At 44.0% G+C, this 144,179-nt stretch overlaps 6 protein-coding genes across 13 annotated transcripts in view; 4 read left to right on the forward strand and 2 right to left on the reverse strand.

Moving 5' to 3' along the window:
- The first annotated feature begins 17,808 nt into the window (after positions 1 to 17,808).
- Positions 17,809 to 35,970, forward strand: ccdc80 (coiled-coil domain containing 80). 3 transcript variants are annotated; one of them, XM_036958702.1, is made up of 11 exons: positions 17,809 to 18,113; positions 18,235 to 18,288; positions 18,560 to 19,277; positions 19,640 to 20,322; positions 20,702 to 21,058; positions 21,251 to 21,404; positions 25,365 to 25,501; positions 27,297 to 27,448; positions 27,885 to 27,988; positions 30,422 to 30,505; positions 34,887 to 35,970. In XM_036958702.1, exons 1-11 carry the CDS (start codon positions 18,111 to 18,113, stop codon positions 35,204 to 35,206), a joined length of 2,766 nt encoding a protein of 921 aa, XP_036814597.1. In that variant the 5' UTR covers positions 17,809 to 18,110; the 3' UTR covers positions 35,207 to 35,970. The 3 variants fall into 3 exon arrangements, with proteins under 3 accessions (XP_036814597.1, XP_036814598.1, XP_036814599.1); XM_036958703.1 differs by having other exon boundaries at positions 18,235 to 19,277; XM_036958704.1 differs by having other exon boundaries at positions 17,809 to 19,277.
- Positions 35,971 to 36,143: 173 nt separating this feature from the next.
- slc35a5 (solute carrier family 35 member A5) lies at positions 36,144 to 48,400 on the reverse strand. 6 transcript variants are annotated; one of them, XM_036958711.1, is made up of 10 exons: positions 48,291 to 48,400; positions 46,926 to 47,100; positions 46,744 to 46,842; positions 46,484 to 46,617; positions 46,335 to 46,402; positions 45,155 to 45,343; positions 44,734 to 44,940; positions 44,443 to 44,570; positions 41,750 to 42,018; positions 36,144 to 37,686 (listed from the first exon to the last, which is right to left on the reverse strand). In XM_036958711.1, exons 2-10 carry the CDS (start codon positions 47,062 to 47,064, stop codon positions 37,618 to 37,620), a joined length of 1,302 nt encoding a protein of 433 aa, XP_036814606.1. In that variant the 5' UTR covers positions 47,065 to 47,100; positions 48,291 to 48,400; the 3' UTR covers positions 36,144 to 37,617. The 6 variants fall into 6 exon arrangements, with proteins under 6 accessions (XP_036814606.1, XP_036814605.1, XP_036814604.1 ...); XM_036958710.1 differs by having other exon boundaries at positions 45,080 to 45,343; XM_036958709.1 differs by having other exon boundaries at positions 46,335 to 46,617.
- A 1,050-nt stretch (positions 48,401 to 49,450) lies between these two features.
- On the forward strand, positions 49,451 to 68,082 carry f5 (coagulation factor V). Its single transcript, XM_036958701.1, has 24 exons — positions 49,451 to 49,880; positions 50,530 to 50,612; positions 55,429 to 55,551; positions 56,651 to 56,863; positions 56,990 to 57,160; positions 57,414 to 57,635; positions 58,109 to 58,274; positions 58,528 to 58,708; positions 58,875 to 59,177; positions 59,406 to 59,553; positions 59,822 to 60,034; positions 60,253 to 62,437; positions 62,604 to 62,772; positions 62,981 to 63,217; positions 63,458 to 63,677; positions 63,897 to 64,076; positions 64,519 to 64,635; positions 64,847 to 64,918; positions 65,542 to 65,627; positions 66,004 to 66,159; positions 66,431 to 66,575; positions 66,751 to 66,902; positions 67,107 to 67,289; positions 67,535 to 68,082. The coding sequence occupies exons 1-24, from the start codon at positions 49,714 to 49,716 to the stop codon at positions 67,679 to 67,681; spliced, it is 6,039 nt and encodes a 2,012-aa protein (XP_036814596.1). The 5' UTR covers positions 49,451 to 49,713; the 3' UTR covers positions 67,682 to 68,082.
- A 4,978-nt stretch (positions 68,083 to 73,060) lies between these two features.
- LOC110501369 (major histocompatibility complex class I-related gene protein) lies at positions 73,061 to 74,600 on the forward strand. Its single transcript, XM_021578886.2, has 2 exons — positions 73,061 to 73,218; positions 73,332 to 74,600. The coding sequence occupies exons 1-2, from the start codon at positions 73,161 to 73,163 to the stop codon at positions 74,354 to 74,356; spliced, it is 1,083 nt and encodes a 360-aa protein (XP_021434561.2). The 5' UTR covers positions 73,061 to 73,160; the 3' UTR covers positions 74,357 to 74,600.
- A 920-nt stretch (positions 74,601 to 75,520) lies between these two features.
- On the forward strand, positions 75,521 to 83,037 carry rgcc (regulator of cell cycle). Its single transcript, XM_021578887.2, has 5 exons — positions 75,521 to 75,811; positions 76,179 to 76,352; positions 79,173 to 79,283; positions 79,817 to 79,879; positions 82,150 to 83,037. The coding sequence occupies exons 1-5, from the start codon at positions 75,778 to 75,780 to the stop codon at positions 82,155 to 82,157; spliced, it is 390 nt and encodes a 129-aa protein (XP_021434562.1). The 5' UTR covers positions 75,521 to 75,777; the 3' UTR covers positions 82,158 to 83,037.
- Positions 83,038 to 109,547: 26,510 nt separating this feature from the next.
- vwa8 (von Willebrand factor A domain containing 8) overlaps positions 109,548 to 144,179 on the reverse strand; it is a 93,083-nt gene continuing 58,451 nt past the window's right edge. The window contains exons 37-45 of the mRNA XM_036958712.1: positions 143,081 to 143,285; positions 131,690 to 131,798; positions 131,434 to 131,590; positions 121,259 to 121,367; positions 119,719 to 119,844; positions 118,576 to 118,734; positions 113,913 to 114,011; positions 112,403 to 112,641; positions 109,548 to 111,202 (exon numbers count right to left, since the gene is read on the reverse strand). Of these exons, the coding sequence (XP_036814607.1) occupies positions 111,094 to 111,202; positions 112,403 to 112,641; positions 113,913 to 114,011; positions 118,576 to 118,734; positions 119,719 to 119,844; positions 121,259 to 121,367; positions 131,434 to 131,590; positions 131,690 to 131,798; positions 143,081 to 143,285 (1,312 nt within the window). The 3' untranslated portion in view covers positions 109,548 to 111,093. The remainder of the gene's footprint in view (positions 111,203 to 112,402; positions 112,642 to 113,912; positions 114,012 to 118,575; positions 118,735 to 119,718; positions 119,845 to 121,258; positions 121,368 to 131,433; positions 131,591 to 131,689; positions 131,799 to 143,080; positions 143,286 to 144,179) is intronic.

The raw sequence follows: 144,179 nt of genomic DNA on the forward strand, positions 1-144,179 counted from the left end.
ATCATAACATTAGTGTAAGTACTTTACACACACACACACACACTTTGTTTTGAGAGACAGATTATAACATTAGTTTTTTCTGTTTTCCTCCAGCTGTATTACAGTGGCCAGGGGAGGTCATTCACATGACACGGTACTTAACTAAGTTATTCCTCTGTTATTCAACAGTGCGTGTATTTGTATGTGTGTTTTTGGTTTTACTATCCTTGTAGGGACCGAAGTCCTCAAAAGGATTGTAAAACTAGGAACATTGACATTTTGCCGTTCCCCACAAGAAAAAAGTATATTTTAGGCTAAGGGGTTAGGTTTAAGGTTAGGGTTACAGTTAGGGTTAAGGTTAATGTTAAGTTAAGGGTTAGGGAAAATAGGATTTTGGTCCCCACAAAGATAGTGGTGTGTGTGTGTATTCCTCCCCTACAGATGCTGAGGATCACATTTCCGCAAACTATACAGGGGTCATTGAGAAAACATTTTCAAATGAGTTAGATGGATGTCTGTGTAATGTGCATAGCTTGAATAATTTGAATAATCTTTCAAACTATGTACATTGAGCCTTCTGAATGGTGCTGGGGATCAGGTATGTATACGTGCATGTGTGTGTGCACATGCCCGTCTGCTTGCTCCTCAGGTTGTCTTTCCTTCCCTCTACAGACCCAGATCCCAACCCAGCACCTGCAGCAGCCCCAGTGTCCCTGGTTCTCAGTTCCTGGTTCCCGGTCCCCAGTCCCAACACCAGACCCAGCACCAACCCATGGTTTCCAGTCCTGTACCAGCATGGTTTCCAGTTTGGTCTGATAAAACCAAGATTGAACTCTTTGACCTGTATGCCAAGTGTCATGTTTGGAGGAAACCAGGCACCGCTAATCACCTGAAGTACAGAGAGATCCTTGATGAAACCAGAGCGCTCAGGACCTCAGACTGGGGCAAAGATTCACCTTCCAACAGGACAACGATCCTAAGCACACAGTCAAAACAATGTAGGAGTGTCTTTGGGACAAGTCTCTCAATATCCTTGAGTGACCCAGCCAGAACCCGGACTTGAATCCGATCGAACATCTCTGGAGAGACCTGAAAATAGTTGTGTAGCGACACGCCTCATCCAACCTGACATAGATTGAGAGGATCTGCAGAGAAGAATGGGAGGAACTCCCCAAATACAGGTGTGCCAAGGCTGTAATCACTGCAAAAGGTGCTTCAACAAAGTACTGAATAAAGGGTCTTAGGTAAATTATATATTTTTGTTTTTTATTTTTAATACATTTGCTAAAAATAAAATGACAAGTTTTTGCTTTGTCATTATGGCGTATTGTGTGTGTAGATTGATGAGGGGGAAAAACTATTTAATCAATTTTAGAATAAGGCTGTAACGTAACAAAATGTGGGAAAAGTGAAGGGGTCTGAATACTTTTGGAATTTACTGTACGCATCAGCAACCACAGCTAATAAAGTCACTGAAACCCTTAACAAAGAGTTGCAGTCTATTTTGTAATGGGTGGCCAGTAATAAACAGGTCCTGAACATCTATAAAACTAAGAGCATTGTATTTTTTTACAGATCATTCCCTAAGGTCTAGACCTCAGCTGAATCTGGTAATGAATGGTGTGGCTGTTGAACAAATTGAGGAGACTAAATTACTTGGTGTTACCTTAGATTGTAAACTGTAGATTCAATGGTTGTAAAGATGGGGAGAGGTCTGTCCGTAATATAGAGATAATCTGCTATTTTGACACCACACTCCACAAAGCAAGTCCTGCAGGCTCTAGTTTGATCTTATCCTGATTATTGTCCAGTCATCAGTGGTGGAAAAAGTACCCAATTGTCATACATGAGTAAAAGTAAAGATCCCTTAATAGACAATTACTCAAGTAAAAGTCACCCAGTAAAATTCTAATTGAATAAAAGTCTAAAAGTATTTGGTTTAAAATATACTTAAGTATCAAAAGTTAAAGTAAAAGTATAAATCATTTCAAATTCCTTATATTAAGCAAACCAGGCGGTAACATTTTCTTGTTTTTAAAATGTACGGACAGCCAGAAGCACACTCCAACTTTCAGACATCATTTACAAACTATGCATGTGTGTTTAGTGAGTCTGCTAGATCAGAGGCAGTAGGGACGACCATGTGTTATCTTGATAAGTGCGTGAATTGGACCATTTTCCTGTCCTGCAAAACATTCCAAATGTAACGAGTACTGTTGGGTGTCAAGGAATGGAGTTAAAAGTACAATATTTTCTTAAGGAATATAAATAGTAAAAGTACATATACCTCAAACAACGACTTCATTTACTTAAGTACTTTACACCACTGCCAGTCATATTGTCACGCCCTGGCCATTGAGAGGCTTTTATTCTCTATTTTGGTTAGGTGTGACTAGGGTGGGCATTCTAGTTTCTTTATTTCTATGTTTTCTATTTCTTTGTTTTTGGCCGAGTGTGGTTCCCAATCAAAGGCAGCTGTCTATCGTTGTCTCTGATTGGGAATCATACTTAGGCAGCCTTTTTTCCCACCTGTGTTTTGTGGGTAGTTGTTTTCTGTATAGTTTATTTGTCTTACAGAACTGTTGGTTTTCACTTTGCTATTTTGTTCGAGTGTTTTTGAGTGATGAAGAATCATGAACACTTACCATGCTGCGTTTTGGTCCATGCCGTCCGACGAGAGCCGTAACACATATGGTCAAGTGCTGCAAAGAAAGACATAGTTAAGCTGCAGCTGGCCCAGAACAGAGCGGCACGTCCTGCTCTTCATTGTAATCAGAGGGCTAATAGTTATACTATGCATGCCAGTCTCTCTTGGCTAAGAGTTGAGGAAAGACTGACTGCGCCACTTCTTGTATTCAAGAAAACGTACAGTATTATACAGAGCCATGAGTGCATAGAACTCCCTTCCATCTTACATAGCGCAAATGAAAACCAACCTGGTTAAAAACAAATAAAGCAACACCTCACAGCACAACGCCTCTCCCCCATGTGACCTACTTGTTGTGTGTTTGTAATGACATGCATGTGTAACTGATAGATGCTGTCAAGGTTGTGCGCTACTGGTAGGAAGTCAGGTGCAGGAGAGCAGTGAGTTGTGATCAGGCGCACTTTTATTTGGCAAAAGCACAAAAGACAGACGCAATTGCGTCAAAAATCCTCCAGCCACAGGTATGTCAATAGGCACGAAAACACTCACAAATATACAAATGTATGACAAATACATACAACGGGTCAAAATACAATACCCGGGGGGAAAAACCAGTCTGGCACGTCACACTAAACACGTAACAAAACAATTTCACACAAAGACATGGGGGGAGGAACAGAGGAATAAATACATGCAGTGTGATTAGGGAATGTAAACCAGGTGTGCAGGGAACAAGACAAAACAAATGGAACAATGAGAAAATGGAGCGGCAATGGCTAGAAAGCCAGTGACGTCGACCGCCGAACGCCGCCCGAGCAAGGACAGGATCCGACTTCGTCAGAAGTAGTGACAGATGCTCACACACACACGACATGTTCATTTTTTAAATGTATGTAAATTGTAAAGTCTTTTGTCTGTAATGTATTTTTCGTTATGTGTCGGACCCCAGTAAGACTAGTTGTTGCCATTGGCATCATCTAATGGGGATCCTAACAAAATAATTATAATTGTAAGAATAATTTCTAATAACTAATTAGACTGGTTTCATGCAAGTGACTGATTGATCGTGCTTGGGAGGAATCCTCACTATACGTATAAGCAATTTGGCAGTACACCCAGAACATTTCTTTGAAAATTGAAGGGGAGTATCTCAGTTTCAAATCAATTCAAATCTAAGTTTATTTGTCACGTGCGCCGAATACAACAGGTGTAGACCTAACAGTGAAATGCTTACTTACAGGCCCTAACCAACAGTGCAATTTTCAAGTAAAAAATAGGTATTAGGTGAACAATAGATAAGTAAAGAAATAAAAACAACAGTAAAAAGACAGTGAAAGATAACAGTAGCGAGGCTATATACAGGCACCGGTTAGTTGGGCGAATTGAAGTAATATGTACATGAATTTATAGTTAAAGTGACTATGCGTAGATGATAAACAGAGAGTAGCAGCAGCGTAGAAGGGGGTTTGGGGAGTGGCGGCACACACAATAGTCCGGTAACCATTTGATTACCTGTTCAGAACTCTTATGGTTTGGGGGTAAAAGCTGTTGAGAAGCCGTTTGGTCTTAGACTTGCCATGCGGTAGCAGAGAGAACAGTCTATGACTGTAGTCCACAATCATCTCCTTTGTCATCTCCTTTGTCTTCCTTTGTCTTGGTGTTGGTGTTCCTTTTGTCCAGGTGTGAAAGGGCAGTGTAGAGTGCAATAGAGATTGCGTCAGCTGTGGATCTGTTTGGGTGGCATGCAAATCTGAGTGCTTCTGGGATTTCTGGGATAATGGTGTTAATGTGAGCCATTACCACCCTTTCAAAGCACTTCATGGCACCGGACGTGAGTGCTGCGGGTCAAGGTCTCAGCTTGGAGAGAGGAAGCCTCGTGAGGTATTGGTCAGTCATATGCATGAACCAAACATTAATGATGAATTAATGATTAATAATTAATCATGTAAATCATGCAAATATAACTTACCTGTGTAAGCAGTATATAAGAGAACTAACGGGACTGCCCCGGCGGAGCTCCCGACCGACGTGTGCTATTGTGCATTAAGTTTGTTGGTACCAGCTTGCTGATAATAAAGAACGATTCATTTAAGATTGACTGGTGATAATTTCCACGACAGTAACTAAATGGGTTATACCTAATGTTCTCCTGTCTCCTAATTTCTCCTGGTTCGCCTATTGTATGCCAAAAGTTGTTACATTGTAACTACAAAGGTTGTTACACTATAACTACATAGTCATTATAATGGTTATACCTTACTGGGTTTCACATGATAATTACAAGTAGATCCTATGTAACAGCATTGTCCTTACATTACACTTGATTTGGCATAGCCTTTGAGCCAGGTCATAACATAGATATAAGCTCATTGAAAATGACTGTTGTGTGCCTTGTTACAATTGTTGTTACCAGATCCTAGCCTATTTATCAACCCTGGTATTACATGTGGATTTGATGGTAGAGTTGTCAACATGGTAATTCACAGGTGACTTTCAAACGTGTAATTACAAAACAAGAATTACATTAGGAATATACTGTAAATTAGATTACGGTAACATTTTTGGTAACAATACCATAAAATGGATTACAGTAGCTGTACCCGTAAGATAAATTACAGTAACTAACTGGCAAATTGCTGCCAGTAAGTTACTGTACATTTTACAGGAAATGTTTTACAATGTGCCTTTCTTTCAATCCTAACAGTATTGAAACATTCTCCAACGACGCACCTAGCAAACGTTCTTTCTGTGTCTTCAGCCGTTGTTGGAAAGATGTATGTTAAAACACTCGTAGGGCTAAGTTGAATCATTATCAGGAAACTGGGCACAGAACCCTTACAGACACTTAGCAAACACACACACATACAGTATGCATCAGTAACTACAGCTAATGAAGTCACTGAAACCATTAACAAAGAGTTGCAGTCTGTTTGGGAATGGGTGGCCAGTAATAAACAGGTCCTGAACATCTATAAAACTAGGAGCATTGTATTTGCTACAAATTATTCCCTAAATTCTAGACCTCAGCTGAATTTGGTAATGAATGGTGTGGCTGTTGAGACTAAATTACTTGGTGTTACCTTACATTGTAAAGTTTAGATTGATGAGGGGGAAAAAACAATTTAATCAATTTTAGAATAAGGCTGTAACATAACAAGATGTGGAGAAATTAAAGGTGCCTGAATACTTTCCGAATGCACTGTATACACACACACACACACACACACACACACACACACACACACACACACACACACACACACACACACACACACACACACACACACACACACACACACACACACACACACACACACAGCTGCTCTGTGTTCCCACATGAGGTCATCTGCAGAAGTGGAAAAAGTGTAACACACAGATTGAGTTAGAAAAATAGGGCAAGATTACTCAGATGAACAATGTAGAAAGTGAGAGGGGGGGAAGAGATGAAGAGAAATATATGGAGAGCGAGAGAAGAGGGAAGATATGGAGAGAAAGATATGGAGATACAAAGAAAAAATAATGAGAGAGAGAGAGAGAGAGAGAGAGAGAGAGAGAGAGAGAGAGAGAGAGAGAGAGAGAGAAAGTGGGGGATAATGTGAGTTTCCCCCTTGATCTTTGGAAATTCCATAGATGTCTAAATTGATCAAACTGTGCAGATTTCTAATATAAACCAGAATGTTTAATGCTGAGATCTACAAAAGGATGACATATAGAAAAGACCAGGAGGGTATTTATTTAGAAATGCATACATTTATTTTATTTCTTTAGTTTATAAATAATATATATAAATGTATACATTTTTTTTCTTCATTTGTATTCTTTTTTCTTTTTTGGGTGGGGGGTAATCTTGCCTGAGACCCGAAGACTTGTGTTAGCACCCCAAGCTAATGCCTGGGCTTTAGCTCCCCGGCCTAACACTGTCATGAGGTACGCATGCGGCCCTGTTTCAAACCCAGTCAATCGCACAATGCCCCATTGTAGGTGGATGATGCAGTAAAGTATCTTTGGATGCAGACAGCAGTAAAATCTGGATAACACACACACACACACACAGCAGGCAGACTGGCACTATAAACGGACTGATAATTTTACAGGGTAAATACCCATCTGTACTACTCACTGTTATAGCCCCGTGAGCTGGAAAAAGCTGCGTTTGTGTGTTTTATACTGAAAGTAGTCCCCTCTTACTGATGTGCCAGGGGTCAGGTTGGACAGCAGGAGAGGTCAGTGATTAAAGAGTGAAATGAAAGTTCATAATGTATATGAAAGAGACATGCTGGGTCAACAAAACCGAATTACTGTTGTTGATGTGTTAGTGCAGATCACTGTGGATAACTCAAGCTGATTGGACACTAAAAAAGTCAACATGTCGCTGGCTGCTTCCAAAATTACATCCTATTCTCTATATAGTACACTCAATTCCATTTCAGAAAGTGAGTCTGTGGATAGCAAGTCAACCTTGACACAGGCCAGGAGGCCGTATGTTTGATACAATTACGGGACAACCCATATTAAAGCTTTCATGTTGCTGTGCTGACCTGTTGAAAATCCAAAGGCCAGTTTCCTTCCTCCTCTTTAGAATCAAACATACGGAGACCATCAGGAGAACTCCCCATGCCTTACTCTGTAATTACAACCAGCATGTAGTCGAGAATCGCTGGGTTTTCAGCCCACTAAAAAAGACTGCAAACACACCTTGAATCAGCTTATATCGACTCCAACTGAACTACTCTGCTCAAAAAATTAAAGGGAACACTAAAATAACACATCCTAGATGTGAATGAATAAAATATTATATTATTATATTCTTATTAAATACTTTTTTCTTTACATAGTTGAATGTGCTGACAACAAAATCACACAAAAATGATCAATGGAAATCAAATGTATCAACCCATGGAGGTCTGGATTTGGAGTCACACTCAAAATTAAAGTGGAAAACCACACTACAGGCTGATCCAACTTTGATGTAATGTCCTTAAAACAAGTCAAAATGAGGCTCAGTAGTGTGTGTGGCCTCCACGTGCCTGTATGACCTCCCTACAACGTCTGGGCATGCTCCTGATGAGGTGGCGGATGGTCTCCTGAGGGATCTCCTCCCAGACCTGGACTAAAGCATCTGCCAACTCCTGGACAGTCTGTGGGGCAACGTGGCGTTGGTGGATGGAGCGAGATATGATGTCCCAGATGTGCTCAATTGGATTCAGGTCTGGGGAACGGGCGGACCAGTCCATAGCATCAATGCCTTCCTCTTGCAGGAACTGCTGACACACTCCAGCCACATGAGGTCTAGCATTGTCTTGCATTAGGAGGAGCCCAGGGCCAACGGCACCAGCATATGGTCTCACAAGGGGTCTGAGGATCTCATCTCGGTACCTCTGGCGAGCACATGGAGGGCTGTGTGGCCCCCCAAAGAAATGCCACAGCACACCATGACTGACCCACCGCCAAACCGGTCATGCTGGAGGATGTTGCAGGCAGCAGAACGTTCTCCACGGCGTCTCCAGACTGTCACGTCTGTCACATGTGCTCAGTGTGAACCTGCTTTCATCTGTGAAGAGCACAGGGCGCCAGTGGCGAATCTTGGTGTTCTCTGGCAAATGCCAAACGTCATGCACGGTGTTGGGCTGTAAGCACAACCCCCACCTGTGGTCGTCGGGCCCTCATACCACCCTCATGGAGTCTGTTTCTGACCGTTTGAGCAGACACATGCACATTTGTGGCCTGCTGGAGGTCATTTTGCAGGGCTCTGGCAGTGCTCCTCCTGCTCCTCCTTGCACAAAGGCGGAGGTAGCGGTCCTGCTGCTGGGTTGTTCCCCTCCTACAGTCTCCTGATGTACTGGCCTGTCTCCTGGTAGCGCCTCCATGCTCTGGACACTACGCTGACAGACACAGCAAACCTTCTTGCCACAGCTCGCATTGATGTGCCATCCTGGATGAGCTGCACTACCTGAGCCACTTGTGCGGGTTGTAGACTCCGTCTCATGCTACCACTAGAGTGAAAGCACTGCCAGCATTCAAAAGCGACCAAAACATCAGCCAGGAAGCATAGGAACTGAGAAGTGGTCTGTGGTTATCACCTGCAGAACCACTCCTTTATTGTCTTGCTAATTGCCTATAATTTCCACCTGTTGTCTATTCCATTTGCACAACAGCATGTGACATTTATTGTCAATCAGTGTTGCTTCCTAAGTGGACAGTTTGATTTCCCAGAAGTGTGATGGACTTGGAGTTACATTGTGTTGTTTAAGTGTTTCCTTTTATTTTTTTGAGCAGTGTATGTACTTGAATTCCCATCCAGTCTTTATTACAGAGGAATACAAGCACATACACAGTACATGCATGCGCATACACACATGCACACGCGAATATGTACACAAACATAGGGCTGGAAACAGATGGATCAAGGGCTTGAGGTTTAGGGACTGATTCCAGACTAGTAGTGCATTGGTTACTAGTGCAGACTAGTGCACACACACACTCACACACACTCACACACACTCACACACACTCACACACACTCACACATGCACACAGGCTGACCAAGCTTGGAAAAGGCCAGTCAGCATTAGTCCAAGTCAGGAAAAATAAAGGTGTTACCTCAGCTTGACCCCAGATGAACTCTGACCCCTAGTGAGCTGAAAGACAAGATCCACTTCGAACTCCGGCGTCCATCCAGGTACCCAGGACATTGGGAGATACCTTCAAAACTGGCCACTAGAGGCAACGGGGTAGCGCAATTACCATCAAGAAGGCTTGGGTTTTGCTAGGGTGTTGTGGACGCAAGCTCCATCTCAGAGGGTTGAGTGTTCAAGCTCAGTGATAGGCACTCGTTTTAGTTTTTTAGTTTTAGCCCTATCCCAAACCTTAATCCTTAACTTAACCGTTTAGATTTAATGCTAAAACTTAACTACAGAGTTGTTGTTTTTAACCCTATCCCAAACCTTTAAAGAGATTCTCTGGTACTTTTGTATACTTTTTAGCGAGTGGTTCTAAATGTACATCATTGCTGTGTGTGCATCTTGCTAGCAGATGTTTAATCAGTCATTTGAAATAAAATAATTAGGCACTAATCTATAGATTTCACATGACTAGGAATACAGATGTGCATCTGTTGGTCACAGATAACTTTAAAAAAAAGGTAGGGTCATGGATCAGAAAACCAGTCAATATCTGGTGTGACCACCATTTGCCTCATGCAGTGCGACACATTTCCTTCGCATAGAGTTGATCAGCCTTTAGATTGAGGCCTATGTAATGTCATCCCACTCATCTTCAATGGTTGTGCGAAGTTTCTGGATATTGGACAGAACTGGAACACAGTGTCATACACGTCAATCCAGAGCATCCCAAACATGCTCGATTGGTGACATGTCTGGTGAGTATGCAGGCCATGGAAGAACTGGGACATTTTCATCTTCCAGGAATTGTGTACAGATCCTTGCAACATGGGGCTGTGCATTATCATGCTGAAACATGAAGTGATGGAGGCGGACGAATGATATGACAATGGGCCTCAGGTTCTCATCATGGGATCTTTGTGCATTCAAATTGCCATTGATAAAATGCAATTGTGCTCGTTGTCCGTAGCTTATGCCTGCCCATGCCATAACACCACCGCCACCATGGGGCACTCTGTTCACAACGTTGACATCAGCAAACCACTCACCCACTCACCCACACGAGTTACTAAGGTAACCTGCCCAAATGACTACTGCCATCTGCCCGGTACAGTTGAAACCGTGATTCATCTGTGAAGAGCAGACTTCTCCCACGTACTAGTGGCCATCAAAGGTGAGCATTTGCCCACTGAAGTCAGTTACAACACCAAACTGCTGTCAGGTCAAGATCCTGGTGAGGACGACAAGCACGCAGATGAGTGGTTACATGTGGTCTGCGGTTGTGAGGCCGGTTGGACGTACTGCCAAATTCCCTAAAACTAAGTTGGAGGCAGCTTATGGTAGAGAAATTCAATTAATTAAATTCTCTGGCAACAGCTCTGGTGGACATTCCAGCAGACAGCATGCCAATTTGAGACATCTGTGGCATTGGGTTGTATGACAAAACTCACATTTTAGAGTCCCTTTTATTGTCCCCAGTACAAGGGGCACCTGTGTAATGATCATGTTGTTTAATCAGCTTCTTGATATGCCACACCTGTTAGGTGGATGGATTATTTGGCAAAAGAGAAATTCCCACTAACAGGGATGTAAACAAATTTGTGCAAAGAAATTGAGAGAAATACGTTTTTTGCGTGTATAGAACATTTCTGAGATCTTTTATTTCAGCTCATGAAACACGGGACCAGGACTTTACATGTTGTGTTTATATTTTTGTTCAGTGTACATACTAGTCGCCAAAGTTCCGGAGCATGTCTTTAACTTAACCATTTGGAATAATGCCACCCATGGTCCAGCAGGAGGAGCAACCCAGGGTGTCCAACTACGAAATGTGACTTTTGGAGAAACGTGGACAAACATCGGAATCTGAAGTCAAATCTGTCAAACCGTGAGATCTTGTTGGGAAACCAGGGACATGCCATGATTATCTTTTCATTGCTTCTGGGTCAGGTTCTCTAGGTAAAGTCCTTGGAAATGGAGTGAAACAAGAAGATACCATCTGAACTTCTCTTATAATGTCAGACTGTGTGCGCAACTGGTCAACTAGAGTCAGGTGCAGGAGAGCAGAGATGAGTGAACAGGGCACATTTTAATTGGCAGAAGCAAATCAGTCGGACGCAACAGCATCACAACACTCCAGCCAAAGGCAAAAGTGAATAGCGCACTGGTCACACAAAATCATGTACAACAAAACAATACCACGGGTTCAAAACAATACCCGGACAAAAAACAGCCTGGCGCGTCACACAACAAACGTAATTACACACACAGACATGGGGGAAACAGAGGTTAATATACACGTAGAGTGATGAGGGGATGTAAACCAGCTGTGCGGGAAAACAAATGGAAAATGAAAGGTGGAGTGGCGATGGCTAGAAGACGGGTGCCGTCGATCGCAGCCCGAACAAGGAGAGGAACCGACTTCGGCGGAAGTCGTGACATATAAGAAATGTTAGTTTTCATTTTCCATTTTGAAACATTTTGCTACGGTGTGCCCAAATGAACACCACCCTGTAAAGCTTCCTCTCCTGCTATTCCCTTACATCTCAGTGTGCTCTTTACATCTGTGTATGTTTTGGTTGAGATAATGAAGGTGGATGAAGACAGTATTTTGGTTGGCTTCTCTCTTCTACAAATCCTGTGTTAGAATCAAACTGTATCCTACTACTGACACCACACATAAATCACACACACCACCATCTGCGCTTCTCATGTTTTACTCAGGGTCTTTCATGTGTGTGTGCGTGTGCATGCGTGTGCATGCTTGTGTGAGTGTGTGTGTGTGTGTGTGTGTGTGTGTGTGTGTGTGTGCTGACATCCCCAGTTCTTTCTTAGATTTAGTGCTGGTGAATAAAACTCTTCGTCAGGATACTGATAGTCTCCATTCATATCCTCTATAAAACGTTTACACTGGTCAGCAGAGCATGGGGGGGGGGGGGGTTGTGTGTGTGTGTGTGTGTGTGTGTGTGTTTATGTGTGTGTGTGTGTGTGTTTATGTGTGTTTATGTGTGTGTGTGTTTGCCCTACATACCTCAGTTTAAGATGGTCTTGGCTCAGTGGATGTAAAGGTGTGTTTGATGTGGACCACAAGATCAGGTCCCCTCTCCTTTCCAACCCTTAAGGAATGTGTGTTTTATGTTTACTTACAGTGCCTTGCGAAAGTATTCGGCCCCCTTGAACTTTGCAACTTTTTGCCACATTTCAGGCTTCAAACATAAAGATATAAAACTGTATTTTTTTGTGAAGAATCAACAACAAGTGGGACACAATCATGAAGTGGAACGACATTTATTGGATATTTCAAACTTTTTTAACAAATCAAAAACTGAAAAATTGGGTGTGCAAAATTATTCAGCCCCTTTACTTTCAGTGCAGCAAACTCTCTCCAGAAGTTCAGTGAGGATCTCTGAATGATCCAATTTTGACCTAAATGACTAATGATGATAAATACAATCCACCTGTGTGTAATCAAGTCTCCGTATAAATGCACCTGCACTGTGATAGTCTCAGAGGTCCGTTAAAAGCGCAGAGGGCATCATGAAGAACAAGGAACACACAAGGCAGGTCCGAGATACTGTTGTGAAGAAGTTTAAAGCCGGATTTGGATACAAAAATATTTCCCAAGCTTTAAACATCCCAAGGAGCACTGTGCAAGCGATAATATTGAAATGGAAGGAGTATCAGACCACTGCAAATCTACCAAGACCTGGCCGTCCCTCTAAACTTTCAGCTCATACAAGGAGAAGACTGATCAGAGATGCAGCCAAGAGGCCCATGATCACTCTGGATGAACTGCAGAGATCTACAGCTGAGGTGGGAGACTCTGTCCATAGGACAACAATCAGTCGTATATTGCACAAATCTGGCCTTTATGGAAGAGTGGCAAGAAGAAAGCCATTTCTTAAAGATATCCATAAAAAGTGTTGTTTAAAGTTTGCCACAAGCCACCTGGGAGACACACCAAACATGTGGAAGAAGGTGCTCTGGTCAGATGAAACCAAAATTGAACTTTTTGGCAACAATGCAAAACGTTATGTTTGGCGTAAAAGCAACACAGCTGAACACACCATCCCCACTGTCAAACATGGTGGTGGCAGCATCATGGTTTGGGCCTGCTTTTCTTCAGCAGGGACAGGGAAGATGGTTAAAATTGATGGGAAGATGGATGGAGCCAAATACAGGACCATTCTGGAAGAAAACCTGATGGAGTCTGCAAAAGACCTGAGACTGGGACGGAGATTTGTCTTCCAACAAGACAATGATCCAAAACATAAAGCAAAATCTACAATGGAATGGTTCAAAAATAAACATATCCAGGTGTTAGAATGGCCAAGTCAAAGTCCAGACCTGAATCCAATCGAGAATCTGTGGAAAGAACTGAAAACTGCTGTTCACAAATGCTCTCCATCCAACCTCACTGAGCTCGAGCTGTTTTGCAAGGAGGAATGGGAAAAAAATTCAGTCTCTCGATGTGCAAAACTGATAGAGACATACCCCAAGCGATTTACAGCTGTAATCGCAGCAAAAGGTGGCGCTACAAAGTATTAACTTAAGGGGGCTGAATAATTTTGCACGCCCAATTTTTCAGTTTTTGATTTGTTAAAAAAGTTTGAAATATCCAATAAATGTCGTTCCACTTCATGATTGTGTCCCACTTGTTGTTGATTCTTCACAAAAAAATACAGTTTTATATCTTTATGTTTGAAGCCTGAAATGTGGCAAAAGGTCGCAAAGTTCAAGGGGGCCAAATACTTTCGCAAGGCACTGTATACTGGACTGGCAACACATTGGGGTATAGAATGTACATCTGAGGTTTAAGAGTAAGGATGGAGTTTGGTAAATAATGATAGTGAACATGTGCCTATGTGTTTGTACTGAGGTCAATAATTGTGTTCTTTGCTATAAAAACTCTGTTGCTCTTTTATACTGTCTGATGGAACAGGTTATGGAAGTATAGCTGGCTATAGTCAAAATGCATATCTAAGGGATTCATGAGAAGTAAGGCTAAGCGTGGCTACAAATCCGGTTGTTCAATGAGCTGAGCGTTTGGAAAAACGACTGTGGAGTAAATGAGAATCATATAAAGAGGTTATAATGCACTGTAATGATACTTTATCATAACGATACAACTTGACTCGGTGCAATAATGTATACCGTTTAGACGAGAAAAGATGAACTGCCAAAGTCTCAGAGTCTAAACTTACCACAGCTTTCAGTTCTTAGATGACCCAAGTCCATCCAACTTTAATTGCGTCGCTTATTTATTATGCTACCATTTGGAACAAGTCCTGCAAGGGGAAAGCACCGGCTATTTTGGAACATTTCAAAGGGAATGGATAGGGCAAGGGGAGGGAAATACAAGCTGTTCCTTGTTAGAGTTTATGGGAGGAACTTGACTCTGAGATTTGCTATGGAAATCAAGTGATCCTCCACTGTTGTGACAGTGGAAGAATCAAATGCATTATTATTTGAATATTGAAAAGGTGTGGGAGACAGAGAAGGGATGAGTGGTCATGTGGAACAGAGTCTTGCAGGTGCAGGAGATGGAGGAGATGGGAGCATGTGGGTCTGGGCAGGGGTGATGTTGTTGATGTTTGTGTTGGTCTGTCTGTTGTCTGTTGTCTTTTGTCTGTATATGTTAATATTGTTTGGAAAAATAAAATCATACCAAAACAAATAAATTGTTTCTCTATGGTCAGTTATCTTCCCAGAGAGCTTTCTCCAGCGGGGTTGCCAGTTGTGGTAAAGTCCCAAACTTTAAATTGAATTAAATTTAGCAGTAAATGCAAACTTAATTCATAAATTAGAAATTGCATTTTGTGTATCATTTTGTGTTTTATAAAAGTCGTTTTTTCACTACGGATTTCCTAAAAGACTAAAAGAAAGACTGCAACATTTCCAGTGAATGGAATTTAGACTGCTACTGGCAACCAGGTGTCCAGGGGCTGGTCCTGTATAGCCAACCTGGACTCATGGGTAGATGTATTATAGTAAATATATAGCTATATATAAATATATAGATATATAGTATATCCGGAACACTCCAATTAGTATGATATGTTACGTTTCGTATATGTAATCGCAAGTACAAACCGCAACCAGAAGCCATGGATTACAGGCAGCATCTGCACTGAGCTAAAGGTTTGAGCTGCCGCTTTCAAGGAGTGGGACTCTAACCCGGAAGTTTATAAGAAATCAAGCTATGCCCTCCGACGAACCATCAAATAGGCAAAGCACCAATACAGGACTAACTTCGAATCGTTCTACACCAGCTCTGACGCTCGTCGGATGTGGCAGGGCTTGCAAACCATTACAAACTACAAAGGGAAGCACAGCTGAGAGCTGCCAGTGACACGAGCCTACCAGACGAGCTAAGCTACTTCTAGGCTTGCTTGGAGGAAAATAACACTGAAACATGCATGAGAGCACCAGCTGTTCCGGAAGACTGTGTGATCACGCTCTCCGCAGCCGTGAGTAAGATCTTTAAACAGGTCAGCATTCACAAGGCCGCAGGGCCAGACGGATTACCAGGAAGTGTACTGCGAGCATGCGCTGACCAACTGGCAAGTGTCGTCACTGACATTTTCAACCTCTCCCTGTCCGTGTCTGTAATACCAACATGTTTTAAGCAGACCACCATAGTGCCTGTGCCCAAGAACACTAAGGTACCCTGCCTAAATGACTACTGACCCGCAGCACTCACGTCTGTAGCCATGAAGTGCTTTGAAAGGATGGTCATAGCTCACATCAAAACCATCATCCCAGAAACCCTAGACCAACTCCAATTTGCATACCGCCCCAACAGATCCACAGATGATGCGTTCTCTATTGCAAGCCCTACTGCCATTTCTCATCTGGACAAAGGGAGCACCTATGTGAGAATGCTATTCATTGACTACAGCTCAGCGTTCAAAACCATAGTTCCCTCAAAGCTCATCAATAAGCTAAGGACCGTGGGACTAAACACTTCCCTCTGCAACTGGATCCTTGACTTCCTGACGGATCGCCCCCAGGTGGTAAGGGTAGGTAACAACACATCCACCACACTGATCCTCAACACAGGGGCCCCTTAGGGGTGCATGCTCAGTCACCTCCTGTACTCCCTGTTCACTCATGACTTCACGGTCAGGCACGACTCCAACACCATCATCAAATTTGCAGATGACACAACAGTGATAGGCCTGATCACAGACAACGACAAGACAGCCTATAGGGAGGAGCTCAGAGACCTGGCCATGGGGTGCCAGAACAACAACCTATCCCTCAACGTGTTCAAGACAAAGAAGATGATTGTGAATAACAGGAAAAAGAGGATCGAGCATATCCCCATTCTCATCGACGGGGCTGCAGTGGAGCAGTTTGAGAGCTTCAAGTTCCTTGGTGTCCACATCACCAACAACCTAACATGGTCCGAGCACAGTCATGTAGAGGGCACGACAAAACCTATTCCCCCTCAGGAGACTGAAAAGATTTGTCATGGGTCCTCAGATCCTCAAAAGGTTCTACAGCTGCACCTTTGAGAGCATCCTGACCGGTTGCATCACTGCTTGGTATGGCAAATGCTCGGCCTCTGACCGCAAGGCACTACAGAGGGTAGTGCATACAGCCCAATACACCACTGGGGCTAAGCTTCCTGCCATCCAGGACCTCTATACTGCGGTGTCAGAGGAAGGCCCTAAAAATTGTCAAAAACTCCAGCCACCCTAGTCATATACTGTTCTTTCTGCTACCGCACGGCAAGCGGTACCGGAGCGCCAAGTTTAGGTCCAAGAGGCTTCTAAAAAAATAAAGGAGCCGCACACTCTAGGAGCTCAGATGCAAAAGTAAGCTATCTTGACAGACAAGCTATCTTCATCAGGGTATAATGACAAACACTGCGGGATGACTCATTTATATAGTGTAAAAAGACACACAGGTGTCTGTAATCATGGCCGGGTGTGACCTGATATCATTGGTTAATTCTCATATTAAAATAGCATACAAAAAACATAAATGGATAGCGTACGATCATAGATACATTTTGGCTACATACACCTATAAACATTCTAAACAGCTCCAGCTCCAATAAGACTCCTGAACATCTAGTCAAATGGCTACCCAGACAATTTGCAATACCCCCCCTCCCCCTCTTTACATCACTGCTACTCTCTGTTGTCATCTATGCATAGTCACTTTAATAACTCTATATACAACTCTATGTACATACTACCTCAACTAAGCAGTGCCCCCGCACATTGACTCTGTATCAGTACCCCCCTGTATATAGTCTCCCTATTGTCATTTTACTTTCTGCTCTAAATTACTTGTTACTTTCATCTCTTATTCTTTTCTTGTTTTTTTTTTACTGCATTGTTGGTTATGGGCTCATAAGTAAGCATTTCACTGTAAGATCTACAACTGTTGTATCTGGCGCATGTGACTAATACAATTTGATTTGATTTGTCTTGATGTTACACAAGTGTTTGTCTCCTAGATTTACATTTACTATGTTACGTCTAGTCTATGAGACCAGGCTGGTATAGCGCCACTGCGCCAGCGAGGAGAGTCTGAGGCAGGGCAGGCTTAAAGGTGTCGACATTACTAGCTTCTGTAGTTTAAGTTGGGGAGTCGGGAGAAAGAAGAGGGAGACGCATTTCCCATACAGAAGAGCCACTCTGTGCAGGTTTTCCTCTTGAAATCGGACTAGGTTTGCTATGCGTAAAACGCATTGCTTTTAAATTGGATTACTTTGATAGTTGGAAAAGCTATATTTTTAAATAATGGTCAGGTCCGAGAATAAAATAACACGGATTTGTTTTCGAGACCGTGCTGTATATCTGTTTACTTGTGGATGTTAAAATGTCGCGTACACTCGGAGTTTATAAATGGTATGACATTTTTTTCCAGAATTGGCAAAGTCTGCGTATTTTCCTAATTTGTGTGGTTATTTTGAGAACTGAAATTGGAAGTTTGGATTAACGGTTTCTAAATACCACGAATGTTTTTCAGGAATTGCTGACTCCGTCAATTGGTGCCTGGTTTGGATATTTTAGAACCTCTCTGGTGAGTTTTCCTGTCTGCGTTTTCACGCTTCTCTCAGGTTGATCGCAGGCTGGTGAAGTGGGGTTTGGCTGGTGTTCCACTGCAAAAAGTAAAGGCATGCTTTAAAACACAATAATAAAGTGTTGGCCTCTCTCTTGCACTCTGTTTTTTTTTTACTGCGCTGGACTTTATTTCTTATTTATTGAACATAAATGCTCTAAAGACGCACACAGGTCCCATGTCCACTATTGGATATTCTTCTCTCTTTCTTGTTGTTTATTGTAACTAACAGTTTACAATAATGCGGGGAGAGTTTGTCCTGGGTCTGTCCCTGCTGTGTCTGCTAGCGTGGGCAGGACACGCCGACAAACAGGCCCACCTCAGACGGTTTCCTTTGCGCCAACGCACCAAGCTCAATACCGGGCGTCTGCAGCTCGGCGCAGCCGGCAGAGAGCGCACTGTCGGCGTGGGAGGAACCCGCCCAGGACCCGGCTCCCCCTCCGTGCCCTCCGGGATCAGCGCCAGGCTCGACGAGGACATGCAGGCGGACCAGGTCTCTGTTCTTCAGCCCAGGACTGGGTCTGGACAGGGCAGGAGAGGTGGAGCGCTGGCAAGGGCAGCAGGGAGGAGGGTAGCTGGGAAGATGGCTCCCCTCCAGTCTGGCATGCTTCAGGATGAAGGCACTCCCGGGGCGAGGGCCAGACAGACTCGAATGCCAAGCAGCGCAGGCTCGCCTAACCTCCTGGCAAGCTTTGCAGGGAAAAACCGAGTCCTGGTGATTTCTGCTCCACATGACTCAGATGGTTACTACCGGCTGATGATGACACTGCTGAAGCCAGACGTGTACTGCGAGCTGGCAGAGAGGCACGTACAGCAGATCGTGATATTCCACCAGGAGGGGGAGATGGGTGGGAAGGTGAGGCGGATTACCAGCGAGGGGAAGGTGATGGAGGAACCTTTGGACAAAGTGCTTATCCCCCGCCTCATGACCTTCCTCAAACTGGAGAAAGGTAGGCTTGGCCCACCTGGAAACATCCCCTAGCCCTACTCCTTCAGTGTTAGCAGATCTGAGAGAATCTCTGTGGGGGGCTAGATTGAACCTGCCATTCAGATCTGTCAACACCTGCTTGGTGTTAGGAGTGGGGGTTATGGGGGTACTTGGTGTGATGTTGGCTATTTGTATGTTTACTGCATGTTTTATGCTGACAAGCAGTGAAAATAAATTTGTGAGGGCAATAACATAAATCTGAGTCTTTACAGGTATGTTTGGGATGCTTACAGCGTGCTGTTTCGGCATGTTGCTTGTGGCCAAAGCCATATTAGCTAGTCTACTTTACTCAGTAAATTAAACCTGTCACCCTGTCCTGTCCAGGTAAGTTCGGTATGGTGCTCCTGAGGAAAACACTGCAAGTGGAGGAGAGGTACCCCTATCCAGTCAGGCTGGAGGCCATGTACGAGGTAATCGACCAGGCACCAATGAGGAAGCTGGAGAAGATCCGACAGAAGGGATTCGTCCAGAAGTGTAAAGGGGCGGGAGTAGAGGGCCAAGTGGGTGGGAGGGGTGGAGACTCAGGGATGGAAGTTGAAACAGGTGGACAGGTAGACCCGACCCCAGAGAGGAAGCCGCCTGCGAGGAAGCCAATGAGGAGACCCACAACAACCACCACCATTGCCACGAGGTCAACGACAACGAGGCCAATGACAACTTCGATAACAACAAGACCCACGACGACCACGACAAAAGCCACCATGACAACAACGAAAGCAACAACCACACCAAAGCCCACAACAACCACAACTAAACGTCCTGTGACCACACGACAGACCACCACCACTACCACCAGAACCCAGAGACCCACAAAAGCCCAAACCACCCCTCATTGGCTGCCTGCCCCTAGGACCACGCCTGAGCCCTATAACCGCAGAGACAAGGGGAGAGACAGGGCGAGGTACCCACCCAAGACCACCACGTCTGGGGACAACCGAACAGACAAGGAGGGGAAGGACAGCCGTAAGCCGGCCGGAGTGATACCCACCAAAAGGAAGCATGGGAAGGTATGCCGTTTTTTTTATTTTACCTTTATTTAACTAGGCAAGTCAGTTAAGAACAAATTATTATTTTCAATGATGGCTTATAAACAGTGGGTTAACTGCCTGTTCAGGGGTAGAATGACGGATTTGTCAGCTCGGGGATTTGAACTTGCAACCTTTTGGTTACTAGGCCAACGCTCTAACCACTAGGCTACCCTGCCTCCCCAAAAAAGACTTATTACATTTCACTTATTACATTGATGTTGAGACAGAATGTTGCTGTATGTTGTTCTCTGTTGCTTTTGTTGCACCAGGCTTGATTTTGGAGATCAATAAAGTCCTCTTCTCTCCTATCCTCTCCTTTTCTCTTCCCTCCTCTCCTCTTCTCCTCTCTCCTCTCCAGGTGTTGAATAATGAGTATGAGGAGAATTATGAATCAAGCCGGCCCACCTCCAGCAACCCAGAGACAGAGGTCAACACAGAGGTCAGCCCAACCAAGAGGGGCAAGGGAAAACACGACAATACTGAGAAGAAGAAGAAAAAGAACAGCAAACCAGAAAAGGCCACCAAGAGGGACAAGGCAGAGAGGAGAGGAGCGAAGGTGGGGAAGGAGGGAAAAAACAACGGGAAGAAGAACGGAAAGAAGGCGTTGAAGAATCACGAGAAAGAGGCGTACCACAAACCCACCAAGAAGCCTCCGCCTCCTAAGGGTTCCCTGGCATCCTTCCTGGACTACTTTGAGAACAGGAGACGACTTGTGGTAAGAACCAGTGTTTTGCAGCCTGTCTAGATTCTTATCACCGGAGTGTTGCCGAGGGCAGGGTAGTAAAATCAGTCCCCCATCCTCTCCCTCCCCCGCTGTCTATTATAAACACAATCGCCACAGCAGTGTGTGTGTGTGAGTGTGTGTAACACAGTCTAACCCAGTCTCTTTCTGTGTGTGTGTCTCCAGATCATAACAGCCCCCAGTGAGGAGAGCACGATGTATGTGCAACAGAGGGATGAGTACCTGGAGACGGTGTGTGAGATGGCCATCAGGAAAGTCTCCATCATCACCATCTTTGGCTCTGTCAACTCTACAATGAAGATAGATCACTACCAGCTGGGTATGTACACATCTCTACTAACACACTATTGCAGGAAAGGAAAAGTTTAAGTGACTTTGGGTCCTTGAAAACTCTATATAAATGTAATGTTTTATTATTGTTACGACACGTAGCCTGTACAGGACACAACAGTCCGCATCAGCTATAGTACACTTGAAATTGAAAGGTCATTTCTGATTCAGCCGTAAATGCAGTCTCCGCGAACGTGGGAACATTGCCTTTAGATTTCAAACGCGCTATAGCGCTGAACTTCGGCGATACGGATTGAATTGAGCCCTTAAGTTACAGTAGGTGTCCTGTATTGCTGTTACTGCCCTGTCCTGATTTTACCCCTGCTATCCTAAACTCCTCTGATAGAACAGAAGGCTAGCAGGTGTCTGGAGTGAGTCTGCAGCAAACAATAAGAGAGGCTCGAACAATAACACTGTGAACAGGATGACACTACCATTGCAATGACATTTTGGTGAGACACAATGACAAAGCCTCCTGAGTCCCAGACATGAAAGTTAATGGTGCACAAAGGCTTTCACTGCTTCGCCATGAGTGCTTCGCGCATGTGACCACACGGATCGGAGGGGGGGGGGGGGCTTTGTGTTTGTGAGAGTCTCACCTTTCCATAGAGGGGGCATAATAATTTATTGGCTAAACCGTTTGATCACTACAGCCGTTTTCATGAGAAAAAGCTACAGAGAAACACCTCTGTAGCTTTGCCACCTTCCACCACCGATGCGGAAGTCAGACATCGGCGTTTGCAGTGGATTAAGATCCAGCATATCTCTAGCTTAAACAGACAGCTTTTGAAGGGGAATTTTATTATTATTTATGTATTATGCCTCGAGCGGAGCATGAGGGGGGCCTCAAGCAGAGAAACTATTGTAATATTTGTATATATATATTTATTTTTATTTTTTATGCCCAGGTCATGAGGCCCCTTGATAATGTGAGACCTGAGGCAATTGCCTCTTCTGCCTAATGGTAAGTCCGCCAGTGTGTATGTGTGGTGTGGGGCGATCCCGGCTGAATACCTTCCTAGTTTATCATTGGTGAAAAGGGGGAAGTCTGCTTCCTCTGCAGCTAATGTGTAAGCTAGAGAGTTAGGTCACCTCTCTCTCTCACACACACACACACACACACACACACACACACACACTCATGTGTCTTGGGTTAGCTTACATGGCTTATCTTCAAGATGAATTAGAGTCTCCTTTTTGTTGACTTTCTTCAAAGCTACTGATTCAGATGGCTCAAGATTACAAATGCGTCTTATGAGATTTGCGTTGTAAATTGGGCTTGGCAAGCAACAATATTTGTAGTTTTATGGAGATTTGAATCTTGCCTCCAGCCTATAGTTAGGATGTGTTAATGTCAGGACACAGCCCTACTGTATAAAACTTTATTATTCTCTCTGATTCTACACAGCGACATGTTCCACAGACGGAATGCCAGAAAGTGATTTGAGGTGATGTCACACATGTTATGAACCGGACGGTGGTTAGTCTTATGTTCCGAGCATCGCTCCAAGGGTTAATGTGTGTTCGTGCGGGTGAGCGTGTGTGTGTGTTCGTGTGGGTGTGTGTGTGTCCGTGTGTAAATGGTCCTTTCACAGCTGTATGCTGGGAAAAGGTTCCCTGTGTTGGATGACATCATCCTTACCTTTGAGTGTAATGCAGACATTTGTGTGTGTGTGTGTGTGTGTGTGTGTGTGTGTGTACGTACGTACGTACGTACGTACAGGGTGCTGTGATTAAGGGCTGTGGGCTGTGTAAGCCGTAGCTACAGTCCCAGCTAGCACATAATGTTCAAGAACCATTTGTTTCTTGGAGTGGGGTTATGGGTTATCCGATAGTTATTTTGCAGACAACCTTCGCACAATGTTCTGGGAATGGTGCAGGATACCCAGATTGCACATAACGTTCTGAGAACCATGTATCTTAGGTGGGAATTTCAGTACTTCAGCATAAGGTTTCCTCATAGTTCTATTTAAATGAATGTTTTCAAACTGTTTAAAGAACGTTAAGAAACAACGTGCTTCTATGTGAATTTCAGTACTTCAGCATAACTTTTTCTGCAGGTTTCCTCGTGGTTCTATTTAAAGAAAACTTTCCATAAAAAACATTAGTAACTTTCTAAGAACATTCTAAGAATGTTATTTAAAAACATATACCTGTACATTCCGTTCTAAGTGTCAACAAAACTCTCTCTATCCTCGGTGTATCTTGTTAAGTGTTTCCAGGTGTGTTTGCCGCACCCACTTATTGGCCACACCTGATCTTAATGAGTGCTTGTTTCCTTTGAAATTGTTTCCGTTTGAATAGACAAAAATGAACAGCTTTGTATCAGTTAAAAGAAACATGGCATGCTAGCTCCATCCTGGTGGAGCAGTGGACTATTTCCATGAATAGAGAACAGACGATTGTAGGTTTGTATCTCACTGAGGCTTTGATACAATAAAAAATAAATGGGTATGCATGATTAATGCCTAAGTTAATTCATTTCCGTGTGTCCTAGCTGTGCTTGGAGTTCAGAACAGTTAACGCAAATTAAGCTAGCAGTGTTATTAAAAGTCTTATGGAAACATGTTCTCAGAACGTTATTTAATTACCTTCAAATAACTAATCATTTTCGTCATCAGAATGTTAAGAAAACTTCTCAAGAAAACTTTCAGGGAACCATAGTGAAACGTTCTCAGAACCTCCTTGCATCCTAAAAAGTCAGGAAACTTATGGCTTCATTCTCAGTACCAATGGAAAACCAAAAACATACGTTCCCACATACGTTCCCACAACTTCCAAGGTACAAGGTTGTACCCAAGGTACAAGGTTGTTCCCACAGGCTTCCAAGGTTGTTTTCTGTAGAAAGGAGGATGGTTGTGGATTGAAAGCATCTTCATGTATATTGCTGTATGCTTTCAAAAGGTGACCAGTTCTCTTTATAGTACACAGCAGACATGTGGAGTCCTTATCCTCTCAATCACATCAGGAAACATTGGGTTTTATAAAAAAATCCTTGTTGTGGAGACTGATGGGTTTCCAGTCAAAACATACAGTAAGTCAACAAATGGCCTCTGTCATTACCCTCATGTTGAAGACAGCTGTGGTCTTTGGGGTGGGATTCCAATCAAAACAAAGGAAAACAGAGCGAGATCTGGAATGCAGTCTGAGATGCAATCCGGTCTGCCTCAACAAGCATTCGGGAATCAGGAGAAAATTATGATTGAATGTTTTTTTTTTTTTAAGGACTATCCATGTTGAAAGGGAGTGAGACATTCCAAAGAGTTAAAGGAAATAAAAATAAGACAAACGATCTAGATTGGCTTCTTCCTCCTCAGCCATCTCCCTCTCACTCTGTTTGATACAGATTATTGCCAATGTTTGGTAATAGAGATAGCCTCAGTGTGTGTGTGTGTGTGTGTGTGTGTGTGTGTGTGTGTGTGTGTGTGTGTGTGTGTGTGTGTGTGTGTGTGTGTGTGTGTGTGTCCTCAGAGGAAGCAGTAAGCCTAGAGTAAACACACCATTGCCCTCCTTTTGGGTGGTAGATCTATTTTACCTCAAACAGACGCTCGCCCAAAATCAACCGTCGATTCCCCCAGTAGTCCCCTCCTTACCCTACCTCTATGTTTGCAGAACTGAAGAGACAGGGATAGGTGTAACCAATAACAACTAATAAGGCCACGACTACACCTCTCCTAAATATTATGAGAGAAACACGCCTTCTGGTCGTCAGTCATGTGTCAACCCTTTCAGTCTCTGGTAGGAAGTGGGATGTCCAATCCCTGTTTCCCCATGACTCTGGTTGTACTATGCAGTTGTTTTAGCTTCCTTATCTGAAAATGCACTCATTATTGTAAGTTGCTCTGGACAGGAGTCTGTTAAATTGTACTAAACAACATTTTAATTGGTTGTCTGTTTCTCAATTTTCTCTCGCTCTCTTCTTTCCCTTCTCTTTCTCTTCCCCTCCCAGAGAACGACAAGCCTATGACGGGTCTTCGTCAGGAGGACCTTGTGAACCAGGATCTGATCACAGAGCTCAGGAAGGAGTTTTATATGACATTTAACGACTTCTACATGGTTCTCACTGACACTGACATGAGAGCCAAGGTGGGTTTTGTCTCTCTCTCTCTTTCTCTCTCTCTCTTTTTTTCTCTGTCTTACTAGGCGTGCATTATTTTGCAATCTGGCACACCGGATTGTCGGAGTCCGCACTTTTTGGACCATTCCGTTTAGAACTAAAGTCTACAACTCAACCCAACCATTTTGCCAAGTGAACTAAATGGAGCACAAACACCTAACCTCTCTGTTTGGCCAATTAGACATAGACTCATGTTGCCTGACCTGCCTTCGCCATACTGTAAACATCCTGCCGTGATTAAACACTGGTTTAATTCAGACATGACGTTCTCCCAACAGCTGTGTTTGTGTGTGTGTGTGTGTGTGTGTGTGTGTGTGTGTGTGTGTGTGTGTGTGTGTGTGTGTGTGTGTGTGTGTGTGTGTGTGTGTGTGTGTGTGTGTGTGTGTGTAAACCACCAGGCTGTTTTCAGACGGATTAAACAAAGACGCCAGTGTGCAAGCAACCCTCTAATGCTGTCAGTACAGACAGGAAATTCTATTAACATTACAGGGCACATGGAGGGAGGGAGGGAGAGAGAGAGAGAGAGAGAGAGAGAGAGAGGAGTGACAGGGAATGAGAAAAACAATGAGGGAGACTGTATCCATGGCAGCAGACCCTCACCTGATCCATTAGAAAGTGTGTGTGCCTGTGCTTCTGTGAGTGTGTAATGCTGCATTGGGGAATATCACATTCTGAACTGAGCAAATTTGAGATCAGAATTTTAATGCCCACAGTGTTAAATGCAACACTTTCTTAGTGTGTATATGACTAACACTTTTCGAAGTGTTGATGAACTAACACCCCAAGAGTGTTGGGTCCCTAACACCATGGGTGTTGCAAATTTGGACTTAAATTAACACTTTATTAGGGCAGATGCTGTTACACTTCCTCAGTGTTAGGGCATTAACACCTGTGGTGTTACCGTAACAATTTTTTGTTGTTCTTTTAACACTGTAGGGTGTAAAGCCTTATTTGCATATTTATTTTCAAGGGTGCCACTCAAGTTCATTTTAGAGGTACCTGTACCACCCATGAATGTGTTTGCTAGTGACAGAGACATGATTGTTGCATTCAATGGCTTTCAGTGAGTGCCTAAATGTATATTTTATCATCAAAATGTAATTATTTATCACAATAAATGACTTTTTTGACTATACCATACTTCAACATTCAAGTTTCACTCTAACACAGTTGTCTGAAACTCCTGGTTTGCTGGCCATATCAACAAGTCATATTATGCTGGCTTCCAAAGTGTTACATAATTCCTATTCAAATCCAGCCATAGACTATTGAAGAATTTGAACTTTTAATCCCCCGCAACCAGCAGTTAAAATTACTGCCATGGTAGGAAAGGTTGATCAATGAGACTACCTAAACCATCTCAATAACGGGTTAAATAAATCCAACCACTTACAGATTGGATTTGCTTAGAAACATTTATGTTATTTATCTTTGTGTAGTATAAGATCAATGAATCAATCATTGTGCATGCAGAAACATAGACATTAAAACTATTCTAAAAAGCAACCTGCAACAAAGCATGCTGGGAGATATAATGTCCCATGTCTCTTTCACTCTGAGAGAATTAACGGAAATGAACTCAACAGTCGAGTGACAACACTGGTTAACACTTCATTTATTAACCACAGGTGGTGTCAATTTCAATCCCATTTATTCACTGCAGGCGGTGTCGATTTCAATCCCACTGGTGTTAACCCCACTAGAATCCGATATAACACTCACAACACTTTTTGTTTTGATGATGTGTGTTTGTCCCTCTAACAGCAATCCTACGAGGTCCCGATCGCCATGAAGGCTGTGTTTGATTACATCGACACCTTCTCCTCTCGCATCAGAGAGATGGAACAGCAGAAGAGAGACGGAGTTGTCTGCAAGAAGGAGGACAAACCCAGATCACTGGAGAACTTCCTCTCCAGGTAGTGTGTGTGCACGTTACTCTTGCTGATGGCTGTGGCAGCGTCTGGAATTGTAAACAGTCATTAGCTCATAGCCAGTGAGAACATTGTCTCAAGCCAGGCAGGGGTCTTGTTGAGGAGGCTGTGGTCAGAATTTGTAGTCAACATGAATATTCACACTAAATCACCTGCACCACAAATTCAACAGTTCTTTATGAGCTAAACTTGGCTCTGATGGTGGACAGCATGCGCGAGCCTGTATTTCTAGTACTCTACGTTAACACATTGTCTTGGATTGATTGACTATTGACTGTGGTTTGTTGCAATAGAGACTAAATTCCAGTCTGATGACAGTGAGCCAAAGGGTCTGGAGTTTGGACAGAAAGTGACTTGGTTGATAACATGACTGTATAATCTTCCTACATCTTTCATCCTAGTTCCGTCTTTGGGTTCTCAGGTTCCGTTGGAGGCGTCGCCTGTTTGTAATCTCCGCCCCCAACGATGAGGAATGGGCCTATCAGCAGCAACTCTATGCACTGACCAGCCAAGCCTGCAACCTGGGTGAGTATAAGAAGGAATTGTTGAGTTATTATCATATTCCTTAAACAATATTTATCCCATCTACAGGAAGTGACTAGTCTAGTGCCTAGGGGTTGTTACACACACACACACACACACACACACACATACACACACACACACACACACACACACACACACACACACACACACACACACACACACACACACACACACACACACACACACACATACACACACACACATACACACACAGTGCTCCCTGTGGTTCAAAGTTTGTGTAAATCATATTAGATTTACAACAGCCTCCACTCAGACCCGATCTCATACAGAAGAACATTAGGCTCTCTGTCCATTTGTTTCATTTTAGATTGATAGGTAAACACATATACTTTAGTAGTCATAATAAAAGTGTTGGCAGTCACTGAGATTGAGGAGGACCATTATAATTGTTTCTCGCAGACATGTGCATACGCATTCAGGGACAGAGACACGCACCCACACAATTGATGAGGGAGAATATAACACATTAGATCTGGTAAAAGATAATACTAACAAAAAGAGCAAGAGAAAGGCCATACAGTCAGATTGGATTTTAGGTGGGGGGGGTTATGTGTTATTTCATAGTTTTGATGTCTTCACTATTATTCTACAATGTAGAAAATATTAAAAATAAAGAAAAACCCTTGAATGAGTAGGTGTGTGTCACGCCCTGACCTTAGACAGCCTTTTTTATTCTCTATTTGGATAGGTCAGGGTGTGACTTGGGTGGGCAAATCTATGTTTCTATTTCTTTGTTGGCCGGGTATGGTTCCCAATCAGAGGCAGCTGTTTATCGTTGTCTCTGATTGGGGATCATACTTAGGCAGTCCTTTTTCCCACCTTCAGTTGTGGGATGATGATTTTGTTAGTTGCTGTATAGCCTGCAGAACTTTACGTTTGTATATCTATTTTTTATTTTTTTGGTGTTCATCAAAATAAAGAAAGATGAACGCTTACCACGCGGGCGTAACAGTGTGTCCAAACTTTTGACTGGTACTGTATGTCAGGCTAGGAATGACCATGCAAAAACGTTTTTCCGGGATGCATGAACAAATCAAATCTAACTTTATTTGTCACATGCGCCGAATACAACAAGTGTAGACCTTACCGTGAAATTCTTATAAGGGTCTGTAAGGGCTTACTTACAAGCCCTTAACCAACAATGATATTTACTGGGATTTCGATAACAACCTATGGCCAAATGTTCAAGACAGGCTTGATTTCAAAATGTAATCAAATGAAAGAAACAATGTTTAGCAAGTATTAGTTTATACTGGCTAAACATTGTTTCTTTCATTTGATTACATTTTGAAAGATGTATTCAATGATCACACCTTTCATCACACATAAGATGGAAATTATGGACATTTGATGTTGAGTCAAATATTATGGGTAGTGCAAGTGTATTGCCTAATGTGAAAACAGTGTAATGTACTGTAATTGAATGTTCTTTAGCATACTACATTCAAAGGGACATTTTGAAACATGGGTCTTAAATGTGTTGCTACTGGGTTAACTGGTTGGTCAAATAACTACATTGAGAAGATGTCATTATGTTGTGTTTTGGTGATTCAACCAATGTACTCATTATATTTTCGGTGTGTGGTGAAACATGCCTGCAAACAAAATGAATGCACAGTGAAAGGTTTTGAATGTAAGACTGGCTGTGTTACCAGTTTGGAGTTTTGTACTAAGAGTTTTGAAAAATCACCACATGAAAATAGCACCAAAGCGATTTAAAAAAACGAACAATCAGTGGTGCACGAGAACTTCAGTATTGGTGTTAATAACCAGAGTTGATTGTGAGTGTGTCAATACTCTGCGTAGAGTGAAACACTCAAAACCATGCACACCATTATCATATTTCCCAGCATGCTCTATTGCAGATTGATTTTCAGAATTGTTTATTTCAATATCTGTGTTTTTGCATGTATATTGATTGGTTGATTAATCTTAGACTACACAAAGATAAATAACATACATTTTTCTAAACTAATCAAATCAAATTGTATTAGGCACATGTGCCGAATACAACAGGTGTAGTAGACCTTAAAGTAAAATGCTTACTTGCAAGCCCCTAACCAACAATGCAGTCTAAAAAATACGAATAAGATTTTTTTTTTAAAGGAACAAGTAATTAAAGAGCAGCAGTAAAATAGCAATAGCGAGACTATATACAGGGGTAACGGTACAGAGTCATTGTGAGGGGGCACCGGTTAGTCGAGGTAATTGAGGTAATATGTACATGTAGGTAGAGTTATTCAAGTGACTATGCATAGATAATAACTGAGAGTAGCAGAGGCGAAAAAGAAGGGGTGGGCAATGCAAATAGTATTTTGTTGTTCTAATGCGCTATTATGTCCTCTCTGCTGTTTGTTCATCTATGTGGTGGTGGTTTCCATGGTGACCCAGGCCTGAGACACATCTCCATCCTGAAGCTGGTTGGCATGGAGGCAGTGGACCAGGGAGGAGTCCTAGAGCTCTATCCAATCAACGGTAAGAACCCTGTTGTCTCCACACCACCTATATGTACAGTTGAAGTCGGAAGTTTACATACACCTTAGCCAAATACATTTAAACTCAGTTTTTCACAATTCCTGACATTTAATCCCAGTAACAATTTCCTGTCTTAGGTCAGTTAGGGTCACCACTTTATTTTAAGAATGTGAAATGTCAGAATAATAGTAGAGAGAATTATTTATTTCAGCTTTTATTTATTTCATCACATTCCCAGTGGGTCAGAAGTTTACATACACTCAATTAGTATTTGGTAGAATTGCCTGTGCCTTTAAATAGTTTAACTTGGGTCAAACGTTTTAGGTAGCCTTCCACAAGCTTCCCACAATAAGTTGGGTGAATTTTGGCCGATTCCTCCTGACAGAGCTGGTGTAACTGAGTCAGGTTTGTAGGCCTCCTTGCTTGCACACGCTTTTTCAATTTTCTATAGGATTAAGGTCAGGGCTTTGTGATGGCCACTCCAATACCTTGACTTTGTTATCCTTAAGCCATTTTGCCACAACTTCGGAAGTATGCTTGGGGTCATTGTCCATTTGGAAGACCCATTTCCAACCAAGCTTTAATTTCCTGACTGATGTCTTGAGATGTTGCTTCAATATATCCACATAATTTTACTTCCTCATGATGCCATCTATTTTGTGAAGTGCACCAGTCCCTCCTGCAGCAAAGCACCCCCACAAATGATGCTGCCACCCCCGTGCTTCACGGTTGGGATGATGTACTTCGGCTTGCAAGCCTCCCCCTATTTCCTCCAAACATAACGATGGTCATTATGGCCAAACAGTTCTATTTTTGTTTCATCAGACCAGAGGACATTTCTCCAAAAAGTACTATCTTTGTCCCCATGTGCAGTTGCAAACCGTAGTCTGGCTTTTTTACGGCAGTTTTGGAGCAGTGGATTCTTCCTTGCTGAGCGGCCTTTCAGGTTATGTCGATTTAAGACTTGTTTTACTGTGGATATACAGTGGGGCAAAAAAGTATTTAGTCAGCCACCAATTGTGCAAGTTCTCCCACTTAAAAAGATGAGAGAGGCCTGTAATTTTCATCATAGGTACAACTATGACAGACAAAATGAGGAGAAAAAATCCAGAAAATCACATTGTAGGATTTTTAATGAATTTATTTGCAAATTATGGTGGAAAATAAGTATTTGGTCACCTACAAACAAGCAAGATTTCTGGCTCTCACAGACCTGTAACTTCTTCTTTAAGAGGCTCCTCTGTCCTCCACTCGTTACCTGTATTAATGGCACCTGTTTGAACTTGTTATCAGTATAAAAGACACCTGTCCACAACCTCAAACAGTCACACTCCAAACTCCACTATTGCCAAGACCAAAGAGCTGTCAAAGGACACCAGAAACAAAATTGTAGACCTGCACCAGGCTGGGAAGACTGAATCTGCAATAGGTAAGCAGCTTGGTTTGAAGAAATCAACTGTGGGAGCAATTATTAGGAAATGGAAGACATACAAGACCACTGATAATCTCCCTCGATCTGGGGCTCCACGCAAGATCTCACCCCGTGGGGTCAAAATTATCACAAGAACGGTGAGCAAAAATCCCAGAACCACACGGGGGGACCTAGTGAATGACCTGCAAAGATCTGGGACCAAAGCCTACCATCAGTAACAAAGCCTACCATCAGTAACACACTACGCCGCCAGGGACTCAAATCCTGCAGTGCCAGACGTGTCCCCCTGCTTAAGCCAGTATATGTCCAGGCCCGTCTGAAGTTTGCTAGAGAGCATTTGGATGATCCAGAAGAAGATTGGGAGAATGTCATATGGTCAGATGAAACCAAAATAGAACTTTTTGGTTAAAACTCAACTCGTCGTGTTTGGAGGACAAAAAATGCAGAGTTGCATCCAAAGAACACCATACCTACTGTGAAGCATGGGGGTGGAAACATCATGCTTTGGGGCTGTTTTTCTGCAAAAAGACCAGGACGACTGATCCGTGTAAAGGAAAGAATGAATGGGGCCATGTATCGTGAGATTTTGAGTGAAATTGAAGGTAAAACGTAGCTTGGTCTTTCAGCATGACAATGATCCCAAACACACCGCCCGGGCAATAAAGGAGTGGCTTCGTAAGAAGCATTTCAAGGTCCTGGAGTGGCCTAGCCAGTCTCCAGATCTCAACCCCATAGAAAATCTTTGGAGGGAGTTGAAAGTCCGTGTTGCCCAGCAACAGCCCGAAAAGATCACTGCTCTAGAGGAGATCTGCATGGAGGAATGGGCCAAAATACCAGCAACAGTGTGTGAAAACATTGTGAAGACTTACAGAAAATGTTTTACCTCTATCATTACCAATAAAGGGTATATAACAAAGTATTGAGATAAACTTTTGTTATTGACCAAATACTTATTTTCCACCATAATTTGCAAATCAATTCATTAAAAATCCTACAATGTGATTTTCTGGATTTTTTTTCTTATTTTGTCTGTCATAGTTGAAGTGTACCTATGATGAAAATTACAGGCCTCTCTCATCTTTTTACGTGGGAGAACTTGCACAATTGGTGGCTGACTAAATACTTTTTTCCCCCACTGTAGATACTTTTGTACCTGTTTCCTCCAGCATCTTCATAAGGTCCTTTGCACTTTTCGCACCAAAGTACGTCAATCTCTAGGGGACAGAACGCGTCTCCTTCCTGAGCGGTATGACGGCTGCGTGGTCCCATGGTGTTTATACTTGCGTACTATTGTTTGTACAGATGAATGTGGTACCTTCAGGCCTTTGGAAATTGCTCCCAAGGATGAACCAGACTTGTGGAGGTCTACAATTTTTTTCTGAGGTCTTGGCTGATTTCTTTTGATTTTCCCATGATGTCAAGCAAAGAGGCACTGAGTTTAAAGGTAGGCCTTGAAATACATCTACAGGTACACCTCCAATTGACTCAAATGATGTCAAGAAGCTTCTAAAGCCATGACATAATTTTCTGGAATTTTCCAAACTGTTTAAAGGCACAGTCAATTTAGTGTATGTAAACTTCTGACCCACTGGAATTGTGATACAGTGAGTTGTGAAATAATCTGTCTTTAAACAATTATTGGAAAAATTACTTGTCATGCACAAAGTAGATGTCCTAACCGACTTGCCAAAACTATATTTTGTTAACAAGAAATTTGTGGAGTGGTTGAAAAACGAGTTTGAATGACTCCAACCTAAGTGTATGTAAACTTCCGACATCAACTGTATCAAACTGCATACGGGAAATGGCTGTATGAAGATTAAACCAAACAAAACAAGACAAGTGGAAGGTCAATGGGGCTGTATGTGTTATGTTTAGTTTAATCTTCAGTTCATACAGCCACAATGTTGAATTTCGGATGTTGTTTTATTGACACAGCAGGCAGGTAGGCCAGCCTCAGCCCTAACTCCTGCTGTCTCCCCCAGTCCAAGTCCCTATCGCCCAGCTGCGTCTCCTGTATTCTCCCCATGCTACCTGTTTGATGTCTCCTCTGTGGTAGGGGACCCAACCCCCAAAAACTTGCTGATGCTGCTGCCTACACCACACACACGGCCCTCCATCCATACACACCTGACTGCTGCACAAGCACGCAGACAGCTCCTGTGGCCGGAGTGTTAGGGAGGAGATATGTAAACCCTCCCTTTAATTTCTCTAGCCTGCCAAATAGTTTTCTTGTGGACTTTTCCTTTAGTGAAGGGTCGTTCGCGAACAAACAGCTCTTTTTGAACTGATCGTTTTGGTGAACGTCGGGAACCGACTCGCATCTGTGAGAGCCATTCAGTTGGCTCCCTTATTTACATACTGTTACTACTGGGTTTTGAGCTCCCGATAACGATTATCTGCAGATACGTTATAAAAACATTCTCTGAAGATTGTAATTCCTTACTGCATTCAAAACATTTTTTTTTTTTGCAGGTCATCTAATAAAATGGTCAGGTAAAAATTGTACTTGCATATCATGATGTGTGACATAATTGCAGGCAACATTCTAGGCTTTACATAATGGATTTGGTATTTTTAAGCACTACTGAACAAAGAGCTGTTTGCGAGCTAAATAAAGGTCTCTTTTAGCCAAACGGACCCGGAATACCCGTCAATGCTTTCCTTGAGTGAAGGGGTAGTTTTGCAGGGGAAGATGACTGGGCTGGAGCAGAGGCGCTGAATTTAGCGGAACCTTCAAAAGACAACGAAATGAATCCACAAACACTTTCACATTAAATGGATAATATGAAATTAAATTCTTCCATAGCAGTATTAACACAAGCTAATCCTTTCTAGCTCTAGAGAGGCAGCTTGGCCATGGAGCGAGAATGCCTCTTTTAAGTCAAAGATAACAAACACACCAAAGCCTATTGACGGACTCTCTCCATCTCTCTCTCCCCCTTTCAGGCAGCGCCACGGTGGAACGTGAGGGCCTCTCGGCCGCCTTGGTCAAAGACATCCGCAACTACTTCCAGATCAGCCCAGAATACTTCTCCATGCTGCTGGTGGGAAAGGATGGCAACGTCAAGTCGTGGTACCCGAGCCCCATGTGGTCCATGGCCAACATCTACGACCTGGTGGACTCCATGCAGCTCCGCAGGCAGGAGATGGCCATCCAGCAGTCACTGGGCATGCGCTGCCCCGAAGACGAGTACGGGGGCTATGGATACCATCACAATGGCTACGACGGTTACCAGGACGCTTATCACCAGGGATACGGTTACTAAAGGGGTCGTTGAGAGGGTGTCAATAGTCAATAGTCTATCAGCAATGATATGGTTACTAAGGAGTATGTTGCCTAATCTCATAGATGCTTTTTGATGGCCCTTTGTAGATTTGAATGGATCAGATAGGTGTAAGCAAGCCCTCTGGTAGTCTAGATGGGATTGTCACCATGTTGCTTGAATCAGATCTACAAGTTAGCAGTAAGTATCTAGGGCTATGGGAAAGGGATTGAATTAAAATTGGGCATGTGTGTATGTGAGGGGCAGGGGTATAAACTTTGTCTCGCCTCCTTATTAGTGGATTGTGTTTTCAGGAAGTTTATGCACAGGGTTAAAGAGTAAGGGGTTAGCTCTGTACTTCTTGGTTTTGTACTAGAAGGAAATAAAGGATTGGATAGCGATGTCATCAATCTCAATCTTTCTTTATATCAGTCTTGTTCTTGTGTATTAAGAATTACAAATGAAAACTTTTCAACATTTCACATTTTCCATCAGTCTACTTCAATTCCATTCCTGACGAAATGTTAATTTTCACTTTCACAGTCTGGACCTTATTGTAGATACAAGCGTAAAGATAAGTCAAAACTTTTGTATTTATTGGATTTATTATTTGAGGCGGTTTTATTTGAGGCTATCAAAATCAGAGCTATAACTGTCTGTTTCTAAGATGAATTTTCAACTCGTTTGTAAAGTTTCCTGTTGCTACACATTGTTCTTATTTATACTCTGTGGTGCTTTATGACAAATAAAACTTTGTTTACTATCAACAATTTCTCGGAGTTAATACACATCTCAGTAATTTGTATTATTGTCTTGTCAGAGGTTCTTTACGCACAGTAACCATTTATTATACTACACCACCCCCTGTTGGTTCAATTCGAACATTACAACAGATCAACAGAATGGAAAAAATACAGTCAGTGAACTAGACAAAATATGGTATTTTTGGCAGTAGTTTTTAATGTTCATTTGATAATCTGTTGACTGTTTGAGAAATTGTAATTATGCACTGTCATGAATAGTAATATAAAGAACCAGGTGTAAATTGCCTTAAATGCATACAGCATAACAATTTTATGTTATGCATAACATAACTTCACAATAAGCTTTTTTGAATACATGATAGAAGTGTAAATTATATGGCACAATAAGCATGGACAGGAGAGGAGTAACACCGTTGAACACATGTAAACCACTAGAGAAGCCAATTCTTAATCAGTGAGTAATGTGAAACACAATCTTACATGTTTTACCGTCAGATTGGGTTTTCTGAACATAACATGGACTGAGACCAGAAGAAATCACATGGTCCGTGTGCTAGTACTGTATGGTCTTTGTGAGTACTTAATAACGTTAAGACAAACTGAGTAGTTGGCCATTAGAAAAACAAACTTACCTCCCAAACATCCAACAGCCTTGAGTAGATTTCTTAATAGCCACCAACATAATGCAAACAAATGTATAATAAAAACAGAGACATAATAAGATCATACTGGCAGATATCAACTTCTCAACATCTGACAGCTGTAATCCTTGCCACTGTGTCAATAACAGCAATTGCATTATTTTAAATACAACAACGTATACAAAATTGTATATTTAGCATTTCTTCCATTACAATATTATTTGTATATCATATTTCATACACAAACAAGCACATTTCTGAATAGATGCGGTAAAGAGGTCAATGGAACGCAGACCTTGGAGGAAAGAAGGATGCCGGATTGGCGCACATTCAACAAGTCTGATCTAACAAAGTGAATATTTGTGAACAAAGCCCACAATGTGGCTACTAAAATTGGATTTTGATATATTTGCCAGTTTTTGCAGAATAACATTTAAAAGTTGTTTATTTTCAGGCTTAGAAGAAGTGACTGCTAAATGCTAACTCCTGTTCGTATTAGCTGGTAGCATAGCTAGCATATAGAAATCGGTCATGGTAGTCAGTCGTTTTTACCTGCAATGCAGTTGATTGGTGTTGACATGAACATGTATTGGGATTGACATCCATACACGCATTATACTCAACATACCGTAGTGTGGAATACACATATAAACAATAGCCTAAATGTAGGATAATTTTGCTGGGGGGAAATGAAGAGACTCAGGATCTTTTCCCCCATGCGTTTCCATGGCATTTCCATGTTTGTGTCGAGTTCCATTGACCTCTTTACCGCATCTATGACGTACAATAAATTATGACAATCACAGTAGGCCAACAAAACCACAGGCCAAGCCGCTCTGATGTCATAATACATAGCATGTCCATTCTGATGTCACAGGCTGATGATGTCACAGGCCAGGTTATAGCAAAGTCATAATTCAGGACTGACAGTTTGTCCATTGTGATGTCACAGAGTCAGGCACACTGATGACATCACAGGGTTGAGCCATTGTGAAGTCATAATGGGAGGCTAGACAGACTCCTCCTCTGATTCACTGTCTGTGTTTGGCTTGGTCAGCCTCTCCAGCTCCTCCCCATCCTACACAAACACAAAGGAAGCATGGTGGAGATTAGAGAGGAATAACACCAGAAAGATGAACGTCTTTCGACACCCAGCATTTACCTGCTGGCTGTCGATGAACAACGGCGATTAAAAACCATGTAGAATCTAGGGAAGGGCATTTTATATTATTTCACTATTCAAATAATATCAGGATATTTTGGGGAATATCCAGATAATTATAATGACTCTCTTGATCAATTAGAATGAAGCAAATGCAGAGGTAAAACAACAGAAGGCGGTTTTTCTCCGTAGTTTTGGGTTCAAAGCAACAGTAAAAGAGACGATAGAACTGATTGTCTTACAAAAAGGTTCTGGTGAGTGTTTTGCATTGATCTGTGTCAGGTCTTCTGGAAACTCTTAGGGGCTCGCCAGTAATTGCTATTTCAAGTGGCGAAAAGTGGCAACGCACAGTTATAAAAACAATATTCAAAAGTTTATTTTATTAAGTATTTAAAATGTCATGGTATATCCTTGTAGGTAACAAGGATAATCTAATTTATAACAAAGCCTTTTCAATGTCAAAATAGGGCTACAATAAATAAATAAATAATGTAAATAAACACTCACTCAAGTAATCGAATGCTAACATATGTTCAGATATCCTGATATTCGATTAACTGTGCCCATCCTTAATAGAATCGACAGGAAATTAACGGCCAGAGGCAGTGTTCTGCAGTCAGAGGCGATAGGACGGCCACACACTGTTTTTAAGTACCCTAACCGTCCGTTGCTCTGGTGTGCTTCCCCTCTTATGGGGGATTCTCACAACACAGTCTATGTAATGCCACTATCTTTTCACATTTCTGACTGCGTTTACCTAATAGCCATTTCCACACTAAGGATTTGAGGAAGGTTTGCTGATCCTAGATTTATGTCTACAGGCAACTTCCACACAGAGCCTCCATAGACAGACAACCTCCTACTTATCATCATACTCTAACCAACCTAATTTAATACATCCATGTACCTACTGTAATGCAGTTACCCAGGGCTAAGGCTGTGGTGGGAATCTAAACTCTGTTCATTACACAGAATCACATTGGATTCCCCACAGTCTAAATCATTATTACACACAAATGAGAATCATGGTTGCCCTCAGTGTGCATGTGTGTTTGCCTGTGTCACACTGTATATGTGTGAGAGTGGGTTCTGTCTGTCTGTCTACACACTACCGGTCAAAAGTTGTAGAACACCTACCCATTCATGGGTTTTTCTTTATTTTTACTATTTTCTACATTGTAGAACAATAGTGAAGACATCAAAACTATGAATTAACCCATATGGAATCATGTAGTAAGCAAAAAAGTGTTAAAGAAATACAAATATATTTGAGATTCTTCAAAGTAGCCACCCTTTGCCTTGATGACAGCTTTGCACACTCTTGGCATTCTCTCAACCAGCTTCATGAGGTAGTCACCTGGAATGCATTTCAAATAACAGGTGTGCCTTGTTAAAAGTTAATTTGTGGAATTTCTTTCCTTCTTAATGCATTTGAGTCAATCAGTTGTGTTGTGACAAGGTAGAGGGGGTATACAGAAGACAGCCCTATTTGGTAAAATATCAAGTCCATACTATGGCAAGAACAACTCAAATAATCAAAGAGAAACGACAGTCCATCATTATTTTTAGACGTGAAGGTCAGTCATTACGGAACATTTCAAGAACTTTGAAAGTTTCTTCAAGTGCAGTTTTAAAAACCATCAAGCTATATACTGGAAAGGAAAGGAAGACCCAGAGTTACCTCTGCTGCAGTTCATTAGAGTTACCAGCCTCAGAAATTGCAGCCCAAATAAATGTTTCACAGAGCTCAAGTATTAGACACATCTCAACATTAACTGTTCAGAGGAGACTGTGTGAATCAGGCCTTCATGGTCGAATTGCTGCAAGGACACCACTACTAAAAGGACACCAATAAGAAGAAGAGACTTGCCTGGGCCAAGAAACGCGAGCAATAAACATTAGACTGGTGGAAATTTGTCCAAAAGCCATGTCTTTGTGAGACGCGGTGTGGGTGAACGGATTATCTCCGCATGTATATTTCCCACCATAAAGCATGGAGGAGGTGGTGTGATGGATGGTATGGGGGTGCTTTGCTGGTGACACTGTCAGTGATTTATTTATTTATTCAGAATTCAAGGCACACTTAACCAGCATGGCTACTGCAGCGATACGCCATCCCATCTTATTTGTGCTTTGTGGGACTATAATTTGTTTTTCAACAGGACAATGACCCAACACACCGCCAGGCTGTGTAAAGGCTGTTTTACCAAGAAGAAGAGTGATGGAGTGCTGTATCAGATGATCTGGCCTCCACAATCCCCTGACCTCAACCAAATTGAGATGGTTTGGGATGAGTCAGACTGCAGAGTGAAGGAAAAGCAGCCAACAAGTGCTCAGCATATGTGGGAACTCCAAGACTGTTGGAAAAGCATTCCAGGTGAAGCTGGTTGAGAGAATGCCAAGTGTGCCTATTTGAAGAATGTTGATTGATTTAACACTTTGTTTACTACATGATCCATATGTGATATTTCATAGTTTTGATTTCTACATTATAGAAATAGTGAAGACAACAGTCAAAATAAAGACAAACCCTTGAATGAGTGCATTAGGAAAGTATTCAGACCCCTTGACTTTTTCCACATTTTGATAGGTTACAGGCTTATTCTGAAATTGATTTTTTTTTTTAATCCTCATCAATCCACACACAAAACCCCGTAATGACAAAGTAAAAACAGTTTTTTTTAAATTCCTTATTCACATAAGTATTTAGACCCTCAAGATTGAGCTCAGGTGCATCCCGTTTCCATTGATCATCCTTGAGATGTTTCTACAACTTGGAGTCCACTTGTGGTAAATTCAATTGATTGGACATGATTTGGAAAGGCACACACCTGTCTATATAAAGTCCTACAGTTGAGAGTGCATGTCAGAGGCAAAAACCAAGCCATGAGGTCGAAGGAATTGTCCGTAGAGCTTTGAGACAGGATTGTGTCGAGGCACAGATCTGGGGAAGGGTACCAAAAAAATGTCTGCAGCATTGAAGGTCCCCAAGAACACAGTGGCCTCCATCATTCTTTAATGGAAGTTTGGAACCACCAAGACTCTTCCTAGAGCTGGCCGCCCGGTCAAACTGAGTAATCAGGGGAGAGGAGCCTTGGTCAGGGAGGTGACCGAGAACCCGATGGTCATTCTGACAGAGCTCCAGAGTTCCTCTGTGGAGATGGGAGAACCTTACAGAAGGACAACCCTCTCTGCAGCACTCCACCAATCAGGCCTTTATGGTAGAGTGGCCAGACGGAAGCGAATCCTCAGTAAAAGACACATGACAGCCAGCTTGGAGTTTGCCAAAAGGCACCTAAAGGACTCTTTAGCCATGAGAAACAAGATTATCTGGTCTGATGAAACCAAGATTGAACTGAATGCCAAGTGTCACGTCTGGAGAAAACCTGGCACCATCCCTACGGTGAATCATGGTGGTGGCAGCATCATACTGTGGGGATGTTTTTCAGCGGCAGGGACTGAGAGACTAGTCAAGATCGAGGGAAAGATGAATGGAGCAAAGTACAGAGAGAACCTTGATGAAAATGTGATCCAGAGTGCTCAGGACCTCAGACTGGGGTGAAGGTTCACCTTCCAACAGGACAATGACCCTAAGCACACAGCCAAGACAACGCAGGAGTGGCTTCGGGACAAGTCTCTGAACGTCCTTGAGTGGCCCAGCCAGAGCACGGACTTGAACCCGATCAAATATCTCTGGAGAGATCTGAAAATAGCTGTGCAGCGACGCTCCCCATCCAACCTGACAGAGATTGAGAGGATCTGCAGAGAAGAATGGGAGAAACTCCCCAAATTCAGCCTTGAGGCTGTAATTGCTGTCAAAGGTGCTTCAACAAAGTACTGATTATATGGTCTGAATTCTTATGTAAATACCATATCAGTGTTTTTAATACATTTGCAAATATGTCTAAAAACCTGTTTTTGCTTTGTCATTTTGGGGTAGTGTGTGTAGATTGATGAAGGGAAAAAAAGGGGTCCTCACCCCTCGCGACCTCTGCAGCACCTCTCCGTTAATGACGCGCAGCTTCTCACGCTGCAGGGCATACTCAGGGTCTTTGGGCCGGCTGGCGTTGTAGACAAAGATGGCGAGCAGCACCACTGGCGCCTGCAGGAAGAAGTCCAGCGAGGGGTGGAAGTCAAAGAGGAAGAGGGACAGGGCCGTGACCAGGACTGTAGTGATCTGGCCTGTCAGCACGTGGAACATGTTGTCTCTGAACTTCAGGATGAACGCCACCGACAGGCCCAGGGCAGCTTGGGATAAAACATTTGATATATTAATAATGTACATACTGATAATGATGGATCAATAATAATGCATTGATAATTTTCACCTTTATTTAACCAGGTAGGCTAATTGAGAACAAGTTCTCATTTACAACTGCGACCTGGCCAAGATAAAGCATAGCAGTGTGAACAGACAACAACACAGAGTTACACATGGAGTAAACAATAAACAAGTCAATAACACAGTAGAAAAAAAGAAAAAAAAGAGTCTATATACATTGTGTGCAAAAGGTATGAGGAGGTAGGAGAATAATTACAATTTAGCAGATTAACACTGTAGTGATAAATGATCAGATGGTCATGTGCAGGTAGAGATACTGGTGTGCAAAAGAGCAGAAAAGTAAATAAATAAAAACTGTATGGGGATGAGGGATGAGGTAGGTAAATTGGGAGGGCTATATACCGATGGACTATGTACAGCTGCAGCGATCAGTTAGCTGCTCAGATAGCAGATGTTTAAAGTTGGTGAGGGAGATAAAAGTCTCCAATTTCAGCGATTTTTGCAATTCGTTCCAGTCACAGGCAGCAGAGAACTGGAAGGAAAGGCGGCCAAATGAGGTGTTGGCTTTAGGGATGATCAGTGAGATGCACCTGCTGGAGCGCGTGCTACGGGTGGGTGTTGCCATCGTGACCAATGAAATGAGATAAGGCGGAGCTTTACCTAGCATGGACTTGTAGATTACCTGGAGCCAGTGGGTCTGGCGACGAATATGTAGCGAGGACCAGCCGACTAGAGCATACAGGTCGCAGTGGTGGGTGGTATAAGGTGCTTTAGTAACAAAATGGATGGCACTGTGATAAACTGCATCCAGTTTGCTGAGTAGAGTATTGGAAGCTATTTTGTAGATGACATCGCCGAAGTCGAGGATCGGTAGGATAGTCAGTTTTACTAGGGTAAGTTTGGCGGCGTGAGTGAAGGAGGCTTTGTTGTGGAATAAAAAGCCAACTCTAGATTTGATTTTAGATTGGAGATGTTTGATATGAGTCTGGAAGGAGAGTTTACAGTCTAGCCAGACACCTAAGTACTTATAGATGTCCACATATTCTAAGCTCGGAACCATCCAGGGTGGTGATGCTAGTCAGGCGTGCGGGTGCAGGCAGCGAACGGTTGAAAAGCATGCATTTGGTTTTACTAGCGTTTAAGAGCAGTTGGAGGCCACGGAAGGAGTGTTGTATGGCATTGAAGCTTGTTTGGAGGTTAGATAGCAGTGTCCAAGGAAGGGCCAGAAGTATATAGAATGGTGTCGTCTGCGTAGAGGTGGATCAGCGAATCGCCCGCAGCAAGAGCAACATCATTGATATATGCAGAGAAAAGAGTCTGCCCGAGAATTGAACCCTGTGGCACCCCCATAAAAGACTGCCAGAGGACCGGACAACATGCCCTCCGACTTGACACACTGAACTCGGTCTGCAAAGTAGTTGGTGAACCAGGCAAGGCAGTCATTAGAAAAACCGAGGCTACTGAGTCTGCCGATAAGAATATGGTGATTGACAAAGTCGAAAGCCTTGGCCAGGTCGATGAAGACGGCTGCACAGTACTGTCTTTTATCGATGGTGGTTATGATATCGTTTAGTACCTTGAGCGTGGCTGAGGTGCACCCGTGACCGGCTCGGAAACCAGATTGCACAGCGGAGAAGGTACGGTGGGATTCGAGATGGTCAGTGATCTGTTTGTTGACTAGGCTTTCGAAGACCTTAGATAGGCAGGGCAGGATGGATATAGGTCTGTAACAGTTTGGGTCCAGGGTGTCTCCCCCTTTGAAGAGGGGGATGACTGCGGCAGCTTTCCAATCCTTGGGGATCTCAGACGATATGAAAGAGAGGTTGAACAGGCTGGTAATAGGGGTTGCGACAATGGCGGCAGATAGTTTCAGAAATAGAGGGTCCAGATTGTCAAGACCAGCTGATTTGTACGGGTCCAGGTTTTGCAGCTCTTTCAGAACATCTGGATTTGGGGAGAGGAGAAGCTGCAAATTTGCTTTCCTGACTGACTGCGTGTATTGGTTCCTGACTTCCCTGAACAGTTGCATATCGCGGGGACTATTCGATGCTAATGCAGTCCGCCAATAATCAACCTCAGGATGAACGCCACTGACAGGCCCAGGGAAGCTACTGATACATTTCGTAATGTATTAATAATAATGTTTATATTGATAATAATGCATTCCTAATAAATTCTGCCTTAGGATGAATGCCACAGACAGACCCTAGCTGTCAGGAATAACGGATCAATATATTAGTAATGAATAGTGAATCAATAATAATGCATATACCATATGCACAGTACATACTGTACCTATTCATGCTAATGAATGAACCAGTCCTTTACATTGTATGGGGTTAATTCAACAACAGTAGCTCCAGTGTGTACGTGTGTCCTGTGTGTCCTACCAGTGACCAGCACCAGTCCCAGTGAGTAGACGTTGTGACCGTAAAGGAGGCCACAACGGACGGTTAGACCCCTCGCCTCGCCCCCTAGACCCAGAGTCAGACCGTTGAACAGCATGCCAAACATGTACCTGCAACCACATACATAGATTTTTAGACAGATGGGGTGTGGGTGTTTGTGTGTAGTTCGGTGGTTATTGGGATGTTTGAAAGCTGTGTGAATATGTGCGTGTGAGTCATATGTCTGCATTCATGCATGAGTGTATGTGTGCCAACATTCACATGAGTTCTTACAGTTTGCTGTTCTGGATGAAGATGCTCTCTTGGAGCTGGTCTCCCTCTTTGAGGATCTTCTCATTGTAGATGTTGGCCATGGAGGAGATAAAACACTGGAGCACCAGGAGGATGTGACCCATGCCCAGAGAGCGCAGGGTCCCCATCAGCCTCCCCCGCCACGCCTCAGCCTGTCCCGGCAGCACTGAGCTCCATGTGCTGGAGTTACTGGGAGGGAGGGAGGGAGGGAGGGAGGGAGGGAGGGAGGGAGGGGAGACAGCAGGAACACTTACTTAGACTGACTTATTGACAGGGAAAGGAGACTTGTGGTGTCATGCAGGATGTGTGAAGATGTCCTAATACAGACACTGTACAGAGGAGTGCTGAATTCCACATTGACTGCCTCCCTTCCTCCTTCCCTCCCATCCATCGCTCTGACAACCTGTCGTTCCTTCGTTGCTCCTCTAGCTGTGTGTAGAGCAGGCAGCTGTTGGTGGGTGGGGAGAGGGGGCTGGGGTGGAGGCCCGGCATCGCTATGGCCCGTTGGCTGCCTCCCGACCCCGTCGTCAAGGAGACAATGGACAGGAAGAGGATGACCAGGGAGGCCCACTGCACCCAGGACAGGTGTCTCCTAGGGGAGAGGAGGGGAATAGCAGCGGTCAGAGATGAGCCCTTCGACATAGGCTGACCCTAAATCAGTTTATGATTTTTCCTCAATAATGGTTAAAGCTGTGATTGTTTTTGTTAATGAAACGGAAGAGAGGTGCATCCAGTATTGTGGTAAAAAAATAAAAAATAAATGTTGTTTGAAATAACTTTTGTTGTTGTAATATCGCAAACGGTGGTGTCAGTTTCACAAAGTACAGATTCCAGCTTTAAAAAGGACCAGTGCAGTCAAAAACATGATTTTCCTGTAATACTGTGAAAATGACGATAATGCCCTTTAAGTGTAATTTTTTAAATGAACTAGTCAAGTCAGTTAAAAACAAATTCTTATTAACAATGACGGCCTACCCCGTCCAAACCTTAACCTGGACGACACTGGGCCAATTGTGCGCCGCCCTATGGGACTCCCAATAACGGCTAGTTGTGATACAGCCTGGAATCGAAACAGGGTCTGTAGTGATGCCTTTAGCGCTGAGATGCAGTGCCTTAGACCGCTGCACCACTCGGTAGCGCCACTAAGATCTGTTTGAAAAGCGCCTGAAATTTCAGCCAGTTGTGGTGGGATGTAGTTTTGAACTGTCTAGTGACATCACCAGGTGGTAAATTAGTTAATAGACCAATAACAAAGAGTACCAAACCTCTCTGCCAATAACAGCTAGGTTTCCCCTCACCACTCCCAGACAGTCCTAGTTAAATTGCTCCTTGCTAAGAAGCTATTTTTGTTTCTTTTTGACCATTTTAATAGAAAACAATCACAGTAAGGTACTTAATTGTTACCCAGAAATGATTTGATATTGAGCTAAAAACAGATGCATTGGTTAGGGTTGTGTCAGGGTAAGCTGATCCTAGATCGGTAGTTAGGGGGAAACTTTTACCTCGAGTGCCACTATCAGCTATGTAAACAAACATATAGGTCCAGTACAGAACACTATGTCCAGAACAAAACTGTGACTTACTTCAGCACAACTCTGAACAGGATAGCTGTGGTCAGGATAACAACATTGGAGAACAACACTGCCATGGCCTGTGGGGGAAAGGAATCAGAGACAACCGAGGCTTTAACATTAGCATTTAAAACACTGCAGTGTGTTATTATTAAACTCACAGGCTGTAGGTAGGTCATGACGTAGAAGATGATGAGGTTATCCAGAAAGTAAAGGAAGGCGGGGACGGACCACTTCATGAAACTCAGGAAGGCAGAGCCCGAGGAGCAGCCCAGCTCTCGACATGAACGACCCTCTGGAATACATACACTTTAATCTCCCTTCTCTCAGGTACATTCTTGCTCAACAACAACAACTCTAAACATTCTGAATTATGACATTGGACAAGATGGCACCCTCTCCCTCAGTGCCCATCTCTTACCTCTGACCATGACTCTCAGAGACATGCCAAGACAGAAGAGCAGCTTGAGCCCCTCTGCCAGCAGGTTGACAGACGCAGGGAGGAAGTCATACTTGTTCTCTATAGGTCAAAGAAGAGAAAAAAACTGTTACATAAGACCATCGATTCAAACTGAAGTCCATGAATGATAATGTAGTACTAACGTGTGTTGGCAGAGAACTTGAGCAGCAGGATGCGAGAGGTGCCCAGGGTGACGAAGCCCAAGCCCAGGGCCAGAGTGTATGCGGAGGAGCGGGAGCACAGCCTGGGACACAGTCTGGAGCACAGCCGGCAGCACGCCATGGTGTGGGCTCACACACACGCAGGGCTCCTGGCTCACTGAAACACACACAACAAAACCACTGTGAGCTGGTATATGAATGCAGGCCAAGAGCCGACATGTAGGCAGAGCACTCAGAGGAGGGAAAATAAGAAGGGAAAAAAACAGTAAGAACAGAGAAATCAAAGACAACAACAGTAAGCTAAGCCTTCAGTGTCCGCAGCACACACCCCAGTTCTGAGAGAAACTGTTCACAGCCTAATCCACCCTACTCGAACCCTGCTAGTTTCACATCACTCTACATACAGTTGACTACAACAGTACAATTAGGCCCAGATAGTAGCCACATTTAACTCCTTCCACTTCCACTCTCCCTCTACTAACACAACATCCCAAACAGGTCAAACTATTCTGCTCCTCTCTAAAAGCCACAGGACATGACCTAGGCTATATACAGTAACTAGTTTTGTCCTTAAAGTAGCCACGGTTATCACCTCTTCGCGGAATCTTCCTGTTTGTCAAGCTGATTAGAAGCATGTGAGAGCCAGACAGGGCCAAACACAAGAGACACACACAGAGGGTTTTCTTCCAGAGTATAGTTACACAGTTCAACTGCAGTTATTATTACATTAGCTGAAATGGTTGCTAAAGTCATGTTTACCAAAACAAACAAATGAACAAAAGGTCACATTGTGGCTATTTTAAATTATGAATAGAGGTCATGCTACATTTTCATTAAAACACCCTGTTATAGGACAAGTTGTATATGAAGACTAATGTATGCATGGCATGTTTGCATATAGCCAAATGCAATGGCAATATGTAATGGCAATAGGCTTACTGTACTTTAGGACAACATGTTAAATGCAGGCAGTACTATTCTAGCTAATGCAGGTGCATGGGCAAGTCATCAAACGCCTATCACAAACTAAAAGGGATAGTTAGCTAGCCTAGTCATACATACAAGTCATACATTTATCAAGCTGTATTTTGATTCACATAATTTCTATTGTGGTGACAGTTTAACTAGATACGTTAGTTAGTTAGTTAGCTTCCTCCAGCTGCTTGATTGCTTGGTGGTGTCTCAAGAATGTAAACAACGCATACAGCACTGTCGAGCACTGCCACTGTGTCACTCCCTCGAAAATGTCCACAAAAACTAACGTTTCTCTATGAAGAGTAGGCTACGAAATCCTGCTGTTAAAATTCAACCAAAAGCAAGTTTGTACTTAGCTACTAGAAATCGTACATTTTCTACAGCTTTCTGTCTACACATTGTAGACAGTCAAACTGCCACGGGTTTGCTTCCTGGTAGCCTTGGACGCGCGCAAGCGCAATGGGTATGAAACGGGGATTGGCTACGTCATGTTTTAACGTGTTTAGAAGATGCGCGATTCAGAAATCACTCGCCATGTCCTGGCTGCTAAAATTTTAATAGTTCACCTATTTTTAGTTTATGTGACAAAACAAGCAAGTATAGTGTAGAGAATCATTGTATAATCCAAACCGATGTGAAATATATTTTCCGTAACCAAAAATATTGTATTTTCAGTTGTTTAACGCTGGTGTACAAAAACAAAAGTTAAATACGCAAAACCGAAGTTTAAAAACGGGAGGGATAGAAATAGCGCACATAGAACAGATCTACCGCTTTTAGTACTTGCTTTCAACGATAATGACAAATCTATAACTACATTTATGTGAATTTTGTTTGGTCACCCAAGAAGGTATGTATTGCAGCTTAATTGCATACTATGATTGGTATACTGAATTAAAATTCAGACTAATGTCTGTGATTATGCAATCCCTTGTTAACACTGTGCTGTTTAGTAGGTCCACTCTAGCAAGAAACAAAAAGAGTTATACAAAGGTATAAGTGCAAGTTTGCCATTGTCTTTCCTTTTGTTAAAAAATATATGACTGATTATTCAACTTTAGTAAGTTCTGTATACTCATTGCATAGGGATTTGTGCAGGTAGTAACACAGGCGCAGGTATAACACAGGTATGACAACCGGAGGAGAAATCGCAAGTTGCCTTTTAGTTGAATTTTGACCTGGTTCCCTACACTTGCCATTCTTCCCTTTTTCTCCAACCATTGTCGTGCATGGGCTGTTGCTGAACTATCTGTCCCTGGTGATGAATGAACAGGTCCAGGCTTATCATGGAAACTTTTTGGGAAAGCATCTGTGGGACACCCATGGTGCACAGTAAGGAATGAAATATTATCTTAAAGTCTGAGGTCTGGAACAGTTCTGAATAAATATCAAAACAAGAGTGTCATCTCCAGTGCGTAGTAACATGTGTGAAGGAAATTGCTTCGCTAGGAGTGACTAACAGTAAATCATGTGGTTTCAATTAACAAGATTGAAAAAATATGTTGGAACACTGCGCAATGCCCTGGCTGGGACTTGTTTGTTTGTCTGTGTGTCTGTGTGTGTGTGTGTGTGTGTCTGTGTGTGTGTGTCTGTGTGTGTGTGTGTGTGTGTGTGTGTGTCTGTCTGTGTGTGTCTGTGTGTGTGTGTGTCTGTGTGTGTGTGTGTGTCTGTGTGTGCGTGCGTGCTTTTGTCTGTGTCCTGTGATAAAGCACAGAGTGGACTCTTCTTGTCAGATAACAGTTTCCTGTCATCCAGAACAGACAGACTGTCCACACCTGGAGTTCCAACCCCAGATATGAGGCTTCGTTCCTGGGAATGGACTCACCGTCTCCTGCCTCTCCTGGTGCTCTTCTCGGTTCTACTGTCCCACACTACAGCAGAACAGCACTCAGACAGAAAGAGATACTACTATATTGCTGCTGTGAACATAGACTGGGACTACACATCTAATGGACCACAGAGGTAAAACTAAAAACGAGTTAATAGCTTTATATGAGATTTACTATATTTCTTTTTTTCTGTGACCTTTTGTCTTTGTATTGGGTCCTGCATGTGAAGTTGAATCTTTTTGACCTCGCTAAGAGCAGTGTTAATTCAAGTGTTTGCCATATGCTGTTGACTACATTACAGATTTACTGAGTTGATTTGGCTCTTGTCTTCTTGGAGGGTGTATCGTGTAATTGTTTGATCAGGTGGATAGGTCATGGCAGCACAGTGCTCTCTCACTTGTGTTCCATTGAATGGAACATGGGACAAAAATGAAAACGTTCTGTTCTTTCTTTATATCATTGTGTGTATGTCAAGTATCTCCATCAATTATGTGACGAGTGCAGTCTGCTTAGAAGGCAATATTGTCCTCATTGGAAAAAGTTAGGCTTTAATAATTATGTTTTCTGTTTTAATGTAAAGTCAATACATTTACAATCTCCAGCCAAGTTCTTGATTATTATCACCTTTATGGTGTGAACCTAGACTGGGGAATATAAAAGAATGTACATGATAATTATGTATTTAAGTTACTGAATTATGTGTAGAATTTGTCTTTCTATATCATTATATATTGGGTCCTTTTCTGTTCATTCACCGTTTGTGTTTTTCCATTGTTGTCTAGGTCTGGCCCCTCCTATAGGAAAGCGGTGTACAGAGAGTATGAGAAGGGATTCAAGCAGGCCAAGACCCATCCTTCCTGGCTAGGTAAATTATGTTTATGCTTTGGCGTTTTCACCGTTGTCGGGTAAATTATGTGTATGAGTCTGGGCTATCCCACATACAGACTGTCTTTCATTAGTGAATGTTCCTGTTTGCCCATACAGTCACAACTCCACCTCAAGTTCCCTCATGACTGATAAACATAATAAACATGATAAGATACATTTACTCCTGTCTGCATGTACTGTATGTGTGTCTTTCAGAGTGGTTGGAATAAAGAGGACATTACATTTTCATTGGACCTTCTACTCCATCTTCTTTTCTGACCCAATGACAATGTATCATGTTGAATGATGAACTGAGTTTCTGTAATAGCACCTTTAACTGCACAGCAAAATCAATGGTGTGAATTTAACTCTGAAAGTGTCAAATGTACACTATTGTCAGTGAACTGAACTGGTATTGAAATAATAATTTAGAAAGTTTTAAAGATTTAACTCTATTGCAGTGTTCCTCATTTTACTTTTAAAGTTTTCAAAGGAACTCGATTCTGGTGTTTGCTTAGCTCTACTGTAGCGTAATACGCAACAGCTACAGTGTAAAGCATAACACTTGATTTGGCGTAAAATGGACTCCCTTTGCTAAGTGCTGACTCTGTTACACTTTTTCAGTGTAAGAAATGAACACCTGTAGTTTTACAGTAAATCATTTTTGGCTGTTGTTTTAACACTGTATGGTGTAAAGTCTCATTTGCATATTTCCCAGGGTTCCTTTTCTTTTTGAGTAAATTGTAGAGTTAACACCCATGACTGTACTTGTTAGTGACAGAGACATGGTTGTAGAATTATTTCCTGCTAAAGGCCTGTGGTTTTCACCAAGTTATTTCCTGGATAAATGTCATCATTAAAATTAAACTATAACAATACATTACATATATCATAAGCACTTATTTATTGGCTTACTTGATTACCTAGTTTTATCCTAACACAGTGGTGTTATGAAACCTCTGGTTAACACGCCACAGCAGGCCTGCAAGTCACATTATGCTGGCTTGTAAAGTGTTACGTAATACCTATAGGAATCCAGCCAGAGTTAAGATATCCAATGGTCGGAACTTTTATTCACCTGCAACTTGCATTCAGAACAACTTTCAGGATTGGACACACCTACTCATTCCAGGGTTGTTCTTTATTTTGACTATTTTTGACATTGTAGAATAATAGTGAAGACATCAAAACTATGAAATAACACATATGGAATCATGTAGTAACCAAAAAAGTGTTAAAAAAAAATCGAAATATATTTATTTTTGAGATTCTTCAAAGTAACCACTCTTTGCCTTGATGACAGCTTTGCACACTCTTGGCAGTCTCTAAACAGCTTTATTTTAATTTTATTTTTATTTCACCTTTATTTAACCAAGTAGGCTAGGTGAGAACAAGTTCTCATTTGCAACTGCGACCTGGCCAAGATAAAGCATAGCAATTCGACACATACAACAACACAGAGTTACACATGGAATAAACAAACATAGTCAATAATACAGTAGAACAAAAGAAAACAAAAAGTCTATATACAGTGAGTGCAAATGAGGTAAGATACGGGAGTTAAGGCAATAAATAGGCCATTGTGGCGAAGTAATTACAATATAGCAATTTAAACACTGGAATGGTAGATGTGCAGAAGTTGAATGTGCAAGTAGAGATACTGGGGTGCAAAGGAGCAAGATAAATAAATACATACGGGGATGAGGGGATGAGGTAGATAGATAGATAGATGGGCTGTTTACAGATGGACTATGTACAGGTGCAGTGATCTGTGAGCTGCTCTGACAGCTGGTGCTTAAAGCTAGTGAGGGAGATATGAGTCTCCAGCTTCAGAGATTTTTGCAGTTTGTTCCAGTCATTGGCAGCAGAGAACTGGAAGGAAAGACGACCAAAGGAGGAATTGGCTTTGGGGGTGACCAGTGAGATATACCTGATGGAGCGCATGCTACGAGTGGATGCTGCTATGGTGATCGATGCACGGCGATTCAGACAGTTAGCAGGCTGATGCTAACACGCTAACAGTTAGTATGCCGGGGCTAAACAAGCTAGCAGTTAGCAAACCGGGTTAGCAAGCAAGCAGTTAGCAGGGGCCAGCAGTTAGCAGACCGGGGCAGGCAAGCTAGCAGTTAGTAGACCGGGGCTAGCAAGTTAGCCTTTGGGGGACGTCGCGATGGGGGTAAGTCTGTTTTTGCCTCTTCGTGCGGTGACGTCGATAGACCGGTCGGGGAGTTAGTAGGGTTCCAAGTAGCTCTAGGTAGCTAGCAGGCATAGCAGGTTAGCAGAATGTGCCTTCAGTGGGCGTCGCACCTGAGGGGCTTGTTGGAATCCCCGGGCAGATTATGTCGGTATTCCAGTCATAGATGATCAGTGGGGTTCCGTGCCCCGTACCGGCAGTAGAAGGGGTCGGATATTGTAGCCCAGGAGTGAGCCGGGAGATGGGTCTAGCATGGGCTAGCCCCAGGCTAGTTGGTGCTAGCTCCGGGACGGAAACGTTAGCAGATAGTCACCTGGAATGCATTTAATTTAAACGGTGTGACTTGTTCAAATATATGGAAAAGCAGCCAACATGTGCTCAGCATACAGTATTTGGGAACTCCTTCAAGACTGTTGGAAAAGAATGCAGAGGGTGTGCAAAACTGTCATCAAGGCAAAGGTTGGCTACTTTGAAGAATCTATTTTGATTTGTTTAACAACAAATCATTGTTTTGGTTACTACATGATTCCATATCGGTTATTTCATAGTTTTGATGTCTTCACTATTATTCTACAATGTAGAAAATAGTAAAAATAAAGAAAAACCCTTGAAGGAGTAAGTGTGTACAAACCTTTTACTGGTACTGTACATGCAAAAGCACAGATATTAAAAACAATCCTAAAAAAAACTAGCTGCAGTAGCATGCTGAGAAATATAATAATGATAGGTGTGGTTTTGATGGGACTGTTTTAATCTCCACAGTATAAAACAATAACTATGGTTATTAACACCAACACTGAGTGTTAATGTCACTCTTACAGTGTCAATTTAACTCCCGAATGAAGACTAGAAATGTTATACTGAAAAATAAACACCAATTTGCTGTGTGCTATACTGCCTTTAGTCACAAAGTGCTTTGCATTGTACGGGATGATATTGAGTCCACCACCACGAATGTGTAGGCTTTTAAAGGTCCCTCACAGCCATTCTGATTCCCAAGTAAAACAGAATTTTGAGTGACTAAAATATCACCAATAATATTGGTTTGGATAGTACTTTTTCTTCAATGGCTAACTACCAGGAAGTTCAAAAGACTGGCTGAGTGGGCAGGGAGCTTATATTCATGAGCTCTATGAGACACCTATGTCAAGCAACATGGATCAACAGTTTCAACAGCAACAGTTTCAACTGACCTGAGCCCTAGGACCATGCCCCAGGAATACCTGACATGATGACTCCTTGCTGTCCCCAGTCTACCTGACCGTGCTGCTGCTCCAGTTTCAACTGTTCTGCCTTATTATTATTCGACCATGCTGGTCATTTATGAACATTTGAACATCTTGGCCATGTTCTGTTATAATCTCCACCCGGCACATCCAGAAGAGGACTGGCCACCCCACATAGCCTGGTTCCTCTCTAGGTTTCTTCCTAGGTTTTGGCCTTTCTAGGGAGTTTTTCCTAGCCACCGTGCTTCTACACCTGCATTGCTTGCTGTTTGGGGTTTTAGGATGGGGTTCTGTACAGCACTTTGAGATATCAGCTGATGTACGAAGGGCTATATAAAATAAATTTGATTTGATTTGATTAAGTAAGTAGTGTTGCGGTAAAATCATCATGTAAATTTGGTGATGCACAAAGCAACTCAAACATCTCCCATTTCGCATTTCTCTTGTGATGCGGTTCACAGAAGCACTGACGGATGTGTTGACTTGACAACTGCGTCAGCGTTTTGAATGACACCCCCCCCCCCCCCCCCCCCTTTTGTTCCATGCTGGCTGAAGACCTAGCTAGCCAGTAACTAGCTAACACCAGACACAGATGAAGACCTAGCTTGCCAGTAACTAGTTAACACCAGACACAGATGAAGACCTAGCTAGCCAGTAACTAGCAAACACCAGACACAGATGAAGACCTAGCTAGCCAGTAACTAGCTAACACCAGACACAGATGAAGACCTAGCTAGCCAGTAACTAGCTAACACCAGACACAGATGAAGACCTAGCTAGCCAGTAACTAGCTAACACCAGACACAGATGAAGACCTAGCTAGCCAGTAACTAGCTAACACCAGACACAGATGAAGACCTAGCTAGCCAGTAACTAGCAAACACCAGACACAGATGAAGACCTAGCTAGCCAATAACTAGCAAACACCAGACACAGATGAAAAGGGAAACATATAAGTATCTTTGCCAGATATGAATAATGTAAACTTTTATTTTGCTGACACCCTACAGTCAAATTTTGACACCAGTAGAGTAGCTATAGAACTATATAAACCACTCCCCACTGCCAAGACGCTGTCTCTGATGTTGGTTACAAAGTGTTACTTATTTAAATTAGGTAAGAGAATATCATGTTACCATAGTTGTATTAAAATGTCACCCTAATAATGAACCCAAGTGTTTGACATGGGGGATGGGACCAGTAACTTCATCGTCAAACTTGATCAGTTTAGAAGCAACAGTCATTATTCATACTTTGCTCATCATACTTTGATCTGGTTTCATCCAAATATCATCCAATTTCATGAACACACGATTTTGACTGTTCAGAAAAAATAACCAAATTAGCAGCAAGAACATCCCTCTTAACCAATGTGTTTTTGTTGTGTTTTGCAGGGCTCCTTGGGCCCACCATCCGTGGTCAAGAGGGAGAGACCATTGTGGTCATGTTCAAGAACATGGCGGATTGTCCTTACAGCCTCCATGCCCACGGGATCGCTTACGGGAAGCAGTCAGAGGGTGGGTACAAACCAATGATGTTGTCTGTATTAACTGGCCTATCAGAGCTCATTGGTGGTTACTTTTAAATTGGGATTTTTTTTGACAGGTATTCCCACTAAGTGTTCTCGTACAGAATTCTACAGATATCATTTATTAAAATCTGTCGGGAAATGTCCAACAATTTACAAGTCTAGCCATGATTGTTGTCATTATGACTGTGGTAACTATGTGGAAACAGTGAGGTATTCTATCCCAGACAGATTCACCCATCCTGTGGCCTAGACAGTCATTGATGTGGTTGGAAAAGGGGACTTAGGGCATTTTGAATGTTATTCATTCAGTTAAGTACACATGTTGTGCAACACAAGCAGCTGTGTTTGGCCTTTTCATTAATATTAACCAGGACACACATATTAACATACAAGCCAGTCCTAAAGTCCAAAGGATTCTCCCTAAAACCTGTGGAAATCCATGATTTCCCCTAATAAAGCCTTGGGGGGTTGAGAGATGAGTTTTGTAAATGCACAGGATGTAGTGTTATTACTCTTTAATTCATTCTTAACTCAAAATTAATTGTGCCATTGCAAGGTTATGTAACATCGTAACAAGATGGCAGTGAATAGACCTCTTAAATTCCCCAGATTTTCCTAGATTCTACAATTTTTTATGAAGATGGTTTGCATATTTTGGAGATTAGCCATTTGTTAAATGTTAACTGGGGTCACTGTAAATTGTATGTTTATTTGGGGCGGCAGGGTAGCCTAGTGGTTAGAGCATTGGACTAGTAACCAGAAGGTTGCAAGTTCAAATCCCTGAGCTGACAAGGTCCTGTCCTGGTTAATATTAATGAAAAGGCCAAACACAGCTGTCGTTCTGCCCCTGAACAGGCAGTTAACCCACTGTTCCTAGGCCGTCATTGAAAATAAGAATTTGTTCTTAACTGACTTGCCTAGTTAAATAAAGGTAAAATTTAGAGTATAGGCGAATCAGGCTATGTGACAAAGTCACCTTTTAACCTTTTAACCACCTTTTAACCATTCTGATCATTAAATGGCAATTAAGTTATTTCTCATTCTGCTTTATTTTATTATTATGAACCAAACATCCCTCCCTTTAGGCTCCCTGTACTTTGACAACACGTCTCAATTTGAGAAGGAAGACGATGCGGTGCCCCCTGGAGGTGAACACACATACTACTGGGAGGTGACATCAGACATTGTCCCCCGGGCCGCAGACCCCTCCTGTCTCACCTACACCTACCTCTCCCACTTTGACATTGTCAAGGACTACAACTCAGGACTGATCGGCACCCTGCTCATCTGTAAAGCAGGTATGTACATGTAAATGTGAAATGTATGAGGCCTATTCCTGACACAGTGGCATAAGTACCAAAACAACCATGTCAGTAAGTAACCAGAAAGAAATGAACTGAACCACCCTCTGTACCTCCCTACAGGTAGTCTTGACATGTCTGGAGAACAGGTGTTGTTCCACCAGGAATACGTCTTCCTCATGGGAGTGTTGGATGAGAGTAAGAGCTGGTATAAGCCAAAGATGGACAGTGCAACTGCCACTCAAAGCCACATCAAACACACAATCAATGGATACACCAACGGATCAGTGCCAGGTCAGTCAGTCAGATCCTCTCTCATCACTCTTGAGTTCTGCTGATATCTACAGATAATGGTTGTTGTGCTTTAGGTAGTTTAGGTTGTCTGCTTTAGTTGTTCCATCCCAGCTGGTTCTTGCTTGGAACTATTGCTTCCACCTTTCTCAGATTATATGGGTATAGAGCGTGTAGTGGGCTCATTCCTTCCTCAAGTCTGTCCCCCTCCCTGTCTTCTCTCCATCTCCTCCTCCTGTCCCTCCCTTCCCCCCAGGTCTGACTGTCTGCGCCCACACCTCTGTCAGCCTGCACCTGGTCGGCATGAGTTCAGAGCCTGAGCTGTTCTCGGTGCATATCAATGGGCAGGTCCTGCAGCAGGCTGACCATCGGGTATCCTCGGTGGGCCTGATCGCTGGCACTGCCACCAGCGCCAACATGACCGCCGTCAACACGGGCCGCTGGCTCCTCTCCTCACACACCAGCAAGCACCTGGAGGGTACGTGTCAATGGCTTAATGACATTCATATAACCGAGCTACACTCTTAGAAAAAAGGGTGCCAAAACAGTTATTTGGCTGTCCCCATAGAATAACCCTTTTTGATTCCAGGTAGAACTCTTTTGGGATCCATGTGGAAAGGATTTTGCATAGAACCGAAAATAGTTCTACCTGGAACCCCAAAATATATATTTTAAAGAGTTCAGCCGAAGAACCAGTTTAGGTTCTAGATAGCAAAAAAAAAATCGAATTGTGTATTATATTTGCATATGGGTTCTGAGAATATGTGTGGTGTGAGATTTACTGTGATGGACCACAGAACAGATTGAGGTTTATTCAGATATATTGTAGTGTATTGACATTTTGAAATGCACTTTGAATCAAGTTTGATTGATTGAATGTGTAATGTTCTATTCCCAACATGTTAAATCAACATGACCCTCCTGAACAAACTAACTTCTCTGCTGTTGCAGCTGGTATGCATGGCTTTGTCGAAGTGAGGAGCTGCGAGGGCTTTAACCCTCCCAAACGTAAGCTGACCATCAAGCAGAAACGAGAGAGCCAGGAGTGGACCTATTATATCGCAGCTGAGGAGGTTGTCTGGGACTACGCACCAAACATGCCAGAATACATTGACGGGTGAACAGCTTTACAGATATTTATTGACTTACTCATTTCGCTTTACTTTAGCCCGCACTTATTTATCGATCTAAACTAAATTCAGCCAATTTAGAATTGGGAACCAATTCAGCTTAATACAGTAATAGATAAGACCATCGTTGTGTTTGTGACATGATCGCCACTTTGACATTCTCCATTAATCTGTTGACTAATCTCAGTGTGACCTGACTTCCTGTGACATCACATCCGTTTCTCTTCCTGTTTCTCTCAGAGACTTCAAGTTCAAGTATCTGAAGCGAAGCCCAGAGCGTATAGGCCAGAAATATAAGAAGGCAGTGTACACGCAGTACAAAGATGCCAAGTTCACTGAGAGGGCCGAAAACAAACAGAGGAAGATGGAGGTGGGCATCATTGGCCCTGTCATCAGGGCGCAGATCCATGATGTCATCAAGGTGAGATACAAATGTTCTATTTTCAAATGCCCACTTTTTTCATGTGCCCAATTCTTAAGTTGATAAGATGTGTATTCTACCTTCTTCTCCATGCATGAACACTAAACTGTGTCCACAATTGTCTTTTGCCAGTGCCTTCTCAAGTAACTGTTCCCCACATTCACAGATTGTCTTTAAGAACATGGCCACACGGCCGTACAGCATCTACCCACACGGACTGACCATCGACAAAGTAGCAGAGGGGGCCAACTACCCGGCAGGAGGTAACCAGACCCATGGGGTTCAGCCTGGCGAGACGCACACCTATGTGTGGCAGGTGATCGAAGAGGATGAACCTTTGGCGGGCGACTCGCAATGCCTGACCCGTATGTACCACAGTGCAGTGAACACACCCCGAGACATCGCCTCAGGCCTAGTTGGACCTCTGCTCATCTGCAAGAGCCAGTCCCTCAACAAGAGGAATGTGCAGGTACTACACTGATACGACTTCTACTCAATTACTAATACATCACTTCTAAGGAACATGCAGGTACTATACTACTGCTACTTCATTACTACTACTGCACTACTATAACATTTTACTACTACTACATAGGTACTGCAACTGGCTTCTCTCTACTAATGCCAGAAAATAATTTAATAATGTACTTTTACAGATTTTGGATGTGCAGTGTTAAATTAAGCTTTGTCTCTGCAGCTGAAATCAGACAAAGAACAGCACGCCATGTTTACTGTTTTTGATGAGAATAAGAGCTGGTATCTAGATGACAACATTGTATCGTACAGTGAACCAGCAAAGGTCAAGAAAGAAGACCCAGAGTTTTATAAATCAAACGTTATGCATAGTGAGTATCACTTCCCTTCATCAAAACAATTCATACATGTTAGAGACAGGAATGGTCTGGGACAGGCAGAAGATTTTTGAAATTGAGAAAATGTATCATATACTAAATCTTTCCTCCTATCTAGAATGCACTCCACATAGAAGAATCACGTTCATAAAAATCAACTGCCTATCACTGTCAAAAACTGTGCTTCACATTCAGAATAATCATTTTCCTCAAATCTGACCACCTCCTTTATTGACTTAAATGGTATCATTTCCTCCCCCAGCGATTAACGGTTACGTGTTCGAGAGTGGTCAGCTGCTGGGCTTCTGCAATGGTGAGATCGTGACGTGGCACGTGTCCAGTGTTGGAGAGCAGGACTACATTCAGACTGCAACCTTCTACGGTCACACTTTCGACTTGAACGATCAGACGGAGGACTTCCTCAGCCTGTTCCCCATGACTGGAGAGACCATCACCATGAACATGGATAACATTGGTGAGTCAGCGGGGTTAACTGGCCATACACTCCGCACACTCAACTTCCAAACCTCTAACCCGTAGTTCTACAAGATGCAATAGATAGGTTAGTGGTGGAAAATGCATTTGGGTCTCCAGCCGTCAACTCTACAGCAGGCACAATACAGGATTAAGATGATGTCAAATGTTTCCTTTTGTTAGGATTCAAGGACTAAATATGGTCTGTTCTTTTGTTAGGTGTTTGGCTGCTGGCTTCCATGAACTCCCATGAGACCACCAAGGGAATGCGTGTGAAGTTCAGAGACGTGGAGTGCTTCCGAGACTACGTCTATGAATACGAAGACGAGACCGTGGCGGCGACAGTGACGGATCCGAAGATCAGCGCTGACTTCTCCATCTGGAAACCCATGGACATTAACGAGGCTAAAGATAAGGAGAAGAGGGACGAGGTGAAAGAGAAAAAGAACACGGTGGAGGTTGATGATTATACAGCGGGCTGGGCCGATTTTCTGGATCTTAGGTCAATCAAGAAAAAGACGAATGAGACGGACGTGGAGATGTTGGATCTCTCTCTGTACGACTACGATAGCGCTGATGTGCCTGATCCCGACGGAGACGCGAATGCAAACCACACCTCATCCTCTTACGATGCACCTACAAACACGTCATTGGCCGAGAGGGAGACGATTGACGGGGGCAACTTTACGACAAAGGCTTTGTTGAACAAGAGCATAATTGAGAATGCAACAGAAGCGCTGAACTTTACCACATATCAGTTAGACTCAAATCTTAACAGCTCCTCAATGGCTGAGACTGAATCAAAGAACATAACAGCTCATAACAACAGTTTATCATTTGTCGACAGCAACATCACTTCAGTAAGTACCAATAGTACAGAAGTTACAGCAACCAAAGCTTCACCAGGTCCGTTCAACAATAGCTCAAAGGCTGAGAGTGAGAGAGTGATGCAGATCAGAGGGGATTGGGCCACTGTGAATAGCACCTCAAAAGTTGAAGCATTAGTGGGAGAGTTAGAGGGAAGGATTACACGAGGCGATGTCTTCTCTTACTCTGTGCTTCTTCCCGACCCCTCTTCCAACACCACAGAAGAGAACAAGGGGATTGACGGCAATGATATTGTACTCCTGGCCAGAGAGTCTACAACCGCTTCATCCAATGAAAACGGAACAGCTTCAAATTCATCTCCGAATATAACCAACCAATCAGAGAGTGTGGTGAGTGCTGAAGTTGCAGAGTTCATTTTTACCTTGGTGGAAGAACACAACATGACCAACTTTGACCTTGAAACTGAGGATAGTGGTAACATAACCGTGAACGGTTCATTGGACACCAACACCACCACTGAGCAAGGAAATGGTACCTATTTCTCTGACGCCACATCCACACCTGGCAACGTCAGCAGTGTGGTGCCACAAAATGGCACACAACCATCAGACATTGAAACATTCTCTGACATAGTGCCCAAACAAAATGGCACAGCAAACACTTCTGGTTTGAACCACTGGAATTCATCAGAGGAGACTAGTTCTGAGAGTGAAAAGAACGCCGCTGTGCCGGATGCCGTTGTAGAGTTGTCCTCAGAAAGCTCAGAATTCTCTAATGAGACTACTGACGCTAATCCTGCTGCGGCCAATCTGTCACTGTCAACCAATCAGCAGCCAGACAGCAGCTCGGAGGAGATTCTATCCCAGAGTTCTGAGAGCTCCAAGGAGGAAGTGGTAATCTACCTGAGAAACAACAGGAGTGAGGTCATCCGCACCATCTCTGTTGACCTGCAGGGGGAGCACTGGGGCTATGAGGGGACACACGGGATGGTCCCAATGGAGATGCCAGATCACATGATAAAATATATTGGAAACGAGCTCCCAGAGCTGCCAAATACGCTGGAACCAAGCCCAACTCCGGAAATACGGAAACCCAACATCAAGGTCGTCCACCGCAGACAAAGACCCCGTAAAGGCTATGCCATGAAAACCAAGAAGAAGAAGGAGTACAAGCCCCAGCCTCCGAGAGGCCGCAGTTTCTCCCCCAGGGGTTTCAAACCCCCTCCTATCACCGGTCAAACCCCCAGAGGGACCCGACCCATTTCCAGCGAGGAGGACTTCTCAAACAAAGCCATTGTGATTGGCGTGCCACGACCCGACTTCAGCGACTATGAGATTTATGTCCAGAGTGACGGCAGTGATGACCCGGATGCTGTCCTAGACATGGCAGCGGTTAGCGCTAGAGAGGAGTATGAGTACGTCGACTACATTGACCCATACAAAGAGAAGGAGGACATGCATGACCTAACTCTGGATGAGAATGCAAAATATTTCCTCAAAATGGCGGGAGATAACGTGAGGACATACTTCATTACTGCGGAGGAGGTGCAGTGGGACTACGGGGGCTATGGACAGAAGTAAGGACAAAAGAGCGGATGGGGCTGAGGTGTGGGATGTGTTGGGAAAACATAATGTCCCTTGTTTATTGTTCTATGTGCTCAAATGATATTTTTTCTGACTGGATTTATGCGTACCTTCTTTTTTGTTCCATAAAACCTTTTGTCCATTGTCTCTCCACAACAGGAGGATGGATAAGACACAGAAAGCCGACAGGTCCACAAGATTCACCAAGGTAGTGTTCCGAGGTTACCTGGACAGCACGTTCAGCACGCCAGACATCCGGGGGGAGATGGACGAACACCTGGGCATCCTGGGGCCAGTCATCAAGGCAGAGGTTGGACAGACCATAATGGTAAGACAGGAAACCCTGACGGCTACCTTTTGCATGAATCTACTGTAGGTGCGTTTTGCCCATGATCATGAATAATGGACCATGTAATCAAACTGATGTTCCTGGTCTGTAGGTATTACGGTATTTTTCAGGAAATGAAATGTGTGTCCTTGGTCTGTAGGTATTACGGTATTTTTCAGGAAATTAAATGTGTGTCCTTGGTCTGTAGGTATTTTTCAGGAACCTGGCCAGCCGCCCGTACTCCTTGCACGCCAATGGGGTTTCCTACACCAAGCAGACAGAGGGGTTGTCCTACGAGGACGAGTCCAAGTACTGGTACAAGTATGACAACGAAGTCCAGCCCAACACCACATACACATACCTCTGGAAGGTCAACGCCAATGTCGGGCCCACCGGGGACGAGTCAGACTGTCGCACCTGGGCCTACTACTCTGGGGTTAACCCTGTGAGTAAACACTTACCTTCTGATGGTTTAGTTAATTAACGTAGCTGATACAACATCACTATTTTCTATGTATAGTCCCTTTTGTGCTTCTGAGGTATTTAATGTGATAACTCTGTGTTGACGTGTGATGTCTTGTCCTCTGAAGCATCTCCTACACTAACCTGTTGTGTCTTTGTGATCTGTTGAGGGATATTCCAATAATCTAGTGTTTGATTGTTTGTTTTCTCTCGTCTCATCCAGGAGAAAGATATAAACTCTGGTCTGATTGGGCCATTGCTGGTGTGTCGTAAGGGCACTCTGAGCACGAAGGCAGTGGACATGAGGGAGTTCATGCTCCTCTTCATGACCTTCGATGAGTCCAAGAGCTGGTACTACGAGAAGAACCATGAGATAATGGAGAGGAAGAACAAACGAGCCAGGGTGATGGACCATGACTTCAGCGATAACCTCAAATTCAGCGGTAGGCACCTTCTAATCTAACACCATTTTGACTAAATGAAAGGTAATGGTGGATAACTGACTAGTGGGTCATGGCTGGTCCCTCCTGGATCAAGTCTTGATTTTGGATTTTTGGTTGTAAAATCATGATATGCGTAATGAACAACAGAGACAAATTTACAAAACAGAGATTGTTTAATCGTTAATTTGTTGGGGGTTGTGTGTATGTGGGGGGGAGCAGCCATCAACGGAATCATCTTCAGTCTGAAGGGTCTGAGGATGTACACTAACCAGACGGTCCGCTGGCACCTCTCCAACATGGGATCTCCCAGAGACCTCCACAGTGTCCACTTCCACGGCCAGACCTTCATCCACAAACAGACCAGGGACCACACCCAGGCTGTCTACCCACTGCTGCCTGGTGAGAACTTAACTGGATGGATAGATGACATGTTTTGTCACATTTAGGGCAAAACGGTTCTAATGCTATGTAAATGCTTGAGTTGAAAAGTGTTATATGTACTGTGTGTATTTGAGTGGGAAAACACTGTTGTTTCACTTAGTCGCGTAGGCTGTGAGAACTGATTAGAACCTGTTCTTGTTTGTACAATGCTTGAAAGAAGTGGAGCCAAGTCCTGCTATCTCTTGTGTAACCTTGCCTCCCCCTCGGAGAGGCAAGCAGCTCTTTGTGTAGAAGAAGTATATAATGACTGTGTGATTCTGTATCCTTTGAGTTCCTCTCCGAGTGTGATCTCGTCTGCAATTGCTTGAATAAACTCTTAATAACTAGATAATTATCCCTAGTTGATCCTTGGAAAGAGTTTTCCTCAACACTACTAACCTGCTCTGGTTTTGTTTCCCAGGGGGCTTTGCAACTCTGGAGATGTTGCCTTCCAAGCCGGGGCTGTGGCAGCTGGAGTCAGAGGTTGGACTCTCCCAACAGAGAGGGATGCAGACCCTCTTCCTGGTTCTAGATAATAGTACGACCCACTCAAAAGCACTTATGCTAATGGTACCAATTTCTCAATGCCACATGTAACAGCAAAGGTGTGATGTCCATCTCAACTCCCAGAGAGTCGTTTTTACTGCTAGTGTCAATGCTTATTGAGTGAATTGACTCAATCCAAGTCATATCAACGGTTATTATCCCAAAGAATCAGTCCCATAATAAAATCTATTTGTGTTTTCCAGAGTGTTACCATCCACTGGGTCTGATTTCTGGGAGCGTCAAAGACAACCAGATCACAGCGAACGACAAAAGAGGTATCCTTACACTCAGTATCCCTCCGCCCTCTAGATGTTGGGTGCCTAATCAGAAATAATACTACCAACTGACATCTAGCCTTCCAAGTTAGATGTCCTTCAGTGATGTTTTAACTTTTACTGTTGCAAAAGCAACATTCCAAGTATAAATACTAAAGGATTTTTTGGGGGAAGTGTTTTGAGCAAAATAGTGTTTTTTAGACACTTCAAGGAATTGGTCTGAATCCATGATGTCATCAGCCTCCCTGCCTGCTTAATTTTATGTTTATTAATGATGAAATGATGAAATATATTAATAACATTCCACCCATGAGGTCACTAGGTCATTTGACTGCAGGAAAGGGCAACATGAGGTGAAAATGAGACTGGAGTGCCACTTTAACAGTTGCAGTGTTTTACCCAGAGGAGGCTGGTGGGAGGAGCTATAGGAGGACGGCCTCACTGTAATGGCTGGAATGGAATAAATGGAACGGTATCAAACTCATCAAACATATGGAAACCACATGTTGGACTCCGTTCCATTTATTCAATTCCAGACATTACAATGAGCCCCTCCTCCAATACTTCCTCCCACCAGCCTCCGCTGGTTTCACCCTCTAACTAACTTGTTTCTCCTTATGCAGGCTACTGGGAGCCCCATCTGGCCAGACTGAACAACCAAGGCAAATACAATGCATGGAGTACAGACAAGACAGGCAGCTGGATACAGGTACATAACCTCACCTCCCAGGGAATACATGTGGTGTCTGCAATATTATGTAGCTGGTGAGCAGTGAGCTTGCAATCCTCAACGTTTCCTACAGGTGGCAGCATAATCATATCATTACAGCGTCTTTGTGAGGATACACTCTGTTGATCAAATCAAATCAAATTTTATTTGTCACATACACATGGTTAGCAGATGTTAATGCGAGTGTAGCGAAATGCTTGATGTGGGGTGACATGAGTGTCATGCCTTGGTCCTGAGTATTTCCTGACACTGTAAACTCGATAGGTGAGGTTTTATGTGTCTCAACTTAAGCCTGGGTGGTGATACCTATTTGGTGACACCTGTAGTGATGCCTACTGTGACCATTGACCTGTAGGTAGACTTTCAGAGGCCCGTGGTGATCAGTCAGGTCGCGACACAGGGCGCCAAGCAGATGTTCTCCTCCCACTACATGGTCAACTACACCATATCCTACAGCACGGACAAGAAGAAGTGGATCTACTACAAGGGAGACAGCAACGAGTTCAGGATGGTGAGGAGTACATCTATAGAACAGCGTGGTTGGAGAGCAATGGAACACATGTGACGGGATTATGTGTTTACTTTCTAACATTGCTCTTATTCTAGTTATATGCACTGCGTTATATTTACATTGTCAAAAATCAGAGATACTTCTGGTAATCTGAAATTATACTTTTGATAGATACTTTTGAATTTGTTCAATGCTATGACTGCTAAATATACAGAGGTACAGTACATATGACTATATTTTTTAATCCAAATGTTTTTCTTCCATTCTCCAGACGTTCACTGGTAACGAGGAAGCTCATCAGGTGAAGGTCAACACCCTCTTCCCTCCCCTTATTGGTCGGTTTATCAGACTTCACCCTCTCCACTCCCACAACTCGCCCATGGTCCGCATGGAGTACTACGGCTGTGAGCTGGACGGTGAGCGATGAGGATGTTGTTGTTGTTGATGGTGATGATGATAATGATGATGATAATGATGATGGGTAGCATTCCTACTGTTTAATGTAATGTTAGCATCCAAGCCTATGTTCGAGCACAAATATTTCCCAATAAACGTGTAATAAAGTGAAAGTATTCTAATTCCCTCCATCAGGTTGCTCAGTGCCCCTGGGTATGGAGAGCAGGCGGATAGAGGACCATCGTATCACTGCCAGCTCTACAGCCTCCAGCTGGTACTCTGGTTCCTGGCAAGCCTCACTGGCACGACTCAACACACAGGGCACCATCAACGCATGGCAAGCCAAGGTACGATAACACACACAGATCCATGTAGGCACATGTGCGCGCGCACACACGCACACACACACACACACACACACACACACACACACACACCACACACCACACACCACACACCACACACCACACACACACTGTATGTACAAACTAATGTGGGCACACTCACCATTCCAGGTCAGTCATCCCTCTGTCCCGCCTGTCTCTCCCCAGAATAACAACATGAACCAGTGGCTGCAGGTGGAGCTGGCCCAGGTAAAGAAGATCACAGGTATCATAACGCAGGGGGCCAAGTCCCTGGGCACAGAGATGTACGTCATCTGCTACACTCTGGAGTACAGCGATGATGGACTACACTGGATGAAGTACACTGACGATGATGAGAACATGGCAAAGGTAGGAAAAGTCAGGCAAAAGGGTTATGCGATGGTATTAAGCAATGGTATTATGCGATGGTATTATGCGATGGTATTAAGCAATGGTATTATGCGATGGTATTAAGCAATGGTATTGAGGGTTATTTTACAGTCCTGCTGTTACTTCTCTACCCAAGCTATCGCTAATAAGTATTCATCTGATAATACTATTACATGAAGAGTTCAGTATACTGACATGCTGTCTGTCTTCCACTCTCCCGGCAGACTTTCCCCGGCAACACGGATAACAATGGCCATGTGAAGAACTACATTTATCCTCCAATCTTCTCTCGCTTTATCAGAGTCATCCCTCAGAGCTGGAAGACCTCCATCACGCTCAGGATAGAACTGCTGGGCTGTGACTTTGAATGAGGGACACACACACACATCCAAGATGCACGAATCACATTTCTACTTTAAGATCTTCATGCACATCCAAACGTCAGGTGCGTGCAGTAACTCAAACCATCACATAAATGATGAATTGATGTCAAAGGGAAATTTGAGGGAAATTTGGGGGAAGTTTGAGTTATGTGCACGTTTCTCAGATTGGGATTCAGCTCTTAGCTCATATAGGATACAGACAATAATACGGCTTTATACATAAGAAAGTAGCCTAAAGCTTAGCAGATAGAGCAAAATGCATTTTACTATGTCGTCTTTATACTTTGTATGTTGTATCATAATTGAACATGAATGTAATGTAAATAATGTAAGTAGTACTCAGAGTATTTAATTAGTTTTTGTCAATAAAAAATCTATTATTGCTCATATTTTGTCAGTCACTGTGCCTCATTCTAGGATTGTGGCACGTGGTATGAAACTGTGGAAGCATAAAACATACAGTACATCCTATATAATAAAACATACTTTTTCCAAATACTGTACTACATTCTACCATGCTATCATTTGGTCAAATTCTGAATTGACCCCGACCCTGAGGGAGTGAGTAGACAGAGAGAAAAGGTGGATGGTAGAGACTCCCTGTCATTGTAGGCGTGTGAACAGGAGAGATCTCCCAGCCCAGTGGGGTGAAGGTGTCACCTTTTGCACCTCTGATAATCCCCTCTGTGGGGGTGTATGTCACACCTCGGAACCCCAGAGTCAACAGCCAAGTGCAGCTGCAAACACAGGGCCTGTTTGTCCGTTTGCCTGCCTGCTAAAAGAGACACCAGAGGTGTGAAAGTCTCAGCGAGAGCTGGGTCTGCAAAAGAACCCGACAGGAGAGAGCTTTGGAAATGTCCAAATCAAATTGTATTAGTCACATGCTTCGTAAACAACAGATGTAGACTAACAGTGAAATGCTTTCTTACGGGCCCTTCCCAACAATGCAGAGAGAGAAAATAGAGAAATAATAGAAAAGTAATAATCCATAATAATAAAAGTAATAATAAATACATAATGAGTAATGACAACTCGGCTATATACACAGGGTAGCAGTACCTAGTCAATGTGCAGGGGTACGAGGTAATTGAGGTAGATATGTACAGTACATATAACTAGGAATAGAGTGACTAGGCAACAGGATAGATAATTAACAGGAACAGCCGAGTATGTGATTCCTTACAGAAATTCCACATGTTTTGCACGTGTGAAATCATGTGAAACTGTGTGTTTTTAGAATACTTCATGTGATATTTCACGTTGATTAAAGCATGAGATTTCACAGATGATACCCTGCGAACAAAAATCTGTTATGATACACACAGTGTTTTCAACTTAAAGATTTGACTACATCGTGCATGTTTTTTAATACAGTAATTATTATTCAACATGTCCTTACCTGGGATTTGAACTCACAACTCCATGGTTCACCGCAGTCAAATTGTCCTGCTACGCCACAATGTCTGTGTCAATTACTAATTTCAGCTGTATTCCTACACATCCTAGCTTTATTAAAAATACATTCAAGAATAACCAGTATATTTATCGTAGTGATTCAGGTGTAACATTAAAGCAGAATAATATGCCCCAACAACATTAGACAAAAAACACTCAAATTGCTGAAATAAGTCAATGTAATCAATGATGAGAGATTAGTCAGAATAAAGTTTTCACTATATATTTTACCTCTTGGTGATGTCATTCGGAAATATAATGTTAACGTTACTGCTGTTCGGATGATACACAGCTGTACATTTCGATGAAACAGGGTGAAGCCCCATAATTGCCCGTGTTCCAGACATAAGGAAGTGGATGGTGGCAAATGTTTTACTTTTAAATTGGGACAAAACAGAGATACTAGTTCTAGGTCCGAAGAAACAAAGAGATCTTCTGTTGGATCTGACAATGAATCTTGACGGTTGTATAGTCGTCTCAAATAAAACTGTGAAGGGCCTCGGCTTTACTCTGGACCCTGATTTCTCTTTTGTCGAAAATATCAAGAATATTTCAAGGACAGCTTTTCCCATCTTTGTAACATTGCAAAACTCTGAAACTTTTTGTCTAAAAATGATGCAGAAAATCTATGATTTTTGTCACTTCTAAATTAGACATCTGAAATTCTCTACTTTCTGCCTTTTCACCCCACTGGGCTGGGATTTTTTTTTATTTTATTTTTTTTATTTCACCTTTATTTAACCAGGTAGGCCAGTTGAGAACAAGTTCTCATTTACAACTGCGACCTGGCCAAGATAAAGCATAGCAGTGTGAACAGACAACAACCCAGAGTTACACATGGAGTAAACAATTAACAAGTCAATAACACAGTAAGAGTCTATATACATTGTGTGCAAAAGGCATGAGGAGGTAGGAGAATAATTACAATTTAGCAGATTAATAACACTGGAGTGATAAATGATCAGATGGTCATGTGCAGGTAGAGATACTGGCGTGCAAAAGAGCAGAAAAGTAAATAAATAAAAACAGTATGGGGAAGAGGTAGGTAAATTGGGTGGGCTATTTACCGATAGACTATGTACAGCTGCAGCGATCGGTTAGCTGCTCAGATAGCAGATGTTTAAAGTTGGTGAGGGAGATAAAAGTCTCCAACTTCAACGCACACCCACTTCTGTTTAGCAGCTAGTGCTAAAATCACAATCCCAGTGGGTCAGACGTTTACATACACTCAATTAGTATTTGCTAGCATTGCCTTTAAATTGCTTAACTTGGGTCCAACGTTTCGGGTAGCCTTCCACAAGCTTCCCACAATAAGTTGGGTGAATTTTGGCCGATTCCTCCTGACAGAGCTGAACCGAGTCAGGTTTGTAAGCCTCCATGCTCGCACACCATTTTTCAGTTCTGCCCACAAATTTTCTATAGGATTAAGGTCAGCGCTTTGTGATGGTCACTCCAATACCTTGACATTGTTGTCCTTAAGTCATTTTGCAACAATTTTGGAAGTATCCTTGGGGTCATTGTCCATTTGGAAGACCCATTTGCAACCATTATGTAGATATAATGAAGCAACAATTTTACTTTTTGGAGAAATGTCCTCTGGTCTGATGAAACAAAATAGAACTGTTTGGCCATTATGACCATCGTTATGTTTGGAGGAAAAAGGTGGAGGCTTGCAAGCCGAAGAACTCCATCCCAACCGTGAAGCACGGGGGTGGCAACATCATGTTGTGTGGGTGCTTTGCTGCAGGAGGGACTGGTGAACTTCACAAAATAGATGGAATCATGAGGAGGAAAATGATGTAGATATAATGAAGCAACATCTCAATCAGTCAAAGGTGGAGGCTTGCAAGCCGAAGAACTCCATCCCAACCGTGAAGCACGGGGGTGGCAACATCATGTTGTGGGGGTGCTTTGCTGCAGGAGGGACTGGTGAACTTCACAAAATAGATGGAATCATGAGGAGGAAAATTATGTAGATATAATGAAGCAACATCTCACCACTGGAGCAGTGGCTTCTTTCTTGCTGAGCGGCCTTTCAGGTTATGTCGATAAAGGACTTGTTTTACAGTGGATGTAGATACTTTTGTATCTGTTTCCTCCAGCGTCTTCACAAGGTCCTTTGCTGTGGTTCTGGGATTGATTTGCACTTTTCGCACCAAAGTACGTTAATCTCTAGGAGACAGAACACGTCTCCTTCCTAAGCCATATTTTTATTTTATTTTATTTCACCTTTATTTAACCAGATAGGCAAGTTGAGAACAAGTTCTCATTTACAATTGCGACCTGGCCAAGATAAAGCAAAGCAGTTCGACACATACAACGACACAGAGTTACACATGGAGTAAAACACACATACAGTCAATAATATGAAGGCTGCGTGTTCCCATGGTGTTTATACTTGCGTACTATTGTTTGTACAGATGAACGTGGTACCTTCAGGCATTTGAAAATTGCTCCCAAGGATGAACCAGACTTGTGGAGGTCTACAATGTTTTTCCTGAGGTCTTGGCTGATTTCTTTTGATTTTCCCATGATGTCAAGCAAAGAGGCACTGAGTTTGAAGGTAGGCCTTGAAATACATCTACAGGTACACCTCCAGTTGACTCAAATGATGTCAAGAAGCTTCTAAAGCCATTAAATAATTTTCTGGAATTTTCCAAGCTGTTTAAAGGCACAGTCAACTTAGTGTATGTAAACTTCTGACCCACTGGAATTGTGATACAGTGAATTATAAGTGAAGTAATCTGTCTCTGAACAATTGTTGGAAAAATGACTTGTGTCATGCACAAAGTAGTTGTCCTAACTGACTTGTCAAATCTATAGTTGGTTAACAAGAAATTTGTGGAGTGGTTGAAAAACGAGTTTTAATCACTTCCTACTTCAACTGTACATTATCCATGTCGTTGTTCAGCCACGACTCAGAGAAACGTATTACAGTTCTTCAGGTCCCATTGATAGGATAGTCTCGAACAGAGCTCATCCAGATTGTTCTCCAGTGATTGTACATACGCCAATAGAGTGGAGGGTAGAGGCAGATTATTTATTAACTAAAGGTTTTTTTGTCAGGGTGCCCACACGTCGGCCTCTCTTACGCCGTGTTTTCCTTTTACGGGTTTTGGCGATTAGGACCTGGTCTGTTGTGAGCAGTGTATCCTATGCTGCCGACTCACTGAAGTAGAACATTATGTACAAAAAAAGTTAGGATCAGTGCAAAAAAATATACAAAATAGCAGGAACCCGTAAAACGGCAGCTATCCATTGCAGCGTCATTCTATATACAAGCCTCAGGGGCGGACTGGGACCAGAAATCGGCTCTGGCATTTTTATTAAACAGGACAAATGATTTCCTTGAGGCCCCACAATGGCCCATATTTTTCTCAAGTCCCCCACACCAGCCAATGTTATTTGTTCAGTCCCACATTATTAGCCAGATAATTATCATTTTGCAAAAAAAATACAAGTAAGACAGGCCCACTAGGCTATAAATGGACCAGCCCATCTAGCATTTGCCCGAAATGCCAGATGGCAGTCCGCCCCTGGTCAGCCTGGAGATGACAGGGAGTTACTATAGCACAGCTGTCTAGTTTTCATGGCTTGGCCTCTGGACACAAGGCCAGATTGTGACATCATTTCCTTAGGCAAGCTCTCAGAAATCATTTGACATGAAATGGAAATAGGATCAAATCAAACCGTGATACAAAACATAAGAAACCACAAAGGAGAGTTTTTGTCAAAGGAGAGCCTAATTTAACAGAAGAATAGCTTGGCACACATAAAATACTTTAATAGGCAGACCGAACATGTTTTTTCTCCTACATTATCATAATTGAAATCCCAAATTCTGTTTGAGAAACAGTTTATTGCAGGTTTTTCCAAGGACAGCATATACTAGGCGTTTGCCAAGAAAGTGAAAGTCTGTAAGGCTTAGTGAAAGTGAAAGTGTGCCTTATTATTTGAGAGCTGCCCTAGAAGCATATGAGCGTACAGAAAAATATTGAACACATTCAGAACCATGGTAAAACTGTGTTTCTTTTGGCTTTTTCTTTCATTATACACCATCATAAACGCAGGTAAGATGAACTTTTTATTCTCTGTCATATGTCATTTAGTATTGATTCTCGGAGCTTTTCAGACATTGTAAAAAATATTCACTGATCTTGTTTTCACCTTCACTCACATTCAGGATCTCATTCTCTGTTGGCATTCGCAACTTGTATCTCAGGAGAAGCACCTTTCCCTGAGTGTAGTGTTGTGTTGATGCAGGATGACATTCAAGTTGGCTACTTTGACTCCAACACGGAGCAGTTTATTCACAAGGGACCTTACGCCCCAGACGAAACAGAGGTTGACGTAGCCCAAGATGCAGCTAATGTGTTTGGACACATGTTCCTCAGCATGAAAAGGCGACTGTCAGACCTGAGGTTTCGCTTTAATTCCACAGGGAATACAGATGTTCAGCAGAGAATGGCTGGCTGTGAGATGTTGGATACTGGTGAACCAGGCCTTATTCTGTCCACAGATGCTTTCAATGCAATTTTAGCTGATTTAATATATTACAACATGACACATTATTCATACAATTCCGGAAACCTACTGTCGCCATGGAGTGAGGTGCATCAAACATATGCAAAATGGCGTTATCAGACCATTTACCTACCCATTTGCATAAAAACATTGAAGAAATTTCTGGAGAGATTGAAGAACTTTGTGATGCGTAAAGTGCGTCCCAGAGTCAGGCTCATACAGAAAGCCATGTCTGGAGGAGCCCGTGTGAGCTGTCTGGCGTATGGTTTTTACCCCCGCCACATCAATCTGACCCTGCTGAGAGACGGCCAGCCAATATTAGAACAGGACATGACTGGGGGCCAGTTGCTGCCCAATGGAGACGGGACCTACCAGCTGAGAAAGAGTCTGGAGGTCAACACAGAGGAGCTGCGAGAGAGACACAACTACACCTGCACCACCTCCCACCTCAGTCTGGACAACAAGCTGGATGTCAGCTGGATACCTGAGTCTGGGATCGACAGAGTGGGTCTTTATGTCAAGTCAGGTCCACTGGGCATGGTGGCCATAATTATTCTACTCAGTATTTTCGTTTGTGTAAGGAGGAGAAATGCGGCTGGCTCCCAGACATTGTCACAGCTCTCCAATGCTAATGATGCCCAAGTGGCCGAGCAAATGAGCCTATCTTCACATTCTGAGACCTGATATATTTGCTGCTGCCACTCATGCAAAGACTTCAAAGTGAAAAGCCAATACAATGAAGGGTGATCTAAATTATACAGTATATAGCCTAGTAAAGACACGTATTTTTATGACGCAGTGGTGTATAAGCAATCTGAAAATGTGTACTGACAGTGAGTGCTATGACGTATGTATTGATTTGATATGTAAAAAAGTGTTTTGTACTGCATTAAAGATCCGTAAATAAATCATCATGACACAAAAAGATCATTGGAGTTTGGTTAAGTACAAATGAGGAGCAAGAAATCTTACCCTAGAACAAAAACAGAATATCAGAAATATTGTTTATCCTGCTTATCACACCGTATTTCACATCAGATACCATAGGATATGAATATTCGGTCAGATTCTTGATGTACTGTATTTTATTAGAGGGGCAGCAGACATCAGCCAGCTCCAGGGGCTGCAACTCTACTTCACACCACATGGTGTCGCTCCAAATTAGAATTAGCCTACTACCAGAAACTCAATTAGGTTGCCGGATTTATGTGTAATTCCAGTTCCAGCCCATTCTGACATAGACTAACAAAGATATTGAAAGGGGATATCGCACAGAGACAGTAGTCTATTTTATGAATACATTTCATGCTATGATAGGCTACAAGATTAAACTTATTTTGTTAATTTATGAATGAGACTATTAACAATTATTGAAGAAGATCGGCATTGTCCACATTTCAAATAATACATAGTTAAATAAATTGTTAATTAGTTTAATTAGTTAACAATGTTTTACCACATTCTGTTCAAAAACTGCCCAGTGATAGAAGACGGAAATATCAGGGTCAGGGATATAAATAAAACGTAAAAGAATTACACGTAGTGTATGCCCGGTAAGCATTACATCTCTGACCGCTTAGAGACACACACAAGTTGTTTACAAACACATAGCTACCGGGGATGACGCCAACCAGCGGAGTATCATCCTAGGAATAGAAAACGGTCAATGATAGGCCTTTACCGTAAAATCATGCACAGTGCGTTTTCTCAATTCAATTCAAGGTGCTTTATTGACATGGGAAACATATGTTAATATTGCCAAAGCAAGTGAAGTAGATAATATACAAAAGTGAAATAAACAATAAAAATGAACAGTAAACATTACACTCACAGAAATTACAAAATAATAAGAATTTCTCTCTCCCTTTCCCTATCTCTCCCGCCTCCTCCGAGTCACCGCCCCGCCTGTGGGACGGGGAGACTTTAAAACCAGTCTTGAGACGCCGGACACTTTGTCAGAGGGACAGCGCTTTGCTTTAGCGGACTAGTAGCGGACAGAGCGCGCAGAGTGCAAACACGTTGTTATTGGAGATACCCGCGGAGTTTACTTCGTCCCGAACAAGTTCATTATACTGGATACTTTTGAGATTCACAAGACACGAAAAATGAAGTCTCCAAAGTTGAAGTCTCAAGGCAAATGTAAGTTAGACCATCTCATCTGTTGTTCTGTCGACTTCCACTGGACAATGCACTGAACACTGACCAGGCACGGCGTTATTGGACCTTTCAGAAAGGGAGCCGTGAGGTTATGTGAAGTCGTGCAAGTGTGATTCTTATTCACCAGCTGTTACAATGTAACATTGTTCCAATGTAACATGTGTGTTGCACATATTTCAATGACACAAAAACATCGGTTGCATGGGATAGGCTAAATTAATAGAGAGCTATTTATTTTATTAACTGAAATGAAGTAAAGAAAAATATATTTTGATTGAGAATGGTTGTGGGATAGGCATACCAGTCCAGCCAGTATAGTAACACATGCTTATTCCCTCCGTTATTTCAGCTCAATTCCTTGAGGAGGATGATCTGTCTGACGTGCTGTGTGAGTTCGACGCGGTGATCGAGGATTTCACTTCCCCGATGGAGAAGAGACACTTCCAGTATGACGAGCACCTGAAGACCGTGAAGAGACGGAGCAGTGCCAGCGTCAGTGACAGTGGCATCAGCGACTCAGAAAGTAAGTGAACCTTGCACGCACAGACACACACCAACATACGCACACAGTTGTCCTAATACCCGAAAGACAGTCGAGCAATTGTGCTGGAATGCCTGCAACAGGGTTTGAACCAACGACCTCGCAGCTACAAGGCCAACAGAGGCTACAATTACATAGCCTACAGGGCGGCAACAGTAGCAGTACACACATTCTCAAGTAGTGACAGTACCTATCAGTAGCCTAGATATGTTACTGTTTGCACTTTGAGGCTCACAATTCCTTTTACTCCGTATAGTGCCTGACAGAATTGCCATTCGTGCTAGATTATACATTGTCATGTGTCCCACAAGTGCTCTTCCAGGTCTGCTGAAAACCTATAGCAGGCGGGGACACACAAACACACACTCCCTACAGCCACACACTCCCTGATAAGCATCAATGTTTGACTTGGAACTGGAAACCTTCAATTTCTGAAACAGACCGTGCCTCGTGGATGCCTCTGTCTTTGGAAATGCTTTCTCTAACCCTAACCCTAAATCAAATCAAATTTGATTTGATTTGAACCCTAACCATCCTCACTCAGTGCAACTGAATGAGTGGTCTCGCTCTCTCTCTTTCTCTCTCACTCTCGCTCTTTCGCTCTCTCTCTCTCTCGCTCTCTCGCTCTCTCTCTTCCCAGATCAGAGTATCTGCCAGCCTCTCCTCATGTTCAGAATGCCTTCTCACTAACCTACATCACAGACTGACAGTTCTGCTATTGTTGCCCACTCTGGGGTGCAGCTCTCTTTCAGCCATGCATCCATCCATCAGTCCTTACACACAATAGCTCTCCCCTGCATGAGACAGGTCACTCGTCAATGGACTACCATGGAGAGGACAGGACCCACACAGGAATCCTGGACCTAACGTTTTTACACTCGTCTGTAGATAACATGTTCTGGTAACCCTTCACATTAGGTTCCTCTCAAAATCTGTGTACAGTAGTTATGCTATAGTTATTCTGTAATTACTCAAGTAAAAACGTTAAATGGACCTATTATTACGTAGTTTTTAGTTGTTACTAAAACAGAGAAATGAAATAGGAACTCTCTCTGTGAATGCCAGGCCCCGGTCTTAAACACGCAAAACTGGACACTACCCTTCCTAACTCGTCCTGAGGACGTGAAGTTTGTCGAACACACTACAGAGCACCATGAAGTTATCCTTTCACCTCGTCCCACAGAAATCCCAACCCACTCACATGTGGTTGGGAAATTAAATCAATGTTCACTTGGGGAGCGGGAGCATATTTCTGTCTATGTGTAACTGTGTGAGGTTATCACATTTGGGTTAGGGCCCGAGGCATAGCACAGACACACACACACACAAACACCCCGTATGCTAATGCACAGCTTGACGTCTGGGAGACTTCATAGCTGCTTATGACAATGAAATCTAAGCGCGTACAGGCTATCACAGAGACATGGCTGGCTTGGAATATGGGGGCTTGTGTGCCAAATATGCAGCAGTAGCTCAATCTAAATCCAAGATCTCTGGACCTAGATCAAGGTTTTGTGTGTGTGTGTGTGTGTGTGTGTGTGCGTGTGCGTACTTGAATGTGGTGCTGAGAGGTGGAGGTCAGGGGTTACTCTAGGTATGTGCTGTACATCAGAGCCACTCTGTCAGGGTCCAGTGGAACTCTTGAGTGAGGAGAGAAAGAGAGAGAGAGAGAGAAAGATATTTTGAGGTTTGCAGGTTAAGCTGCTTATGCTATAGTAGTTAGCCTCATACTCCTAGTCAGACCTGTCAAGAGTGTTAATACAAGGATTAAGTAGCAGACCAGCAGACCTCAATCTAAGCAGGAGTTGAGAAAGGGGTTCCATTACCTTTGAATTGGAGACAGCACAGAGAAGTGGATTCATTTCTGTTGAAAATGACCACAGTAAAACAACTCGTTTTTGGGACGTCCATCCATCTCCAGTACCCACCCAGACTTTATAACATACTTTATAGTCGGACAAAACTCAGCTGTGTAGAATTTAAATGAATTCCACGGTACTGCCCATTTCTATACTGTACGGAGGAGAAACAACTGTTCTCTTACTCTCTCCTTCTCCCAGCACCATTCCTTTCCTGGAAAAAAACAAACAGTGATACAGATCTGTCGTGTTCTGTGGCCGGCTGAAATATCTACTGGCGGAATCAAAGTGTTCATTATGTCACTTATGCAATCACACAGCCAACGCTTTGACCACATAGAGCCTGACTTACCCAGTTTTACCACTGTGGGGGAATGCAGGAGTGAGGGTGGTAACGTGTGTGTGTGTGTGTGTGTGTGTGTGTGTGTGTGTGTGTACTAGACGTGGCAGAGTTAAATCAAGCACACACTATTTATCACACAGGAGAAATATGTCCCTCTCTGAGTTAGGGTTAGGGCTACATCTCAATAGTTATAGAGAGAGCCAGAGAAAGAGAGAGAGAGAGAGAGCCCAGCTGTTAAACAGTGATATTTTGTTTTGTCCCTGTTTGAGGGGCCCTCATTGACTTCCCACCACCCTCTACTCATGTCCCTGCTCTGACCCTTTCACGCTAACCAGATGACTTCTGTCAACTTATGAGTTAGGGAGCCCAGTCTGCTTGTATGTGTGTGTGTGTGTGTGTGTGTGTGTGTGTGTGTGTGTGTGTGTGCAAGTGTGTGCAAGTGTGTGTAAGTGTGTGCGTGTGCAAAACATATGGATGTGGCAATAGGCCCTACAGCTGCTTCGGGCATACAGAAAGGTGATCAGTCTTTTAATCTCTCCCTTTCTCTCTCGCTCTCTCCTCCTCTCTCCTCCTCTCTCTTCCTCTCTTTCTCTCTCTCAGGCGCTGGGTCGCTCAACAGGAACAGCTTCAGTTTCAGTGATGAGAGACTGAACTCTCCCAATGTCTTTTCCCCCTCTCCCACCTCCCCCCCACCTCTCACATCACCCAAAGGTGAGCCTCGACACACACACGAATGCATGCACACACACTCGCACACACAAAAATGCAAGCGTGCACACACACAACCGTCAGCATTCTCACCTTTACACACACACGTCATTCTGCCTACAACTTTTCTATACTGAATGCAAAGTCTTGTCCCAGTTGGACAACAGGAGACATTTGCCAAAATGCAGCTCAGTATCACTCCTGTTTAGACAGAAGGATAGATGCAGGATTAAACATGATGTGTGTTTTAGGAGAATGTTACAATAGGCAGGCCTATTACCTTAGGCTTAGAGCACTTCAGCTATCCTCAGCTATTCCAATGCGTCACCTATTAACTAATTAGCGTTCAAGTGACTCACTCTTCTTGTTTAGTATTGTAGTAGGTATGTATATATTTGTAGTAGATAATGCCATGTAATGTTCGATTCACATAATACAGGATGCATGTTCATTTGAGGTTATACAATTGCAGGCGGACAATACAGTTCTACTCTGTTCTATTCTATCATCTGACCCTCTTGCTATGTTGTTTACAGCCAAACTGGGGGACACTAAAGAACTGGAGGACTTCATTGCTGACCTTGACAAGACGTTAGCAAGTAAGCGCTAATAGCTTACACCATTCACAGTACACTGTAAAAAGTAACTGCCTAACTCATTAGAGACATTAGGTAGTGGCAACTCAAACATCTCCAATGGTCAGTAGAACTCAAATCATAAAAGTAGTACAAACTCAGATCTCAAAAAGATTTGTTATCACTTCATGTTTTTGAGAATTGTTAACAAATATTAGGGGATTGAGAAAATATAACTGTATTTATTTATGTTCTGCTAATCTAGTTATTCCATTTCTAGAAGTTATTGTGATTTAATATTTTAAAGTCAATATAACATTTATTCAAAACTGTAAGTTGTTCTTACTTGATTCTATTATGTTTTACGTCTTTACTTCAAATAATAAAGTAATAGTCAGACACATTGATATTTGCGTAAAAAACATGATTTATCTGTGTTGTGCTGATATAGAATGACTACGTTTTTGCAAGTTATGAATATTTCATAGTGCCACTCGGCTTTGTCTTTAGAGGATTTATGATACTTGTAGACAATGCTGTAGGCACGTTTGAAGAAAGAAAAATATATTTCTAGTATATAGTATTAAGTAGTTTTTTTTGTGCTACGAGATGTAATTGATCATGATGAACAGATATCAAAGCCGTCGGACAAATTGAGGTTCAATAATGAGACAAGCCATTCCCACCATTAACGAGGTCATGTGCGCCGGTCTTAATGACAGAGGCGAATGCATCATCCTGTAATGCTTACAGCTCTATATCCAGTTACTGCTCTGAGTACTTGTGCTCAACAATGCTCGCTAAGGTGGGTTAAAATGACAAATCGTCAGATACATAAAGCTAAATGTTAAACATTAAGACACGATCACTGAAAATGACTAATCAGAACTACTTACGACTTAACCTTGAATATGATTGGAATGAAGGTTAATCATTGAAGTAAAAGAGACCCTACATTTGAATGTTGACTACAACAAATACTCATGTTCAAGTAACTGCAAGCATTCTAGTTCAGACTACATAACACCATTTAATGCCAACAAGCTCATAAAACACAAAACAGTTAAGTATTTACAACTTAAAAAGATAACAATATGGGCGGTGATGATGTGATTTTATTACGTTAAGTATTGAACACTGAAATACTTTGAGTTGGTTTTAGGCAACGGGTTTCCACAAAACCAAAATGTTAGAACAAATTATTATTATTTATTTTTTTACAATTTACTCAGTCAAGGGTGTGTGTTCTCTATGCTAACTATGTTAGATATGCTAACCACCACATCATTGTTACGCCTTGCTGTTTTTCTGAAACAATAAGCTCTTAGCTGTCAGCTCTAAACAGGGTTGAGGTATGGGGATGTATGAGGATGTATGGATAGACCCATGTAAGGCCTCGAGGGAAAGGGAAGATATCCCTTTCAGCTGTCACTCATGTCATTATGTCTTGTCACACACACACACTCACACACATACACACACTCACACACACACACACACACACACACACACACACACACACACACTCACACACATACACACACTCACACACACACACACACACACACACACACACACACACACACACACACACACACACACACACACACACACACACACACACACACACACACACACACACACACACACACACACACACACACACACACACACACACACACACACACACAGCAGCCTATGTACGAATGTAACCAGAGAGAGAGCCTAGTTTATGTGGCGGGTACAGACCAACATAGCTCAGTTTATTTGTTTTGGACCAATCCTTTACTACAGTAGTCCAGGGTGTTGGAACTTGCATCAGGGCGGTTACATTGGAATGTGCCAGCGTAAAACCTGGGGTGGAATATCAACTGTAAATGTCAGCTTCGGAATTGGAATTACCAATGGAAGTGTTATGATGCTTTTCTTAACAGAGAAGGCCAGGCGGTTAGAGTACTGAATGTTCCTCATTCAAACCAATGGGGTGGTTAGTCATTCAGTCACACCACGCGATGGGACAGCAAGTCACGTAAAGTAAAGGGACAGTCAGTTATTTGTCATTCAGGTTAAGCAGAGCCTGGCATTTTTATTAGGGTCTACAGTGTTAATGATGGCTGCCAAGTAAAACTGCCCCACACCTCCAAACTAAGAATAGTGTTGGACTGCCAAGGAGCCAGAGAGGCTATTGCTAAGCACTGTGTGTGTGTGTGTGAATTTGTCTATCCATCTGTCCTGAGGTACGAAGAGGAGTCTACAGTCCATTACTAATCAAACGTCTGTCTGTCTCTCCTTAGGCATGTGACACGGAGCCGAAGAGAAGTGGCAGAGACCCTTTTTTGGAGAGTAGCCATCGCGAGGAAGGGACACCCTGTCCAGCACCCCAGAACACACACACACACACACACACCAGGAGTGCTGTGAACATAGCACAGGGAGAGTCACAGTGACCGTCAGGCTTGCTGAGCAACTTCATCTAAAGTCTGTGTCCCAATATTATAAGACAGCGTCATCTCCTTGTCTCCTTTCCTTCTCATCGTCTCATTTCCCTCATGATCTGAGCTGATTGGACTGGATTGTTTTTTCTAGGTTTGCACGGTAAGAATGGGCTAATCTGAAATGGAACCTCATGTTCTATTGCACTATATGGCATAGAGTGATATTTCGTACGCAGCCCCAGTTTATAAACTATTAGCAGTCATGGAAGAGAAGAGACTAGGGGAGGAGATTAAGAAGGAGACAAGGAAAGGAAGCTTTGTAAAAGTATTGGGACACTGTTAGACAGACAAACACCATCTCACATACACGGGACAGGCTGTGCGTCCTTTATACATAACTTGAGCTGGAAGAGTATTTAAGAAATGTCTTTTTACAGTATAAGTATATTTGTAATTGTATAGAGATGGTCATTGTAAATGTATCAATACTACTTTTTTTGTGAAATATATTTTTGTATCTATGTGTAAATAATAATTGTTTCAAATTCTATTACCTTGGTATTAAAAAGCGTATGATAAGTTTAAGGTTTGGCACACGTTGACTGAAGTTGAGATGTTTGATATTTCTAACGAATGCAAACTAAAATCTGGATTAGCTCTGAAAAACTGGAATGCAACAAAATGTATTGAATACAGCTAATATCAATTGCCTACCAGAGAATATTAAAATGAAATATTGTTTTAAAATATCTCTTCTCGTTTTTACCTCCTGCTTGCTTTATTGGTCTCCCTTTTAACAGGGCTATATTGGGGGGAGTTTGAGTGACAGCTGGTCACTGGCCACCGCCTTGGCACTGAAGGACTGTGTCCCTCTGTGTCCCTGTCTCTATGACTTCTATGAGTGGTAGTCAGTGACCTGCTGTTGGTGTCTGTGCAGCTCTGTACACAGCTCTGTGGGGCGTAGACAGACATACTGAAATAGACAATCCAATTCCCAGGGCTCTTGTGATCATTACTCAACCCTTCAGCAAAGCCAGTGGTTATGAAACTATGGCTATTTATAGACTGAGGTTGGTGAATGGCAGGTGGGGTTAGGAGGTGTCTATAAGGGATGTCCTATTGGTCAGGGTCACAGGTCGTTGAGAAAAGACAGACTTCCCCCCAGCGGCTCTACAGTAACATTACAGCTAGCGCTGATGAGGAGTTCACCTTTTTCTACTGGGATCTTTTGGCTAATTTTGTTTTCATTTCAAATGACTCATGAAAGACCAGAGTTAAAGAGTTTGGAGACTCTCCTCTGACTGCCATCCCTATCTGCATGTGACTGAAGCAGCCAGATATCTGCCAGTCTGTGTTAATGCAACCATGGGAGCAGGAAGCTGGCAGAGACCCACCCTCCATTTTGTTTCTTTAGTACAGTTGGCACAGGGCAAAGCAGAGCCCACTACAGCCCAGCCGCAGTCCACCTGTTGGCATTGTCCTGTGCCAGGGAGAAACTGGGTCCGGGTAGACATGTTGACACAACACATGATCCCTCGGGGCCCGATGGTCTCTTGGCTTCTAAAACAATGCACCCTGCCGGCAGCGCCGGGCGTCTTTTTGGCACTGCTAGCATGTTGGGAATGGCGCTGCATGGGCTTGGCAGTTGGCAGTGGACCCGGCCTCTAGATCCCAGAGAGATGCCAGCCGCATCCAGGGGCACTGGGCTGGAAGTGTGGGAAAGACGAGGGACATGGATCAGGTAAGGGGGCAGTGGGGTAGATGGCAGGGTGTGGACGTTGGGCAAGCAGGTGTATTAGTTGGGTAGAGGTCTCGGAGGGTTATTCAATGGGGGATGGTGGTGAAATAGGTAGGAGGAGCAGATGGCAATATTTGGACTCTTACAGTTCTCTACAATGATGCATGGGGAAGCGTCAGCTGGTTTGGACTGAACTGAGAAGTCTAAACCATTCACCTTATGATCATGCATTGGTAAAGTGTTTTCAATGCACCTGTCAAAGCCAGTTTGGTCATAGATGTTTCACTATGAATATGCACATACACACACACACACGTTGTTTTCATCAGAAGAGAAAAGGTTGCAAATGTGTTCAATGCTTCCGGTAATCAGTACATAATACTACTCAAAATTGTATATAGTAGCTTTATCTGTAGTCAATCAGGGACAATATAGGGAAAGATCTAGGCAACAGAGACTGGCAAATCTTTATGATTTTTGACAACATTTGGGCATGCAGAGATGCAGAGAATGAAGTTGGGTTACTTCTAAGTCATCATATCCAACATTGTGACCTTCCATTATAGAGCTTTCCTTTGGTGTGGATTGAGGTGTATACAATCGTGGCCAAAAGTTTTGAGAATGACACAAATATTAATTTTCACAAAGTTTGCCGCTTCAGTGTCTTTAGATAATTTTGTCAGCTGTTACTATGGAATACTGAAGTATAATTACAAGCATTTCATAAGTGTCGAAGGCTTTTATTGACAATTACATGAAGTTGATGCAAAGAGTCAATATTTGCAGTGTTGACCCTTTCTTTTTCAAGACCTCTGCAATCCACCCTGGCATGCTGTCAATTAACTTCTGGGCCACATCCTGACTGATGGCAGCCCATTCTTGAATAATCAATGCTTGGAGTTTGTCAGATTTTGTGGGTTTTTGTTTGTCCACCCGCCTCTTGAGGATTGACCACAAGTGCTCAATGGGATTAAGGTCTGGCCATGGTTTCCTGGCTATGGACCCAAAATATCGATGTTTTGTTCCCCGAGCCACTTAGTTATCACTTTTGCCTTATAGCAAGATGCACCATCATGCTGGAAAAGGCGTTGTTCGTCACCAAACTGTTCCTGGATGGTTGGGAGAAGTTGCTCTCGGAGGATGTGTTGGTACCATTCTTTATTCATGGCTGTGTTCTTAGGTAAAATTGTGAGTGAGCCCTTGGCTGAGAAGTAACCCCACACATGAAGGGTCTCAGGATGCTTTACTGTTGGCATGACACAGGACTGATGGTAGCGCTCACCTTGTCTTCTCCGGACAAGCTTTTTTCCGGGTGCCCCAAACAATCGGAAAGGGGATTCATCAGAGGAAACAACTTTACCCCTGTCCTCAGCAGTCCAATCCTTGTACCTTTTGCAGAATATCAGTCTGTCCCTGATGTTTTTCCTGGAGAGAAGTGGCTTCTTTGCTGCCCTTCTTGAAACCAGGGCATCCTCCAAAAGTCTTCACCTCTCTGTGCGTGCAGATGCACTCACACCTGCCTGCTGCCATTCCTCCAAGCTCTGTACTGGTGGTGCCCCGATCCCGCAGTTGAATCAACTTTAGGAGACGGTCCTGGCACTTGCTGGACTTTCTTGGGCGCCCTGAAGCCTTCTTCACAACAATTGAACCGCTCTCCTTGAAGTTCTTGATGATCCGATAAATGGTTGATTTCGGTGCAATCTTACTGGCAATATTCTTGCCTGTGAAGCCCTTTTTGTGCAACACAATGACGACGGGCACGTGTTTCCTTGCAGGTAACCATGGTTGACAAAGGAAGAACAATGATTCCAAGCACCACCCTCCGTTTGAAGCTTCCAGTCTGTTACTCGAACTCAATCAACATGACAGAGTGATCTCTACTAACCTATAAGACCAGTCTTTGTAATGAATACATGGAATTGGAGTGTGATGATACCGATGAATGATTCCTGCACACAATGTGTTTATTTTCCATTTTCTTATTGACCAGGAATTATATTTGATTTGTTGTAGGAAATTGTTTGGTGAAAAATGCATAAAATGAGAGTAATTTCACATAATTCTGCACCTTTTGATAGTTGTACTTCCAATTTTGATCACCATGATTTATGACTGCAAAGAAAATCTATTGATCTACTGGGAAAAAAAATGTTAAATCGAACTTTCTGTTTTGCCTGCTTGGACTCAAGAGAAATGTATGTTTGTGTTAATCTTTTTGCAGATAGCCGTGTTCTGGTGATTAACGTATCATACAGTGTTGATGAATGTATTTATGTTTTGAAATGGCAACTACATTTTGAAAATGCATTTACTGTTTTGCAAAAGGCCACAGAGTTCTGTGTCTCGAGAACACTGTTTTGAAAATCGACAACATTGCTCAAAGTAGTGCTTGTATGCGATCAAATAAAACTGCAACAAGATTTCTACAAACTGCAAAGCAGTTCTTTCTACAGTTATTCAGTTACCGTGTCCTGCTGTGTAGTTTCTCAAGTTTCCCATTCATTATGATGAAGACATGTTCTTTTAAGTCAATTTGACAGACCTATGACCTAACAAGACATCTGTGTGACTATCATGACTCACTCTGCTATGAGGAAATGATGATGCAGACAACTACTGCTATGTTTGGTCTAAAATGGACAATTAGCCAAAGATTCACCTCATATTTGTCTACGAATGGATATTAGTCAGCATGGCAAGAGATGGAGAATACTCCAATGAAGGGAACCCACCCACATCTCCAATCTGATTTCACACAATCCCAAGACTCCCATGACCTCCCACACGCACGGATACACACACACATACACACACAAAAAAACACACACACGTCTTACTATACTTGTGAGGAATGTTTGGGGACCAACAATTTATTCTCATTCAAAATCCTATTTTCCTTAACCTCTAACCCTAAATCTAACCCCTAACCCTAACCCTAAACCCAATTCTTACCCACTAACCCCTAACCCTAATTCTAACTCTAAACCTAACCCCTGAAACTAAACCCAACTCTTACCCACTGATCCCTAACCCTCATTCTAATCCTAACCTATCCCCTAAGCCTAAAATGGCCTTTTTAATAACCTGCAAAATGTCCTCACTTTTCTGAATTTTAGTTGGTTTACTATTCTTGTGAGGACTTTTGGTACTCAGTGCCATTTAAGATGTGGGAGGATTATTTGATAAAAATGTATGAGCATGACATTTTTATGAGCATGGCCTTATTTCTATTGCAGCATGTTGAATGTCCAACCCAACAGATCCACAGATGACGCAATTTCTATTGTACTCCACACTGCCCTTTCCCACCTGGACAAAAGGAACACCTACATGAGAATGCTATTCATTGACTTCAGCTCAGTGTTCAACACCATAGTGCCCTCAAAGCTCATCACTAAGCTAAGGACCCTGGGACTGAACACCTCCCTCTGCAACTGGATCCTGGACTTCCTGACGGGCCGCCCCCCAGGTGGTAAGGGTAGGTAACAACACATCTGGCACACAGAAATAGGGAGATAGAGATTAGCATTTTTTTCACTTTCACTTACTTAGCTAGCAAACGCAGCTACAGTGCCCTCCACTAATATTGGCACCCTTGGCAAAAACAATGTCTTTGCTGTTTATCCTCTTGGTCTTTCATTCAAAATATTCACAAACATCAAACATTTAATTGAAGAAAAAATGAAATAAATATTTTTCTCCAAAAAATATGTGCCACATATGTGGCACCCCTAGAAATTCTTATGAGTAAAATCTTACTTAAGTATATTCCCATTCATATTTTTATGTTTTTAAGTTCACCTGAGTGATTAGGAACACTTAAGTGGTAAGCCATTACTTCCTGTTTCACTGGGGTATAAATATGAGGTCACACACAGGCCAAGTTCACATAGTCTTCCATCACTATGGGAAAGACCCGAGAATACAGTAATGATGTGCGGCAAAAGGTTGTTGAGCAGCACACATCAGAAAATGTTTATAAGAAAATAGCTCTACGGTTGAAAATGCCCATTTCCACTATCAGGGCAATAATTAAGAAGTCTAAAGCAACTGGAGATCCTCCTCCTCCCCGCACTCGCCCTGAGGTGCGTGTCTTCAGCCTGGTGCCACCTGTACCGGTCCCACACACCAGGCGTCCAAGTGCGCCTCCACAGTCCAGTACGTCCTGTGCCTGCTCCCCGCACTCGCCCTGAGGTGCGTGTCTTCAGCCCGGTACCACCAGTGCCGGCCCCACGCATCAGATCTCCAGTGCGCCTCCAGAGTCCAGAGCTTCCGGCGACAGTTCCCAGTCCAGAGCTTCCTGGTGACAGTTCCCAGTCCAGAGCTTCCGGGCGACAGTTCCCAGCCCGGGGCCTCCGGCGACGGTTCCCAGCCCGGGGTTTCCGGCGACGGTCCCCAGCCCGGGGTCTCCGGCGACGGTTCCCAGTCCGGGGCCTCCGGCGATGATCCGCAGTCCAGAGCCTCCGGGCGATGATCCAAGGTCCGGTTCTACAAAGGCGGAGGGATCAGCGTAAGGAGGGGGGGCTGCATCCAGAACCGGAGCCGCCACAGAGGATAGATGCCCACCCGGACCCTCCTGTATTGTCTAGGGTTTTTGTTTGTCTAGGTATTTGTATGTCTATGGTGGCCTGATATGGTTCCCAATCAGAGGCAGCTGATTATCGTTGTCTCTGATTGAGGATCATATTTAGGTAGCCATTTTCCTTTTTGTGTTGGTGGGTTTTTGTCTATGTGTAGTTGCTTGTCAGCACTCATTTGTATAGCTTCACGCGTCATTTTGTTATTTTGGTTAGTTTGTTCAGTGTTCATTCTTAATATAATAAAGATTCATGCGACGAACGTGACATTCGGACATATTCACCGTTCTGATGTGTAAGACACTGATGTGAAAATAATTATCTCCACATGTCTGACTCTCAATTACGGTGGTAAGTCTGTGCGTGCCTGTTTGCCTGCATGTGTGTGTGGGTGAGCGTACCGTGCGCGTGTGTTGGTATCGAATGCTTCCCTCAGGCCAGAATGCTTCCCTCAGCTTGGGCACAGTGATTTAAAGTGATGGGACACCGAGACTTCGGCCTTTCCTCTTCCTTCAGTTCTGCCATTGTGATTGTATCCCCCTCCCCTCTGAGCCCCAGTGTCATTAATGACCTCTCACACAAAAAGGCCAGGCCAGCACAGGGGGACAGGGCTAAGAATGGGCCAAATCTTCAGACTAGTTTCACAGCCAAATGTATGGCAATAGTGTATCCTCACTATCTATATTCATACAGTATGTACAGCTTTAATCTATCTCCAACTTCTCAGGCCTGGGAGAAAGCCAGTTATGAAGACTGTAAGCATCACATCATTATCCCAGATGGGTCTATGCTGTGGTGACCACTCCTCTCCTATTGTCAGCTAAGACTGTCTGTCTGGATTCCATCTGTTGCTTCTGCTGCCTGCTGTATAGAGGATGTCCACCTTTTCAACAATCGATCTCTCTCTGCATCATTCGCTTTCTCAGTGCCTTGACTCGGAGATAGGCCTGGTGCTGCCCTGTCTCCTTAACACTAGTGCCACAAACTTGGGCTATGGGAGTTAGAATAGATTGGATGAGTGAGGTTGCATTGTTTTAATGCATTGTTTAGATGGGTTACAGGAGCCGAGCTCTATAACAGTGAAAGAAGGGATGCAAATGTGAGTCCAGAGAAATGAGACTAGAGATAAGCCCCTTTAGCCGATGCTTACCTGGGAGAAAGAGGGAGAGATAGAGATTGAGACAAAGAGAGGCAGAAAGAGACAACTATACATGTTGAATCAGCACCGTTCGCCGACACCCAGCAGGTGATCGCGAACACACCACGGCCACCCACTGCTTTTAAGCGTTCGTCGGCGTCTCATGTTTTTGCATTTTTACATCCGTGACCAGAGTCTGTGACATGAAGGGCGTCTTGGTTTACATCTAAACGTAGCAGCCCATTGGCCTGCCGCCACAGAAAGAGAAGCTGTCCTCTGCACATGTGTTTTTATCTCTGTATTTACCGCCACAGTCTCAGCTCCGAGCCTCACTCCACTTACGGCAGAACAAGACAGCCTCTTTCATTTCTGGTAAAGAACCAAGTCTACAACTCACACAATGACAAGGGTGTGGGTGAGAGAGAGTGTGAGAGATTGAGAGAAAGAGAGAGAACGAGTGAGAAAAAGAAGGCGAGAGAGATGTGGAAAAACAAGTCAAAGCAAACTGTTCCCCACATTAAAACCCCCAACAGAATGGGAAATATGTAGCCCAGTAATTGAGTTAATAGCGTTGGTGAGTGTAAAATTGCTGTGTAATCTCTTCAAGGGCAGATAAATGTGTGTGTAATGCGAATGAGATGTGAAAAATTTTGCTAGACTAATTCAGCTAACAGCTTTTGTTCACTACCCAGCTAGCGGTGAGGAATCGGCCCAGAAGCGGCCCTCTTCTGGGGGGCCGGAACTGATTGGATCGTCCCGGAATCGGGTGTCGGACTCAGCCCGGAATCAAAATGAATGACTGCCAAAATCGGCCCAACTACATCAGGCTGTTTCCGTCTACCAGAATCCCCCACAGAAGCAGCCCGATGCAAATTTTTATAAACGCACACAAAATTACCCGATTCAGTCATTTTAAATACTACTATTATACATTGTATACATACAAATGATACCCATCCACAAAAAAACATTTTGTGTCGGAGGAAACACCATACACCTGGTGAACATGAACATGCTTTAAAGTGAATTCTGTTTGCGAGTTTGACATTTCCTGTCAATTTAAAAGCATATTTTAGGTTACTAATTACATTTCTCGAAGCACAGGGCACTATTAATTACTAACACTACTAATTCTGAGGTTCTAACAGATGTCAAGATAAAAAGGACAACAGCTTGGTCCCTTCTCTCCAATCCTTTCAACTCCATGCACCATCCCTTTCTCTCCCATCTTCCCGATCCTCTCACTAATTGGATCTCTTTACCCTTTCCTCTTCTGTCTATCCATCTTCCCCAACAACCATCCCCCTGGCTAGGTTAGGGAGGTGGGTCTCCCTCCCTCCCCCACATCTTTCCCCCCCATCCCTGTGGCATCAAGATCAAGAGGTGTGTTGGCCGTTGTTTACTTTGGCATCAAGCCCCTTTCATTTAGTCCTGGTTCAGGCGTGACTGGAGTCTCTGTAACTCCTGGACCCTAGAAGCAAGGAAGGTCTCAGTTTAGTGCACACACACACACACACACACACACACACACACACACACACACACACACACACACACACACACACACACACACAGTCTTGCGCAGCTAACCTTGTGGGAACATACAATTCAGTCCAATTCAAATTTTCCATAACCCCTAACCTTAAACTGTACCCTTACCCTAACCCTAACCTTAAGCCTAACTCTAACCCAAAAACCTAACCTTATCCCAACCCTAGCTCCTAACCCTAAAACTAACCCTAGCTCCTAACCCTAATACTAATTCTAACCTTAACCCTAAACCCCCTAGAAATAGCATTTGACCTTGTGGGGACTAACAAAATGTCCCCAGAAGTATAGTTAAACACGTCCAAGCACGCACGCACGCACGCACGCACACGCACACACACACACACACACACACACTGTGTCTTGCTTTGGCATGGCTGGCACTGCTGTCTGCTGGTGTGTCTCTAATGTCTCTAAAGCTGTTAATTCACTGTAATCACTACAAGATTAGGGTGGGGGGGTTGTGACTGACTGATGAAGCTGGCAGATAGAACCAGCATGCAACCCTTGCCAATCCTATCCACACTCTCCCCCATAAACCCCTAACCCTTCACTCACCCTTCTACCAATCACACCCCTGCCCCCCTGTCCCACTCGTCCATTTTGCTCACATTCATATCCCTTATGGCTCACAGACGAGCCCAACCCTGATAATTGCTACCTGTCAATAGCAATAACCAGAGCCAAAGATAGGCAGAGTTTGGCCATATGGAGCCGAGATTTTAGAATTGTGATGTCCACCATGTTGGCATCAGGGAAGTAGTGGAAGAGAAATACTCCATGCAACAATGTGTCTTGCAGCATCATGTAATGACTACTAATACTGAGCCAAAACACAAGGTTATGGAACTCCATTCCACTCCGTTCTCCCTCCATTTAATGTCCCAATGCCAAAACGTGTCTGTTCAAGTTTGGAGAATGGGCACTAGTTCACCCCCCTCCAAACCCTCTGAGCATCCCAAGGAGCCTCTTTCATCTCTTTCATCCTGACAGAGCTGCAGTACGGGTGTAAATGACCGTGTCTAATTGCTGCTCAAACACAGTCAGTGAAAACAGGCCAAGTGGTGTCTCTCTTTCAGACAAAGGAGGGAGAGTTTAGGGTCCTTTGTCGTTGATGTGTGTGTGTGTGTGTTTGTGTTGTTCAAGAAGCTGTAGTTTCCTGCGTGACCACGTCCATAAAACCAGATTTATGGTTGTTCAGTGAAGTGATTTCGCAAACAAAAATGAATACAGGGAGGGAGAGAGGAGACATGGGTGTGTGAACCTGCTGTGATTAAAACATACAACGACAAGAGTTCTGTGTGCGTGTTGTTGGGCACGAAGAAAATATGATTTGAAGCATCTCCTTGCCCCTGGGTCATATTAAGTAATTAAGTAAAAAATACTTTAAAGTACTAGGTAAGTGGTTTTTTGGGGTATCTGTACTTTACTTTACCATTTCTAAATGTGAAAACGTTTACTTTTACTTCACTACATTCCTAAAGAAAATGATGTACTTTTTACTCCATACATCTTCCTTTTAACCCAACAGTACTCATTACATTTGGAATGTTTTGCAGGACAGGAAAAGGATCCAATTCACGCACTTATCAAGATAACACATGGTCATCCCTACTGCCTCTGATCTGGCAGTCTCACTAAACACAAATGCATTCTTTGTAAATAATGTCTGAGTGTTGGAGTGTGCCCCTGGCTGTCCATACATTTTAAAAACAAGAAAATGGTGCCATCTGCTTTGCTTAATATAAGGAATTTGAAATGATTTATACTTTAACTTTTGATACTTAAGTATATGTATATGTCACTTTTACTTTCTATTAAGGTATCTAAACTTTTACTCAAGTATGACAATTGAGTACTTTTCCCAACACTGTCATTAGGGCATGTAGCGGAAAACTTTATAAAGAGCTTTGCAACAGAGAGAGAAATTCAAAGTTTCTTATTGGACAAGCCTAGGTAGTCCCTCACTGTTTCAGTCGGTTGTCTTGCATTTGGTGCCTAATGAACACTCTACTATCCCCCTTTTACTGTGTTGTTTGCACTTTATCAAGTATGCTCAATCTAATGTGCATGTTAAACATTCTTACCCCCTTATTTTGTTGATGTGTTTTCCCCCTGGTGTAAAATGCAACTCAAATAAAACTTGATAGATTGTCCTCTCCTCCTCCGTGATATGAACACACAGAGAGAAAAAAGAAAAGTCCTGTCACTGTCAGAAACATCATCCTTCCTCCCTCCTCCTCTGTGGACCCAAACAAGTCTCTGCAGGTTCCAGGACCATGACGGATCCTCAGCTTTTGTCATGGAAAGCAAATGATCCTATAGAGTTGATGTTAGAGATCTATAGCTCACCTGAACACAACACAATACTGAAAGCTGCATCGGGAGAGCCCTCAGAATAGACAGATTAAGAAGATCTATCGATCTGTATTACAGGTCTAAAAGAATTAAGGCCACTGACAGTGTCGTGTGTTAGAATAATACAGTTTGCTCTTATTTTCTCATAATACCTAGATCTTCTAAAAGAAGCTAAAGGTCCAAATTGGTCTAAAAACTAAAAGTAAAAGCTGCCCTCGCCATATTTTGAAATATAAGTGCAGATCCTAATTTCAGTCCAAAATCTGGACTACAGCAACCACAGCAGAGGTAGAAGCATGGTGGTGTTTTGATCTCCATTTGTCATACCCACTGTTCACATTCCTCCAAACTCTGCCTCCCAGAGAAACACCACGGGACTGGAAAATGCGGAGTGTGTATTTGTGTGCTAGAGGGTGTGCTTGTCATGAACTTTCACACACATGTGACCAGGAAGTGGACTTGAGGCTTAGTGAGCTGAACTGAACCTGTTTTGGAAAAACAAGGGAAGATGTTTTTCCTTTCCTCCTCCTTCCTTCATTCCCTGGAAATGTTTCTATGGCTATAATCAGATCTATAGAAGCCACGTGGCTTCCTCTCCTCTAATCACAACTGATAATATTATTTAACTGGCTATGGCTTTACTTTAGCTAATTTAAGTGATAATGCCCGCTAAGCCGGTGTTTGGAGGATATATTGGCACGGGTGATGTTAGGCTCTAGATGAAGTTATGGGCCGGCAAACCGTGCCAATATGTCCTTCAAACACCATAGTCATAGTCAGCATAGTAAACCCGCTACAATTATGCAGTAATATATTTTTCTCAAATATATGTGTGCCACAATTATTGGCACCCCTTCATTCAATACTTTGTGCAACTTCCCTTTGCCAAGATAGCAGTCTTCTCCTATAGTACGTAATGAGGTTCGAGAACACATGGCAAGGGATCTGAGACCATTCTTCCATAGATAATCTCGCCAGATCCTTCAGATTCACGCTTGTGCACTCTCCTCTTCAGCTCATCCCACAGGTGTTCTATGGGGTTTAGGTAGATGTTGGTATGTCATAGTGGGTGAAATATGTTTCTGTCTACTGTCTAACAATGTTCAACCATTTGAGAAGCTGCACACACACCTGGGGGAGACAAAGAATTACAGACAAAGAATGACAGACAGACAGACAGACAGACAGACAGACAGACAGACAGACAGACAGACAGACAGACAGACAGACAGACAGACAGACAGACAGACAGACAGACAGAGAAGCATGCAGACAGACAGACAGACAGACAGGGAAGCATGCAGACAGACAGACCGACAGAGGAGCATGTTTGCGTGGCTTTCTGGCTGAACAGGACTGAGTAGTCCTGTGTTATCACATCAGAGAAATGCATTAAGGGTGAACAGTGATTTCTATTAGACAGCACAGTCAGCACTATCCTTGATTGAACAACTGGAATACAGCTGGCTGTCCTGGAGCTCAAGGCTGGCTGTGAGCGAGGGAGGGTGGGAGGGAGGTTTGGTCAGGCCAGCTGGACATGGGGGTGTGAGAGAGAAAGAGAGGGAGGAAAGAAATTGGGAGGAAGGGGAGAAAGGAGGAGGGGAAAACAGAACGGAAGAACCTGCTAAACAGATGGGTGTCTTTAACTCTGTACAGCAGGGATGTCCAATTGTTGGTCGAAAGCAGCCCCCCTTTTATAGGCCCGCGGATCAATAAAAAAAAACTCAGTTGAGTTCTCAACCTACTGTTACCAGTCAGAATAGTAGAATACACAAGGTGCAAGTTGGTAGCGCATCATCAGTATTTCTCTTGTTATGTCAGTCACTGACATTTTTTGTTGTTGATTGGTAATAGGCCAGCTATCTAAACTTGCAGTAATCATGGTCAAATTACCGCTCGGGGGGCCCTGTTGTTTTGTTGGGAAAATGCTGTTAAACACTCATCTGTTTAGCAGGTTCTTCCGTTCTGTTTTCCCCTCCTTCTTTCTCCCCTTCCTCTCAATTGTAATAGGTGAGTAACTGGCTGCAGGGAAGTCAGACGCAGGAGAGCAGAACTGGGTAATAACCGAAGCAGTTTAATGAGGCAAAGTGCATTTGCACTTTACAAAAAACAATTCCACACACAGACATGGGGGGAACAGAGGGTTATATACACGTCAAGTAATGAGGGAATGTAAACCAGGTGTGTGGGAAAACAAGACAAAACAAATGGAAAATGAAAGGTGGATTGGAGATTGCTAGAAGACCAGTGACTTCGACCGCCGAACGCTGAACGCCGCCCGAACAAGGATCTGAATGTACTCCAGATTGCGGTGGTCAGTCCAGATGAGAAAAGGGTGTTTAGCCCCCTCCAGCCAATGTCTCCACTTCATCAAAGCCTTGATGACAGCCAACAGCTCCCGGTCCCTCACGTCATAGTTTCGCTCCGCCGGGCTGAACTTCCTTGAGAAGAAGGCACAGGGTCGGAGCTTCGGTGGCGTACCCAAGCGCTGAAAGAGCACGGCTCCAATCCTAGCCTCGGACGCGTCCACCTCCACTGTGAACTCCAAAGAGGGATCCGGATGGGCCAGCATGGGAGCCGAGGTAAACAGAGCCCTCAGGTGACCAAAATCCCTGTCCGCCTCAGCCGACCACTGCAAACGTACTGGGCCCCCTTGCAGGCCAATTCCCGACGGACGTCCTTGCGCAAACTGCAGCAGTAGTGGTCGATCAGAGCTTTGTCGTTCCATCCCGTGCCGGCGGCCAGGTATCCGAAAGTCCTGGGCGCTCCTTGTCCCCTGCCTCAGATGGAAGAGACATTCACCTGCCGCTCTACCCTCTACCCTCTACCCTCTACCCTATACCCTCTACCCTCTACCCTCTACCCTATACCCTCTACCCTCTACCCTCTACCCTCTACCCTGGAATCCTTGAAATGGTCCAGAGCTGCAACTCCTTCTCTCCACACGCCGTTGGCGCACTCCAGGGCTTTTCATCGAGAGGCACGAGACGAGGGCGGACACCCTCTCACGGCCCGAAGGAGCCTGGTGGATGGTTGTCAGGTATAGATCCAGCTGCAACAGGAAACCCTGGCAGCGTGCAGCCGTCCCATCGTACTCCCGGGGAAGAGCGAGACGAAACCCACTGGGACCGGGTGCAGGGGGGGCGAGTAGTGGAGGCCCCGGTTGTGCTGGTGGAGGAACTCCCAGTCTCTCCCAGCGATCCATGGTTTGGACGACGCGGTCCATGGCGGCGCCGAGATGGTGGAGCATCGCCGTATGCTCCCGGATGTGCTCCTCGACCCCTATACCAGGGGCACCTGCACCTGCTGACTCCATATTCGGGTGTGGAATTCTGTAAGAGGTCAATATAACTGTTTATTAGTAACTGTATATAATTATTGAGTTAGTCCTAGCTCGCTCATTAATGTCTTCATCAAAATGACAGATTACCTCATCTGCTCGTCGTCCCCTTATGCCATAGTTTGTACAAGTTGTAACAAGTTGTCCAGCATAGCAAATTCTCACTGGTACCGTGTTTATAGAAAGACCACTATACAAGCATGCTGAGAAATAACAATGTTATGGTGTTGTCTAGGATAATTATTGTCACATTTCAGAGAGATTTGTTGTGAAGACCTGTTGCAAAACTAATATTGGATTTTTTTTTCTCCATGTGATGAGTAGTTACGTGTTACAAAAACAGCATGCTTAATGATGACAGATTCATCTATGCGAGCATGCAGAGATGTCAAGCTATGTTGATGTTGTCAAGGACAAAGTATTATCAACACATAGTAACACTGTTTGTTCTGATGTTTAAAATAACAGTTGTCATATCGTCAGGGACTTCTCTATTGTCGAACCATTACATCATCTGCCACTTTAAGATTGTCACTTTGCGCTATTACGAAACTGACAACTGAGAGCTATAGGTCCACAGAGATATAAGGTTGTTTTGATGTTGTCAAGGACAACGATCCTATCTAATCCACACAGTGGAGGAACCCCAGAAACACGGGGGCAAACCACATCCTCTGGTTGATGTAATCGACAGTACGACAACAGGAACAATAAGCTACACTTCAACAGGCACTTCACTTATACTGTTGGCTTAATTCTTATACTAAAGTTCAGCGTACGATAAGTCAATACACACCGATAAGGTTGCGTAAATCACACATACTGTAAGGATGTTTCATTCATAAACCTGCAGTATGGCACACAGAGACACACAAGCATCCACCCTTAAATGATACCCTATTCCCTGTATAGTGCACTACCTTTGACCAGAGTGCTATGCCGAGCCCTAGGTAAAATGAGAAGTGGGTTATCATGTAATGCGGTTTTGATGTCGTTGAGGACTAAAATAGAAATCTTCTATTCTTTTGTAACTGAAATACTTGTCTATCCAAGCAAGAGAAACAGCAATGTTCAAAATCAAATCAAATCTTATTTGTCACACGCTTTGTAAACAACAGGTGTAGACTAACAGTGTGATGCTTACCTACGGGCCCTTCCCAATGCAGAGAGAAACATTGAAAATAATAGAAACATAATAACACAAGGATAAATACAATGAGTAACAATTTGCTATTTACATGGGGTTGCAGCACTGAGTTGATGTGCAGGGGTACCAGGTAAGTGAGGTAGATATGTACATATAGGTAGGGGTTAAGTGATCAGGCAACAGGAAAGATAATAAGCAGTAGCAGCAGCATATCTGATGAGTCAAAGGAGTTTGTGCAAAAGAGTGTCAATGCAGACAGTCCGGGTGCTATTTGGTTTATCAGTCTCAGGGCTTAGGGGTAGAAGCTGTTCAGGGAGTTGTTGGTTCCAAACTTGGTCCATTGGTACTGCTTGCAGTGCAGCAACAGAGGACAACAGTCTATGACTTGGGTGCCTGGAGTCTTTGACAATTTTTAGGGCCTTCCTGTGACAGTGCCTGGTACAGAGGTCCTGGATGGCAGGGAGCTCGACCCCAGTGATGTACTAGACCGTACACACTACCCTCTGCAGCACCTTGCAGTTGCCATACCAAGCGGTGATGCAGCCAGTCAAGATGCTCTCAATGGTGCAGCTGTAGAATTTTTTGAGTATCTGAGGGCCCATGCCAAATCTTTTCAGACTCCTGAGGGGGAAGAGGCGTTGTTGTGTTATCTTCACGACTGTGTTGGTGTATGTGGGCCATGTTAATTCCTTAGTGATGTGGACACCACTACAGCCCTGTTGATGTGGATGGGGGCATGCTAGGCCCTCCATTCCCTGTAGTCCACAATCAGCTCCTTTGTCTTGCTGACATTGAGGGAGAGAGGCACCATACTGCCAGGTCACTGACCTTCTCCCTATAGGCTGTCTCATCGTTGTCGATGATCAGTCCTACCACCGTTGGGTCATCAGCAAACTTAATTATTGTGTTTGAGTCATTGCAGCCATGCAGTCACCACCTGGGGGTGGCCCGTCAGGAAGTCCAGGATCCAGTTGCAGAGGGAGGTGTTCAGTCCCAGGGTCCTGAGCTTAGTGATGAGCTTGGAGGGCCCTATGGTGTTTAATGCTGAGCTGTAGTCACTGAACAGCATTCTCACATATGTGTTCCTCTTGTCAAGGTGGGAGAGGGCAGTGTGGAGTGCAATAGAGATTACGTAATCTGTGGATCTGTTGGGGCAGTTAAAAAAAAAAAAAAAGTATTTATATTTTAAATTTTACTCCCCAATTTCGTGGTATCCAATTGTTAGTAATTACTATTTTGTCTCATCACTACAACTCCTGTACGGGCTCGGGAGAGACGAAGGTCGAAAGACATGCGTCCTCCGAAACACAACCCAACCAAGCCGCACTGCTTCTTAACACAGCGCGCCTCCAACCAGGAAGCCAGCCGCACCAAAGTGTCGGAGGAAACACTGTGCACCTGGCTACCTTGGTTAGCGTGCACTGCGCCCGGCCCGCCACAGGAGTCACTGGTGCGCGTTGAGACAAGGATATCCCTACCGGCCAAACCCTCCCTAACCCGGACGACGCTATGCCAATTGTGAGTGGCCCCACGGACCTCCGAGTCGCGGCCGGCTGCGACAGAGCCTGGGCGCGAACCCAGTCTCTGGTGGCACAGCTAGCGCTGCGATGCAGTGCCCTAGACCACTGCGCCACCCGGGAGGCCCTTTGGGCGGTATGCAAATTTGAGTGGGTCCAAGGGGTCTGGGATGATGGTGTTGATGTGAGTCATGACCAGCCTTTCAAAGCATTTCATGGCTACAGATGTGAGTGCTATGTGGAGATAGTCATTTAGACAGGTTACCTTGGCGTTCTCGGGCACAGGGACTGTGGTGGCCTGCTTGAAATGTGTTGGTATTACAGACTGGGTCAGTGAGAGGTTGAAAATGTCAGTGAAGACACTTGCCAGCTGGTCAGCACATGCTCTGAGTGCACGTCCTGGTAATCCATCGGGCCCCACGGCCATGTGAATTTGAACCTGTTTATAGGTCTTACTCACATCGTCTATGGGAGCGCGAGATCACACAGTCGTCCGGAACAACTAGGTCTATAATCAATAGCCTAACAGTTAATATGCATTACTTTATAAATCATCCATATATACTGTATCTACAGAATAAAGACAGATCCTTCTTCTGTAGCCTGTTTGTTTGTTTGTTTAATAATACTGATTCTGTGAGCACCAAGCCTCATGCACCCACAAAATGTTGGATAAAGCAATTCCACAAATTAGTCTGTTTTAATCTTTGCTATGCTGTAACAATGGCTTTACAAATGTTTCTTGTTAAAACAGCCTCTCTGCTATGACTTATAATTTACTGAGTGTTGTTTACACTGTTCCAAATGGGTAGAAAAAGGATATTGCAATCTAACAGCACTTGTTTGCCATAATATGCACGTAGCTCTCACTCCCATAACCTTATTTTTATTGATCTCTTTCTTATTGTTATTAGTACAATTATTATTCATATCATCATTATAATGTCATTATCAAATCAAATTGTATTGGTCACACACACATATTCAAAAGATGTTATTGTGGGTGTAGCGAAATGCCTGTGTTCCTAGCTCCAACAGTGCAGCAGTGTCAAACCATTCACAACAATACACACACATCTAAAACTAAAATAATGGAATTGAGGAATATATAAATATTAGGACGAGCATTGACTAAAATACAGTAGAATACAGTATACAGTGTATTTGGAAAGTATTCAGAACCCTTGAATTGTCCCAACTTTTTGCTTTGTTACAGCCTTGTTCTAAAGTGGATTAAATCGTTTTAACCCCTCGTCAGTCTACACACAATACCTCATAACGACAAAGCAAAAATACGTTTCAGAAATGTTTGCTAATTTATAAAAAATGTAATATAAGATTTACATAAGTCAATCCTAGCGTCGTCCGGGTTTGGCCGGGGTAGGCCATCATTGTAAATAAGACTTTCTTCTTAACTGACTTGACAAGTTAAATAAAAGTTAAATATAAATGCAAATAAATTAAGTATTCAAACCCTTTACTCAGTACTTTGTTGAAGCACCTTTGGCAGCGATTACAGCCTCGAGTCTTCTTGGGTATGACGCTACAAGCTTGGCACACCTGTATTTGGGGAGTTTCTCCCATTCTTCTCTGCAGATCCTCTCAAGCTCTGTCAGGTTGGATGGGGAACTTTGCTGCACAGCTATATTCAGATCTCTCCAGAGATGTTCAATCGGGTTCAAGTCTGGGCTCTGGCTGTGCCACTCAAGGACATTTAGAGACTTGTCCACGAAAGCACTCCTGCATTGTCTTGGCTGTGTGCTTAGGGTCGTTGTCCTGTTAGAAGGTGAACCATCGCCCCAGTCTGAGTGCTCTTGAGTAGGTTTTCATCAAGTATCTCTCTGTACTTTGCTCCGTTCATCTTTCCCTCGATCCTGACTAGTCTCCCAGTCCCTGCCACTGAAAAACATCCCCACAGCATGATGCTGCCACCACCATGCTTCAGCGTGACACTTGGCATTCAGGCCAAAGAGTTCAATCTTACTTTCATCAGACCAGAGAATATTTTTTCTCATAGTCTGAGAGTCCTTTAGTGTCTTTCGGCAAACTCCAAGCGGACTGTCATGTGCCTTTTACTGAGGAGTGGCTTACGTCTGGCCACACTACCATAAAGGCCTGATTGGTGGAGTGCTGCAGAGATGGTTGTCCTTCTGGAAGGTTCCCCCTTCTCCACAGAGGAACTCTGGAGCTTTGTCAGAATGACCATCAGGTTCTTGGTCCCCTCCTTGACCAAGGCGATTCTCCCCCCGAATGCTCAGTTTGGCCGGGCAGCCAGCTCTAGGAAGAGTCTTGGTGGTTCCAAACTTATACCATTTAAGAATGATGGAGGCCACTGTGTTCTTGGGGACCTTCAATGTTTCAGAAATGTTTTGGTACCCTTCCCCAGATCTGTGGCTCGGACAATTCCTTCGACCCCATGGCTTGGTTTTTGCTCTGACATACACAGTCAACTGTGGGACCTCAGGTGATTGCTTTCCAAATCATGTCCAATCAATTTAATTTATCACAGGTGGACTCCAATCAAGTTGTAGAAACATCTCAAGGATGATCAATGGAAGCAGGATGCATATAAGCTCAATTTTGAGTCTCATAGCAAAAGGTCTGAATACTTATGTAAATAAGCTATTTCTATTTTTATGTGTTATACATTTGCTCAAATTTATAAAAACCTGTTTTCGCTTTGTATCGTGTGTAGATTGATGAGGGGAAAAAATTATTGAATCCATTTCAGAACAAGGCTGTAACGTAACAAAATGTAGAAAAAGGGAAGGGGTCTGAATAATTGTACTGTACATATGAAAATGAGTAAAGCAGTATGAAAACATGATTAAAGTGACTAGTGTTCCATTATTAAAGTGACCAGTGATTCCATGTCTATGTACATAGGGCAGGAGCCTCTAAGGTGCAGTGTTGAGTAACCGGGTGGTAGCCGGCTAGTGATGGCTATTTAACAGTCTGATGGCCTTAGAAGAAGCTGTTTTTCAGTCTCTTGGTCCCAGCTTTGAGGCACCTGTTCTGACCTCGCCTTCTGGATGATAGCGGGGTGAACAGGCCATGGCTCGGGTGGTTGATGTCCTTTGTTCTTTTTGGCCTTCCTGTGACATTGGGTACTGTAGGTGTCCTGGAGGGCTGGCAGTGTGCTCCCAGTGATACGTTCGGCAGACCGCACCACCCTCTGGAGAGCCCTGCGGTTGCGGGTGGTGAAGTTGCCATACCAGGCGGTGACACAGCCCGACAGGATGCTCTCAATTGTGAATCTGTAAAAGTTTTGGTCTTAGGGGCCAAGCCAAATTTCTTCAGCCTCCTGAGGTTGAGGAGGTGCTTTTGAGCCTTCTTCACCACACTGTCTGTGTGGGTGGACCATTTCAGATTGTCAGTGATGTGTATGCCAAGGAACTTGAAGCTTTTCACCTTCTCTACTGCGGTCCCGTCGATGTGGATAGGGGGGTGCTTCCTCTACTGTCTCCTGAAGTCCACGATCAGCTCCTTTGAGGGAGAGGTTATTTTCCTGGCACCCCTCCGCCAGGTTCCTCAGCTCCCCCTTGTAGGTTGTCTCATCATTGTTGCTAATCAGGCCTACTACTATTGTGTCGTCTGCAAACTTGATGATTGAGTTGGAGGCGTGCATGGCCACGCAGTCATTGGTAAACAGGGAGTACAGGAGGGGGTTGAGCGCGCACCCTTGTGGGGCACCTGTGTTGAGGATCAACATAGTGAAGTTCTTGCTTCCTACCTTCACCACCTGGGGGCGGCCCGTCAGGAAGTCAAGGACCTAGTTGCACAGGGTGGGGTTCAGACCCAGGGCCTTAAGCTTAATGATAAGCTTGAAGGGTACTATGGTGTTGAAGGCTGAGCTGTAGTCAATGAACACCTGTCTTACATAGATATTCCTCTTATCCAGATGGGCTAGGGCAGTGTGCAGTGCAATGGTGATTGCAACATCTGTGGATCTATTGGGGCGGTATGTAAATTGAAGTGGGTCTAGGATGTCAGGTAAGGCGGAGGTGACATGATCCTTAACTAGCCTCTCAAAGCACTTCATGATGTCAGAAATGAGTGCTATGGGGCTCTTGTCATTTAGTTCAGTTACCTTCGCTTTCTTGGGTACAGGAACAATGGTGGACATCTTGAAGCAAGTGGGGACAGCAGACTGGGATAGGGAGAGATTGAATATGTACGTAAACACTCCAGCCAGCTGGTCTGCGCATGCTCTGAGGACGCGGCTAGGGATGCTGTCTGGGCCGGCAGCCTTGTGAGGCTTACTCATGACGGCCATGGAGAACGTGAGCCCACAGTCCTTGGGAACGGGCCGTGTTGGTGGCACTGTGTTATCCTCAAAGCGGACGAAGATTGTGTTTAGCTTGTCCGGGAGCAAGATGTCTGTGTCCGCGACATGGCTGGTTTTCCTTTTGTAATCTGTGATTTCCCGTAGACTCTGCCACATACGCCTCATGTCTGAGCCGTTGAATTGTGACTCCACGTTGTCTCTGTACTGATGTTTTGCCTGTTTGATTGCCGTACGGAGGGAATAACTACACTGTTTGTTCCGGGTCTACCATATTCCCAGTCAGTAATAAGCATCATCAACAGGGGGAACATATTGGGTGTATAAGCTGTAGAAAGAATATATGCATTCATAAGACTTGTCCATAAAAAATACAATGTTCATAAGAAGTTCACAATGGGAACAACATTCCCAATATACACTTCCTGACAAACTCAATCACTGTGTCCGTGTATACGTCAATGTTATTCTCAGAGGATACCAAGAAAATATTCCAGTCCGTGTGATCAAAACAATCTTGAAGCATGGATTCCGATTGGTTAGACTAGCGCTGAATTGACCTTAGCACAGATACTTCCTGTTGAGTTTCTGCCTATAGGAAGGGAGGGGCAGAATGGAGTCGTGATCTGATTTGCCGAACGGAGGGCTGGGGTGGGCCTTGTAGCCATCCCGGAAGGGGGAGTAACAATGGTTGAGAGTTTTACAGGCAATGTGTTAATAGAACTTCGGTAGCGTTTTCCTAAAATGTACTTTGTTAAAATCCCCAGTTACAATAAATGCGGCCTCAAGATATGTGGTTTCAAGAGGGCCATTGTTATTTTGGCTTGAGGGGGAATATACACGGCTGTGACTATAACCGAAGAGAATTATCTTGGGATGCAATACGGTCGGCATTTGATTGTGAGGTACTCTAGGTCGAGTTCCTGTACTTTATAACAATCACACCATGAGTAGTTAATCATGAAACATATACCACCGCCTTTCTTCTTCCCGGAGAGTTCTTTATTCCTGTCTGTGCGATGAACTGTGAACCCAGCCTGCTGTATGGACCGGGACAATATATCCGGAGAGAGCCCTGTTTCCATGAAACCTAGTATGTTACAGTCCCCGATGTCTCTCTGGAAGGAGATCTTCACCCTGAGCTTGTCTACTTTATTGTCCAGGTACTGAAGATTAGCGAGTAATATACTCGGAAGCGGTGGATTGTGTGCGCGCCTCCTGAGTCGGAATAGAAGTCCACTCAGAATACTTCTTCTCCACCGGAGCGTCTTGGAGCAGCCTCTGGGATAAGTTCAAATGCCTTGGGGGGGTACGAACAAAGGATCCAATTCAGGAAAATCGTAATGCTGGTGAACACTGGTGAGTTACCGCCGATCTGATATCCAAACATTCTTATCATTAGTAGGCTTCGTATAGTAATAACCTTGTATAACCACCATAAAGCTGTTGGAAATATAATCATATTTTAATTTAACAGCACCTGTTTGGCACACATAATACTCACGCAATTTGAGACAGTTTGCTACAGCACACAGCAAATTTGCGGGTGTTAAAATCTCAGTGTTGAGGAAAAAGTGTTGTGAGTGTTTATATCTGAGTTTTGATTTTAGTGGGGTTAAAACCAGTGGGATTGAAAGTGAAACCTGCAGTAATAAATGAAGCGTTATTTGAATCACAGTGCAATCACCACTGCATGGTGGTGTTGCTACTCGACCGTGTTGAGCTAATTTCCATGAACTCTCTCAGAGTAAATAAGGCATTGGAGGGGCCTCATTATCATATTACCCAGCATGCTTTGTTGCAGGTTGCGTATTAGTATAGCTTGTTTTAATATCTGTTTCTGCATGCACCTTGATTAATTGATCTTATGATACACAAAGATAAATAACATACATTTTTCTAAAGTAATTAAATCTGTAAGTGGTTGGACTTATTTCACCAGTTATTGACATGGTTGTTCCAGTTTAGATGGTTTAAGTAGCCTCATTTATCAATCTTCCCTTCCTTGTCAGTCATTCTAACTGCAGTTGCTGGTGACTAAAAGTTCCAATTGTTAGCTATCCTAACTCCGGCTGGATTCCAATTGGAACTATATAACACTTTGCAAGCCAGAATAATGTGACTTGCTGATGTGGCAATGTGAGTTTCAGACCACTGTGTTAGGTTAAAAGTAGGCGGTCAAAGTATGATATTGTCCCCAAAAAAGTGATGTATTGTCATACATAATGACATTTGTATGATAAAATATTAACTTAGGTACTTGGTGAAGGCAACAGGACCGAAAACCATTGAATATAGAAATCTTCTCATATTTAGTTTCTGAGTGAGAGACTTATCTATTCCATCAAGAGAAACTATTTTTTCCATGTGATGAGTAGGTTTCTACGTGTTACAAAAACAGCACGCTTAGTGATGACAGATTCATCTATGCGAGCATGCAGAGATGTCAAGCTATGTTGATGTTGTCAAGGACAAAGTATTATCAACACATAGTAACACTGTTTGTTAAAATAACAGTTGTCATATTGTCAGGGACTTCTCTATATTACCATCTGCAACTTTAAGATTGTCACTTTGGGTTATTACGAAACTGTATATGACAACTGGACAGTTTTGCACAGAGATATAAGGTTGTTTTGATGTTGTCAGGGACAACGGCCCTATTTAATTCACACGGTGGAGGAACCCCAGAAACAGAGGGGCAAACCACATCCTCTTGATGATGTCATCGACAGTACGGCAACAGGAACAATAAGCTACACTTCTACAGGCACTTCAAAGGTCAAATAGGGGGTGCTGATATGTGTCCTGTTTCACTGCGTGTATGCCTTCTCCACTCCTCGCTAATGGTTTGTATGTTCCAGGTCTGCTAACCAACAAGGTTACTGAGTAACCACAGCAGGTCAAACAATGACTTTTCAATAGGGTGATATATACTGTATGTTAATCACGTTGCTGAACCTATAACTGCATGGTGGACTCAGGTCCTGTTGAGAGGGAAGGACGTTTAAACTATTCAAAACATGATTCCTTATTGGGAGGAAGGACTGCTTATTATAGAGCTACATCATCAGTAGGCTACATGGTTGTTAGGGTAAAGATTTGAGTAGAGTATAGACAAAGATATTTATAACTACCCAAAGATAGTCCATCTGTGTCTTTTTCAACAGGAGATAATGAAGCATAGTGGGCAGAACAAGCAAGGAAGTGGGCAGAGCCAAGTACGAGCTAGCAAGATCCTATTGCCGCGTCCTAGTGAATGCCTTCGCCGTGATGTGCGTGTGCAATAACTCAATTCGCCCTTGCACTCCTTGTAAACAATGCGATTTTTAGAAACCTTGGCAAATGGTCACGTCTACAAAACGTTGTGCACTATGTTTGGAACAGATTCTAGTTTAGGGAACAGAAAGCTGTATTGAGATCGGGCTTTTCTTTTATGAGAAAATCAGCAGAATGTCGGCCCAGTTCCAACTCGCTCCATCTTCTCCCACTGCCGGCTACTGGGCTTCCTCTCATTACCATATTTGGTGGGGAGTGGAAATTCCAACCAGATTCAGATTTATACATCCAGTGTAACATCTGGCTCCCTGTTATATCGGTGGTATAGGGTTATATCATCAGTAGGCTACATGCTTGGTAGGTTAGGGGATCTGAGGGATGTGCTGAAACCTGATCTGATAATCTGCTTACTAAGGCGGTCAGTCTGTCAGCAGTCTGTCAGTAATAGTCTGTCTGTCTGTCTTTAGGCCAGTCTGTCTGTCAACAGTGTGGTTCATTAGATTCTCCTCAGACTGCACTGTAAGGTCTCTGTCTCTCTCTGTCAATCTGTGTGTGTGACTTCACAGTGAGGTGAAGATCTCAAAGAGAGCCTGTCAGAGGCAGGTGTCAGGTGGGTTGTGTGTCATACCTGGCTTGGTGTGTGTGTGTAAGTGCGTGTGCATTCTCACAATTAAGTATACTGTACATCTCAATGAGTCTTTCAGACATCAAGCCACCTACATGTGAGATCATCAGCCAGTGCCAGGTGTCAGCAGGTTGTGTGTGTATAGCCCCCCCTTCCATCCATCAGTCTGCATGGTGGGGTCCCAGCAGCAATCACCTGTGGTGATTAGTGAGGGCTGCTATAGCAGAGCTGTAATTACTGCCTAATGAGCAGCCATAAAACACTGGGGCTGCTGCCTCCTGTCTACACAGCCTGTGCGTGTGTGTGTGTGTGTGTGTGTGTGTGTGTGCGTGCAATGATCAGTAATAAAGTTGCCCCGTCTCTTGTCTGTGTTCACAACTGCAGGGAAAGCCTTTATGGGTCTCTGCGTGTGTGTGTTGTGTGTGTGTATCTGCATTAGAAGTGTTTTTACAAAGGTTTCCCAGAATCCCGTGCCTGCACCTCTTGTGCCCTGGCATGTGTTATTGTTTGACATCATCACTTCCTCTCCATTACGAGCTTCCTGTTCCCCTGGTTTACACATTTTCTGGGGGTGTTTAACTTTTATTTAACTAGGCAAGTCAGTTAAGAACAAATTCTTATTTACAATGACGGCCAAAACCGGACGACGCTTGGCCGCCCTATGGGACCCCCAATCATGGCCGGATGTGATACAGCCTGGATTCGAACCAGGAACTGTAGTGACGCCTCTTGCACTGAGACACGGTGCCTTGGACAGCTGCGCCACTCGGGAGCCTCATTACCATCAGGAAATATGTGAGACATTTTTCCACTATGGCGAACAAACAATTAACTGTCAATCTAGCTCTCCTATTCTATGGTAACCAGTGATCAATCAATTAACCCCCGACCAAACAATCCTGATTCATGTTCAATGGCACTGCACGTTCACAGCAGTGTATAGTCCATAGAAGACAGGTCACATTGTGTGTGTGTGTTCCGGGACTGTACTCGTTAATGTCATTTGAGCCCTGGAGCATAGAAAGCTCACAACAACAAGAGGTCAGACTATGTAACTAACCAACTGCTCCAGTTCTAGAACAGATTCAGGTCAAATAGTCACACTATCGAAGAGCAACTCCACTACAACCTGCGAGTGTTAAGTGATCCTAGTTGTTCTGTCATTGGAACTGGCTGTATTCCAGTGTGATTACTGTTGTGTCTATGGCTCTGAGAGTCTGAATAGAAAATGACATAGTGTATCTCTATGGACTAAATGACCCTCAGACACGGAGCCCTGTGACGTGTGTTCTGGGGAAGCCCAGAACCTAAACAGTTGTCTGAATGGCATCTCATACACAAACAAACACAGCTATCAGCGATTGACTCACAGAACATCCCACACGTCTAGACGACTTCTCTCTCCATTACAGTCTGGGAGAGGGGTAAAAAACAGCAGGCCCAGGGGAATTATTATCGTAGCGTGTGTGTGTCCTAGTCAATTTGTCATTGTTCCAACAGCGAGGGTGATAAACAGTGGATCAATCAAACAGCTTGTAAAGGAAGCACACGCACACACACACACACACACACACACACAACCTGTCGTGGAGGCATTCCAGGAACTCCCTCAGATTCTCAGAACAGGGCTAATGGTCTTCGCTAGCACAATTGGGTTCAACCATGACACATTACCCACCAAAGCCAAAAACAAACACAGGACATGACTGATCATTTATGAGTTTATTCCAACTTTGTACATATTTACACCATTTTATTCCATTATAATCAATGACAAACAAATCAACAAACAGCATGAAACAGATGGATCAAACACAGCAGCGATGTCAGGAATGACTAGAATCATAATGGAAGAGATCTGATATACAGAAGTGTTTAGACAGGCCACAGATCAATCATGCCACTTCAGGTCTGTAGTCAATCTAGTTAGACACGTCCAACACACAGATAGCAGAACACACGCACCAACAACCAACCCTACGAGAGAGAGAGCAACAGAGTCAGAGTGGAAACAGGGCACTATATTCCTCCATCACGCCAGGGAAAGAGAAAGAGGTCAAGCTACTGAGTGAAGAGATAAGGAGTTTGCACGTGTGCACTGTGCTGCCCAACACTGGCGAGGCAAGCTTCGGAGAAATGACAGATGATACCTCTCTCTTTCTCAGTAGTTGTTTTCCCCCTTCCCTCCCTCCTGTTCCTCCATCCCCTCTATAGAATCTCTCTGCATCCTCCAAGAGCTTCTATTAATCACACACTTTCCCCAGCAACACACATCACTGTGTGTGTGTGTGTGCCAGTGTTTGTGTGGGTGGGGGTCCTGTAATGAATGCTCAGATTCCTGGGGGGGCTGAGAAGAGCAGTGAGCGTCACAAGGTCTGGTGGTCAGGAAGGGAATGAGCAGTGCTTGTTGATCTAGATAGCACGGGAACCCCCCCCCCCACCACACACACACACACAGTGATGAAGGTGTTGCTCAACATTTAATTGAGCGTGTGCAGTCAGACGGGAAATCCCCCCCTCACAGTCCCGGCATTCTACAGGAGCCAAGTTAGTGCTGGACACCCCGTGTGTGTCTGTGTGTGTGTGTGTGTGTGTGTGTGTCAGGTCAAAGGGCACAAGACAAAGGAAGTCCAAAAACAAAGATGCTTTCTCAAGTTCACTTCCGACCGACATTGGACAAACACAACCGTGTGTGTGTTTGTGTGTACCAGGGCACCAGCATCTGCCCAACACACCCTAAAACAACATCCTGGACCTAACTGTCTTGACCTTAGTCTAGGGGCCTAAGAAATGTTAATAAGCAGCAATGTCACTTCAATGTAAAGTTATAACGCAGGGTTATGAGCTGTGGCAAAACACAACTCAACATTTTAGTCATTTAACAGACGCTCTCATCCAGAGCAATTTACACAAGTAATTAGGGTTAAGTGCCTTGCTCAAGGGCACATGGGCATATTTTTCGTTGGTTCGGGGATTCGAACCAACGACCTTTCGGTTACTGGCCCAACGCTCTTAACCGCTAGACTACGTGCCGCCCTACATATCAGACATTCATAAAATCGTACATAAAAAAACAACAACATACAAATTTATGTCAGTAGGACATTCTAATGGATAGTACTGACAGCCCATTCACACAACACAGTCATCTGAAGGCCATTGTCATTATACTTCACACACTGTCCTGATAAGCCAGAAATGATGTGGTGTCACTGAGTTGGCGCTAAAGCCTGTGTGTGTATGTCTCACTCTCAGGCACTGGACAGCATGGTGGAGGTGAAGATCTGTTGGAGGATCTGAGGGATGTGCTTGGTGTCCATGGCAACGAAGGACCGCCCAGCCGGCAACGTTCTCTGGAGCCTGGAGAGAGAGACAGAGAGAGAGAGACAGAGAGAGAGAGACAGAGAGAGAGAGAGAGAGAGAGAGAGAGAGAGAGAGAGAGAGAGAGAGAGAGAGAGAGAGAGAGAGAGAGAGAGAGAGAGAGAGAGAGAGAGAGAGAGAGAGAGAGAGAGAGAGAGAGAGAGAGAGAGAGAGAGAGAGAGAGAGAGAGAGAGAGAGAGAGAGAGAGAGAAAAATGACAAAAAGACAGAGAGAGAGAAGAGCAAAAGAGAAAGAGAGCGATAGTGACCTTCTACTGTCAAATGTCTGAACAGAAATAGATGGCAAGATTCAACCCACAGTGTGTTCAGTAGCTGAATGTGGACACTCCATTGAGAAAGAGACCCCGCTTTCCAAGGACAAATGTTCCAGATGTTCCCATGAGCCAATGAATGAACGCGAGACAATAGCTGTCATTGACAGGCAGAACTGGGAAGAGGGAGATGTGGTGGGCAAAGTCAGTAAGATACTTTCACTGACTTTACCCCTTTCTTTCGCTCTCTCTCTCTCTCGCTCTCTTCCCATAGTTAGCTGTGTCCCTAAATCCCCCCCTTCTCTCTTTCTTTTCCATTTTATTCCGGTCATTGTGTCATGATGATCACTGCTTTTTAGGCCATGGCAGTGACCAGCTTAGAGACACCACAGCCACAGAAACAGGGAGGAATATACTGCCACATATAACTCTCTGTCTTCTCTCCCCCTTGCTCTGGGTCCTAAGCTATAGAGAGACCACAGAGAGACTGAGACGGAGGTTAAAGCCACTCATTGACATTCTCCAGCCAGAGGCCGGGACAGAACGACAAACAATATGGCCTACACCATTCAGACTTCAAAGGACACGCAACGCCAACCATACAAGCCATAACACAGGCCAGACAACACTGGGCGTGTGTATGTGTCTGGGACAGAGAGAGAAGGATAATTAGGTTTAAGAGAGCACATCCTTCTTGGTCCTGCATTTAGAATCTCTTTAAACTGGGATTTCATTGAGAACAAACACTACAAAGGACTACTGAGCAGCAGGCAGCACACTGTATGGGTAGGATAAAGTACTGGTCAAACTATACTGTTCTCTCCTCCAGGAAGTGCTTGATGTAGGAACCTACTTACTTGAGCCACCTGTTACGATAAACAATGATCACGTCTTGACATGCACACTACCCTCCACCTCTATCTTCTCACCTGTCGGCCTGGTCGCCCAGCGAGCCGATGAAGATGGCAAAGGCGTTGACCTGGGGGTCGGAGGTCAGGGCACGGGCAAAGCGTTCGGGCGTGATGCCGTAGCGCTCCAGGTTGGCGTCGCTCAGCACCACCACGAAGCGCTCGTCAGCATCCTCGCGTGCCAGCTCCCTGATGCCAGCCTCAGTGCTCTCCAGGGTGTAGTCTCCACTCATACAAAACTGAGAGTGGGCATGCATGTTCTGGAGGGGGCAGAGAGAGAAAGGTGAGGACACACACAGGGGAAGAGAGGACGAGAAGAGGGTAGGGTAGAATGGGTAAAATAGATAGAATGAGATTGAGTGGGGTAGAGTGAGACATAGAGTAGGGTAGAGTGAGGTTGAGTGGGGTAAAGTGAGATATAAAGTAGGGTAGAGTGAGGTTGAGTAGGGTAGAATGAGATATAGAGTAGGGTAGAGTGAGGTTGAGTGGGGTAAAGTGAGATATAGAGTAGGGTAGAGTGAGGTTGAGTGGGGTAATGTGAGGTTGAGTGGGGTAGAGTGAGGTTGAGTAGGGTAGAGTGAGGTTGAGTGGGATAATGTGAGGTTGAGTGGGGCAGTGTGAGTTTGAGTGGGGTAGTGTGAGGTTGAGTGGGGTAGTGTAAGGTTGAATTGGGTAGAGTGAGGTTGAGTGGGGCAGTGTGAGGTTGAGTGGGGTAGAGTGAGATATAGAGTAGGGTAGAGTGAGGTTGAGTGGGGTAGTGTGAGGTTGAGTGGGGTAGTGTAAGGTTGAATTGGGTAGAGTGAGGTTGAGTGGGGCAGTGTGAGGTTGAGTGGGGTAGAGTGAGATATAGAGTAGGGTAGAGTGAGGTTGAGTGGGTTAGAGTGAGGTTGAGTGGGGCAGTGTGAGGTTGAGTGGGGTAGTGTGAGGTTGAGTGGGGCAGTGTGAGGTTGAGTGGGGCAGTGTGAGGTTGAGTGTGGTAGAGTGAGATATAGAGTAGGGTAGAGTGAGGTTGAGTGGGGCAGTGTGAGGTTGAGTGGGGTAGAGTGAGGTTGAGTAGGGTAGAGTGAGGTTGAGTAGGGTAGAGTGAGGTTGAGTGGGGTAGTGTGAGGTTGAGTGGGGTAGAGTGAGGTTGAGTAGGGTAGAGTGAGGTTGAGTAGGGTAGAGTGAGGTTGAGTAGGGTAGAGTGAGGTTGAGTGGGGTAATGTGAGGTTGAGTGGGGTAGAGTGAGGTTGAGTAGGGTAGAGTGACGTTAATTTAGGTAGTGTGAGTTTGAGTGGGGTAGTGTAAGACAGAGTAGGGTAATGTGGGGTAGAGTGAGCTTGGGTAGTGTGAGGTTGAGTGGGATAGTGTGAGGTTGAGTAGGGTAGTGTGAGGCAGAGTGGGGTAGTGTGGTGTAGAGTGGTGTAGTGTGAGGTAGAGTGAGGTTGAGTGTGATAGTGTGAGGTTGATTGGGGTAGAGGCAGAATGAGGTAGAGCCAGTGGGATTGAGGAGGCTAATGTGAGGTTGAGTGAAGTGGAGTTGGGTCCATACCTTGAGGACCTTCAGTCTCTGTTTGTTGTTCTTGGGGACCTTGTCTGTTCTGACCAGCTCTATGTCATAACCATCACCAGAATGACCCACAATGTCATACTGGAGAAAAGAGAGAAAGGGGGAGGAAAACGGAAGAGAGGAGGTCATCATCACTCAAGCTGAGGTAAAATAACTTACGACTTATAATTAGCAAGTTCTACAGCTGCACCATTGACAGCATTTGACAGCATACCAAGTGGGGCTGCATCTCCACTTGGTATGACACCTGGTTGGCATCTGACCGCAAGGCTCTACAGAGGGTAGTGCGTACAGCACCATCCAGGACCACTATACCAGGCGGTGTCAGAGTAGGGCCCTAAAAATGGTCAAAGACTCCAGCCACCCAAGTCAAAGACTGTTGTCTCTGCTACCGCACAGCGGACCAAAAGGCTCCTGAACAGCTTCTACCCCCAAGCCATAAAACTGCTGAACAGTTAATCAAATGGCCACCCTGACTATTTGCATTGACCCTCTTGCACCAGCTCAATGCACACTCGCTGGACTCTACCCACACACTCACACATACTACACTGACACTCCAACACACACACACACACACACACACACACACACACACACACACACACACACACACACACACACACACACACACACACACACACACACACACACACGCATATTGACGCCACACACACACTCCTTCACACGCTGCTGGTACTCTGTTCATTTTCTATCATGATTGCTTAGTCACTTTACCCCTACCTACATGTACATATTACCTCAATTATGTAAATTACTTCAACTACATTGTACCCCTTCACATTGACTTGGTTCTGGTACTCCCCGCACCTCTCTGATTCAGAGGGGTTGGGTTAAATACGGAAGACACATTTCAGTTGAATACATTCAGTTGGACAACTGACAACTTTCCTTGTATAATAGTCTCGTTATTGTTATTCTTTGCGTGTTACTATTACATTCTTTGCTAATTTTTCTCACTTTTTAACTCATGTTGAGAAAGGACTCGTAAGACAAGCATTCCCCCTGCTGCTATGTTGGTCCACTGCTATAGCTGTGGATGGCCCTGATGAGCCAGTGATGTTAGGGATCATTATGAAGGGTCAAGGGTATCCTGTCTCTGCCAGAGCCCAGTATGTCCGCCTGGTCACAGACTTGTGCCATCAATACTCTTCTATAAACTAGTTGTCACATAACCCAGGGTCAGATAAAGTGTCCTACAGTGGAACTCCCCATATCTAGTGTCACATGGCATCACTCCTGATAAGGGCACGTGCGGCTGCCGACTGAGGTACAGTGGCTTGTGAAAGTATTCACCCCCTTGGCATTTGTCCTATTTTGCCTTACAACCTGGAATTAAAATAGATTTATGGGGAGTTTGTATCATTTGATTTACACAACATGCTTTGAAGATGCAAAATATTTTTTGATTGTGAAACAAACAAGAAAACTGAAAACTTGAGAGTGCATAACTATTCAACCCCCCAAAGAGGTGCCGCAGCACCACCCCCAAAGAGGTACCGCAGCACCACCCCAAAGAGGTGCCGCAGCACCACCCCCAAAGAGGTACCGCAGCACCACCCCAAAGAGGTGCCGCAGCACCACCCCAAAGAGGTGCCGCAGCACCACCCCCAAAGAGGTACCGCAGCACCACCCCCAAAGAGGTACCGCAGCACCACCCCAAAGAGGTGCCGCAGCACCACCCCCAAAGAGGTGCCGCAGCACCACCCCCAAAGAGGTGCCGCAGCACCACCCCCAAAGAGGTGCCGCAGCACCACCCCCAAAGAGGTGCCGCAGCACCACCCCCAAAGAGGTGCCGCAGCACCACCCCCAAAGAGGTGCCGCAGCACCACCCCCAAAGAGGTGCCGCAGCACCACCCCCAAAGAGGTGCCGCAGCACCACCCCCAAAGAGGTGCCGCAGCACCACCCCCAAAGAGGTGCCGCAGCACCACCCCCAAAGAGGTGCCATAGCACCACCCCCAAAGAGGTGCCGCAGCACCACCCCAAAGAGGTACCGCAGCACCACCCCCAAAGAGGTGCCATAGCACCACCCCAAAGAGGTGCCGCAGCACCACCCCCAAAGAGGTGCCGCAGCACCACCCCCAAAGAGGTGCCGTAGCACCACCCCCAAAGAGGTGCCGTAGCACCACCCCCAAAGAGGTGCCGCAGCACCACCCCCAAAGAGGTACCGCAGCACCACCCCAAAGAGGTACCGCAGCACCACCCCCAAAGAGGTACCGCAGCACCACCCCCAAAGAGGTGCCGTAGCACCACCCCCAAAGAGGTGCCGCAGCACCACCCCCAAAGAGGTGCCGCAGCACCACCCCCAAAGAGGTGCCGCAGCACCACCCCCAAAGAGGTGCCGCAGCACCACCCCAAAGAGGTGCCGCAGCACCACCCCAAAGAGGTGCCGCAGCACCACCCCCAAAGAGGTGCCGCAGCACCACCCCCAAAGAGGTGCCGCAGCACCACCCCCAAAGAGGTGCCGCAGCACCACCCCAAAGAGGTGCCGCAGCACCACCCCCAAAGAGGTGCCGCAGCACCACCCCCAAAGAGGTACCGCAGCACCACCCCCAAAGAGGTGCCACAGCACCACCCCAAAGAGGTGCCACAGCACCACCCCCAAAGAGGTGCCACAGCACCACCCCAAAGAGGTGCCACAGCACCACCCCAAAGAGGTGCCACAGCACCACCCCAAAGAGGTGCCACAGCACCACCCCAAAGAGGTGCCACAGCACCACTGATGAATGTAAATACATTTGTCAAAGTTACAGAATTACTGCTGCCTGTTCAGAAAGAAATGAAACAATTCAGAATAGCCTACTACACTATGAGTAGACTTGTAATTTGAAATACTCTAATCTGTCGTTGCTGTAGGCAACCAAAATATTTGATCAACTTCTAAATAGGCCTATTGAGCGAACATTGTTTTATAAAAGTAAAACAAGAGCGAGATGTAGGCTTTGGCACGAGCGCATCGACCATCGCCGGAGAGTGAGCTGAGCATCATTTCCTCCTCGTACAGTATGTGTGTCTCCACATACCTAGGCCTAGGGTAGTGATGGGTTCAAGACAAGGTATTTTTATTGATCTCAGATTCTCAGTTTGTCAGTGTCAAAGTAGTCTGTCATTTTGATATTTGTGTGGTATTAAAAAAAAATTATGTCAAAGTCTACAGTCATGTAAAATGACGTGGAATTGGATGAAATGCCTTTATCAAAGGCCACATTTTTCCCAGACCCTAAAAATCAGCTGACAGCCTACCCTCTTTTCCTGATGTCAATTGTGTCTTTAGGAGGCACTGTAACTAGCTTGCTTCACATTTGTGATGAGTGTGTTGTTGCAGAAATAAATAGGCCTATGGTCAAAAATGTTAAAATTTTCTCTACAGAGGCAGTCAAGTGGGTGCCCTTCTGAGCACCTGCCCCCTGAAAGGTCTGTGCATGGCCCTGTGTGTGTATGTGTGTGTTTATGTATGTATGTATGTGTGTGTGTGTGTGTGTGTGTATGTATGTATGTGTGTTGACTAAACATGGCATTAGCTTCTTCTAAACATGACCTTATGACGCTCTGGAATACAACACTGAAGTCATCGAGTGTCCTCTCTTTTAGAACTTGCATACAGGCTGGCGTGTGTGTGTGTGTGTTAGTATGTGTGTGCGTGTGTCTGTGTACGCGCATCCGCACATCTTATCCTAGATGTGTATGAGCAGGTGGCACCTGTCAGAGTGTAGAGCACAGGTGTGTGTGTGTTTTCAGATGCAGGCGGGTTACGCACGCGTGTGTAACACTGATATGTGAGCAGTAGGTCAGGTGGTGTAGAGGAGAACGCTGTGGGGCCATGAAGTCTGCCACTCCACCCCTCCTCACACACGTCTGACACGGACACTATCGCTTCCTCCCTCTCTCTACCCATTTCCCTCCCCCTTTCCCTCTCTCCTCTCCTCTATTTGACCATCCCTCCCTCCCTCCCTCCCTCCCCTGTGAAAGGTGACTATACTTCACTGATATTGTAATCTGGACAAACCAACACATATCCTGTCTGTCAATGTGTCATCAAAATAGCCACTCGAGCCTCCCGGGTGGCGCAGTGGTTAAGGGCGCTGTACTGCAGCGCCAGCTGTGCCATCAGAGTCCCTGGGTTCGCGCCCAGGCTCTGTCGTAAACGGCCGCGACCGGGAGGTCCGTGGGGCGACGCACAATTGGCCTAGCGTCGTCCAGGTTAGGGAGGGCTTGGTCGGTAGGGATGTCCTTGTCTCATCGCGCACCAGCGACTCCTGTGGCGGGCCGGGCGCAGTGCGCGCTAACCAAGGTTGCCAGGTGCACGGTGTAGCCTCCGACACATTGGTGCGGCTGGCTTCCGGGTTGGATGCGCGCTGTGTTAAGAAGCAGTGCGGCTGGTTGGGTTGTGTATCGGAGGACGCATGACATTCAACCTTCGTCTCTCCCGAGTCCGTACGGGAGTTGTAGCGATGAGACAAGATAGTAGCTACTGCAACAATTGGATACCACGAAATTGGGGAGAAAAAGGGGTAAAAATTCAAACAAAAAAAAAAATAGCCACTCGAAGATGTTATCAAAGCTGATCCTAGTTTTGTACCGACGGGCAACTACTGCATGTGTGTGGGTGTGTGTGTATCTCACCTTGATCTTCTGTTCGTAGCTCTCCAGGGCTTCCATCACCATACACACAGCTTCCATGGATCTCTCCAGCCTGCCGTCCACCCCGTTGAAACGGTACATGCTCCCTGACACGTCAGCTAACACACGCAGACGCTTTGGCTTCTGCTGCGGGCTGCCCAGCTATACACACACACACACAGACGAACACACGAAACAGAACACAGAGGGTTAAACAGATATTATAAACTGGGTGGTTCGAGGACTGAACGCTGATTGGCCAAAAGCCGTGGTATATCAAAACGTATACCACGGTTATGACAAAATTTTATTTTTATTGCTCTAATTACGTTGGTAACCAGTTTATAACAGCAATAAGGCACCTCTGCGATTTGTGGTATATGGCCAATATACCACGGCTAAGCGCTGTATCCAGGCACCCCGTGTTGCGTCGTGCTTAAGAACTACCCTTAGCCGTGGTATATTGGCCATATACCATAAACCCCCAGGGTGCCTTATTGCTTAATTATACACACACTTCCCTATAGGATGGAATATTACAGGGGAATTGCTACTGTATAGAACTGGAACAGAATAATATTATAAACAAAAAACGATGTTTTAAGTCAGAATCCCTACTACAATATTCTGGAAAACAACTTTTCACAGAGATAAGCTGAAGCACATTATCTTAATCATTCTTCTTAACATCAGCAAATAAACGCTAGGGGAAACTCATTCATTCAGAAAACTGGTCATCACTTCAAGTGGACATCCATGGAAAATGGCACTGCTCAATTACATTACCTAGAAATAACTGATTTAATAGTGGGAGAAACATTTTCTTTTGTTTCTCTTTCATATCTCTTAAGTGGGTGTTCGTTATGTTACCATAGACGGCTGTCCTCTCTAGACCACAAATATTCAACACTTGGAGCTAAATGAGATTAAAACATGTGCATTTTGTTTTGTGAGTATGTGTTTGTTTGGGTGCACGTGCGTATGGGTGGGATGTCTTAGCGTGGGAACATTGTGTGTGTGGTTAATGGCTAGTTGTGTGCGAGAATGTGTGTGATCGAGACCATAGATTTGCAATTATAATAATCACACACACCACAGGAGTCCAACTACGCCCACCCACGCACGCACACACACACACACACACACCTCTGGATCCAGCTCTCCTCTGCGTTTGTAGATAGCCTTCTCTCCCGTCAGTCCATCTATGATCTTAGCATCATCCAGCTCTCCCAGTGACTGATTCTTCAACCACTGACGCTCCTTCCCTTTGGCCTGGGGACACAGACAGAGAAACACTGTCAACATATCACCCACTAATCAACTCTGATAGGGATAGATTAATTCCCAAACAATCAGAACAATCTAGGGGCCAGTATCCTGAACTCATATTAAGCCTACTCTTGAAAAGCATGGAGGATCTATCAACTTGTTTTTAGTCCAGGAAGAGGCTTAGTCTGGGTTTGGGAAACTGACCCTCAGTGATCAGAAGGCTCAGGGTGTTTCATCACTACTGTTTAGGAGATTACTTAAAAACCTCCAATATTTTCGTGGAACCACAAATGGAAATATTTCTCTGTGCATTTGACAGTGCAAACAAAGAAAGACTGATTAAATATGATAGTCAGAAAAAGGTGATATTGAATACGGGTAGATAGCTTCCTAAACGGTCCATAACATGTAACAGCATGACGGGTCACTGTTCACACACGTGCTTTAGATTCTACACAGACCTGACAAGCTCAAGCAGACACAGTAGAGGATGTTATCAGCTAATGCTACCACACACACACACGCACACGCACACACACAGAGAGAGAGCGATAAGAGATACATTATAAGATATCACATAATACACAGTATGTAGCCTATGCACACCCCAAGCCCACAACATCCTAGTCCAGTCCAGCCCAGCCCAGTTCCACCTGGCGTGGAGTGCACGCATGCACTATATATACTTGCGAGGACTTTTTGGTGACCAACAACTCAAAATGAGATTTTCCCTAACCTTAACCCTAATTCTAACCCAAACACCTAAAATAGCCTTTTTACAAGTGCGGACTGGAAAAATGTCCTCACTTTTTTTTGTTGCTTTACTAGTCTTGTGAGGACTTTTGGTACTTACAAGTATAGTAAAACGTTTACACACACACACACACACACACACACACACACACACACACACACACACACACACACACACACACACACACACACACACACACACACACACACACACAACCCTGGAGCATCATAGAGCTTGGCCTCATACTCTGTAATCATTGTCAAGTACCAAAACAAAAAATCCCACTCTTCTCACACCCATACACACGAACACAATTACACACGTACAGCTACTCACCTCTCCCAGGAAAAGATAAAAAGACAGAATCACATTCCTGAGATTTGGCCACACCCCTTGTCCAGGGGCCCTCAGCTGGACAACCAATCAGAGTGCTCGTTAGGGCCAGTGCCCACTCCTTCCTATTATTTTCACACATACAGTATGGGGTGACTGTGCTCATGTCACATGGTGGCTATCTTAATGTCACCAAAAACGTTAATACAGTCTGATTCTCTACCTATTTCCCACCCAAGGTGCGCACAGTTTGCACTAGTTCTAACCCACTGAGGACTGGTATTACCAACATGAGAACAGTATTCTGGGACATATCCTGTGTGTTGTTACCTGTAAGCTGTCCAGAATGATGCGCAGGGACTGGACCTGTCTTCTGACGTTTCCAGAGAAACGCTCGTATGTCGATGCATCATATTCACTCATGTCTATCTCCTTCAGCCTGGGGAAAGAAGAGAGGGAGCGAGGCGGAGGTAGAAACAGTGAACCACTGTTGCCATTATTCTAAAAAGAAAAATACAACCGAGATCAGAGCCAATGTGTACAACATTGATCCTAAATTAAAGGTAATGGGTGTTGACAAGCATGTTAGAGTATGTGAGAAGTGTATAAGGGATGTTTCCATGAGCTCAGCACACCTGAGGAGCAGAGGAGAAGGGCCAGTCCTGTTTAATAAGGTCCTGTTTAATAAGGGCCAGTCCTGTTTAATGAGGGCCAGTCCTGTTTAATAAGGTCCTGTTTAATAAGGGCCAGTCCTGTTTAATAAGGTCCTGTTTAATAAGGGCCAGTTCTGTTTAATAAGGTCCTGTTTAATAAGGTCCAGTCCTGTTTAATAAGGTCCTGTTTAATAAGGGCCAGTCCTGTTTAATAAGGTCCTGTTTAATAAGGGCCAGTCCTGTTTAATAAGGTCCTGTTTAATAAGGTCCTGTTTAATAAGGGCCAGTCCTGTTTAATAAGGTCCAGTCCTGTTTAATAAGGTCCAGTCCTGTTTAATAAGGTCCTGTTTAATAAGGGCCAGTCCTGTTTAATAAGGGCCAGTCGTGTTTAATAAGGTCCTGTTTAATAAGGGCCAGTCCTGTTTAATAAGGTCCTGTTTAATAAGGTCCTGTTTAATAAGGGCCAGTCCTGTTTAATAAGGTCCTGTTTAATAAGGGCCAGTCCTGTTTAATAAGGTCCTGTTTATTAAGGGCCAGCGCGAGGCTTGTGTGTGTGTGTGTGTGTGTGTGTGTGTGTGTGAGCAGGTGGGCTGACTGATGCCTGACTGGAGTGCTGCCAGCCCCTGATCCTCACACACGCTAGCAATCCACGCAAGCATACACACACACACACCTGTGTAGCCCAGGGCAGGTGTGTTGTACCCTCCAGGTAAGGGTAGCATATCAAAATATCTGTATTAATCCCAGTGACTGGCAGAGTTAATCCTTTTCCACCATGGAGCGCGCATGCACACACACACACACACGTCTAATCCGGGTAAATAGGGGAAGGCAGATATGAGACCAGCTAACTCCCTGAACGCCTGCTGGGGTATTGTCTATGAGGTGTTTGAAGTCTTAACTGAGAACCAGAGCTTGACAAGATGGTATGTGTGTGTGTGGTGTGTGTGTGTGTGTTTTCAGAAGGTGGTATTGCGGCTGTGTGTGTATCAGCCGTGCGATCAGCCTGACTCTGTCCTGTCACGTATCACAGTTTCAAACACACTGCTAACCCACGGGTCAAATCCCAATCACTGGTAACTACGTAGTATAGCGGGTACAGAGAGGCCCAGCCTGCTTGCTGGGACAGATGTGCATCTCTATTTTTGATGTAAATGGCATGTTATAGAAGGGTCCAGACACTTTTGTGATTTAACTTGGGTTTGAGAAACTTACCTCAACCAGCAATTCACTTTCTTATCCTTGTTATGTAGTATGGGGGCTCTGAAAAAAACATGAACTAATGCTCCAAAAACACCCAAATATGTCATTTAGAAACGGAAACACTCTCAGTACAGTGATGCGGGTCTTTAGATGTTGTACACATGAAACTGTGTCCTTTAGAACTTTATCAGCAACGCTATACTCCATTGTGTTACGACACAAGCAATCCCGCTCTATCCATTCTAGCAGCAGGCTACATGGAGAATGGAACAGTTATATAGGGGAAACAGCTCGAGTCGCACAAAATGGAATGTTGGGGATAAAGTTTGGAATGACCCATCGTGTACAACATCTAAAGACCTGTATCACTATACTGAGAGTATTTCCGTTTCTAAATGACATATTTGGGTGTTTTTGGAGCCTTTGTTCATGTTTTTTCAGATCCCCGTACTGCACACTGAGGATGAGGAAGTGAATCACTGGTTAGGGTAAGTTTCTTAAAAACAAGTGAAGTTGCTTAAAAAGTGTCTGGACCCTTCTATAACATTCCATTTACATTAAAAATAGAGATTTAGTTGTAAAAATAGCTAACTTCTTCTTTAAGCTTCACTCTGCCCTCACTGCTAGCTAAGCATTCAGCTTCAATCTGCCCTCACTGCAGCCTAGCATTCAATCTTCCTAGATGTCGTCTTTATATTCAAGTATGACAAAATGGCAACGACAGAGATGGTCGCCTCTCTTCGAGTCCTTATGAAACTATGCAGTATTTCATTTTTTTATGTATTATTTCTTACATTGTTACCCCAGGAAATCTTAAGTCTTATTACATACAGCCGAGAAAAACTATTGGATATAAGAGCGACTTCAACTTACCAACAGTATGACCAGGAATATGACTTCCCTGGAGCGGATCCTTTGTTTGGACTACCACCCAGAACAACGGATCTAATCCCAGAAGCCGACCCAAAACAACAGCGCCGCAGAAGGGGCAGAAGGAGCAGCCTCCTAGACAGACTTCCAAGTATACTACTAGTCAATGTCCAGTCTCTTGACAACAAGGTAGACTAAATCAGAGAAAGAGTTTTCTTCCAGAGAGACATCAGAGATTGTAACATTCTCTGTTTCACGGAAACATGGCTCTCTTGGGATATGTTGTTGGAATTGGTTCAGCCACTGGTCTTCTCCATGCATCACGCAGACAGAGATAAACACCTCTCTGGGAAGAGGAAGGATGGGGGTGTATGCTTCATGATTAACGACTCATGGTGTAATCATAACAACATACAGGAACTCAAGTCCTTCTGCTCACCCGACCTAGAATTACTTACAATCAAATGCCGGCCATATTACCTCCCAGGAGAATTCTCGTCAGTTATCACAGCTGTGTACATTCCCCTCTTTCTCTGATTTAGTCTATGAAGGGCCTCAAAGAACTTCACTGGACTCTATGTAAACTGGAAACCATATATCCTGAGGCTGCATTTATTGAAGCTGGGGATTTTAACAAAGCAAATTTGAGAACAAGGCTACCTAAATTCTATCAGCATATTGACTGCAGTACTCGCGGGAGTAAAAGATTCGATCACTGCTACTCTAACTTCCGCAATGCATACAAAGCCCTCTCCCGCCCTCACTTTGGCAATTCCGACCACAACGCCATCTTGTTCCTACCGTCTTATAGGCAGAAACTCAAACAGGATGTTTTCAGTGACTAGAACCATTCAACGCAGGTCTGACCAATCAGAATTCACGCTTCAAGATTGTTTTGATCACACGGACTGGGATATGTTCCGGTCAGCCTCAGAGAACAACATCGATCTATACGCAGACTCTGTGAGTGAGTTTATAAGGAAGTGCATAGGAGATGTTGTACCCACTGTGACTATTAAAACCTACCCTAACCAGAAACCTTGGATGGATGGCGGCATTCGCTCAAAAATGAAAGCGCGAACCACCACATATAACAATGGAAAGAGGTCTGGAAATATGGCTGAATATAAACAGTGTAGTTATTCCCTCCAAAAGGCAATCAAACATGCAAAATTGTTGGTACAGGGACAAAGTGGAGTCTCAATTCAATGGCTCAGACACAAAATATATGTGGCAGAGTCTACAGTTAATCACGGACTACAAAAAGAAAACCAGCCACTTCTCGGACACTGACATCACTCTTCCAGACAAACTAAACACCTTCTTGCCTCCTTTGAGGATAATACAGTGCCACCGTCGCGGTCCGCCAACAAGTACTGTGCCCCCCGACCCGCTAATAAGGACAGCACATTTTCAACACCATAGTACCCTCCAAGCTCATCATCAAGCTGGAGGCCCTGGGTCTCAACCCCGCCCTGTGCTTTCTCCTGGACTTTCTGATGGGCCGCCCCCAGGTGGTGAAGGTAGGAAACAACATCTCCACTTCGCTGACCCTCAACACTGGGGCCCCACAAGGGTGCGTGCTCAGCCCCCTCCTGTGCTCCATGTTCACCCACAACTGCGTGGCCATGCACACCTCCAACTCAATCATCAAGTTTGCAGACGAAACAACAGTAGTGGGCTTGATTACCAACAACGACGAGACAGCCTACAGGGAGGAGGTGAGGGCACTCAGAGTGTGGTGTCAGGAAAACAATCTCTCACTCAATGTCAACAAAACAAAGGAGATGATCGTGGACTTCAGGAAACAGCAGAGGGAGCACCCCCCTATCCACATCGAATGGACAGCAGTGGAGAAGGTGGAAAGTTTTAAGTTCCTCGGTGTACACATCACAGATAAACGGAAATGGTCCACCCACACAGACAGTGTGGTGAAGAAGGCGCAACAGCACCTCTTTAACCTCAGGGGGCTGAATACATTTTTACAGATGCACAATCGAGAGCATCCTGTATCACCGCCTGGTACGGCAACTGACCCGCCCTCAACCGCAAGGTTGACTCTCCAGAGGGTAGTGCGGTTTGCATAACGCATCACAGTGGCAAACTACCTGCCCTCCATGACACCTACAGCACCCAATGTCACAGGAAGGCCAACAAGATCATCAAGGACAACAACCACCCGAGCCACTGCCTGTTCACACCGCTACCATCCAGAAGTCGAGGTCAGTACAAGTGCATCAACGCTGGGACCGAGAGACTGAAAAACAGCTTCTATCTCAAGGCCATCAGACTACTAAACAGGAATCACTAACTCAGAGAGGCTGCTGCCTACATGGAGACCCAATCACTGACCACTTTAATAAATGGATCACTAGTCACTCTAAATAATGCCACTTTAATAATGTTGACATATCTTACATTACTCATATCATATGTAAGATATGTCAACATTATTAAAGTGGCATTATTTAGAGTGACTAGTGATCCATTTATTAAAGTGGCCAGTGATTGGGTCTCCATGTAGGCAGCAGCCTCTCTGAGTTAGTGATTCCTGTATTTTATACCATCTACTGCACCTTGCCTATGCCGCTCGGGCCATCGCTCAACTATATATTTATATGTACATATTCTCATTCACCCCTTTAGATTTGTGTGTATTAGGTAGTTGCTGGGAAATTGTAAGATTACTTGTTAGATATTAACTGCACTGTCGGAACTAGAAGCACAAGCATTTCGCTACACTCGCATTAACATCTGCTAACCATGTGTATGTGACCAATACAATTTGATTTGGATGTAAACTGTTGCTATTTCCTTGCAGGATTTGGTTAGTTTTAGTTAAGGTACACACTCAATATTGCACAACAGTCCCATACTCTCACACGGCACATAGCATTATGCAGTCCAGTGGTGATATGGTTCCCGCTACACATTCCTGTGTGACTCTCCAGCAGCCACGGTTACTTCCTCCAGAACGTTCCACAGACCAGAGAGAGAGAACAGCTAGCCCCAGCTATGGCCAAAAAGGGGGGTGAAAAAAACAGAATACTGGACAGAATACTGAATCCTTTTTCAGGACAACAATAAGAACCCAGGGTGTGGCTCACTTAGGTTGCAAAGCTACCGGTAAAAGTTGACCAAAGTTACCGGAATCATCAGTAATTTGGATTTTAACCGGTAATCAATGGCAATTGATAATGGATAATTGGGTAATTTATATAGTATATATTTTTTATATCTGTGTCCATATTTTCCAGGAGTTTCTAGTCGACAGACCATGTAATGGTTTAAGAATGAACCCAATTAGTGAAAAAAGCTTTGAATCCAACAATGGCATTATTTTCTGATTTTATTTATTTGTATTTATTTTATTATTTTCAACTCTTCCCAACTATCGTCTTTTTTCACAACTGCCACCAGTTTGTCACCAAAACATTTCAAACAAAGACATATTGACAAAATAAAATAAATAAAATGTTGTTTTTTTGAAAGGATATTTCATACCGAAACCCTCATTAAAACACCAATGATATTCACTAAGTTGACGGTTTATATTGAGGATAATGTATGACAGCTTTGTCATTCTATAATATATTTGTATCATCATTATTTCAATATATGATGATAAGGTCACACAGATATAGGCCATAGATAAAGACAAATTACTCAAAACGGACACTAGACGTCCTCTGATAAAATGACATATATTCCTTGAACGTTATCAACATTCTGGTAGTTTATTGCTAAACTTAGAACGTTTCTAGTAATATACCCTCTCTTTGCAACCCTAGGCTCACTACACCATCACAACACACTCTCCCCACAGCACCGCTGTTCACAATGACAACACATCTATCAGTAGGGTGTGTGTGCTTGTGCATACTGTATTTCTGTGCCTGCATGTGCATTCACATGAGTTTCAGGTATTACAATGTCATTTTAAGGTCTAAAAGAAAAGGATCTGACTGATGCACAACCTTAAAGTCAACACAGGACTGACTGTTTACACCTACATAGACGGCTAAGACAACTCGATGAGATCAACTTCTGCAAAGCGGAAAAGGGGGTCTGCGTGAGTGTGTGTGGGGTCTGTGTGCTTGTTTGGGTGTGTGTAGGTAAGAGAGAGACACACGCGCGCACACACACAAGCTCGGCACACGCGCACAGCCACACACACAGAGAAGAATTGACAACAGCGTCTCTACCTACTAAGGCGGCTGAAGAAATTGGGCACTGCACTCTGGTCCTCTCCAAATACTACCACTACACTATCAAGACCGTCCTGACTGGTTGCATCTCGGCCTGGTTCGGATATTGGTCCGTCCATGACAGCAAGGCCCTCCAGCGGGTGGTGAAGATGGCCCAGTCCATCACTGGGGCCGTGTTCCCACCCATCCAAGACATCTACTCAAAACGGTACACAGCATCATCAAGGACCCCACACACCCCAGCCACGAGCTGTTCACTCCCTTACCATCGGACAGACATGAGCTGTTCACTCCCTCACCATCGGACAGACAGGAGCTGTTCACTCCCTCACCATCGGACAGACAGGAGCTGTTCACTCCCCCACCATCGGACAGACAGGAGCTGTTCACTCCCTTACCATCAAACAGACAGGAGCTGTTCACTCCCTTACCATCAAACAGACAGGAGCTGTTCACTCCCTTACCATCAAACAGACACAAGCTGTTCACTCCCTCACCATCGGACAGACAGGAGCTGTTCACTCCCTTACCATCGGACAGACAGGAGCTGTTCACTCCCTTACCATCGGACAGACACGAGCTGTTCACTCCCTTACCATCGGACAGACAGGAGCTGTTCACTCCCTTACCATCGGACAGACAGGAGCTGTTCACTCCCTTACCATCGGGCAGACAGGAGCTGTTCACTCCCTTACCATCGGGCAGACAGGAGCTGTTCACTCCCTTACCATCGGACAGACAGGAGCTGTTCACTCCCTCACCATCGGACAGACAGGAGCTGTTCACTCCCTTACCATCAAACAGACAGGAGCTGTTCACTCCCTTACCATCAAACAGACAGGAGCTGTTCACTCCCTCACCATCAAACAGACAGGAGCTGTTCACTCCCTTACCATCGGACAGACAGTACTGAAGCATGAAGTCTGATACCAACAGAGAGACAGTTTCTAACTACAAGACATCAGACTGCTGAACACTTGAACTAAGAATGTGAAATGTCAGAATAATAGTAGAGAAGATTATTTCTTTCAGCTTTTATTTCTTTCATCACATTCCCAGTGGGTCAGAAGTTTACATACACTCAATTAGTATTTGGTATAATTGCTTTTAATTGTTTAACTTCGGTCAAAAGTTTTGGGTAGCCTTCCACAAAGCTTCCCACAAACCTCCTGACAGAGCTGGTGTAACTGAGTCAGGTTTCTAGGCCTCCTTGCTCGCACACGCATTTTCAGTTCTGCCCACACATTTTCTATGGGATTGAGGTCAGGGCTTTGTGATGGCCACTCCAATACCTTGACTTTGGTGTCCTTAAGCCATTTTGCCACAACTTTGGAAGTATGCTTGGGGTCATTGTCCATTTGGAAGACCCATTTGCGACCAAGCTTTAACCTGACTGGTCTTGAGATGTTGCTTCAATATATCCACATAACTTTCCTGCCTCATGATGCCATCTATTTTGTTAAGTGCTGTTGTTCCAGGATTTTCCTGCAGAAAAGCAGCCCCACAACATGATGCTGCCACCCCCGTGCTTCACGGTTGGGATGGTGTTCTTCGGGTTGCAAGCCTCCCCCTTTTTCCTCCAAACATGAAGATGGTCATTATGGCCAAACAGTTATATTTTTGTTTCATCAGACCAGAGGACATTTCTCCAAAAAGTACGATCTTTGTCCCCATGTGCAGTTGCAAACCGTAGTCTGGCTTTTTTATGGCGGGTTTGGAGCAGTGGCTTCTTCCTTGCTGAGCAGCCTTTCACGTTATGTCGATATAGGACTAATTTTACTGTGGATATAGATACTTTTGTACCTGTTTCCTCCAGCATCTTCACAAGGTCCTTTGATGCTGTTCCGGGATTGATTGAAACTTTTCGCAAACAAAGTATGTTCATCTCTAGGAGACAGAATGCTTCTCCTTCCTGAGCGGTATGACGGCTGCGTGGTCCATGGTGTTTATACTTGCGTACTATTGTTTGTACAGATGAACGTGGTACCTACAGGCATTTGGAAATTGCTCCCAAGGATGAACCAGACTTGTGGAGGTCTACACATTTTTTTTCTGAGGTCTTGGCTGATTTCTTTAGATTTTCCCATGATGTCAAGCAAAGAAGCAATGTGTTTGAAGGTAGGCCTTGAAATACATCCACAGGTACACCTCCAATTGACTCAAATGATATCAATTAGCCTTTCAGATGCTTCTAAAGCCATGACATCATTTTCTGGAATTTTCCACGCTGTTTAAAAGACACAGTCAACTTAGTGTATGTAAACTTCTGACCCACTGGAATTGCGATACAGTGAATTATAAGTGAAATAATCTGTCTGCAAACAATTGTTGGAAAAATGACTTGTGTCATGCACAAAGTAGATGTCCTTCCCGACTTGCTAAAACTATAGTTTGTTAACAAGACATTTGTGGAGTGGTTGAAAAACTAGTTAATGACTCCAACCTAAGTGTATGTAAACTTCTGACTTCAACTGTATCTATACGTTGTCTGTTCTCGAGGTCCTCATCCTTGGAAGTGAGTTTGACGACATCTGATGATAGCCGGATGACTTGCTCTTCCAGTGTCAGTCACCACTTTGTCGGAGTAAATATTTGCGCCATCTTCCAGACAATTCAGACGAGTGTCATGCCTCGCCAAGTCTTCGTTAATGGAGTCGATCTTTATGTTGACCTCGGTGGCGAGAATAGCTATTTGTGCGGATAGGTCAGTGGATAATGACTTCACCTTAGCCAGTCTGTTCAGATTTAATGATAGCCTTTACCATTACCATGGCTAGGTCGCAGGGATTCCGTGTCAGGTGAGCCCAAGGCTTCAGCAAAGGCCTGCTCCAAATGTTGTTGTCTCGACATTTTAAATCCCTGGTCTTCCAGAAATCCTGCTTATTCCCTCCTGATTCCGGGAAATCTCTAACCAGGATTTCGGAAAACCAGGGAATGTATTGTAAGTTCCCGGAATTTTGCAACCCTAGTCACGAGTGATGATCTAGTATCGAGAAATGCTTCTATTGTCACAGCTATTTGGAACGTGACCATCAGCATGTAACAACATGGCTTTACACTAGGCCTGTCACTGACACTATAGGGAGAACGAGAGAGAAGGACACGGGAAGAGAGGGAGAAAGGCAGGGAGGGAGAGAGAGAGAGAGAGAGCAGGTTAAAAGCAGTCAGTGTTGGAGCAGGGGCACCCAAAAAAGAGATGAGAAAAAGGGGGGAAAAAGCAGAGAAAGTAGAGAGGGATAGAACAGAGGGAGCCTTCATTGCTGTTGAAAGTTGTGTCCTCTCAACCCCAATCCTGAACGAACACACACACACACACACACACACACACACCCTTTTCCAGGAGGATCAATCGCAGCATTCATCCTGGCCCCAGCTCCATTCCATCCTAGCCCAGGTTAGAGCCACATACCAGGGATAGCTGTTCAGGAGGAGCCCCTCTGGGTGTCCAAACATAAAGCCCTAATGGAGCTATCCTTTATACTGGGCCTATCAATTACACACAAAGTGCATCACAGAGGCACAGGCAAAGGTTTACCGACACCCACCCACGCGGGCGCACGCACACACACACCTGGCTTTGAAGGCCTTCTCTCCCATCTCTCTGGCTGCTTTGCGGACATCCTCAGGGATAGCATCAATCTCAGCCTTGGACAACTGGTGCACCTTGTGACCCGCATCTAAACGGTAGGGTCCCCCTTTGCCACCTAGGCCAGCTGTGTCTCTGCCCCCTACAGGACAAACAGAAGTGTTACACATCACAGACGCACGGAAACACACACATTTCATTGCCTGTTATTACTATCATCTGACCCAAAGTGTCGACCCACCTGTACCCCCGGCCCACTGATTGCCCCCAACATGGGGGGCATTTTTGGGGTCTACCTTGCCGTGTTTGGGGGCCGTCACATCCAGACCACTGTCCCTCTGAACGGTAATCTGAGCGAGAGAGAGAGAGCGAGAGCGAGAGCGAGAGAGAGAGAGAGAGAGAGAGAGAGAGAGAGAAAAGAAGAACAGAGATGTCAGTTTGTATTTCAGTTAATTAGTAGTCATTTATTGTTTCTCCAAATGATCTGAGAGACAGAGAGAGAGAGACAGACAGACAGAGACAGAGACAGAGAGAGAGAGAGAGAGAGAGAGAGAAAAGAAGAACGGAGATGTCAGTTAGTATTTCAGTTAATTAGTAGTCATTTATTGTTTCTCCAAATGATCTGAGAGAGAGAGAGAGAGAGAGAGAGAGAGAGAGAGAATGAGAGAGAGAGAGAGAGAAGGAGAGACACAGAAGGAGAGAGACAGAGACAGAGAGAGAGACAGAGAGACAGAGAGAGAGACAGAATGAGAGAGACAGAGAAGGAGAGACCGAGAGAGACAGAGAGACACAGAAGGAGAGACAGAGAGACAGAGAGAGAGACAGAGAGACAGAGAGACAGAGAGAGACAGAGAGACACAGAGGGAGAGAGACAGAGAGAGAGACAGAGAGAGAGACAGAGAGAGACACAGAGACAGAGAGAGACAGAGAGAGACAGAGAGAGAGACACAGAGAGACACAGAGACAGAGAGACAGAGAGAGAGACAGAGAGAGACAGAGAGACAGAGAGAGAAACAGAGAGACACAGAGAGACACAGAGAGACACAGAGACAGAGAGAGAGACAGAGAGAGAGACAGAGAGAGAAACAGAGAGGGGGTATTGAAGAGAAGGAGCGAGAATGAGAGAGGGGAAGAGTACTCGTATGGCCGGTGGAAAAAAAATAAAAATAACGATCCCAAACCCTCTTCAGCTGTAGACGTTTTCCACCAGAAGTCTATCAGTATGCAGTACACAGCAACACACAGCTCCGCATCTCAGAGTACTCTCTTTCATTCAGCTAGATATGAAGAGAATGTGCAATTTCTCTCTCTTCTCTTTCACTGAAGACAGGATGGACAGATCAGGCTCTGTATCCATCCAGCAGAGAGAGGGGGAGGAGGAGGAGAGAGGTCAGGGCCCCTAGCATTTGAGTTCCCGCTCAGTGACACTCTCTCAGCCAAGATCCCACACACACACACACTTGTGCACTGCTCACATACTCTCTCTTATTCACACTCTCCTCTCTGCCAAGATCACACATACACTCCGGCTAAGTCAAGATCACAGTCTTGGAAGCCAGTCACCATGACACTGACACTCACATGTTCTCATATAATCTGACACAAAGTTTTCCTTGAATAAGTGAACATTTGACTGTTACTCCCCTTTGTGTGTGTGATGTGTTTTGATGTTTTTTTGCTATATCATGGAGTGAGCCGTTGAATGTGTTTATTCAGCCTAATCTGAGAGGAACATTCCCCTGGCCGGACCCCACCTTCTTTCCACTGACCAACCCCCCACCTTCTCAACTGTGCCTATGGCATCAAGTTCACGACCCTGTCGGTCTGTGTACAAGGAGTCTGAAGGTCTACCTCCGGTTGGTGGAGCACGGCGCTTGCAACGCCAGGATAGTGGGTTCGATTCCCGGGACCACCGTACGTAAAATGTATGCAGGCACGACTGTACGTCACTTTGGATGAAATTGCATATATTATGACATGAAATATCTAGCTACATGGAGTCTGCTGTGTGGTCGAGGCTCCACAACGTGACACACTTTGTAGCAGAGCCCTGTGGGCTGAGCCCTTGGTGCAGTCTATCAGCTGATCTCTATATATACACAGAGGTCAGGCAGATTATACAGCTAAGCCTGATGTTTTTATTTTATTTCACCAGGTAGGTCAGTTGAGAACAAGTTCTCATTTACAACTGCGACTTGGCCAAGATAAAGCAAAGCAGTGTGACACAAACAACACAGAGTTACACATTAAATAAACAAGTGTACAGTCAACAACACAATAGAAAAAAAAGTCTATATACAATGTGTGCAAATGGCGTGAGGAGGTAAGGCAATAAATAGGCCATAGTAGCGAAGTAATACCAATTTGGCAGATTAACACTGGAGTGATAGATGAGCATATGATGGTGTGTAAGTAGTGATACTGGTGCGCAAAAGAGCAGAAAAGTTAATAAAAACAATATGGGGATGAGGTAGGTAGATTGGGTGGGCTATTTACAGATGGGCTATATACAGCTGCAGCGATCAGTTAGCTAGTCAGATACTTGATGTTTAAAGTTAGTGAGGGAAATATAAGTCTCCAGCTTCAGCGATTTTTGCAATTCATTCCAGTCAATGGCAGCAGAGAACTGGAAGAGGGAGTGAGACAGAGAGGGGGAATGACTCATTACTTATTGTATCAGAGAGAGATAAGGCCATATGTCTGCTCTTTTATACAGGAGTGTATACAAGGTGACTAACGAACATCATAGAAGAAACCTCTCCTGTTACACGTGTGTGTGTGTGCGCACTCACATGGTTGTAGCAGACCTGCATACCAGCTCCCATACATGGAGATGGATGCATTCTGTGTGCCACCCCCACATGTGCACACAAACACACGTGTACACAAACACACGTGTACACAAACACACGTACACACACACACGTGTACAACACACACACACACACACGTGTACACACACACACACACACGTGTACACACACACACACACGTGTACACACATACGTGTACACACACACACACACACACACACACACACACGTGTACACACACACACACACAGTTCATATTCATCATGTGGCTCTTTGTCCTTCACCCAGGAAGTTTGTGTCATCAGGTCCCCAGTTTCTTTGGCAAGGTACATTTATCACAAAGTGCTTTCTAGCAATCTGACACTAAACCCATAAAAAGCTAGAGGTGTGAAAGTAAAACCTTCAGAGGAAACTTTCAGAGGAACTAGACATCAGAGGAAACCTTCAGAGGAACTAGACTTCAGAGGAAACCTTCAGAGGAACTAGACTTCAGAGGAACTAAACTTCAGAGGAAGTAGACTTCAGAGGAACTAAACTTCAGAGGAACTAGACATCAGAGGAACTAGACATCAGAGGAAACCTTCAGAGGAACTAGACTTCAGAGGAACTAGACTTCAGAGGAAACCTTCAGAGGAACTAGACTTCAGAGGAACTAGACTTCAGAGGAACTAGACTTCAGAGGAACTAGACTTCAGAGGAACTAGACTTCAGAGGAACTAGACATCAGAGGAAACCTTCAGAGGAACTAGACTTCAGAGGAACTAGACATCAGAGGAAACCTTCAGAGGAACTAGACTTCAGAGGAAGTAGACTTCAGAGGAAACCTTCAGAGGAAATCTTCAGAGGAACTAGACTTCAGAGGAAGTAGACTTCAGAGGAAACCTTCAGAGGAACTAGACTTCAGAGGAACTAGACTTCAGAGGAACTAGACTTCATAGGAAACCTTCAGAGGAACTAGACTTCAGAGGAACTAGACTTCAGAGGAAACCAGAGGAACTAGACTTCAGAGGAAACCTTCAGAGGAACTAGACTTAAGAGGAACTAAACTTCAGAGGAAACCTTCAGAGGAACTAGACTTCAGAGGAACTAAACTTCAGAGGAAACCTTCAGAGGAACTAAACTTCATAGGAACTAAACTTCAGAGGAAACCTTCAGAGGAACTAAACTTCAGAGGAACTAAACTTCAGAGGAAACCTTCAGAGGAACTAGACTTCAGAGGAACTAAACTTCAGAGGAACTAAACTTCAGAGGAAACCTTCAGAGGAACTAAACTTCAGAGGAACTAAACTTCATAGGAAACCTTCAGAGGAACTAGACTTCAGAGGAACTAGACTTCAGAGGAAACCAGAGGAACTAGACTTCAGAGGAAACCTTCAGAGGAACTAGACTTCAGAGGAACTAAACTTCAGAGGAAACCTTCAGAGGAACTAGACTTCAGAGGAACTAAACTTCAGAGGAAACCTTCAGAGGAACTAAACTTCATAGGAACTAAACTTCAGAGGAAACCTTCAGAGGAACTAAACTTCAGAGGAACTAAACTTCAGAGGAAACCTTCAGAGGAACTAGACTTCAGAGGAACTAAACTTCAGAGGAACTAAACTTCAGAGGAAACCTTCAGAGGAACTAAACTTCAGAGGAACTAAACTTCAGAGGAAACCTTCAGAGGAACTAGACTTCAGAGGAACTAAACTTCAGAGGAACTAAACTTCAGAGGAAACCTTCAGAGGAACTAAACTTCAGAGGAACTAGACTTCAGAGGAAACCTTCAGAGGAACTAGACTTCAGAGGAACTAAACTTCAGAGGAAGTAGACTTCAGAGGAACTAAACTTCAGAGGAACTAGACATCAGAGGAACTAGACATCAGAGGAAACCTTCAGAGGAACTAGACTTCAGAGGAACTAGACTTCAGAGGAAACCTTCAGAGGAACTAGACTTCAGAGGAACTAGACTTCAGAGGAACTAGACTTCAGAGGAACTAGACTTCAGAGGAACTAGACTTCAGAGGAACTAGACATCAGAGGAAACCTTCAGAGGAACTAGACTTCAGAGGAACTAGACATCAGAGGAAACCTTCAGAGGAACTAGACTTCAGAGGAAGTAGACTTCAGAGGAAACCTTCAGAGGAAATCTTCAGAGGAACTAGACTTCAGAGGAAGTAGACTTCAGAGGAAACCTTCAGAGGAACTAGACTTCAGAGGAACTAGACTTCAGAGGAACTAGACTTCATAGGAAACCTTCAGAGGAACTAGACTTCAGAGGAACTAGACTTCAGAGGAAACCAGAGGAACTAGACTTCAGAGGAAACCTTCAGAGGAACTAGACTTCAGAGGAACTAAACTTCAGAGGAAACCTTCAGAGGAACTAGACTTCAGAGGAACTAAACTTCAGAGGAAACCTTCAGAGGAACTAAACTTCATAGGAACTAAACTTCAGAGGAAACCTTCAGAGGAACTAAACTTCAGAGGAACTAAACTTCAGAGGAAACCTTCAGAGGAACTAGACTTCAGAGGAACTAAACTTCAGAGGAACTAAACTTCAGAGGAAACCTTCAGAGGAACTAAACTTCAGAGGAACTAAACTTCAGAGGAAACCTTCAGAGGAACTAGACTTCAGAGGAACTAAACTTCAGAGGAACTAAACTTCAGAGGAAACCTTCAGAGGAACTAAACTTCAGAGGAACTAAACTTCAGAGGAAACCTTCAGAGGAACTAAACTTCAGAGGAACTAAACTTCAGAGGAACTAAACTTCAGAGGAACTAGACATCAGAGGAACTAGACATCAGAGGAAACCTTCAGAGGAACTATACTTCAGAGGAACTAGACTTCAGAGGAACTAGACTTCAGAGGAACTAGACTTCAGAGGAACTAGACTTCAGAGGAAACCTTCAGATGAACTAGACTTCAGAGGAACTCAACTTCAGAGGAACTAGACTTCAGAGGAAACCTTCAGAGGAACTAGACTTCAGAGGAACTAAACTTCAGAGGAACTAGACTTCAGAGGAAACCTTCAGAGGAACTAGACTTCAGAGGAAACCTTCAGAGGAAACCTTCAGAGGAACTAGACTTCAGAGGAACTAGACTTCAGAGGAAACCTTCAGAGGAACTAGACTTCAGAGGAACTAGACTTCAGAGGAACTAGACTTCAGAGGAACTAGACATCAGAGGAACTAGACATCAGAGGAAATAGACATCAGAGGAAACCTTCAGAGGAACTAGACATCAGAGGAAACCTTCAGAGGAACTAGACTTCAGAGGAACTAGACATCAGAGGAACTAGACATCAGAGGAACTAGACATCAGAGGAAACCTTCAGAGGAACTAGACTTCAGAGGAACTAGACTTCAGAGGAACTAGACTTCAGAGGAACTAGACTTCAGAGGAACTAGACTTCAGAGGAAACCTTCAGAGGAACTAGACTTCAGAGGAACTAGACTTCAGAGGAAACCTTCAGAGGAACTAGACTTCAGAGGAAACCAGAGGAACTAGACTTCAGAGGAACTAGACTTCAGAGGAAACCTTCAGAGGAACTAGACTTCAGAGGAACTAAACTTCAGAGGAACTAGACTTCAGAGGAACTAAACTTCAGAGGAACTAGACTTCAGAGGAACTAGACTTCAGAGGAACTAGACTTCAGAGGAAACCTTCAGAGGAACTAGACTTCAGAGGAACTAGACTTCAGAGGAACTAGACTTCAGAGGAAACCTTCAGAGGAACTAGACATCAGAGGAAACCTTCAGAGGAACTAGACTTCAGAGGAACTAGACCTCAGAAGGGGACACCCATAGACATAGAATGATCTAGAATTATAAATTAGAAGCATTTCTATGGCGACACCATCCAGGTGGAAATGGAGTCTGGGAGTGATCATTGCCTGTAAGAGGTGAAAGGTGGCGAACACGTGTCTCCATTTTGATGCATCAGCACCTGTAAAGGGAGACTGACTGGGACTCCATTCTGGCTCATGAGTGTCAGTAAAAATGTGTCCGACCATGACTCATGTTGAGTCACCAATGTCAGTAAACAAGTGACATGCTCATAAGCAACAGCAAACAACCTTTTAACCCCTCTGTTTACTCCTATAGTGAGACTACTGGGTAAAACCATTTTGTTCTGCATTGAAATGACTGGGATCTCTGAGGGATGGTCGAATTCCATTCGTCGCCAGTATCCAGTCAACATCCCTGGCATGGGGAATTCCTTGTTAAGGGTGGGTGTTGAGAGTCTCTCTCTACAATTAATAGGCTCGTAACTCTCTGCACACAGATGGTTTATGGGGCATGAGGTGTGTGAGTGTGAGTGTGAGTGTGAGTGTGAGTGTGAGTGTGTGTGTGTGTGTGTGTGTGTGTGTGTGTGTGTGTGTGTGTGAGTGTGTGTGTGTGTGTGTGTGTGTGTGTGACTGGCTTGGCCAAGCAGAACTGTAGCGAGAACATAAGATCAGTACAGATATCATTGTCCGGTATAGTGTTGACGTGCGTAAGTGTATGTGTGTGTGTTGATGGGTGATTTCAGTAATGGTGTAATGAAGAAATGTCTTCACTGGCGTGGTTGGACATGGGCAACAGACGCTTCAGAGAACACATACACACAATAGGGCCATTATGAGGTCATAGTGAGCTGTCATTTATAGATGAGGCAAAGAGGTCAATGGAACTCGAACAAAACAATGGAAATGCCATGGAAACGCGTGGGGGAAAGATGGGGGAAAGATGTCAGTGCCCCCTAGGAAAATGTGCCCAAATTTTGGCTATTGTTTATTTGACATTTTACGCTTGGATAAAAGCAGGAGTTTTTATCCAGAGTGACTTACAGTAGCAATTAGGGTTAAGTGCCTTGCTCAAGGGAACATCGGCAGATTGCTTATATGTGTATTTCATACTATGTTGAGGTAAAAATCTGAGTATAACGCTTGTATGGATTTCAACCCCAACACATGTTCATTCATGTCATCACCAATCAACTGCATTACAGTTAAAAACAACTTTGACTACCCATGACCGATTTCTACATGCTAGCCATGCTACCAGCTTATACAAACGGGAGTTAGCATTTAACAGACTTCTTTTAAACCTGAAAAGGGGCCATTTCTAAACGCTGTGGAGTGAAAACAGCCAAATATACCCAGACACCCCAAAAAACACAGACTCAGATGCAGGTAAAGTTCAACAAACATTAATGACATCATACTAGCTCAAACCTACATGCTCCCACAGTATCCATACCCATCTCGTTTGTTCTCATAATAAAAAGTGTCTCATTGTTCATCCTTTGGATATTTCTAGGGCTTGAAATACCTTATGCCCCACGGTCTGTGTTCCATTGACCTCTTTACCGCATCTTTCTCTCCTCCATCAATGAAAAACAGCAGTGCTCGACACTAATTAAACACTGTTTATCAGTGTGTGTGTGTGTGTGTGTGTGTGTGTGTGTGCATGTATCTGTCTCTCGGGCGCCTATACATCAAAGCTGTGGAATATCAGCCTTTGTCCTCATAGCAACTAGCAGCCACTGATATGTCGGCCATCCATTGACAACTGTAGTCAATTCATAGAATCTCTTATACAGTATTATCGGTGTCTGATCATGTTACTTCACTTCCTTTTCCCTTTTAGTTAGCCTTGTTCAAATGGCCGTCTGAACCTGAGCTGGTAGCTATAGAGGTCCACAGCTATGTGGTCATTGGACAGATATTGTCATTGTGACCGGAGAGGGTTAAAGGTTAGATTTGTCGCTCTAAACCAGGACGTCCTGATCCTGGTCTGTAGACACACAGTGTGTGTGTGTGTGTGTGTGTGTGTGTGTGTGTGTGTGTGTGTGTGTGTGCGTGCGTGCGTGTGTGTGTGTGTGTTTCGGCCAGAAACATTTGATAGTGTGTGTGAATGTGTGTGTAGACATGTTATAGAGAGATGTGTTTGAGGAAGCACAGGGGAAGAAAGTGTTCATGTGTGTAGACAGATAAAATACCTCTCAGCCATGTTACAGAGAAACTCAAACAGCCATGTATGAGGAGGCCTGCTGTTTGCAGACGGCATAGTGAGCCTCAAGTACAGTGAGGCTGCATGTGTGTGTGCAATTTCAGAAGGCTTAGTGAGTCAGTGTGTGTAGGTATGTGTGTGAGGGTTTTCAGTGGGCTTATTGGTAGTGTGAGTGTGATTGTGTGTGTGAAGGTAAGCTTACAGTGTTTGCAGAGAGAGAGAGAGAGCATAGGAAGAGAGTGTGTTTGAAGGGCCATGTTGCGTGTGCTCAAGGTGACCATCAAAGAACACCCATAGATGGAGGAATCGAGCCTGAGAGAGGGGCTCTCACATGTTTGTGTTTGTGTGTGTGTATGTGTGTGCGTGTGTGTGTGTGTGTGTGTGTGTGTGTGTGTACCTGTGAGAAACTCTATCTATTTCGATTGCATTAGCAAACATAAGTCTGGACTAGTGCTCTTCATTCACGGTCATTAATTAATCAGGTGTTCGATTGTGCGTTCACTCCAGGCTTCAAGACCATATGATGAGGTTTCCACTTTTGGTACGATCCAATTGTACAAAAGTATTTGACTTGTCTTTGACTCAAGTCTATGACATAACCATGTCATACACACTGCACAGTACCTGCCACTGTGTCCCTGACAATACTAACCACCCAAGCCAGGTCAACTCCATCACATCACACAATGACCCCTAGCTAGGGTCAACTACATCCCACAATGACCCCTAGCTAGGGTCAACTCCATTACATCACACAATGACCCCTAGCTAGGGTCAACTCCATTACATCCCACAATACATTACATCCCACACTTGGCTAATCTAGTGGTTAGAGTGTTGGGCTAGTAACCGGAAGGTTGCAAGTTCAAATCCCTGAGCTGACAAGGTACAAATCTGTTGTTCTGCTCCTGAACAGGCAGTTAACCCACTGTTCCTAGGCCGTCATTGAAAATAAGAATTTGTTCTTAACTGATTTGCCTAGTTAAATAAAGGTAAAAAATAATACCTGCCACTGTGTCCCTGACAATACTAACCACCCAAGCCAGGTCAACTCCATCACATCACACAATAACCCCTAGCTAGGGTCAACTACATCCCACAATGACCCCTAGCTAGGGTCAACTCCATCACATCACACAATGACCACTAGCTAGGGTCAACTACATCACACAATGATCCCTAGCTAGGGTCAACTACATCACACAATGACCCCTAGCTAGGGTCAACCCCACTACATCCCACAATGACCCCTAGCTAGGGTCAATTCCATCACATCACACAATGACCCCTAGCTAGGGTCAACCCCACTACATCCCACAATGACCCCTAGCTAGGGTCAATTCCATCACATCACACAATGACCCCTAGCTAGGGTCAACTCCATCACATCACACAATGACCCCTAGCTAGGGTCAACCCCATTACATCACACAATGACCCCTAGCTTGAGTCAATTCCATCACATCACACAATGACCCCTAGCTAGGGTCAACTACATCACACAATGATCCCTAGCTAGGGTCAACTACATCACACAATGACCCCTAGCTAGGGTCATCTCCATTACATCCCACAATGACCCCTAGCTAGGGTCAACTCCATCACATCACACAATGACCCCTAGCTAGGGTCAACTACATCACATTCCACAATGACCCCTAGCTAGGGTCAACTCCATTACATCCCACTATGACCCCTAGCTATGGTCAACTCCATCACATTACTCAATGACCCCTAGCTAGGGTCAACTCCATCACATCACACAATGACCCCTAGCTAGGGTCAACCCCATTACATCCCACAATGGCCCCTAGCTAGGGTCAACTCCATTACATCCCACAATGACCCCTAGCTAGGGTCAACTCCATCACATTACTCAATGACCCCTAGCTAGGGTCAACTCCATCACATCCCACAATGACCCCTAGCTAGAATCAACTCCATTACATCACACAATGATCCCTAGCTAGGGTCAACCCCATCACATCACACAATGACCCCTAGCTAGGGTCAACCCCATTACATCAGTGCTACAATTATACTTAACATACTTCACATTATACCCATTAACAAAGAAAGACCAGTGATGACCTGTCTCTCATTCACAAAGACTACAACTGGAGGAATGTGTGAGAGAAAGTAGACATTTTCCTCAGGGCTCTCTAACTAGTGTTCCACACAGCATTGCAGACTCCAGGACTGTTTGTGGTTCAGCAACACTCTACACTGAGTGTACACAATTAAGAACACCTGCTCTTTCCATGATATAGACTGACCAGGTGAATCCAGGTGAAAGCTATGATCCCTTATTGATGTCACTTGTTAAATCCACTTCAATCAGTGTAGATGAAGAGGAGGAGACAGGTTAAAGAAGGATGTTTAAGCCTTGAGACAATTGAGACATGGATTGTGTACGTGTGCCATTCAGAGGGTGAATGGGAAAGACGAAAGATTGAAGTGCCTTTGAACAGGGTATGGTAGTAGGTACCAGGCACACCGGTTTGTGTCAAGAACTGCAACGCTGCTGGGTTTTTCACACTCAACAGTTTCAAGAATGGACCACCACCCAAAGGACATCCAGCCAACTGTGGGAAGCAGTGGAGTCAACATGGGCCCGATGAATTGAGGCTGTACACTCAGTGTATAAGGGTGAATATTTGTGACACAACATTGCCTCATGATGGTGACAATAGGGACTACAGGATGTAGGCTGCAGTATTAGTTTCCAGGCTACTACTGCACATTTAACAGGATCTGAACAATCTTAAAGTCAACTCTAGTCATTATATTTCTATATATCTACAAATTCAGAACATTTAACCTCACTAAACCATTCCCGGTCCTACCTGTATGGGCCTGCCGTCCTCTGAGCCAATCATGGTCCTCCATTCCAGCAGGGAGCGCTGCAGGTTCTCCAATCCAGTCTCCCAGAGCCGCACATACCCGCCCATATCCACCGTGACCACGCCCCCCGAACCCAGACCGGCCAATAGCACATCAGAGTCGGACACCTTCGAAATCCACGATGTGTAAGGAGAGACACTAAGAGACCTGTCAATCAGATGAAACAATCAATTAGGGAGAGGGTGCGAGACAACGAACCAATCCGATGAGTGTTCTAGTAAACCAATCAGAGGATGGAGTTTTCAGACACAGTATTCTTTAATATTTCAACTACTCCCAATCCCAAATCCACTCCAGCCCCTAGACACTTGTGTAGATCAGAAGGGATTGGATAGGTATACTCTGTGAAAGTGACGGCCACTTCCTCTTTACTTCCTTATGTTTCCCCCATACAGCACTGTTTTGAACTGGCTTCACAATTATATAATTAAATTCATTAAATTACTTACGCGGTCATTGAAGATATATGCAATTATATTCGTCTTTGAAGTTTTTAGTAATTTTTTTAACTTGAAGAACATTGCGCTCATTGAAAACCATTTTTTTTAAATACAAAAGTTTAAAAACAACAAGGCTGAGGGGCAGTCACTTCCTGGTTACTTAGCAACACACGTAGCTCAAACTTAACCTCTGACAGAGTAAGTGGAACTCTCACCATATTGCTTATACTTATCCAATCCTTTCAGATCCACATACAGTACCTTTGGAAAGCATTCAGATCCCTAGACTTTTTCCACATTTTGCTACATTACAACCCTATTCTAAAATGGATTAAATAAACACAAATCCTCAGCAATCTACACACAATACCCCATAATGACAAAGCGAAAACAGGTTCTGAGAAATCTTTGCAAATGTATAAAGAATATATATATATTAGTATTCAGACCCTTTGCTATGAGACTCGAAATTGAGCTCAGGTGCATCCTGTTTCAATTGATCACCCTTGAGATATTTCTATATTTCTATTTTATATCATTTAGAAAAGCACACACCTGTCTATATAAGGGCCCACAGTTGACAGTGCATGTCAGAGCAAAA

Source organism: Oncorhynchus mykiss, chromosome 22 (assembly GCF_013265735.2).
Source record: "Oncorhynchus mykiss isolate Arlee chromosome 22, USDA_OmykA_1.1, whole genome shotgun sequence".
NCBI lineage: Eukaryota > Metazoa > Chordata > Actinopteri > Salmoniformes > Salmonidae > Oncorhynchus > Oncorhynchus mykiss.

Coding starts and splice junctions, on each gene's coding strand:
- ccdc80 (XM_036958702.1), top strand. Junction 18,289..18,559: donor GATATTTTAGAACCTCTCTG/GTGAGTTTTCCT, acceptor TGTAACTAACAG/TTTACAATAATGCGGGGAGA. Junction 21,405..25,364: donor GATAGATCACTACCAGCTGG/GTATGTACACAT, acceptor TTCCCCTCCCAG/AGAACGACAAGCCTATGACG.
- slc35a5 (XM_036958705.1), bottom strand. CDS start 47,064: ATGGCGTGCTGCCGGCTGTGCTCCAGACTGTGTCCCAGGCTGTGCTCC. Junction 45,344..46,334: donor CTGTTCAGAGTTGTGCTGAA/GTAAGTCACAGT, acceptor CCTCTCCCCTAG/GAGACACCTGTCCTGGGTGC. Junction 42,019..44,442: donor GGGACTGGTGCTGGTCACTG/GTAGGACACACA, acceptor TTTTATCCCAAG/CTGCCCTGGGCCTGTCGGTG.
- f5 (XM_036958701.1), top strand. CDS start 49,714: ATGAGGCTTCGTTCCTGGGAATGGACTCACCGTCTCCTGCCTCTCCTG. Junction 62,773..62,980: donor AGGTTGGACAGACCATAATG/GTAAGACAGGAA, acceptor CTTGGTCTGTAG/GTATTTTTCAGGAACCTGGC. Junction 64,077..64,518: donor TGTCTACCCACTGCTGCCTG/GTGAGAACTTAA, acceptor TTTGTTTCCCAG/GGGGCTTTGCAACTCTGGAG.
- LOC110501369 (XM_021578886.2), top strand. CDS start 73,161: ATGGTAAAACTGTGTTTCTTTTGGCTTTTTCTTTCATTATACACCATC. Junction 73,219..73,331: donor ATACACCATCATAAACGCAG/GTAAGATGAACT, acceptor ACTCACATTCAG/GATCTCATTCTCTGTTGGCA.
- rgcc (XM_021578887.2), top strand. CDS start 75,778: ATGAAGTCTCCAAAGTTGAAGTCTCAAGGCAAAT. Junction 76,353..79,172: donor TGGCATCAGCGACTCAGAAA/GTAAGTGAACCT, acceptor TCTCTCTCTCAG/GCGCTGGGTCGCTCAACAGG. Junction 79,284..79,816: donor ACCTCTCACATCACCCAAAG/GTGAGCCTCGAC, acceptor TGTTGTTTACAG/CCAAACTGGGGGACACTAAA.